The sequence below is a fragment of the Silene latifolia genome, chromosome 9 (assembly GCF_048544455.1).
Source record: "Silene latifolia isolate original U9 population chromosome 9, ASM4854445v1, whole genome shotgun sequence".
Classification (NCBI taxonomy): Eukaryota; Viridiplantae; Streptophyta; class Magnoliopsida; order Caryophyllales; family Caryophyllaceae; genus Silene; species Silene latifolia.
Window position 1 is genome coordinate 7,955,588 of NC_133534.1, and position 141,800 is coordinate 8,097,387.

General features: G+C 37.2%; 13 protein-coding genes and 2 long non-coding RNA genes across 23 annotated transcripts; 4 read left to right on the plus strand and 11 right to left on the minus strand.

Moving 5' to 3' along the window:
• Positions 1-870: 870 nt before the first annotated feature.
• On the minus strand, positions 871-7,929 carry LOC141598962 (uncharacterized). Of its 4 annotated transcripts, none has more exons than XM_074418800.1 (12): positions 7,744-7,929; positions 7,407-7,505; positions 7,234-7,318; positions 6,756-6,825; positions 5,949-6,009; positions 5,727-5,780; positions 4,421-4,577; positions 4,241-4,337; positions 3,977-4,086; positions 2,926-3,032; positions 1,346-1,456; positions 871-1,230 (listed from the first exon to the last, which is right to left on the minus strand). In XM_074418800.1, exons 1-12 carry the CDS (start codon positions 7,837-7,839, stop codon positions 1,114-1,116), a joined length of 1,164 nt encoding a protein of 387 aa, XP_074274901.1. In that variant the 5' UTR covers positions 7,840-7,929; the 3' UTR covers positions 871-1,113. The 4 variants fall into 4 exon arrangements, with proteins under 4 accessions (XP_074274901.1, XP_074274900.1, XP_074274903.1 ...); XM_074418799.1 differs by having other exon boundaries at positions 4,241-4,349; XM_074418802.1 differs by having other exon boundaries at positions 7,407-7,501; positions 7,744-7,865.
• A 6,711-nt stretch (positions 7,930-14,640) lies between these two features.
• On the minus strand, positions 14,641-17,593 carry LOC141598963 (uncharacterized). Its single transcript, XM_074418803.1, has 2 exons — positions 16,212-17,593; positions 14,641-15,943 (listed from the first exon to the last, which is right to left on the minus strand). The coding sequence occupies exons 1-2, from the start codon at positions 17,366-17,368 to the stop codon at positions 14,944-14,946; spliced, it is 2,157 nt and encodes a 718-aa protein (XP_074274904.1). The 5' UTR covers positions 17,369-17,593; the 3' UTR covers positions 14,641-14,943.
• Positions 17,594-21,251: 3,658 nt separating this feature from the next.
• LOC141602390 (uncharacterized) lies at positions 21,252-24,458 on the plus strand. Of its 2 annotated transcripts, XR_012524425.1 has the most exons (4): positions 21,252-21,444; positions 21,548-21,585; positions 21,973-22,055; positions 24,123-24,458. It is a non-coding gene; the product is annotated as an uncharacterized LOC141602390 (long non-coding RNA). The 2 variants fall into 2 exon arrangements; XR_012524424.1 differs by having other exon boundaries at positions 21,252-21,585.
• A 3,205-nt stretch (positions 24,459-27,663) lies between these two features.
• Positions 27,664-29,189, plus strand: LOC141602391 (uncharacterized). The gene is made up of 3 exons (XR_012524426.1): positions 27,664-27,790; positions 28,438-28,495; positions 29,014-29,189. It is a non-coding gene; the product is annotated as an uncharacterized LOC141602391 (long non-coding RNA).
• A 3,466-nt stretch (positions 29,190-32,655) lies between these two features.
• Positions 32,656-47,824, plus strand: LOC141598964 (DExH-box ATP-dependent RNA helicase DExH5, mitochondrial). Its single transcript, XM_074418804.1, has 19 exons — positions 32,656-33,453; positions 35,053-35,204; positions 35,277-35,364; positions 36,873-37,118; positions 37,248-37,346; positions 37,630-37,818; positions 37,912-38,071; positions 38,151-38,281; positions 38,995-39,162; positions 39,241-39,513; positions 39,941-40,135; positions 41,632-41,835; positions 42,014-42,083; positions 42,214-42,362; positions 43,702-44,010; positions 45,973-46,032; positions 46,165-46,317; positions 46,427-46,537; positions 46,813-47,824. Exons 1-19 carry the CDS (start codon positions 32,998-33,000, stop codon positions 47,272-47,274), a joined length of 3,675 nt encoding a protein of 1,224 aa, XP_074274905.1. The 5' UTR covers positions 32,656-32,997; the 3' UTR covers positions 47,275-47,824.
• On the minus strand, positions 47,780-55,244 carry LOC141598965 (origin of replication complex subunit 4). Its single transcript, XM_074418805.1, has 16 exons — positions 54,928-55,244; positions 54,671-54,761; positions 54,504-54,560; positions 53,611-53,658; positions 52,147-52,197; positions 52,013-52,056; positions 51,844-51,907; positions 51,599-51,685; positions 51,130-51,221; positions 50,939-51,020; positions 50,354-50,439; positions 50,156-50,265; positions 48,848-48,940; positions 48,709-48,773; positions 48,479-48,622; positions 47,780-48,160 (listed from the first exon to the last, which is right to left on the minus strand). Exons 1-16 carry the CDS (start codon positions 55,032-55,034, stop codon positions 48,116-48,118), a joined length of 1,266 nt encoding a protein of 421 aa, XP_074274906.1. The 5' UTR covers positions 55,035-55,244; the 3' UTR covers positions 47,780-48,115.
• A 1,821-nt stretch (positions 55,245-57,065) lies between these two features.
• LOC141598966 (sec-independent protein translocase protein TATC, chloroplastic) lies at positions 57,066-62,186 on the minus strand. The gene is made up of 4 exons (XM_074418807.1): positions 61,726-62,186; positions 59,336-59,619; positions 57,500-57,790; positions 57,066-57,395 (listed from the first exon to the last, which is right to left on the minus strand). Exons 1-4 carry the CDS (start codon positions 61,982-61,984, stop codon positions 57,186-57,188), a joined length of 1,044 nt encoding a protein of 347 aa, XP_074274908.1. The 5' UTR covers positions 61,985-62,186; the 3' UTR covers positions 57,066-57,185.
• Positions 62,187-62,986: 800 nt separating this feature from the next.
• On the plus strand, positions 62,987-64,560 carry LOC141598968 (photosynthetic NDH subunit of subcomplex B 5, chloroplastic). Its single transcript, XM_074418809.1, has 5 exons — positions 62,987-63,330; positions 63,514-63,574; positions 63,664-63,726; positions 63,917-63,975; positions 64,076-64,560. The coding sequence occupies exons 1-5, from the start codon at positions 63,106-63,108 to the stop codon at positions 64,304-64,306; spliced, it is 639 nt and encodes a 212-aa protein (XP_074274910.1). The 5' UTR covers positions 62,987-63,105; the 3' UTR covers positions 64,307-64,560.
• Positions 64,561-64,846: 286 nt separating this feature from the next.
• Positions 64,847-67,984, minus strand: LOC141598967 (zinc finger CCCH domain-containing protein 15-like). Its single transcript, XM_074418808.1, has 3 exons — positions 67,805-67,984; positions 66,116-66,830; positions 64,847-65,195 (listed from the first exon to the last, which is right to left on the minus strand). Exons 2-3 carry the CDS (start codon positions 66,815-66,817, stop codon positions 64,887-64,889), a joined length of 1,011 nt encoding a protein of 336 aa, XP_074274909.1. The 5' UTR covers positions 66,818-66,830; positions 67,805-67,984; the 3' UTR covers positions 64,847-64,886.
• A 2,196-nt stretch (positions 67,985-70,180) lies between these two features.
• On the minus strand, positions 70,181-75,405 carry LOC141598969 (putative zinc finger protein At1g68190). Of its 4 annotated transcripts, XR_012523689.1 has the most exons (7): positions 75,191-75,365; positions 73,250-73,762; positions 72,122-72,481; positions 71,574-71,762; positions 71,183-71,484; positions 70,298-70,549; positions 70,181-70,222 (listed from the first exon to the last, which is right to left on the minus strand). XR_012523689.1 is itself a non-coding variant. In XM_074418810.1 (6 exons), exons 2-6 carry the CDS (start codon positions 73,736-73,738, stop codon positions 70,423-70,425), a joined length of 1,467 nt encoding a protein of 488 aa, XP_074274911.1. In that variant the 5' UTR covers positions 73,739-73,762; positions 75,191-75,405; the 3' UTR covers positions 70,181-70,422. The 4 variants fall into 4 exon arrangements, 3 of the variants coding, with proteins under 3 accessions (XP_074274911.1, XP_074274912.1, XP_074274913.1); XM_074418810.1 differs by having other exon boundaries at positions 70,181-70,549; positions 75,191-75,405; XM_074418811.1 differs by having other exon boundaries at positions 70,181-70,549; positions 73,250-73,748; positions 75,191-75,314.
• Positions 75,406-83,442: 8,037 nt separating this feature from the next.
• LOC141598970 (amino-acid permease BAT1 homolog) lies at positions 83,443-89,518 on the minus strand. The gene is made up of 8 exons (XM_074418813.1): positions 89,266-89,518; positions 88,601-88,861; positions 86,421-86,439; positions 86,077-86,296; positions 85,776-85,957; positions 84,897-85,186; positions 84,660-84,789; positions 83,443-83,879 (listed from the first exon to the last, which is right to left on the minus strand). The coding sequence occupies exons 1-8, from the start codon at positions 89,391-89,393 to the stop codon at positions 83,532-83,534; spliced, it is 1,578 nt and encodes a 525-aa protein (XP_074274914.1). The 5' UTR covers positions 89,394-89,518; the 3' UTR covers positions 83,443-83,531.
• Positions 89,519-93,500: 3,982 nt separating this feature from the next.
• LOC141600551 (uncharacterized) lies at positions 93,501-96,469 on the minus strand. The gene is made up of 4 exons (XM_074420794.1): positions 96,153-96,469; positions 95,875-96,043; positions 95,337-95,787; positions 93,501-93,901 (listed from the first exon to the last, which is right to left on the minus strand). The coding sequence occupies exons 1-4, from the start codon at positions 96,467-96,469 to the stop codon at positions 93,501-93,503; spliced, it is 1,338 nt and encodes a 445-aa protein (XP_074276895.1).
• A 1,712-nt stretch (positions 96,470-98,181) lies between these two features.
• Positions 98,182-101,359, minus strand: LOC141602392 (putative lipid phosphate phosphatase 3, chloroplastic). Its single transcript, XM_074422686.1, has 8 exons — positions 101,241-101,359; positions 99,956-100,187; positions 99,766-99,853; positions 99,557-99,666; positions 99,364-99,454; positions 99,100-99,288; positions 98,951-99,010; positions 98,182-98,462 (listed from the first exon to the last, which is right to left on the minus strand). The coding sequence occupies exons 2-8, from the start codon at positions 100,169-100,171 to the stop codon at positions 98,311-98,313; spliced, it is 906 nt and encodes a 301-aa protein (XP_074278787.1). The 5' UTR covers positions 100,172-100,187; positions 101,241-101,359; the 3' UTR covers positions 98,182-98,310.
• Positions 101,360-102,805: 1,446 nt separating this feature from the next.
• On the minus strand, positions 102,806-105,720 carry LOC141602393 (lipid phosphate phosphatase 2-like). Of its 2 annotated transcripts, none has more exons than XM_074422689.1 (8): positions 105,390-105,720; positions 104,522-104,743; positions 104,338-104,425; positions 104,142-104,251; positions 103,948-104,038; positions 103,659-103,847; positions 103,222-103,281; positions 102,806-103,137 (listed from the first exon to the last, which is right to left on the minus strand). In XM_074422689.1, exons 2-8 carry the CDS (start codon positions 104,735-104,737, stop codon positions 102,974-102,976), a joined length of 918 nt encoding a protein of 305 aa, XP_074278790.1. In that variant the 5' UTR covers positions 104,738-104,743; positions 105,390-105,720; the 3' UTR covers positions 102,806-102,973. The 2 variants fall into 2 exon arrangements, with proteins under 2 accessions (XP_074278790.1, XP_074278789.1); XM_074422688.1 differs by having other exon boundaries at positions 103,948-104,041.
• A 4,594-nt stretch (positions 105,721-110,314) lies between these two features.
• LOC141602394 (uncharacterized) lies at positions 110,315-113,667 on the minus strand. The gene is made up of 6 exons (XM_074422690.1): positions 113,345-113,667; positions 113,145-113,245; positions 112,522-112,577; positions 112,172-112,324; positions 110,779-110,892; positions 110,315-110,689 (listed from the first exon to the last, which is right to left on the minus strand). The coding sequence occupies exons 2-6, from the start codon at positions 113,176-113,178 to the stop codon at positions 110,606-110,608; spliced, it is 441 nt and encodes a 146-aa protein (XP_074278791.1). The 5' UTR covers positions 113,179-113,245; positions 113,345-113,667; the 3' UTR covers positions 110,315-110,605.
• Between the last annotated feature and the right edge of the window lie 28,133 nt (positions 113,668-141,800).

The window sequence follows — 141,800 nt, forward strand, 5'->3', positions numbered from 1 at the left end:
TTCATCTCCTTCCTCTTCATTATACTAAACTACCCAGAAAAATCCACATCAAATTACCAAAAATCAATCAAAAACACACAAAAGTCCTAATTAACCTAATTGAATCTGACAATACAAACCCAGAATACCAAATCGTAACAACTAATCGCTTCTCAGACACAACTCCACCGAATCGATACTGTATTCATTTCTTTGTCTTCATCATTTGTACTGTATTTAGCCTCAAAAACTTCTCTAAAACCCCGCCTTTCTTTCCTTATTTTAATGAGACTTTTGTCCTCTTCAATTTACCCTCTTTAGTTTCAGAAATTGCAGGCCCATCTTCACAAATGTTTCAAAGAATCAACATTGAAACAAGTTTTGTTTCAATTGATGAGTTTTTATCATTTCGTATGTTATGAAAGCTTCTGCAAATTAAACAGTGTGCCTATTATGATTTACTTGCAAATAACCAAATCATGCACATTCCAGTTATTGACAATAAAGGAATGATGGGAATGGTGTCGATGATGTGGTTCGTGCTGTGGTCAGCGAGCACCGGAATGAACTTGACCGATTGAATGCATATATACAGGGAGGTTACTAGATGATGACGATAGTGACATTTTATTATGTCGGTCTGAAAATTCTGGACTATCTTTGAAGTTGTTATTCCTAATGGTGTATGAATATACTCACCTGTTGGCTGTTTGGCATTTAATAAGTACTTATACGCTGATTTTTTTTTTAGAATGAGAGAGTATGTGATGGAGTTGCTGGAATATAAATGACATTTTCACTTGCTTAGCAGGTAGCCGGTCTACCTATTCTAGTACAAGGGAAGGGGTGTGAAAGTTGAGTATATTGGTAGTTAAAATAGAGTGTGGAGTATTTTAAGAAGCACTCCAATAGTTTGGAGTATTATTATTAAATAATCCAAATTATTATATTTCCTTCATACAAAATTAGGACAAAATCCATGAACAAAAATAGTTTTCTGGTGTCAAGAGACCGATATCTGTATAGAACGATTAACCAATGAGGACAACCCCGTATATACAAATGAAATGTTTCACACAAAATCCTATTAAATTTATGGTCGAAAGAATTGTGGTATCACTCGTGTCAGTGAGTTTACATACCGAGCGTTCTCCTAATCTCTGTAGACGATATGTCCATGCGGAATTTATCAGCTGGTATCGGGATAAACATGTCCTTGAGAATTTCAGGAATGTCAATATCTTCGAGAACCTGGAGAAAAGTAACAAGGCAAATCTCGTTTCAGAGTATACAATTTGCAACAAGAAAATGTGAAACACTACAATCGACAACTCAACCACATCACAACCATGAGAATGAGAATTACCTTGAAAACACCTTCGACATTTCGACCACCAACGACAAAAACACACCCTGTGCTCTTGCATTTGAGAAGTGCTTCTACCATCCTCTCATAACTTCCATCATAATATTTTGGCTGTGGAATATCAGTTAATATAGTAAATGCATTTACGAATTTCATCCATCATATGAATAAGAAGAGGAAATTTCAGACCGAAAATCTGCCTTTACTGTTCTATCAGAAAACTTTGCACTGAAAAAGCGTTAGAAGATCGAAAATAGTTACAGCAAGATTGTGCTCTCTAGCATTAAAAATTTAAAATCTTGCCGACATTGTTATGCTTTCGAGGACCTAAATCTTGTGTCTATTAAACTTAAATCTTGAGAGAGCATGACCGATTGGAGAACCCAGCCAAACAACCAACTAGATACCTGGTTCCAGTCCTGGGGATTAGGAACGAATTTTTACAGGTTCCTTTATTAGTTCATAGACAAGCATATATAAAAGCAACAAGGACGGTAAAATCTTGCAAACAGAGCAGACAAGATCTGGAACCCAATTACATATACCAAAGCGGAAGTAAACACGTTAGTAACAGAGCCTCCATCAACATGTCTAAGAGGTACTTTTACAATCTATACAAAAATTATGATATTAGGATGACACTAGTTCTAGATAATTGTACATCAGAGTATTTCAAAATTCAAAGTGCTCCTTAATTTAGACGTAACCTATGTTACTCCAACACGGCTATCACTTTATTTGGTGTCATATTTATGTCCGAGTGTCAAGTATCTCACCCGGATAGTCAGATTCTGTGACACAATTTGATCTTCCTAGTTTTATTCCGCAATTTCAGTCACATAACCGCATATAACCTCGAGGAAGCCTTTTAAGATTTTGTCAATACTCCAATCATAGTTCACAAATCACTGGTTAACATTTGAACAAAAAACTTTTAGAATAGATGAGGGTACATGTGCACAAACTTAAGTATGATGGTGTAGCTATATTTCGCTTAAGGACCTGGGGTACAAACTACAAAATTACAAAAAAAAAAAAAGTCATCTTTTAGAAGGTTTTCACCAATATTCTGGGTAATGATACCATATCGTATCAAAAACTACAATATGTTTTATAAATGAAACCAATATATTTTGAGATAACTTATTCATCTATGGTTTGACATTAAAAAAGAAATTAACGGGTCTACAAAACCAAATTAAAAACTAAAACAACGTATTATCTTCTTTCAAATATAAAAAAAATTACGGATAATTTAATTGAAATATTTTTCTTTTTTTCACAAAGAAATTTAATTTTAAGACATAAAAATTGAATTGGAATACTTTCTTTTTTTGCCATTCATGGAAACTTCAAGAATAGAATGATCAGTGGAATATTACAAAAAGAGATATTATGCATATAGGACAAAACCGGTACGAAATTCCAAACAGATGCATGTTTATTCACCTCTTGCTGATATACATCAGGAAAAGAAAAAAAAAAGCAACAGATAAAACAAAAGCTCAGAAGTCGGAACAATCAAAGCAAAAGTGATTGCTATTAAAAACTAATTTTGGATGTATGGCATGAGAACATACATTTATAAGCCGCACCACCGTATCAACACCAACTACAAAGGCGCTGCCAGGAAATAGTTCCGCCTTCTTATAATAGAAGGGTTGAGTTGACACTATAACCGTCTTACCTGTCATCAAAACATAAATTATCAAAACCACAGTAACAAGCAAGACGGGATTCACAAGCATCTGAAAAATGTACCAAAGCGTTACAAAAGCAGCAGCGCAAAAAAAAAAAAAAAAAAAAAAACAGAGACGTTGGGATATGGAGGAATATGAATATTCTAAAAAAAAGCAAAAAAGGACAAACAGTGCTAACATTTGAAAAAGAACTGCAAGTCAGTTACATTCATCATGAAGAGTCGAGTTGCAATATGACATTCCTAACAAATGCACGATTTTTTTGTAGAGTAGTTCTAGGGTAAGACTGCCTCATATAGTATGAGACCGCTATCAATGATGCCAACTCGGCATAGAAATCCTTCCCCCCTCCCCTTTCTATTTTATTTATAGACACCACAATAGTTTAATCCTCGTTTTTTATGGAACTGGACAGCTAATGGGACGCGAGACTCTTGTCTTTAATCTTCAAACCTTATCCCACCAACGGACCACCGGCATGCCAACAATCATGGTCGGCAGTGCCGGCGATCTCCCCTACGGCAATATGCCACATTCTCTTCAATTTTCCTCAACCCCCATATTATTAAACTCCCTCCCTAGCCTTAATCAGTTGACCATGGTCTAGGGCCAGCGTCATTGGTCATGCACGGACGAATGCACGACGCTGACCATGGTGCCATGGGCGGGGGAGGTGAGGATAGAAGGGGGGAAGGTTTTGAATGGTTATGCAAAGAGGCAACGTAAAAGCGGGGGCCGGTGGAGTTGTCGGTTTGGGTTTTTGTGGTGTGCATAAATAAAAAAGCAAAGGGAGGGGGAAGGAATTTTTTAATGCTGAGTTGGCAATCTTGGCATCATTAATGGTGGTTTCATATTATGAGGCAGTCTCACATTAGAACTACTCGTAAAGATTTTATGATGGAAAAAGAAGTGAGCACTAATCGAGGCTTACCAACTTTCTCAAATTGCTTTACCCGCTCCTTGATCTGAGATATTGTTAGAGGTGGCTTATCAGCATTGATCACTGATAGCTCAAAGCATGGATACCCATCACCCAAAACACTACAACAAACAACAAACTTATGATCAAAAGACTAAGTTAGCATAATTTAATTATTTAACAGAAAATTAAACTCCACGATTCATTTACAAATTCTTGTGAAACAAGATAAAACCAAGAACACTAGCATCCAAAAAAAAAACTATGTTGCCCTACTTGATTGCAATTTCCATGAGTTGAAGATGACCTTCATGTAAGGGATTGAAGGACCCGGGCAGTACTACCCTTCTGTCAGAAGTCGATGCCTGTGTTACTGTGAAATTACCTGTGAGCATGAATGACAAAAAAAGGTAACATTTCCAGAACTCGAAAATTTAGGTTACCAATCTTCCATACCACTTGAAGAGGCATACACCTTGAAAGCTATTTCCCCATCCAAAAGCTGTTCTAGTTCCTCATCCTCGCTGAATATCCTTTCGGTGTCCGCAGAAAAATCTGATTCATTCGTTCGGAAAGCAAAGTCTATGGGAACTTTGCTTGCATTGGCAATAGCCTACCATCACAGAAAAGGGTTCAATGCAAATCAAGCATTTAAAACTTTCAAAATGCTATAGAATAGACTGCCAATAACACAGAAACAAGAACTTAACGCCAATTAAAGGAGTAGGGTACTTTCAAATACAAATTCCAACAAAGGATGTAGGACCTTCATAAAGATAATAATACAGACTTCCAAACATCAATAAAACTACAAGGTTTAATCAATCAAACTACAGGTCTACAGCACACAGGTCATAGATGGCAGTTGGATATACATTGTTGGACATCTTGCTACTCTGATTGCACCCTTACACGCTGCCATAATTCGCACCATGCCACAATTTAAACCGTGACATTGCTTGTAAAATACTATTCCGAGCTTGGTTCTCTTCTTAATTCATACTCCTCCTATCCATTCAAGACTACCCACCTTCTAGGTTGGGTATATCCACACCAAACTGCCGATTCCATTTTTAGAAAACCAATGTCCAAACTATCCGAATAAAATACCTTATATTATAAAGAATCTCGTCCAAAACAACACCAGATTTTCCTTGTTACTTGATTTATTTAGTAAATTGGTCATTATACATGCCACTTAATCACCTTTATAACAATTTATTATTGTTCTTAAGCTTTGTGCAATGACATCATGGGTAGTTTGGAATGGATGGAGAGAGTAGTAGTAGTAGTAGTAGTAGTAGTAGTACTATAGCAGAAGGTAGCATGAACTTCAACATATTTCCCAAATATAGCTGTTGATCAGCCAATTGCATTGCCCACAAAATCTAGGTCATTCACTTGTAAATGCCCAAGGATCCGGACATAGGCACAACACTACATTCAAGACACCACTGACGATGTTGGAGTATATACCAATATATAATATTTTTAAAGGCCCGACTCCCGAGTACTTAGTACAGATATTTTGGATCCATACACAGAACACTCCGTGACATGACACTCTTTACAAGTTAGAGAAACCTAGAACGTAATGAAGAGATATATTTACGTTAATGATAGCATATTAGCATGTAGATTCTGGTGTACACTTAAAGGAAACTCCAAGAAACAAATATGCAGGGAAGAATTCTCAGGGCAGTTTTCAGCATCATAAGAATGAGTGAGGTCAACAATATATATATCAATCCTGAGAGTGCACCTGGAGTACATATTGACTTGATAGGATCTCCTCTTCCTCACGGGTGCGCGTTCCCTGAACAAATGAGGAAAACATTTGAGAAACAGCGTAAGATAACTGCATTACATCAATATAGAAAACAACCAAATAATTACTACAAGACAATCAACCTATAAAAGGGAAATCTTTAAGTGAAATTCACTTCTCCACGAGGTACCTGAATACAAACAACCGAAAGCATACCTTAGACAAGGTGACAGTAGAATTCCAAAGTCGATCTGATGTTCGTGTTGACAAGTGAAACCTGAAATGTAACATACGAACAAGGGCAAGTTCTTATCACAATCACTAAACTTACGCAGAGAGAAATGGACCCGAGTTCATGGGACAAGAAAGATATTTATCAACTAAAACGAATTTGAAGACATAGCTAACAATCCTAACATTTCTCTTCGTGACCTCATTCAGCTGCTTAAAGTAAAAGAAGAGTAAGTTATTGCTAGTGCTTTGGCTATGTAATGCAATGAAACAATGCAAAATAACCTTTACTCTACTTTGTTTTATTGTGAAGTAGAAATCATTCAATGCAATTCTGGACACAATTATGATTATATGTCACACGGAACTCGACTCTCTGTATTGTTAGATTTAAGGTTGCGTGGAGCCGACCACTTTACCCTACCATAGGTGGAAGCATCTGTGGCATTGTGGTAATGTTAGTTGTTGATGTATGATGCTGGCCTTCCATGGCTATCAGCCTATCATAACTCGAGTTTAACATCACATCATTCTCTCCATGAAAAAAAAAAATTACCCTTGCTACTTTCATAGTGTAACCCAAGGCATTAACTTACTGCCTAAGGAATAAGGATCCTCCTTTCCCTATTGGAAATGAACAAAACGAGTAAACTCCATGTAACTCACATAGTCACACAGCATAATTCGCTCTTACCAGCACCATACATCGCACAACGAACAAAAACACTACATCACTGATCAGAATTGTGGAGTCAATAACTCAAAATATAGCCAGTTTGAAAGCCATAATACCTGTGATCCCCCAGTTTCGAACGATTAGTAGCCAAAGCACCCGTCACACCAACACCAAGAACAGGACTGCCTATAAAACAATTTCACCTTTTTAGGTAGAAGTGAATAATGATAACTCCAGGTAGACAGAAACTCCTAAAATCAAAATATGATGTTTTCTATTGCCCACAATATTCAATCCAACATTGCCCCAACCCTATAGGAGTGGGATGTAATGATGTACGCAACCTTAACCCTGTGTCACCCACAAAGGTTGTTTCCCAGTAACCCAAAATGAAATTTTCGTCAATAATTTGCATAGAACGCCTACTATTTCCCATCGAGTTTAATGAGTCATTTTGCTTTATTCCATCGTAATCACTAACCAAAAAATAACTGCCACTTGGCTCCATTCAAATTGAAACCGCATAATCAACCGTAACACGAAAAAATTACATCAAAAACATTAATAACAAATGATTAGAGAAAAATAGTTCACCTGGTTTCGAAATTTTTAACGCACGATTATAAGCAACAAGGGCCATATCTTCAGAAGTTTGCTGACTAGCAAATTGAGCCGGTATCTAAAAATCAACCATAACCCCATTAAACCCACAAATACCCATCAATCAAAATTGCATAAATTAAAGATTCATGGCAAAAAGATTCAACCTTTCCCAACAATTGAATCATGGACATTCTAGAGTAAGGTACAAGAGCTTCAAGAACAGTGTTAGAAGCACCTGGAACTGAAGTTAACCATCCAACTGCCTAAATTCATACAATTAATCAACAATTAATCATTATGATCAGTGTTTAATAGCATCATATGTGAATAATTAATTACTCCATCATTATTCTCGTTTAAGACGGGCATATTAGTCTAAAACAATTCACCCGGTTTCGAAATTTGACCGTTTTAAGCGTAAGACGGATATACCCGTCTTAGGAGAGATCAACTGAGGGAAGTAAAGGGAAAAGGGGAAGGGAGAGTATAGAGAAGTATTACGTAAGAGGCGGCGCCGGCGACGTAGATGACAGCTTGAGTGGGAGTAGAGTGAATGGCTTCGATCAATGGTTTCATCATTGTCAAACTTTCCGTCATTCTTTCGATTTTTTGTATGTTTGTTGCTCTATTTTTTTTTCTTTTTTTTTTTTCTTTTTTAGAGTTTCTTGACTTTCATTTTGCTCACTCTTCACTCCTCCCTCCCATAGGGGTGGTAATTGACTGACTAATCGGGTCATTTGGATCCGTTATGGGTAGGATGGTAACTTGGTAAGGCGCTGATGAGTTCTGAACTTCTGATCAGTGGTAAATTAAGGTCATGTTCTTCTAGGACTAAAATTATTTGAACAAAACTGATTTGAACTAAAGTGAAATAATAACCGTAACAATGTTGAATTAATTTGAAACTAGTTTAGATCTCGCGCAATGAATGCGCGGTATTTATAGAATTTTTTATTTTTGTATTAATTAATTAGGTTAGACCCCGTGCATTAAATGCACGGTTTATAAGGTTTTTTTTTATTTATACTAAATTAGATATATAATAGTGGTATCTCATTAGTTGTTCATTTTTCTCATCCTTGCATTTTGCTTTGGGAAATGAAAAGTCTAAACTGAAAATTATTTAAAAGAATTGAGTAGCATGTTGAAATGTAATTTTGTAAATAATATTTTTTTTGTACCGCAAAGTTAATGATTCCAATTTATAATTTTTCTCATTTTTTTTTTGTCTCGAATAATTAAAACGGTTTATAATTTTGTTATATACGTAGTATGAGTCAAGTCATTTTCAAATAATAGAATCAGTAAAATATTTAGTAGATCATAGTTTGATACAATTTTTTTATTAAAATATTTTAATTAAAGGATTAGAGTTTAGACTTTAGTCAAAAAATTATAATTTGATGAAATATTTATTTTAATGAAAAGATAATAAGTTAATGAAATAAATTATTATAATTATTAGTTACCTTATTTAGTTAATTTATACATAATTGTTATTAGCTACCTTATTTAGAAAAATGCTTTTTGGAGGGAAAATTTGTGAGGATGCCTATTCATTTAGTAAATAGGGGATGAAAAGAATAATCTTAACTGAACTTATAATAACTAAAATTAGCTCCAAAAAAATAGGACCTAAGTTGGATTATCATTGTGTGTCATTTATAATTTATAGGTAACAAGTCGGGTTGGTTCAGTTCGGATAGTCTCATGTTACCATTTACAAACATACATATATTATATTGTTAGATGAATTATGCCGGTCAACTCTGTATCAGTTTGAGATCAACCTCTTATGAAAATGTTGTATATAAAAGACAGTTTGAGATCAACCTATTATGAAGATGTTACCTATTATGAAGATGTTGTATATCAGTATATGAAAGACTTTGTTTTTAGGACTTAAAGTTACCCTCTTTATAAATTCATAACAGTTTAGAAAAGTTAAACTCCTATAAATTCAGTTCATCTCCCATAAATATAGTTCAGTTACGAATAGTTAAGCTCACTTCATATCTATTCTCCTATAAAGCCCCGTTCTTTTGGATTGGAACTGACTGAACTAAACTGAACTGAATCGAACTGAACTAAACTTATAAGAACTAAAATTAAGTCCAAAAGAACAAAGCCTGAATTAAACACCTATAAATTTAATTCAAGTCCTATAAATTCAGTTCCTATAAATTTAGTGCACTTCAATTCAACAAAATTAAGATTAAAAGTATAGGGCTTCACTATATTTAAAAAAAAAAAAGGAAAAAAAGGAAAATGCAAATGAGATTTGATACAAAGGGGCTGTGAAAGGTTTATCAATAATGGGTTAGCTTACAGGACATTTGTGTTGTCACTTACTCACTTGTGCCATGTCTTGCCAAGCCCAAAAATGTTTGGAAATAGTCAAAAGGCTTTGTTTGGTGTGTGCCAAAGGCGCTTTTCTGGCCTAGAAAATACTTTGTGAATAAATTGTTCTGGTGGATCTGAGATTCCGAGCCTAAATTTATTGACGTACATGAATGTATTAAAGTTGTCACAAGTTTAAGTGTTTGAAGTAAGGTGGTTCGAGCGATCCCAATTCCCAGCAAAGTTTTTTACAGTATTTTCTGCTATTAAAATCCGCCTTGATTTAGTTTGTCAAACGAAAACTTCTAAATTACTTGAGTAGTTGAGTATTGAAATGAAATTTAAAATTTACGTCGTGATTTCTCATTAAGTATATCTAATAAAAAAACATCCCCTTATCTTAATTGGCATAATTGCAGTAGTTTAAAAATCCTTGCCTATCGCTGAACTCTTTTCTTGTTAGCAAAATTTCCATGGATCAGTTTCATTTTGCAGCTGTTAGAGAGCATTCAAGCATGATTTGTAGCCGTAAGATGCATTTCAAGGGTCGAGTTCGAATGGCACGGCCGGTTGCTAATTTGAAGACCATATCTTTTGTCGAGCAATTTGTTTTTGTTTGCAAGTACACTGGGATGGTGGCAAGGACGATGGCAGCGATCAAGAGGAGTAAAAGAAAGGACGCCCACTTAATCCAATTCGATGCTCATTATCAATCACCATTCAAAAGACGTAGGCTTTCATCTTCCGTTTTGTCCGTTTCTAAGTTAAGCCAAGTTTGTTGGATATCTAATAGTTTTGGGGTCTCCAATGCTCCACCGTTTGTATTGTAGCTAGTTTATGTAATCAAATACTATGTAATCTCGTTTTATTTTATACTAGTTAATCATTGTCAAAAAAAAAATATTTTTACCTCTCCGGGGCAAGTGGCCCAAAAACGATTACTTGCAACTTTAAAGTCATCTCACCATCAACATTGATAAGAAAAATGTTTATAAATATCACTAATTCTTATTTGAGACAGACTATTCCGCCTGAAACTTTTAGACGGGCACCGGGCTTTATATAACCATTTTATAGTAAAATATGACCCTTTTAAATTGAATCACATTTTTATTGTAAAATATTACTATTTAAACTGGGTCACATTTAGTTGTAAACGGATCATACATTGTCCGTATGAAGACTTCCGACAAAAATTGTTATTTGAAAGGAGACCTTATGTATAAAAATTAGTATAAGCAAGTTTTTTTTGACAAATCAAACTATGAAAACAAGATGGGATATGTCTTCCATCATTTTCAAAGTATTTTGAAACAAAAAAATGACAATTTTTTATGCTTTTCTAGCATCCATTAGTATCACAAATACTTTTTCCGCTACCCTAACTCGAAATCCTGGCTCCACCACCGCATGTAAGCACATGATGATGGCATAGGAATATAGGATGCATAGATCGAGAATGCAAAACAGAAATGTGAAGTGTGAAGCATGATATGGCGCAACTGCCCAAGGAGTTGTGAGACACGAATAGCATTATTGCTTTGGAAAGCACATGCATATCACAAATTCTCATTATAGACGGACACTATCCGTCTATATGTATAGACGGATATCATTTCCCCTCACAAAATACCCATTTGGCATAAAGTGGGAAGCACATGGAGGATGCCCCACCTTGTTCCCCTTATCCATTTTATTAGAGGTCTTTACCCGTCTGTTCGCCCCACCCGTCTATACCAAGACCTATTGCATGCATATATGTTGATAAGATGATGAGATGAATTTGTTACGTTCATGAATTTTATCTTCTAAATTTGCAATCATAATTGTGACTCAAAGCTTTGAAAATTGCACACATTTTTGCAACTTGATTCATCACCTCTTTGGAGTTTGGAGTCTTGCCATTCGTTATCTTCATAGATTACATTATTCTACTAGGCATTGCTTTTTCAAGGTTCTCCTAGTGTCAATAATGTGTCATGCTGTGTGCCTGTGTAGTGGATTTTCCATGATGATTTACTCTTGGTTTTTCAAGATTATTAATAGATTATTGCGCAAAAACGTCTTGCTTTATAGGATTCGAATCGAATCGAATCAACTTATAGGATCGAATCGAATCAACTTACTGATGATTTGAACTGAACTTACACGATCCGAATTTAAATTAACTTAAATTAATTTAACTTAAGTATTATTATTAATTATTATTATTATTATTTTGTTATTGTTATTGTTATTGTTATTGTTATTGTTATTATTATTGTTATTGTTATTGTTGTTGTTGTTGTTGTTGTTGTTGTTGTTGTTGTTGTTGTTGTTGTTGTTGTTGTTGTTGTTATTGCTTTTATTGAGATTAAACAAAAAAAATTACAAGAAATTAGTGGGCAGCCAAGAGAGAACATTGATAAGAAAATATAGTCTAAAACACAAGGTAAGATAATAACATTTTTCCGCTTTATATATATTAGTTTGTTCATACATTATACTATGGTTACATTAAGACAAAAAATAATGAGAAGAGTGATAATTTTGTTTTAAAAATAATAATGTATATATGTATCGAATAATTAATAATGTCAAATATTTTTGCATCGGTTTTAAAAATAATACTCTGTATATTGGATCTGAACTTATAGGATCTCGAATCGAATCAATCGAATCAACTTATAAGATCTCGAATCGAATCGAACTTATAGGATCTGAACTGAACTTATAGGATCTGAAGTGAACTTAAATTAAGTGACTGTAAGTCCAAAAGAACAGAGTCTAAGGCTCCGTTTGGCACGACACTTCAGGTAACTTATTTGACCAAAGTAGCTTATTTGACCAAAATTTCAGCTACCTGATTTTTTTGCAAGTGTTTGGCAAGTAGCTTATTTGGTCAAATAAGGTACTTGAAATGAAATGCTACCTCAAGTAAAGATTTGAGAAATCGTGACTGAAATGACTTATTTTCCATTTTGTACCCCTTTATTCTATAATATTAAATAATTTTCATATCCTTTTACGTCATTTTACCAAAATCATTACCTTTTCAAATTTAGTTTGCCAAACACATTTTTATATAATCGATTCTTATCATTTCTCCTAATTTTCAACTACCTTATCGATTCTTTTTCGGGTTTCGATTAGGCTTTTTAGTTTTAAATTTACCTTTTGCGGGTTAAAATTTACATTTTCGGGTAGTTTTTGCCAAAAGATGCTTCTAATAGTTGCTTCATAACTTATAAGACTATAACGACTCCGTGGACCGTAGCGTTCCATCATCCTCCCATCGCCGCCTCTTTATCTACCCTTAATGTCTCTGTCGATCGTTTGTTTTAGCCTTTATTTCCCCATAACAATGACTCGAGTTCACCATCATCCACTTCATTTTTTTTTTTCAAAAGTAAAGTGTTCGATTGTCCGAAAAACGCCATCCATGAAAAATCAAAGCCACATTTAATTGCTACGAAGTAACCTAAGTAAGTCATCATAAAACATACATAAACAACGTGCCCTACAAAATGTATAGACAAAGCTTCAACAGTCAACAACAAATTAGACTTGTTTAAGAATGTCTCAAAATAAAACAAGCAAAGATTAAGAATTCCATCAAATCAAAGGTGAAAACACAATTAGCACATAGCACTTCCAAGTTCCAACCCAACCCCCTGTTAGTGGTAATATTTATTCCACAAATTCTTGTTTAAGATGGACATATCCGTCTTAAACAATAAAATGGGTCCAATAGTCGGACAAGACAAACAAACAAAATGCCTAGGGAGTGGGAAACTCTTGTGACTTGTCCCATCTACCTACATGGGGTAGTATTTGACCCATTTTAAACTTAAAACGAATATGACCGTCTTAAGGAAGGCCAAATGTACTATTTGTTTAGATTAGATTGGATTGTCTATCATATTGCTACTCCTTTGTAAATAATCAATCATGTTGAGAACCTGGAAGATATTGAGGTGCCGACATATGTAGGGCTGGCTATCCGTGCAATAATTAGACGTATCAAACTACACAACACCCATTTGTGTGTATGACTTGACTTCTTGTTATTTCTATTATGCAACTGTATCTGTATGTATGGAGATAAAGGTTAAATGTCACAATCCAGACGTTGCAAATAAAGCAGGTCGTACCTGTCCAGGTTCACCTATATATGGTAATCTTAATCTATCGCTCCAACTTGAACACGACTCAATTACATATAAACCAAATTAACATGTTAATCGATTCATGAATTAACCGGGGCAAAGTTTATCCCCACAACAAAATCTCAACCTCAGGTACTCGCCAAATAACTAAATGTAAACAGCAGATCAGCGATGAAAGACGGCCGGAAAAGAAAATAAAACAGCAATTATGCACGAAAGATCATTATTGTGAAGCGGATCCAACTCCCAAAGATAATACTTCGTAAATAGGATGGTTTAGATCCGTTAGTCGACAACAAACAGTCGTAACTACCCAAATTTCCCAAGAAGCATACATGTTAGTTAGCTAAGCAACCATAGAAGACTAATATTAAACGAAATAGTTCATTTAATCAGCTACCAATCAATGACTCTGACAGCAAATGTTAGCTACCAAACATCCTCCATATCATGAACAAAACTTGAACAAGATAGACATTTCCCATAATTGTTCAAGACTTATGTTGTCAACACGACAACAAGTACTCGCCAAGACGCCAATTAATAGACGAAAATGGCAGATCCCATATACGAGTAAAAGACAATGGAAAAGGCAGAGAAAACAACAATTATGTCCAGGTTACTGGTTTAAACTTTGAAGCATCCTCACTATCTCACATAGGTCACGGTAAGTACAAATTTCAGTAAAAGACGGTTATAAGAACCTTGATCAACAATAAAACAGTTGCGGAAACACATAGAAGGTCACGGAAAACACGTAGAAGGATACATGTTAGCTAAGTCACCAGAAAAGACTTGAATATTAAGACAAGTTGTTAATTAATTAGCGCCGAATAAGGTCTCTGACAGCAAATGTTAAACTACCACACAGTCCAAGTCATGAACAAAACCTGAACAACACACTCACCCCTTAACTGACTTAATCCCCTTGCTAATTAATTAATATACACAGTATCCATGAATCCGCGTTACCACGAGACAAGCACAACACGGACGTATGAACTTTTACAAATGAAAGCTGTTCACTTCTATATACTTATGAATAATAATGGATCTGTGAGATAACAACAATCCCCAAACAATTATTGCTTATATATGAAATACACACAAAGCACACCAATGCAGAATAAATAGGGCAAATATAAACTAAACATAATAAACATTAATGTATACCAAATGGTTGCTTCAAAATTGATTGAGAGTTTCGGATTTATTACTTGCCGTTGTCACTAGAAGGCTGAGAAGAACCATCTGGCATCATCATAGTGGGGCCACCTGACGTCCCACCCTGATATTGAGACGCTAGCGCAGGTTGCAGAGGTTGAGTATAGTAGATTTGAGACCGAGGGGGGTCCGCAAAATCATATGCGTAACCTGAAGCCGCCCCTGGATTAGGAGCAATGGATTGTGATGGGTGATGGGGCTGAGAATAGCCCATATATTGCTGTTGCTGTTGAGGCTGAGACTTAGGCGGAGGTTGCTGCTGATTCGAGACAACCTGAACCATGCCCCCGCCTGCTGCAGTGTTTGTTCTGTACATACCGGGACCAACTTCAGATTTCGGAGGTGGCATATTCATATTCACATTCATATTCCGCGCTTGATTATACGAAGGATTAGGCTGAGTTTGGGTACGGCTGGTAGTGACGGAAGTAGGACCTTCACCCCTATTCGGCTGCTGCTGCTGCTGCTGTTGCTGTTGCTGTGGCTGTTGCTGTTGGCCCGGCAAGCTGTAACCTTGAGCTTGCCCAGCTTGCACATAGTACACAGGATATTGTTGCTGCTGTTGCTGAAGATTCTGCTGCTGAGGTTGATACATGGGATAATAACCTTGCATGGGCACCGACCCCTGAGGATGATGTTGGACGTAATGTGCGCCAGGTGGCAGATATTGTTGCTGCGCTTGTTGCTGGGGTTGTTGCTGAGGTTGTTGATGTGTTTGCCCTTGTTGCTGTTGTTGATGTTGCTGTTGCTGAAGCAAGTGTAGTTGCTGCTGTTGATGATGTTGCTGTTGTTGCTGCTGCTGGTGTTGATGTTGCTGAAGCATATGTCGTTGATGTTGTTCGTATTGAGGATGGTACACATACCCTGAATCGGAAACTTGAACTTGCATACCTTGAGAAGGCCTATTACTTCCCGAAGATAACTGACTATTGGAATCTTGATACATCCCCGGCTTTTGCCGAGCATTTGCACTTGATAGACTATTGTCACTGCAAAACACCCACCAAAAACAAATTCACCTTCACAACATCCACTTACTATCGACATTCGACAATCAAGCTTCATCTAACTATCTAACCTAACCTAACCTAAACTATAATCTAATTAATTTCAGCTCGAATCAACGAAGAATACCAAATTACCAACAAAACATAAAAACAACAACAAACTACGATTACTCTAGTAAAAACAACTACAATTCCCTAGAATCCAAATCAGGAAACTACAATGAAACCGCGAAAGTATAAAAAAGAATACCTAGAAACCGAATCAGGAGACGGCAAATCACCCCCAGTTTGCTGGTTTTGCCCCATCATCTGCTGCTGCTGCTGTTGTTGCTGACCTTGACCTTGACCTGTCACCTGCTGTTGCTTCCTATATCCATGATCTGATCTATCATCTTCCGAATAATTCCGATTCCCAAACTCACCACCACCACCACCACCTCCTCCTCCACCAGCCGCCATCATAGCAACACTAGGCGACGAAGAAATCGCAACAAACCCGTCTTCACCCTGCTTATTCAATTGAATTCCACCACCGCCGCCGCCGCCGCCGCCCATACCCAACTGAGCAAACTGTTCCTCAATTCCACTCCTCTGATCAACAAACCTACCATTTCCATCATCAACATGAACCCTAATCGGAGCCAAATTCAAAAAACTCGGCTGAGACGAAGTCGACCCAAACGACGACGTCGTTTCAACCATCGGCGAATCCGGCACCGATTGCAAATCATTCGTACTCTTATTATTAATATTATTAATATTAATATTACTACTCGGATTAACAAACTCAACCTCCTGATCCAACCCAAGCAAATTACTAATCGAACCGGGTTCCGAAAACCCACGCTGTAACTCCGCCGCAGAATTCAACGCGTTTAAAAACCAATCCTCAGACCGGTTCGACCCGTCAAGTATCGGACCCATAGACTGAGTCGAGTCTAAAGACGGGGATGGAAATAGAAATAACCGGATCCGACCGGATTTAGATTTCAAAGCGGAAAGGCGGTCGTATTCGTCGATCATATTATCGAGATCTTCGTCGGTAGAGACGGTGATGAGAGAATCGAGATCTTCGTGCGGGAGTTGGTATTTTAAGGTGAAGGGGTGTTGGTGGTGGTGTTGATGTGGTAAGGGGGAGTTGATGAGGGTTTTGGAGAGGCGAGAGAGGAGGTCGGGAAGAGTGGAGGTGCGAGGGATGACGACCATGCGCGTGTCGCCTCCGACGTAACAGAGGGATTTGTCGTGTGGACGGGGGATTATGTGGCCGCCGTAGCTGCACATGAGTCGGAGTTTGGTGGTGGGTTGGAGGGGGTCGAGGTCGGCGCGGGAACGTGGGGAGTCTGTGGAGTCCGGGTATGTGGTGGTGGGTACGGTGGTGGTTTGGGTGGGTGGGAGAGGTGGGTCCATGGTTTGGGTGGGGGTGGGAGTGTGGGTGGGGGAAGAGAGAAGGAGAAGGAGTGGTGGTTACGGGTCTTGGTAAGAAATGATGGGATGTCCACAGTTTCCCACGAGTATGATGACAGTGGTCTGACTCTAAAGTCTCTCTAGTATGGGATTGGGGGGCGTACTCTTCCCACTTTCCAAGTGGATTATGAGTTGTGACTTTGTGATTTCATACAACTAAATTAGATTTAGATTATTATTTTGGGTTGGAAACTCCGTATTTTTACTCTTTTTTTCACTCGCACTTTTATTTTGTGCTCTTTGTTTTCTCTTCGTTTTTTTAAAATGACCACTAAACTAAAAGAATAAGAGTTGGTAATAATTTTTCCGCTCAATTGATTGACAAATATGGTGGGTCCACATTATAATTATGACTTTTAATTTACGTAGTTGCTCATTCATTAACGGGTTTTTACTCTTTCATTGACTTTTTTTTCATTATTTTCCATTTTTCCATAGTATGTCGTTTGCCTAATTCTCTCTAGTTCTCTCTAATTCTCTCCCTCACAAAATTAATCAAACCCGTCAAATTACACAATTTGTTAGACGCATCACTATTCGATAATTAACCAAGGAAATTTGTAAGACTCTCGTAGCTTCTACCAACATTGAGTACCCGTGCAATGTCTAAAATTGCATTTTTCTTTTATGTTCGTAGAAGCTCATCTTGATGTTATTCATTGTTGAAGCAAATGGTTTGGCTACCCCAGATCTTATTGCTACTCGGCTATTTTATGATACTGATAATTTTTTGAAGTTTGTAAATGATTGCCGTCAAATTGGACGGCGCTGAAAATTAGGAGAGTATCGAGATGACTATAAGGTGGTCGTACTAAGGAGGTCGTCAAGACCAACCGGTGTAGTACGGGGCGGCGTCGACGGTTGTGGATGGTGACTGGCGGGTCGGGCATTAGTGCGATGCGCGTCGTCGGTCAAGGGAAGTGATGGAAGAAGGTGGTGGTTGGCGGCTAGCTAAGGTCGGGAAGGGTCGTGGCAAGGTGGTGGCAGGAGTGGGAGACGGTGAAATTCAAGGAGAATTAAATATAGAGAGAGAAATTGAAAATTGGGGAGTTGAAATAAAAGAGGTAAAATGGTCATTTTCGTCCATGAAAGAGTAAAAACCGTCCATGAATGAGCATCACCCTTAATTTATTGACTAAAGATTGCATCCACTGAATAAAATATTACAATCAGAATAAAATATTACACTCAAATCAAATGGCAACTAAAAAATATGCTTAACACTACCATTATTTACGCTTAATATACCCGTAGTATACTAATTTGGTTTTTTAAGTTGGTGGTTGGAGTTAATAAAGTTTCAATTTTATTTGCTTTTTTTTAAGCTAACTAATCCTTATTAATATGTGTTGTTCGTAATAAAGGATAAGGAGTAAGAATCAATAATTCTAATTTTTTCTATTAAAAATAAAAGAAAAAAAGAATATACGGGTAAATAGTATTTTTAATTGTTTGTAAATCGTCCTTCTAGATGTGTCGTATACTGTTTATATATGTTTCCGTTATGAGGTCAATATGCGCTTTATAATAACAGAGTATTGACCCTATATTAGATTAAATTATTCCATCATAGTCAACTATCGTTACTTTTAATAATAAAAAATCTAAAAGTCATTTGAATAGTAAACCTTTTTTTTACTCCCTCCATCCACTATATTTTTTCCTCTTTCCCAAAATGGATTATTCAGGTTTTCTTTTCTCTTTCCTTATTTGGAAAGCTTTTATTAATATTATACTCTTACCTCTTTCCAATCACCAAACTCCACCATATCCTTTATTAATATTTAATCCTAATTATTTCTCCCTCTCTCCAATAACCAAACCTCATCCATATCTTTTATTATTATTTAATTCTAATTATTTATACCTCTATCCAAACACCAAACCCACCCACATTCCCACCCTTAATTCATGTGCCCACAAGAAAGGGGAAGAATATAGTGGATAGGAGAGAGTATAATTTTACGTAATTTATTTTCGCAATACGTTTTTTACTCATCTCAGTACATTTTACCTAATACTTTCCATTTGTTACCCTTTACTCCTTTGACCTCGAAAATACACAAAATCAATTTATCCCAATTTTTCACCATCTAACTTCTCAAATAAATCAATTACTTCAATAATAAGTGAAAATTTAAACATAGGAAACATATTTAATCAATCTTAATTTTCAATCATTCAACAAATTGATTTTTTCCCCATAATTCAATAATTGATTGTTCGTCAGAGTCTTATACAATTTTCGATTAATTAGGGTTTTGCGGTGGTTGGAAGTGGTACGCTAGTGGTTGGCCGCCACGATGACATGGGAGTGCGCCCCTGGCGATGACCGCAGGTGGTCGACGGAGACAGGTGCTTGAGGAAAATGTATGGGAGGAAGTCCTGGTCAGGTTGTGCGTGGACCAGTGGTTGGCGCCGGTAGTGATGATGTTGGCGGTAATGTTTAGTACGTGGACACATGGTGGTGGTGGTGGTGTAATGGTGTTGGTAGTGTATTTTTGTTATCAAGAAGATTGACGTAGCAGTGAAGTTGTACTGTATTTTTCTTCTTTTTTTCTTCCGATGTAGTACGTAGTACATTTATTCGTAAACTTTATTTACGTAATATTGGAAAAATAATTTAGCAAAGCAGTAAATATGTTTGTAAAAATAATTTATCAATGGAATAATACATAATTTCATATGTTTGTCAACATAATTTAGCAATGTACTACGGAGTACATGAGAGGGAAAATGTGTGGGTGAAATTAGAGAGAGTGTGTAGATTAGAGAAGGAAAATGTGAGGAGAAAATGAGAGGGGTATGATTGTCAACTGTGTACTGAAATGAGTAAAATGTGTACTGCGAAAATCAGCATCCTAATTTTACTAATATTATAATCAGTACATTACAACATACTATTATAACTACAACTCATTTATGTAATTTTTTTTAATTTTTACAAACTCAATTAATTTAACCCTCACAAATGTCGTGCTTTAGCACGAGATCTCAACTAGTAAGATATGAAGGAAGTACTCCATTCAATTCGCTATTTTCTTCCCCTTTGACGTGGGCACATATTAAGGGTGGTAGTATCATTATATATATAAAAGAATCTTGTATTTTTGCTGACGTGGCGCAATGTGGAATGAGTATTATGCTCTACAAGCTCTCTCAATCAATCTCACAAAATCAGTTTTTTTGAGCCAATCCCGTGTAAAATAGTAGCCATGTCAGCCTCCTATAATTAAACGTGTAAAGCTATCTGACAATTAATTAAACATTACAATAAATGTTTGTGAAACAACCCATTAATTACAAACAAGTGTAAACGAGTTTTACAAGACCATTGCCTCAACCAACAGCCAATTAAACAACCATTGCCTCAACCAACAACCAATCACGCTCTTCCCAAAACTCTAATCTTTATGTACGGAGTAATTATCAATTTTGCTCAACCTGCCACCCAATCAATTTGTCTTCCAAAAGACCATTTACTTTCTCAATGTTGCTCGAAAATTTCAACCCATCAACCTCTTTTTTCTCCTCTTTCGTCTTCTAATTTCTGTAAAAACCCATTCATCATTGCATTTTTCATTCGTCAAATTTCAATCTAAAAACAAGAATGAAGATAAGAAGATTGGAGGCATTGAACATTTATTTGAAGATTCAGAGGTACGTGCATTATTTTTTCTTTTCAGCTTTTAATAGATGGTTTTATATTTGAAATTTATTATTGAGTATATTTGAATTTTTTTTTTCCATTTATGTTTATATCAGTTTTTTATTCACTAATGGTAACATAACTATGATTCACTAATGTTTATTGAAAGTGGTAAAGAGTTGTCATTTTCCTTTACGTTTTTAAAGCCAACTTGAACAGATGTAGTGAATAATGACTGGTCATGAAAAAACTTTGTAGAAAATTGAAGCTCTAGCCAACTTATTGCCTTCGTTTCCATAAAGGTAGGACAAAAATAATTCAAAGCCAAACTTCATTACCATTCCCTGGATTTGTTACTTTTACCAATTATGTAAGTATCATACATGCCATAATTCTTCTCTTCTAAAATCATTTATAACATTTTTGGTTGCAACTAATCAACTATGTGTGGCCTTCGTTCTCATCACTTGCAGGTCTAAATTACCCCACTTGAATTTCCATGTAGCAGCAGGTAATTTAAAACTTTGGAAGCTTCTTTTGTCTCCTTATAATATTTACTTTTTCTATCCTAAACATATTCAATAGCTGCAGGTATTTTACAACTTTGGAGAACTCAACTGTTTATGTTTTTATTATATAGCCCATTATTTGTAGTTGTTTCCTTTTAACACTTTCAATTATACAACGTGTTTATCATACTCCATCCTATTTAGTACTTCCTCCATTCTTATATGATCTACCCATTTGTTGAATATATGAGTGGTATATTTTAATCAAATGGGTTGATATATGAGAATGGAGGAAGTATTTACTACGGAGTATATATTTTCCTTTTTTTGGTATTAGTGGCATGGTGTTTTTTGTCGTCTAAAATTATTATCTTATTTTTTTTGTTCAGAAGGGAAGAGAAAGAAAATCATGAATATGAGGGAGTAAATGTTACTGCTACATCCCATGATACGGAGTCTCCTTGATGCTGAAGTATGTCATGAATAATTCCATTCTTTTTTTTACTTTTTTTTTCAATTATCAATCACATGGTCAGCCTGAAACTTGATTCACTATTTAGGTTTGTTAGTTTTCAATAATGTTATTCGTATTTCTTTATTCAGTAAAATAAATGAGTAAACAACCGCTCTTTACAAACAAAACACGATTAAAACTTAGGCAAAAACATAGTGAGTCTGAAACTTTATTCAGTTTTTAGATTTGTTATTTTTCAATAATGAGTTAATCTGATTTCTTTATTCAGTAGAATAAATGAGCAAAATACGAGTAAAAAAAGCTCTTTACAAACAAACCACGATTAAAACTCGGGCAAAAACATAATCAGTTGCTACGAATTTTTTATTAGTGCTTCTTATCAGTTTGTCCATATCAGAGTGTCTATATTTCTTACTTTTCTTCATATACTTTGTTAGTCTAAAACTACAATCAATTTTTAGATTTGTTAATTTTCAATGAGTTATTCCGATTTCTACATAATCAAGAATACAAAGACACACTAAGCAATTAATGAACAATGGCCAACATTGGGGGAAACATAATAAAAGCAAAGAAAAGTAGCATTAATGATGATTTACCAGGAAAAACAAAAGAGCGATCCAACGAGCGGAGGGCGTATAAATTTGAAGCACAGTCCCAGTCATCGGCAAGTTTCTCTGTAAAAACATCTCAGAATTTGAAATGCAATAATTAATGGTAGAGAATAACTTTAGACATCAAAGCCTCAAAGTCTAACTAGGGACATTAACCGTCAATATCATGTCAGCCAGACCACCGAATAACAGAATCAAGTTACAGGTCGAGTAATGTAGCTTAAAGACCACCACCTCAGTTTAAGAGTCATAGTAGTAATGATTCAGAAATTACAATGAAGTAAATCATGGTGAGGTTACTGACAATATTAGTTGCAATACCATAATAAGCAAGACGCTCACAGTATTAAGTTGTCTCATTTACCTATAATGAAGTGACATGCTTTCCAGGTTCCAGTTTTCCTCTTGAGGACAGGATTCCCTCAGATATTGGAAGATCCATCTTCAGTACATTGGTAACCATTAACCTTCACAATACATGAGACAAATATTAGCATTAGTTAATGGATTACTCCATTCCATTGAACATGGCCAATGTAGCAACTAGCAACAAACATCAGTTGTACGACAAAGGAAAAAGTTTACAGAATAAGAGAGGATATACGGGTTTCCATTAGATAGTACACTACATCAGTTCTTTAACTAGGTCGCCATCAAATTTAGTCATAATAACCATTACCTCATAAAATTCAGAAAACAAAACATAAGAAACCATATTCGAAAACGTCATTGGAAAACTAAGTAACATACCTAAAACCCTTACGGAAAACTAATAAGCTAACACGTTGCCGGAAGGAAAATAACCGTAACGAAAACTAATAAGCTAACAGGTTGCGGGAAAGAAAATAACCTTCGACGTTGGATCTCAAGCTCAGTTTCTCCAGCACCGCCAATGAATCCTTGGCGGTCACTTACTCTCTTGTAATTGGGATCAATTAAAATAAAGAGTATTTTCAATGACAAATATTGGAGTTCAAATATAAAATGAACAATATGCTAATACACAACATTGATTTTCCAAGCAAATTGATAGCTAAACTCTTAGTGACTTATTAAGGAGCTTTGTGAGAGTAAATACTAAATCACTCATATCAATCATCAGAGGCATAATCAAAACCTAAAACAACACCGTCTAATGCAAGATCAATAAAATCATCAAATTGCATTACATAATCCTCCCATAATTCTACGGTTAAACAAAATCAACATCAAATCATGCCGAAATTAAAACCTAATTTACGAATAATTAACTGAATCATCGAAAAATCTATAAAATTATCGAAGTACAGCAAACAATCATCACATAATTCAAATAAAAAAGGTGAATAAATAAGCATCACTTACCCATTCATTGCATGTCACAAAATTTCATCTCTTCTCATTTGTAACTTCAACCACATACTCTATCTGCAACTCTTTGTGAATAATCTGATAATTTTTGCAATTTCAGGATCAAAATGGTTTCGGTTTCAGCAGCCATTTCGACGGTTATAAGTGCAATTTCATATATCTGAAAAAGGAGGTTATAAGTGCAATTTCATATATCTGTAAAAAGAAGGATGATGGTGAGTACGATCGAGATGATCAACGACGGTGTTTGGATCGGAGTTGGATCGTTGATGATGTCAGCGATAAAAATGAGGATTTTTTTTGGTTAAAGGGTTTAAAATGAGGATGGGGTATTGGGAATTTGGGAGTGTCGTGTTATGGCCTATGGCTATGGGTGTGAATGTGTGATACAAATCACCCGTGTATTTGCATGTTATTTTGTATATTAAACTTTGATTTCTTTCCCAATACTGTATTTAGTTTTCTTAATTTTAATCATTTATAATTAAAACATCTTAATATTCTCAATTTTGAAGTATATAATTCGCTTATCTAACTCTTTCTTAAACGGTCTAATGTCCTTTATCATATTCCTCGAGTTGAGATCAACCAAATACTGCAAAATAGGAGTAAGAACATTTGAAATTAGTTCATTTTTCATTCCTTAAAACATTAAATGATTTTGCTCAAAACACATCAAAATTTATTTGAACGTGTATTTAATTGCTTTAGCTAAGATAAGGACTAACTATTAAAATTTTCGTTTAAGTTATCATAATTTTTATTCTTAACATTTTTAAAAAAAGTTAACGTATGTAATAGATAAGATATCTTATGATCTAACAAATATAATTCATCATCTTCTTACAAAAAAAAGAAGAACACAACCTCGTGATTTTTCACGGGTGTAACACTAGTTATATTGATAAAGAACATATGCGGAGTTATGTGATAGGAGAGAGAAATGAATAATTAGGAGTTAAATAATGAATTGTGGACCACAAACATTAAAGTAAATAATAAAATAGGAGTAAAAAAATTGAGTGGGGTTTGGTGATAGGGGAGATGGATGAATAAAATAAGAGTCAAAGTTTACCAAAAATAAAAAGGGAAATAAAACCTGAATAATTTGTTTTAGGAAATAGGGAAAAATATAGATAATTCGAGGGAGTATATTTTAATTAAAGACCGAGAAGCGAAAACCCTTCACTTATTTCCTGGCAGGGAAAAAAAAATTAAGCAACATTAATTGCAATTAATTCAGCAAATAAACAAATACTCCCTCCTATTCATAATAACTCTCCCCCTTTCCTTTTTCATCTATTCATATAACTCTCCCCCTTTCCTTATTTAGTAAAATTTTATACCTCACCCCACAACTATACCCCACAATACTCATACTTTATCTTATTTTAATCACCTTACCCCACAACAATACTTATTTTAATCATCTTACCCCACAATAATACCTTCCCTCTCTCCAATTACCTTACACCACCACAATACTTTACAATAAAATAACTCTCCCCTTAATTTGTCTGCCCTTTTGAAAGGGGGGAGTTATTATGAATAGGAGGTATCAATTAATCATAAAATTATAGATTTGGGCTCAATTTTGGACCATCCACATACAAAATTAGGCTAGGACTCATCTAGACCTATGTTGAATCCACACAGTCGAGCCTAAATTTCAAGATGTTTTAAAAATTCTAAACTATGTCATCATCATTACAATCTAATTAAAAGCTCAACTTTCTTTCAAAAAAAATTAAAAAATTAAAAGCTCAACTTAAGGTGTCCAAGGTTTTTAACCGCGAGAGTGGTAATTGAACTTCTTAACTTTGTCTAACGGTGCGATTAAACTCCTTAAACTTACATCGGAGTGATTAGACCCTATAAGTTTTACAAGAAGTGAAACTAAGCCCCTTATTTAATATTAGTTATCACAAAAATTGAATTTTGGGTATACTTTTTCAAAAACAAAAACTGAATTTTAAAACAAAACAAACAAGGTAACCCTTGTTTTTGGTTTCTCCCAAAATCTCAATCGAACCAAAAGTTAATTTTCTTTAGAAATTAATTACACATAAGAAAACCTTATCCCATAGTTATTAGGTCTTAAACGTCGGATTTCAAAATAAGTGCAGTTCAATTTCACTCATACACCCCACTTAACATCATTAAACATGTTTTACAACCAAGTAATGACGAACATATTTGTTCTAATATTAAAATGAGTTAAATAATGCTCCATTCGATTATTTGGAAATGATTTGTTTACCTTTTACACATGATTAGGGTTATGATTGACCGAAAAGGCTACGGTTACACTCAGTGTATAGAATCTTCTATACACTGCGAGTAAGGTAATGACACGTGGTAACAACTAACATGTGATAAAATCTTTTGTTATATTTGGAAGGAAGCCAAAATTCTAAAAACCAAATTTATTTTTTCTGAAACTTTTACCAAAATTATTATTAGTTTATTTATACCATAATTTTTTCATATTTGATATTTTTTTTTTTTAATTCTTTCCTGTTTTACATTTTTTTCCAAACAAAGTGGTACAACCACCTCAACATCAATCCCTTCCAACACCACCGCTTCATCCCGCTAGTAAATCACTTATATATCGGCGCCGGCAAACGCCTCTGGCCACTAACGTGAATCCCCCACCCCCACAGGCGCACCAACCACCTCCACCAAATAGCAGAACCGATTAAATCTAACGCCTGTACACCATCAATTCACGCCGCTATTGTCGTGTCAACCACCACAATGGCCGCCATCCTGCCAACAACCTTATCGAATCATTGATTTTATTTAAGCAAAGCAAATCGAACCATTGATGTTATTAATATCTTCGACGTTATTAGTTCGTGACGGGAGAAGGCGTGTAGGTCGTCGGTGATGGGAGAGGGCGTGTGAGTCGCTGGTGATCGGCGTGTTGGTGGCTGTTGTAGGGTTGGGCGGGTGGCTGAAGGAGGTTTATAGGGAGATGTTGAAGGATGGTGGTAGGGGAGAGGAACGTTGGAGAGTGCACTGCACTGCCGCAGTACACTATAAACATATTGTTTTTTTTTTATATAAAAAAAATTAAAAGAAAAAATGGAATAAAATGTTGGTAAATAAAATAAGGGAAATGCTATATACAACCCAATGGTTTGTATTTAAGCATTTAATACCCTTCCAAATTTGGTATTAATTTAGAAATTAAAGAACAAATTACACATAAATTCATGCAATTAATGCAAATATTAAGTGTTTATTTCCTTTACACATAAAATAATTAGTTCCTGATTTTAAAAATAATAAAATTCCTAATAATTATCCCTCCTTTACTTTTTCTATTTTCCCTCCATATTGAAAATTATTCCTTCTATAACTAATTAATAGATTCCGCCACATGTTTAAGTTTTATTGGTAGTGTATAGAAGATTCTATACACCGAGTGTAACCGTAGCATCTTCCTATGATTGACTGATGATGTAATACTCCGTATTTTAGTTGGAGTACTCGGTCGAGTACTTGGTTGGTACTCGGTCGAGTGTGTCTTACTCGACCGAGTGCGCTTGACCGAGTAAACCGGTTCAGCGAGTTAGACGGTTTATTTTATGTTTTGGCCAAAGGGTTTTTGTTTGTAACAGTTAAGCCTTTTCTAAAATAATTTTAACATCTCTAAATCTATTTCTAAACCTAGAGAGAGGGAGAGGAAGAGGATTTGTCGAGCCCTTCATTTGATTGAAGATTTCTCACCGATTTCAACCTAATTTGATTTCCCTGTTTGTAAGTCGATTTCATTCAATTGTTTATACTGTTTTAAAGTAGTTGTCTTCGAAAAGTTTGAGAAGAGAGTCCTGTTTATTTGAAGTCTAGTTTATGCATATCAAATATCGTAGTCAAATTCCTTATGGTTTGTCCTAGGTGATTTATTTATGAACATGTCGCTGAAAAGTCCGCGAATTTGTTTTGGTTGTTGAAAATGATTTGAAACCCTAATTTATATGTCGATTCCGTTTTGGGGATTTTTCATACATCATACTTGTAGAGTATAGATGACAATAGGATTTGGAATTTATGAAAAATAATGATTTAAACTCGTTTTATGAATCAATACTTTTTATGCGACGGATTCTGTCAGCTTTTGGAAATCAGTCTGAAAACCCTTGATAAGTTTGGAATTTGAGAAAACTTAGTTAGATATAATTTGTAGCTAAGACTCATGGGGTTCCAATACAATTGGCCTTGCATCCATTCTATTTTTCTGGAATTAGTTATGTATTTTATACCGAGTCTGTCATGTGCTGGAAAATCAGGAAAAGTCGTGTTATTTCTTTAAGTTGATATTTCTATATTAAGTTATGATGAGTCTAGGTTATGTGCATCATTAATTGATTGAGTAGGTGGTAATTATATATAATTATGTTATGTAGGTGATGGATATGTGAAGGATCATAGTTGATTGCTTGTGTGTGCTTGGATTGCGAAAAGGTAGGGTTTCTCCTACTCAGTACTGTTAATTGATTGAGATTGCATATGTTTCATAATTGTTGTTATCTGCTGATCATCGGAGGTTGGGTGTTGTGGTGACGGTGATGGGGTGGTTGTGTTGTGACGGTTGTGGTGTTGTGACAGCTGTGATGCTGTGTGTGATTGTGGTGGAGTCACTTGCGGGAGTGGCTTCACACCCTAGTTCGCCCTCCGTGGAACCCGTCACGGGAGGGGATGTGCACATTAAGGGACATGGATTGTTAGTCGCTCGTTGATGAGCTGGACTAGGTGGGGATGGGCTGCGGTCACCCACTGGCGGCGAGGATTACCTGTTGCAATGGGTAATCTGGCAGGGCTACACACTTCGGTGTGTAGTCGGTTACTGTGTGAGATCGGGAGACCGGGGATGGAGTATGATCAGCTGGTTGTATTGTTTGTTGTTTTATATTGATTGAACGGTACTGACCCCGTTGTTGTTTTGTAAAACCTGAGGTGATCCATTCGGGGATGGTGAGCAGATTATGACAGGTAATGCAGATGTGTAGCTTTGGGACAGTCATGGGGAGTCATCACTTCGAGTCTAGCTTCCGCTGTTACGAGTTTAGTTGTCTTTGATTTCAGTTGTATTGAGTTTCTTACACTTTTATTTTGAGTTGGGCTGAGATTATGTAATCGTTAAACTCTTCATACTTTAATAAAGTTGTTTGGATTGTTGCTTTTGATATACTAACCTCGGGCAGCCGAGATGGTAACAACCTCTCATGCTAGGGTAGTCCTTGGTAAGGTACCTTGGTATGAGGGGGTGTTACAGATGAGTCTCAACAATAAGCAGAGTGACTATTACCAACAAAAATATGATTAAAATGGAAATGACGCAATTCTAGTGAATATGTCAAAAAAGGAATATTTGGCAAATCCTAAGAATAGGAGGGAGTACCTCATTTGTATAAGGGTTTTTTTTTGTCAAACACAACCTTTAAAAAAATCTTTTTTCCAAACACCACTTTTAAAAAAAAAGTTTGTAAAACACAACCTTTAATAAATTTTTTGTTGTCAAACACGACTTTTTGGCTGAAGGACTTAATATTTTGCAATGGGGTAACTTTCAATCGATGTTTGGGATATCAAACGATGTCGGTTTGAGGTGTTCTTGGACTCGTTGGAAAGGTGGAAATACAAGCTTTCCATGAGTTATCAACACGATGGTCAAAAGTGGCCTTATGTGGGGTCTATTGTTGTGTAAAGTAAGGCTAGTCGGAGAGATTAACGAGTGGTCGGGGATTTTTAGTGGGTCTTTTAAAGAGGTTATGATGCTTTGTTTGGTCTGAAAATTGGTATGTAGGTAGCGGGAAGTGTAAGGTAGACCGTAGTTGTGTTGTTTTTTGTGGTTGTTGGTTACAAGTGGTGCTTCGAGGGGAGTTAATTTGAAGGTAAAAAACATTCAAAAGAATGTCAAAGTAGGATTTTTTTGTGTGGGTCAATTCACTCACCTCAAACCAACACTTACAACAAACAACCACAAAAAACAACACAACTACGGCCTACCTTACACTCCCCGCTACCTACATACCAATTTTCAGACCAAACAAAGCATTATAACCTCTTTAAAAGACCCACTAAAAATTTCCGACCACTCGCTAATCTCTCCGACCAGCCATACTTTACACAACAATAGACCCCACATAAGGCCGCCTTTGACCATCGTATTGATAACCCTTGGAAAGCTTGTATTTCCACTTTTCCAACGAGTCCAAAAACGCCTCAAACCGACATCGTTTGCTATCTCAAACATCGACTGAAAGTTACCCCATTACAAAATGTTAAGTCCTTCGGCCAAAAAGTCGTGTTTGACAACAAAAAACTTAGGGATAATTCACGTGGTGCCCCTGAGGTTTGGCTTAATTCACGTGGTACCCCTGCGTTTAAGAATGTGCACATGGTGCCCCTGAACTTTCAGTTTAGTGCACAATTTGCCCTTTGCCATTAACGGTGTCAAATATTAAACGGCAACAGGTTTGGGGGGAAAGTTAGTTAAATCCCAACAACCTTTTGAATTTCCAACTAACTAAAATCTACAACTAACTATAAGTAACTAATTTGACTTTCACCAAATACCCCTGAAGTTTGAGAATTGTGCACCAAATACCCCCGAGGTTTGAGAATTGTGCAAGAAATACCCCTGTTACCAAAAACACCTGTAACAACTAGAAAAGTAGCCGTTGGACTGGAGTTATTGCATATAAAGTGAGTTGATGTTAAAATTGAGAGCGCAAATCATTGAGTGACTCTTAAAATACTATTACAAACATATTCCTACTATAATAATGAAATCATCTAATTTAAGATCTAATTCAAAATGAGTGCAAATAAATAGCAAAAATTGCCCTAAATGCAAGAAGAGATTCAATATAAGGTCATCAGGACCTTGGGAGCAAACCCCTCAAGATTATAGAAGAGTTGAAGAAGAAATTGAAGGAACAAACAACTAGCATTTGTGACTTAAAAATATATTATAATTTTATCTAAAATGTTTCAATTTAGTTGGAAACAATCACAATAATATATATGTTTTTAGTCTATATTATAATGAAGTAAGTGTACTAGCATTGTGATATCAAAAATGGAGATTTCTGAAATCTAAAACAACCTTCATGCATTATATAACATCATGGCATCCAACCATCCTCGCACCATCTTCATCCCCTTCACTCTCTTCATCGTGGCAAGAGTAATCTTCATCAAATTCCTCAATCTCTTCATATGTTCATCCTCATCCAAGCCCAAATTAACTGGCTCACCCTTTTCTTACCCCTCCCTATCCTTATCTTAGTTGCCTCAGCATTAGTTTTAGCAGCTCTTGACCTATAATGTGGAGTATAAATCTCTTTTCTCTTAGTAGTTGATCTAGGAATTCTTTGCATTATTATAGTAGGGATATCTTTGTTATCTATTTGCACCCCTTTTGAATTAGATTTTGAGTTAGATGATTGCATTATTATAGTAGGACTATGTTTGTGGTAGTGTTTTAAGAGTCACTCAATGATTTGGGCTCTCAATTTTAACATCAATTCTCTTTATATGCAATAATAACTTCAAATCCAACGGCTACTTTTCTAGCTAGCCAATGACCTTATAGGTCTTTTTGGTAACAGGGGTATTTCGTGCACAATTCTCAAATTTCAGGGGTATTTGGTGCATAATTCTCAAACTTCAGGGGTATTTGGTGAAAGTCAAATAAGTTACTTATAGTTAGTTGCAGATTTTAGTTAGTTGGAAATTCAAAAGGTTGTTGTGCTTTAACTAACTTTCCCCCCAAACCTGCTGCCGTTTAATATTTGACACCGTTAATGGCAAAGGGCAAATAGTGCACTAAACTGAAAGTTCAGGGGCACCATGTGCACATTCTTAAACGCAGGGGTACCACGTGAATTAAGCCAAACCTCAGGGGCACCACGTGAATTATCCCAAAAACTTATTAAAGGTTGTGTTTTACAAACTTTTTTTTTTAAGGTGGTGTTTGGAAGATTTTTTTTTTAAAGGTTGTGTTTGACAAAGAATCTTTGTATAAATGAGATAAATTTTGTGCTTATCTGATGGGTCATTTTAAAGTGTGATACCATGGAAGATTAGAGGTATGAAGTTGGAACCCCATACTTATTTATAGTTGTTTGATTCGACGCGGGAATGAAGAATAATAATAACGTTGGGTGAAATGGAGTTAGAAACTTGGGGGGAAGAGATGGGTTACTCGGTATGAGATTCTAAGAGGTAAGAATTAAATTAGAATGATCGTTTTCTTGACTCCATTGGAATGAATTTGATCCATCCCAATTTTGGTTGGAGCAATTTGTAATGAAGTTTAATAACTAATGGATTATATCTCAATTTCAACACCTTGGAATCTGATACCCACCTTCTCCTCTTTGATTCAAACTTCATCCCTTCATGTTTATTATTCAAATGAACCAAACAAGTTTTAAAATGTATGAAACTGAAATCTCATACTTCTATGATTTCTAACATTTCATTCATAACTAATGAACCAAACGATCTTAACTCCATTCCAAAATACTTCAACCAAAAAGTGAATTAGATTCAAATTTCAATCTATTCCAAAAATTTCACTAAACTCCCACCCACAAGATACCTTACTCTTGTTTTAAATTAAAGACGAGTATTTCCGTCTTGAAGAATTTGTGCACGAGGTGACCTCGTCTAAACATGCTCTATGCTGAACAAAAACACACACAAAAATGCACAATCCATGACACAGGGACAAGTCAGCGACTCATAACAGTCTTCTATTCCCAAACTTCCAACTCCCAAATTATATTCTCTCAATCACCCTTCACTTCCTTCAAACTTTCAAAACCCCCCTTCATATCACTCCAATTCTCAATCCTTTTTATTCCAATTCCAATTCCAATTTCAATTCCGTGTCGATTCTGAAACGTTCCCAAATATCGCCGGAACTTGTACAGAGCAAACAGTTATCTACCAAAATGAAGGATCGAACATCGCTGTACGTACCGCCGCACCAACGAACGAGGTCAGTGATCACCGCCCCTCCCACCGCCGTCTCTGCCGCCGCCTCACCGGTCGCGGTCGGTGGTAACTCGCAGGTTTATCATTCTAACCCCAATCCTAACCCTAACTCTACTCCGTTGCGTTACTTGCCGCCGAGGAGTAACCTTGATGTTAATCAAGGTGTTAATTTTCAGTTTAATCAGCCGATAAGTGGTTTGCCGTTAGATTATGGTAGTGTTAATTATAATTGTAACGGTAATGGTAACTGTAATGGTAATGGTAATGGTAATGGTAATGGTGATGGTGCACAAGAGCAGAAGAATGTGGATAGCTTTCATTATAAATTTTATGATCGGAAGCGGAGTGATTACTCGCAGTGGAGTTACGTGTTTTCGAAAGACGATTTGGATCGTAAAATGGGCGAAGCTGTGGTGAGTGTTTCACTGTTATGAATTTATGATGCTTTACTTTATTGCATGTGAATTTTAGAATCTAAATGTGATTGTAGCAAATGTAGGTGAGCTTATTTAGTATGTGTTGTAGCAATGTTGAATCGCGAAATTGGGGAGTTTGTGGCGAGTGTTTCGCTGTTAAGATCCTTGCCTTTATTGCATTGTAGCTTAAGTGAGACAAAAACAGTTATAGGTGTGCTTAGCTAGTGGTCTGTTGTAGCATTGTGAAAGTGTGACTCTGATTGAAATGCTTCTTATACGCGTAAATGCAACAGCTGTTCGAGGTTTGCCATAGTGCGAACTCTGGCATTTGGTTGAATGATTTCCGAAAGTCTCTGTTGGAATTCAATAGAAATTTGAAGTCCATTTCTATGTTTAATGTGATAAATTGTAGTTAGGGCCAAAGTTTCTCAACCGCAGTTGAAGTTGTGTAATTATGGTGCTGTTTGACCTAGTTTATGTGAAATAACTTTTACTTTGTAGAATAAGTTTTTTTATAAACTACTTTTTGAAAAAATTGTGGTTGTTTGGCCTAACTTTTGTAAAAGTAGTTTCTTAACAAATTGATGTGTTTGGCCTACTACTGTTTTTTAGTTTTTTTTTTAGTTTCCATAATCCTAAGAGTTTTTGGAAGAAGTAGAAGCAGAAGCATCAATTTGGTGCTTCTGTTTCTAGTAGCTTTTTATTAACTTCTGACTTTTCAAAAGTAATTTTTTATCTCCCTAAATTATAGTGTTTGGCCCTGCTTCTACTTTTACAATTAGAAAAGCACTTAGAAAGCTTGGTCAAACACCCCCTATACCTATATCTGGAAATTGCACAGTTTGTAATAGGAAATAGCAGTGCCCCCTAATTTTTACTCAGTTAGTCCCATTTGAGTATTTGGCTCTTTTTCGTTGCAAAAGAGTACACCATATGCTAATTCGTCATGGAGCGATGCCTTATCTCTTTTGTGGAATTATTTTGGACAAGGTTTTAGGCATCTTATATTTTATGAACCAATTAGCTCATTTCATTACAAGCCTTTTTTTGTCTGTGTAGTATGTATCATAAAGAAAGTCTTTTTATATTTCGCGAGCTTTAACTGTTGCACTCGTAGCTTGCACAGTTTGTTGATCGCCACTGCTACTGCATGTCTGCAACATAACCTTGGTTGACATGCACCTTTAAATCGTAGGAAATGTAGTTAGTTAGGTAGGAAAGAATATGGGAAAGCCAGCCACGTAATAATGAACAAAAACAAAAACGAAAGAGTAACACTCAAGTACAATGTCTCTATATTGAGAAGTTTTCCCTTCCATAGTTCCATGAGTCCAGTGATTTTGATCTCTCTTCTTTCCTCATTCTTGTGAATCGCCTACTTTTTCTTATGGATAAAGCCTACTTCACATATAAGTCATTGAGACTTGTTGTACTGTGCAGTAATGGTTGATGAATGTAGTCCCGGCACAATTTTTCAGTTTCGAGTTATTTTTCATTCAGAAGTACCATCTTCTTCCAACCTCCTTGCCTTGCCGTAGTTAGGATCGTTTGAGCCTTTGAGGCAATGAGTTGTGATTTGTACAATGTGGTTTTTAGTCAGGTTCAATTGCTGATATGGATCACTGGAAAACAAAGTTTGACACGCTTCTCAGTGACAGAGATAAACAAGAACTGATATCCAGGGAGAAAAAGGACCGGCGCGACTTTGAGCAAATAGCTGGATTGGCAAACTCAATGGGTTTGTACAGGTTTGTTTCCTTTTGAATGCTTTCTGTCTTTCTATCTCTAGTCGTGACACTAATATGTAATAACTTTTGCAGCCGTTCATACGAGAAAGTAGTTGTATTTAGTAAGGTACCACTTCCAAACTACAGATTTGATCTTGATCAGAAGCGTCCACAGAGAGAGGTAACTGAACTTGTTTTATACTATATAATACTACTTCCCCACTATTCTCAATGCATGTGTTTCTTTAACTTTGTTTAAAAGCCACGAGGCGCACCAAGGCAAGGAGGGCCTGGGGCAACTAAGCGCAAGGCGCGAGACAAAGGTGTGCCGTGTGTGCCTCATAGGCACGAGATACACTGGCTTTGAAAACAAATTTGTATTTTTAAGATAAAGTCATGTGCATATTTCCCTTCATTGGATTTTAAAAAGGGTTAACATGTAAAAGAGTAAACGCTAGGGATTATGTGCCAAAGAGAAGGGCATAGTAAAAGAACTTGTAGAATAGAATTGAAATTGCATAGATGTGCGCCTCGCGGTTGAGATATTTTGGCTGGTGCCTTATTGAGGCTTGAGCAGTTGGGCTGAAATGTGCTCGAGGTGCGCTTTTTTAAACTGAGTGCGATAGTAAATTGATCATAACTTTGAGGCATAATTTATTGAGACTATTGATCAAAGGACATCAGGGTGGGTCACATCCTTCTAGAAAAAGACCTTAAAAGGTGACTCTCATAGTCTCATGTACGGAAGAACTAATTAAGTCAAGGTTTGACTCATGTATGCAAAAGAAGAGGCACATGATTATGCTCGTAAGCTATCTTGAATAATTTTATCTACAAAAAGAAGAAACGTCATATGAGGATCAGACTGGAGCATTTCAGTCTAGCTATAAGCCTATAACTAATGCATCAGCTCCAACAATGAATAATGTTCCGTTGCACTAGCTTGAGATGCTCTTTTTATCTTTCTTGGTAACGAGGCCCTAGACCCTAGCTATTCTCTCTCCTTTGGTTAGTGGTTAAGGGTTGTTTGAGATAGTCGAGTGTGCGTGGTTGCAAAGCCAGCCACTGGCTTTGCAATAGACATGGGGGGGTCTAGATCTTTTACTCTTTGTATGGTAAAGGAATTTGGGGGTAGGGGAATTCCTTTGGTTAGTTCGTAAGTTGGATTTGAAGGTATTTGATGAGAGGGTATCAGAGGGATCTATTTTCCCTCCTATAAGGGAAATAAAAAAAAAAAAATTCGAAGGAAGTTGAGATTGATCCATTTCCTCCTTCCCTTTATCTGATCCTTTTCCCTCCCTTGCTCGTCTCTGTGTGTCCAAATAAAGGGTTAGACATCATTTGGATACAAATATAGAAGGGAAGGGGATGGAGGGTATGGGAAGAAGGGGGAGGGGAGGGTAAAGGAGCTTTGATGTCATCTGTCCAAATCCTTCCTACGTAGGAGGGAATTTATTTTGGCTTGTAGAAGGGAAACAAAGTGATCCCTTTTCCCTCCCCTACATTTTCCTCCAACTCAAATCTGCTAGCCAAATGAAAGAAATTGTCCCCTTCCTTTCCCTCATCCAAACAAAGGGTTAGCTTTTCTGTTTGATGTTTGTAGCTCAGCTCTTTTGTAATCTTGAGTTCTCTCCCTTGTTTTTCTTGGTTCGGGCCTTGGAAATGATGGCGCGTGAAATTTACCTGCAGGTAGTTGTAGATTCTTATCTACAGGAGAGAGTGGATGCAATTCTTACTGAATATCTTTCTTGTAAATCGAAGTGTGGAAATGCTTTATCAGACAATGCTGTTTCTAGAATAAGCAGCAGCGGTAGTCTTGCCACTGATGAAGGACTGTTTGAGCAACCAGATGCTTTAAATCTCAGTAGTGCTGTCATGGAGAGAATTGTTAGGAGACAAAGTTTGCATCTTCGTGATCAGCAGCTTGCTTGGCAGGTTCATCTCTTTACTTTTAACCTATCCCAGGCTGTTTTTATGTTATAAAGCTGCTACCTTTTGTCCAATATACTCTGCTGTGACATGTTTTTAAAGCTCTTACTTATCTGACTAAGTTGCTTTTAACAGGAATGCCACCCAGAAGGCGTGAAAATGATGGAGTTCCGTAGAAGCCTTCCTTCGTATAAGGAGAAAGATGCATTGCTATCAGCCATTTCATGTAATCAGGTTACTATGTTGTAATTATAAATACAATATGATGAATATGCGAAGAAACTTTTGTTTTGACGTACTTGTCTCTGAAACAACCATTTTGCAAGACTACCTTGTCTAGTGGATGGATGTGTATTTAGTGACATGCAAAATAACCATTTTTTGGCGGCTGCATTTACTATTATATAGCAATTTTACCTTTCACTAATCTTCAGATATGCTCTATATCTACTCACTCCTTAGTCCTTATTTTGTTTACTTTTAACTTTGGTGCATTTTCTTAATGTCATGTTTTCAGGTCATCATCGTCTCTGGGGAAACTGGCTGTGGTAAAACAACACAAATTCCACAATTTATTTTGGAGTCTGAAATAAACTCTGGCCGTGGATCTTTGTGCAGTATTATTTGTACTCAGCCAAGAAGAATATCTGCAATATCAGTTGCTGAAAGGGTTGCATCAGAGCGAGGGGAGAAAATTGGAGAATCTGTGAGTTTGTGGCCTAGTTGATATTGGTTGGCTGAAAAAAGAGTTGCGTTTTTGTTTTGTTTTGTTTCTGATGCTGTATTTTCCGTTTTGAAGGTGGGTTATAAAGTTAGGCTGGAGGGAATGAGAGGAAAGGATACACGCCTTTTATTTTGTACCACGGGTATTTTGTTGCGGCGATTACTTGTAGACAGGACTTTGAAAGGTATAACACATGTTATTGTGGATGAGATTCATGAACGTGGGATGAATGAAGGTGAAACTACTTTAACACTAAAATTCGTTATCACATTCAACAATATATTTTGTGTCCTGATTGATGTTTTACATTCCAGATTTTCTGCTTATTGTGCTTAAAGAGCTACTTCCTTGTAAACCGGAGTTAAAATTGATCTTGATGAGTGCGACTCTAGATGCGGAGCTGTTTTCTTCTTATTTTGGTGGTGCTCCCATGGTTAACATTCCTGTAAGTGTTGACTTTGTTTAAATACTGATTCGCTGTTTTTATACTATATATGCTTTTCTCATCTGGTTGGTGGTTATGTAAGTTGTGAGGTCAAGTGAGAGGAAAATACATGGGGAACACTCAACATACCCCATGCTGGGTTTTGCTTGCTTGCTTCTATAATGTAATTGCTTCCATCTGATGCTACTCTGACCGTGGCTTATCTTCCCGTCGTTTAGTGTTACGGGAAACTGTGTTTAGATTGGAAGGGAATTTTGCTTGTGTCGTAGAAATATGGCATTCCAAATATCTTACTTTATATGTACGAGTTATTGGATTTATGTGGTGACTGTGAAACCTTTGATAATCATAGGTTTATTTGTATTTTGACTGATACCCATGTCCAATAGTATTGCTTGTTATTTAATCTGTTTCAGTCTTTATTTGATATGATGGTTAAGTTTTTTCTCTCTAAATTGTTTGTTGTTTTCTTTTGCCAATTCTCTTTGTTGTCCACTCTTGACACAAGTGAATTCATGATTATTTGGTGCTTTCCTTTGCCTTTTTTTTGTTCGTGGCAACTGTTGTTGATGTTTATGATATTTGTATCAAATGATCTCGCATTCACTTATCATATATAACAAGTAGAAAAAGAATGTGTATTTGGAATACTGCTGTGTAGTTTCTCAATTGAAGTTATTGAGGTTTTCCCTATGCACTGTTGTCTGTTGTAGGGATTCACATACCCAGTTGAAACTTATTTTCTAGAAGACGTCTTGGAAAAATCTGGATATATATTGACATCCTACAATCAGATTGATGATTACGGTCAAGACAGACAATGGAAGATGAACAAACAAGGTTTTAGGAAAAGAAAAAGCCAAATCGCTTCCGTTGTTGAGGTACATACGTTCTTGAATTTGGACGTGTCACTGTATTTAAACTATTTTCTATTGTTTCTTACTTGTAACATCTTCCAGGATGCACTTGCTGCGGCTGACCTCAGGGCATATAGTACACAGACAAGGGAATCTTTGTCCAGCTGGAATCCAGATTCTATAGGCTTTAACCTTATTGAGAATCTGCTGTGCAATATATGTGCATATGAAGGGCCTGGTGCTGTGCTAGTTTTCATGACTGGATGGGATGACATAAGTTCTCTAAAGGAAAAATTCCTGGGACATCCCACATTGGGAGACAGTAGTAGAGTATTGTTGCTTGCATGTCACAGTTCAATGGCGAGTTCAGAGCAGGTATATTGTACTTGATGTCCTGTGCAAATGGTCATAATTTGAACGCTCTCATTTTTATAGGAGTCTAATGTTCATTGGCTCTAGATGATGATGAAATATAGCAAAATGGGTCACCTAACTGTCAAGCTTTTCTTTATTGTAAAGTTTTATGTATTCTTAACTCAGTTTTATTATGAGATAAGATAAGGTTGCGTATGTCCAACCTCCACCCTTACCCAGTTACCCTCCATTTGTGGGAGCCCTTGAGGCATCGGGTAAATGTTGTCGGTCATACTCTGAATGTAGTGCATTTTACCTTTGCCGTGGGAAGAAAATCCGTATCCATACCTGTGGTCTTGAAAGCTATCAGTTTCCAAGAAAATTTGTTCTTTTTTTTTTCATGTGATTGTTAATCCGCTTTTCATGTGCGCTTTTTTGATTTGAACAGCGATTAATTTTTGAGAAGCCAGGAGATGGAGTGAGAAAAATAGTGCTGGCCACTAATATTGCTGAGACCAGCATCACAATTGATGATGTTGTTTTCGTGGTTGATTGTGGTAAGGCAAAGGAGACATCATATGATGCCTTAAATAATACGCCTTGCTTGCTTCCGACTTGGATCTCAAAGGTTTCAGCTCAACAGGTAAATTTTAATGTTTTGACTTTGTGAGCATGTTTGTGTATAGTGTGAAACTTCAGTTGTGATTCGGCATGTTAAGAGTCTATGACCACTGGCGGATTTTTCTAAACAATGTACTATGTTCCTATTTTTCTTCAACATGTTTGAGAAGACGTGCGTATAACAACTGTTTGGGCTTTGATTTTGTGCATTTCTCCCCACTTTTTGGATTGAAGATCCGTATCTGCTTTTGTTTCGGGCCAGAATTGTGTTTAAATGAATTATGGCTGACAGAGGGAAGGTGAATGGGGTTTATTGTTCAAAGAAAGTTGCCAAACCATTTTCTGATTAGCATTTGATAAATGAATACACTTTTCCTTCAAATAGTGACTGCTAGTGCTAGGGGCTTTCATGTATCTTAATCTTTTTTATACTTCATGTCTAAGGGATGTTATCAATTGTCTAAGGGATGTTATCAATCACTTATCATTCATCATCCGTGCTTCCCTACTTACCATGAAAAAAGGTGATCACTGATCCGTGTTTCTGTCGGTAGAAACCATTTTTCAGGTTACAATCATTACATTGTTTTAGATGATCCATAATCTGCTCTATACATTTTCACCATCGCTTATGCGGTGCCTTAATGTGCTTCCTTTGAGTTGTGTGGATACGTATACGGAGCTGAACTTGTTACTGTGCAGTTTACTTCTTGCATAACGAAAAATGAAGATAACTTTTTCTTTGTGCAATCCTAATTACTTCTAGTTGAGGCTGAATACGAAAAAAGCAGATCATGAACCAGTTTTACTGCAACAACCTTTTTTTGTGGTTTATTGTCTAATATTTCTATGATATCACTAAATGGTCAAGGTATTTTTTATTTTGAAAATCTGAGTACATCCAAAATTTGGGCAACTTAGACAAATTTGCAAAGTTCTCCTTTAATTCCTTCCTATTAGGGGCACCTCATCATTATTGAACTGGAAACTCAAATACATTGTTCACGTGTCCCATAAAATTGGTCATCTCTGAGTAAAGGAGATGGAATGTTTTAAGGTCATGTGCTACAGCCTACATGGTTGGGTACACGCCTCTTCCATTATATGTTTTTGAGGATATCGTATCATCTTTCATTCCCTTTCTTAATATTTGGTCTTTTTACAGATAAAAATAATTGAGTAGGAACATCCAGTTAGCGGTAGTAACAAAATGTAATCGTTTTGTGTTACCCTTTTTCTGTGGACTGAAAAGTGGTTCTCTTCTTGCACGAACAAGCTTGCAACATCGTTCTTAAAGCACATTGCTTATAATGTTATAATATTGTTGAATGTTGTGATCTATAGTGCTACTTGTAAATATAATCTAGAGTAACATCATTGTGAGTTGGAATATTTTCTTCTACTGAGAAGTGTGACTTTTGATAAAAGAAATGGTGATTTTACTATTAGAATATTGCCTGCTGAATTTGAATTCCTTGTATACTGAGGCTGCATTTCGTTTGCCCAATCGATGTGTAGAGAAGAGGAAGAGCTGGTCGTGTTCGGCCTGGAGTATGTTATCATCTATACCCCAGATGTGTTTATGAGGCCTTTTCAGAATACCAGCTCCCTGAAATCTTAAGGACACCTTTACAGTCTCTCTGCCTCCAAATAAAAAGTTTAAAGCTCGGCAGTATTTCCGAGTTTCTATCAAGAGCTTTGCAGTCTCCGGAACCATTGGCGGTAACTTAACCATTCTTTTTGGGTCCTTTTGCTTCGATTTTTTTTTTGTTCTTGTGTTTAATGTCCATGGTCTAAGATGTCACTTAAGCAACTAACAGGGAATGTTAGTTTTGTTTTTGTGATTCTTAGAAATGAATTATCAATATGTATGTCCTTTTGATATGCTATATTCTTACAGGTTCAAAATGCTATAGAGTACTTGAAAATCATCGGGGCTTTGGATGAAGATGAAGTTTTGACTGTTTTAGGTGCGTTAATGGCAGCTTATTTGTCGGCCATTCCTTTCCAGCTAGCTTCTTTTTCTTTTAATAGTTTTATTAAAATTGCTACATGTCATGTGTGTATCATGTAGTGAAAGATTGACTTGTTCGTTGACAGGTCGCTACTTGACAATGCTACCTATGGAACCAAAACTTGGGAAGATGCTTATATTAGGTGCAGTTTTTAGTTGTCTGGAACCTGTGTTAACTATTGTTGCTGGGCTCAGTGTAAGAGATCCTTTTGTAACACCCACGGACAAGAAAGATGTAAGCGGTTCCTTTTTCCTGCTGATTTTTTTTGGTGGTGGTTGTGATTTATTCCTCCCTCTGCACTGTGTACGGATAATGAATGATCTGCAGATAGTGTACGTTTTTAAGGTGACTGCGCTTGTGTATTTTCGTGGGCCTATTTTCTTGTCCTATGCTACTAACAGAAAGCATTTGAAGGCCTAGCGATATTTTTTTGTTAATGTGGTGGTAGGTAATTGAACTGGTTTGTGAAGGGTGTGTCACGAGAGATATTGGCACTTGATATTCCATTTGCGTATTGTGAGGATTAGGATCAATCCATAATTTGCGCTGTTACATCATAGTGAAAAGTTTAACGTTATCATATGTACATTCTACATCTTAATTGATTTTTGCGGATTTCTACCGCCTCCTGATCTTATGTTTTCGCTGAGCTTCAGATTCTGCTCTACGTAATAAGCTTGATTTGATCTTAATATTATATCCTAATTGGCCAGCAAGTCTGCAACAGGCAATTATATTTTAATAGTACTCTAAATATATATCAGCAAAAGCAAATGTATTAACTTTTCAAGCAGAACAAGCTTCTGCAAGAGGAAAAATTAATTATTGTAAAAGCTTTTCCTCTTCTTTCGAGTTACGTAAAGATTTAAAGTGCAATAATGGGAGCTTGACACTATGTTACTCAGACTTGAGCTTGTATTCATGTCAGAGTGTTGGACAATGGTACAATACTATGTTATGAGATATATCATGTTTTTTGCCTATAACAAAGAGTAATTATCCTGTACCCGTATCTTTCGGGTCTGACACACAATGCATGTCAAAGTAGCATAACAGCCTCTTTGTGTTGCTAACACAAGGGTAAGATTGCGTACATCCGACCCCCTTTACCTCGCAATTTGCGGGAGCCATTGAGGCACTGGGTAATGTTGTTGCTTGATTCTCTTAAAACATCTTGGCATACAAATGATAATCAGAGATGTGCGTACTCTACTTTGTTTTTTTTTTTTTTTCGCGTAGTTAATTTCTGTAGTTGGTATTTTGCGTTGTTACAGTCCAGGGACCGATTAATGATAAAAATCAAATATTCTTGTTTCTTACCATTTGGTAATTCCTGAATATTTTTAATTTCTTGTTGGCCGATCTTGTCTTTTATGCATCTATTTCATATATACTGGAGCGCTGGTCTCTTGGCTAGACATCTTCTTTCTCCTGAAACTTCTTTCATTAATGTTCCTAGATGCCCTTTCTGTTCTATTTTTCTTGATGGCATTCTATTGTAGGCTTTCGAGTGTTGTTTTGGATTGTTATATGTTCTTTGAAAGCCCAAATGATGGTTTATTTTACTCTTCAGCTTGCAGATGCTGCCAAAGTTCAGTTTTACCGTGATTATAGTGATCATCTTGCCCTGATTCGTGCATATGATGGCTGGAAGAGTGCTGAAAAAGCCTTTGGTGGCTATGATTATTGCTGGAAAAACTTTCTTTCTGTGCAGTCTATGAAAGCCATTGATTCTCTTCGGACGGAATTCTATTCTTTGTTGAAGAATATCAGGCTAATTGATGACAACCAATCCGCTAATAATAATGGGTGGATCAAGGATGACAAGTTGGTTCGAGGAATTATATGCTATGGATTGTACCCTGGAATATGTTCAGTCGTGGTGAGTACCTGTAAATTCTACTTAAAACTTATACTCTTTTTGTGTTACCGGTCTTATTATAACTGAAATTGCTAGACAATGCATATATGTCGTAGTATATCATGCAGTCAGTTCTCTTCTAAGTTGTTGAAGATGCTATTTCAAGAAGCGAACCCTTTTTCCTGTGGTGAGGTATTGAGGGTATTTGCATGGCTGTTTAACCGCCATTCCTATTTTTTTTTTTTTTTTTGATTTTTTTCTCTTTAAATGGAATTGTAACCAAGGTCATTTTATTCAAAAGAGATGTTATGATAGGAAATGCACAATATTCACTTCCTCCCGCCTAGTTTCCACTTTCTGACTCAATAGTAGAAAACATTCAATGGAACTTCTCCAATCCAAGATGTTCTTTTCAGCCCCTCTGTTGCCTGATTCTTCAATTGCTATAGAATTATTTTTGCCCGGGGTAGTCTTGGAATCCTGGTCATTGATGGATCAATGGGAATCATGCACTATATGACTAATTTGTTGGACCAAAATATGCACTAGACGCATTACAAATTCCACAAGAAAAACATGTTTGTGCCACCTAAGGTTTTTAAATGAGATTTATGTAGAATATTTCCCTTTACCCATCTTTATATTTCTTGGTACCGAGCATTATGTGTACTTTTAAGGTTATCTTCACTCCAGAACGTTCATATTATTTTTCTAGATAAGTAGTTTTTAGTTTTTTGTGGACAATGTGAAAACCCGCAAATTAGGAATGGCAACTGGTGCCGGACTGCTGAGTGTCTATACTACATGTGTAGCCACTAGCCACGCCTACATAGGACAAAATCTCAACCATACCTGTACCTAGAGGTGGCGATCGGGTCAGTTGGATCGGTTTGGGTGGGGTCCAGCCGGGTCGAGTCTATCGGGTTCAGGCCATATTGGGTCAAGATACCCTTTTGGGCCGAGTTGGGTTTGGGTCGGGTCGTTGTTTCAGACGAAACAGATAATTTCGGGTCAATTGACGTGCCGCGCCGAGTCGGGTTTCGGTCATGTCATTTTCGAGTTTGATAATCGTCAGTTTTTTTTATCACGTTACTCCGATTTTTTTACCAATAATTTTAGTTTTCGACCGTTATTTGATTTGATTACATTGTTATTTAGTCAAACGTATCAAGTTAAACACCAAGTCATTTTCATTTAGATCAATATTAAGCTTAATAATTGTTGGGTTCATATGGGTTTAGCCGTTCAGGTCAGGTCAGGTTTGGGTCACTGATTATCGGGTTGATTATAAGGTTGTATCGGGTGTCATGTCCAAAGAGGGTTGTGGGTCGTGTTTCGGTCGGGTTGGGTGTAGTTAAGTTTGAACCGCCATCGCCAACTAGGTACAACCGCACAAGCCACTCCCATCTCGGTACTGCCAAAAGTTCACATTTGCTATAAAAAAATAGACTACACATAAATCTAGCACGCTATAAGACGGCTATCTTAGATGTAAAGGTTTTCCATCTTTTTTCCCCCAAATCTGTTGAAAAACTTGCACGTTACTCATGTTCTAACTTTGCCATTTCATCTGAAATTTGTCAAATGGATGCAATGTTAACAACTCAAGATTATAGCATGATAATTAGTGACCAAGATCTTGTTTATTGTAATAGTAACAACAATATGGCAAATCTATTAAGAACCTCACCTGGGAGTAGATAGGGAATTGCGAAAAGATTAGGTTTTGACAGTTAAGTGAAATATTTGTTTTTGGCCGCTGTTAAAACAATGGTAAAAATAATGATTCTCCTGTATTGCTGAAGACGGCCTTTTTATTTTATGGTTAAGGAAGTTGATTACCTGACTTGGTTGATACTACGATTGTTTTGATTGTCTTTATCAGCTTGGTCTTAATCATGGTGCAGTATTTATTACCTCAAGTTACTGTCAAAAATCATCAGATTGTATGACATGATGTATTTTTACTGTAAATTTACACAGCATAATGAGAAGTCATCATCTTTTAAGACAATGGAGGATGGCAAGGTGCATCTATACTCGGTAAGTTTCCTCCCTGAGGTTTCTTTGCAAGTTTTGCTTTTAGGTTGAGAAGAACACGATTAAAAAACACAGAAGTAGGACATATAGTTTGTCTCTGACTAAGATGTCCTTGTGCTATTGATTACATTACAGAATTCCATCAATGCTCGAGAAGGGAAAATCCCGTATCCATGGCTTGTTTTCAATGAGAAGATAAAAGTAAATTCTGTATTTCTCCGTGATTCGACCGGGGTCTCAGATTCAGTGTTATTGCTGTTTGGAGGCAACGTTGTGAAAGGGGAGATGGTAATGAAAGTTTTCTTAGTAGTCCAAATTACTAGTCCATGTCTGAAGAAGACATTTGATACGGAGCATTAATCTACTTGATTCTTATATCACTCACATCTGTTGGCAGGATGGGCATTTAAAAATGCTGGGAGGATACTTAGAGTTCTTCATGAAGCCTGCTATGGCAGAGACGTATTTGAACCTAAAGAGAGAACTGAATGATTTTATACAGCATAAAGTAAGCCTGCTTCATTCTTTGTTTCTTATATGAATTGAATTATGTGGAACTTCTTAGAACACTCAATGAATGAGCCCTATTTCACTCACATATTTCTTCTCACTACAAAGTAGAAAAGTCGAATGGGGCATCATGCCCGTTTAACCCTCAAGCGCAAACATAGGGCAGCAAAATTTTTCCTTTTTAATTTCTTTTAAGAATGCTCTTGTTTCTGTTGCCCCCCTTCTCTCTTCCCTAACCTGGTAGGCTCTAAGAAGTCACATTGCGTCCTGCAGCTCACAAATCCTAGGATTCATACAAGCATGTACAATAAACTTCTGTCTGCGGTGAAGCTGCTGGTTTCGGAAGACAAAAATGAAGGCAGTTTCGTGTTTGGTCGACAGTGTCCAAAATCCACTAAAGCACCAATCTCTACAACTATGCCAACATTTCCTTCTAGAAACCTGAGTGGACCCGGAGGTGATAACCCGAAGAGTCATCTCCAGACTTTAGTGACACGGGCTGGGTATGCAGCACCAACATATAACACTAAGCAACTGTCAAATGGTCAATTTAGAGCTTCTGCGGAGTTTAATGGAATGGAGATCATGGGGCGGCCATGCAACAACAAAAAAAGCGCTGAGAAGGACGCAGCTGCTGAAGCAATTGAGTGGCTGATGAGTGGGACTCAGACGAGCAACGAGTGTGTCAACCACATGACTATGTTACTAAAAAAGAGCAAGAAGTGTCACAACTAACGTCATCACTTGAGATACAGAGACCTGAGTGCTTAATTTTTCGAGGAAACGGGTCGTGTGCAACTCCAGTAATCGAAAATCTGAGTTTTGGGTTTCAGCTGAAAGAGCTGGCACAGTCAATACTGTAAATTATGCATGCAATGGCAGTGATCCAGGTTATCCGTGTATATAATCACGTGGGCTCTTTTTGGGTTTGGAGTGGGGAGGGGACGGTCATCACGTCTGTTCAGTTGTATATTTTGGGCTTAGTTAGTTGTATTCCCGGAGTGGAGTACATTGCCCCATTTTGGGATTTGTTCTTACAGTAGCGAAATTCTAAGGTAGGTGCTTGTGCTTTTCTGGTACTATTAACTTTTGATTAAGTTGTACACATTAGCTATATCCGGTCATCTTCAGAACAATTGCACGTCATTTTTGGTGAATCGGGGAGGAATTGGAGTAAATTGGATACGTTTATGTACATTATCGATAGTACAATAAATTCAGCATGTCAAGTACTCCTTACTTTTGTAAATAAATCGTGATGGGCAATACAAACCATTACACCCCACATACCGCATTTCTACTTGTACCTATTGTTCTACACATTAGTGTATCGCGATTTGGGAAAAACGGTGATCTATATTATGGCAATTACCAACATTTAATACAGATGCCTAATGAGTAATGACAGGCTCAATTAGCGTCAGTTCCGCAACAGAATCTCTATATCAATGGCCCTGAGTAACACTTGAGGTGACGACTTCCCAGTCACAAATTTGGTGATTAGCAGCACTAACAAGTTGCATTACCGTCTTCTCTCTCGACTCTGCCAGCCAGATACTCCGCTGGTTACTGTCACTCAGCTTCTTTTCCCCGTCTGATCCATCAGTTTCTGAAGAATGCTCTGCAGAATAATATTTAGGTTTTATAAGAAAACAGTATGTCAAAGCTCTCAACAATTTTCTAAAGTTTACTCTATAAGATAGCAGAAAGGCTAAGGTATACTCCGATTAGGGTCGGGCCTGATCATAGGACCTAATTTGTGAACCCGCGCTTACAAATTACTCCCTCCACACCTATTTTCACCCCATTTCAATAAAATACCCCTCACATATATTAGAGAAATCAGAAATGGGGTGAACACTTATGTGCGGAGGGAGTAATAAAAAGGGTCAAGGTACAAGGGTCGATAAACAAAATTAAGAGTTTTGAACCAACTCACAGGGCAATTTTCATTTAACTTCAACCCCTGCTGGAGCTCGTAAGGTGAAATTAGTAACTTTACTGGTCGAAATTCGATGGATTGGTTGTAACCCCTGCTATCCGTGCAGCATATTAATTCGTATTGGATGAGATGCTCAAAGGCCTGAAAATAGTAAGACAATTAGCCATGAAAATGTATTCTTCAGTAGACGAAAGGCAATGATTACCAGTTACCAGAGAGAAACTCACCCTTAAGCATACACTTCGAGCATAATAATCAATCGTCTGGAAAGAATCATGTACGGATTTGTATTCTGTCAAGTAGGCCATAATTTAGTATACAACAGAACAGAAAATAAGCGAGTATTCAAATATCTTTGTTGCAAACCTTTGATAATGGAATTGAAATTGTATGAAGTTTGCTCCCTCACTTCGAGTCTCTTCATGCAGACCAGAATATAAAGTTCTAAGACGGAGCAATCTGTTTGAGCAAAATCAAGGGCGTTACATGAGTCAATTTTTTCTCTATTAACTTCTCAAGTTTTTTTGGGGAATGGTAGGTGACAACTTTTGAAATTTGTAATATTTATACTCCGTATTTTTTTTATAATAATTCATGGTTGCAGAAACAAATGACAAAGCCTGTAATGGAGACCGGTAAAATTGCTAGGCAAGTGTTCTACTGGCAAACTGAGGTATCATATATCAGGGTCGGCAAGAAGCAGTCCCTGATGTCGTTTATGCCGACGAGTAGGCTAGTAAGCATATGTGATCAGTAAGCACATTCAAATCATATTCATAGGTCACATTGTCACATGTCTAGGCAATTTCCTGAAAAAAGCAACAACTGTTTCGAACAGGCTTCGGTAGTGTAATTCCGCTAGGATTTTTGGAATTGGAGGAAAATGAAAGGGAGGGAAAAGGAGGAGGTAATTACCAATGTTAGGATAGTAAATTTGGTAGGAGAAAAAACTGGAGAGGTTCATTTTCCTTTCTATAAGATAATTTAAAATCCTTCCAACCTGGGAGAGAATTGAAAGGAAATTGACCCGCCTCTCCCTCCCCTCTACCACTTCCCCTTCCCTTCTCAATTTGTATGCAAACAAAGGTTGATTACTAAGATTCAGGAAGGGGTGAGGGTAGATATAGGCTATCCTACACCTGTGCCGGTCGCAATCTTATCACGTCCCCATTTCCACGCCTTCTAGTCATTGCCTTAGTTGTGTATACAGTCCAATAGTCCATGTAGAGTTAATGTATACTATACCCAAAGTCAATTTGTAAAAAATAAGCTAACCACAAAGCATTAAAGGTCTCAACTCTTAAGCCACAATGCACAACATAACCAAAGGTAATTTGTTCTGGCCTTCGGAAGAGGAAACTAGCATGCCTGCTTACACTCGCATAGAATTCTACACCCTTCTTCGAAGAAGGAAATGACTACAGATTGAAAAATCTAAAGTTCGTCATAGAAACATATCTTGTGGCTTAAGAGCATAGTAATTAAAAAGGAAATGTTGTGGGCTTGGAAAAGGACATCGTGAATACTGGGGTCTGGGTGCAACAAATGGGGTAATTCTTTCAGTATGCAAAACCCGGCTTCTATTGCAAGGCTAGATACTATCAGATCAGAAGGATAAGCGCCAAAATTGAAATACAAAAACCTGTAATATTGAGGATTCTACAATTAGATTACCTTTTAGAAATTCAATCTTTGGCTGTCTATTCATGCTGACAAATGCTGCCTTCAAATTCTCAATTGACAGGAAGCCAGCCTTTACGTTCATAGCAGAAACGGCTGAAAACCTGAAAGTACATTAGAGTGTAAGAAGAAACAGTTGAGAGCAACAAAACTTCTTGTATATGGAAATACTGCTCCAAGATGATAGCTTACAAGAATCTTGTCAACTGGTAGACTGTTGAATCAGAATTTAACAGTGTGTCAATAATTTCTTTGACTTTGTTATCTGCCAATATTTTCTAGGACAGTCAAGGAGAATATGAAAAGCACACAAATATGATTAATAAATCAACTTAACGCAAAGGCTGCTAAATCGCAATCAAGTTTTCAGGACCAGGTTTAAGAAAGAAAAGGCTGCTAAATTGCAGCAGGAAGCCTGGAAGCATATTGTAGAGAGGTAATAACCAGACTTTTAAGTAACAATTAACAAATAATAGTCGAAGTATTAAAAACAGATCAGCAGAAATTCGATGCACAGTTACCGGGGATTTCTAGCATCCAGAGTACAACAGATGCTGTTCTACAAAGGTGAATTTAAATCCTCATTTATTACTGAAACCACAGGACATAGCGACAATGCTCAATTCAGATTCTTTTTTATTTTAGCCTTCTGGTTCTAAACACCTATGAGAGATGCAGTATAAATAACAGTAAATATTATACATAATCCTCACATAAGAGCAACTCATGTATGTGACAGGAACCAAACTCAGTTTAAACATATGACTGCAAGGATACGTGAAGCTCTTTGTTAAACTGAACAACAAAACTCTGAGGAAGGCCCGAGTTTTCAGGCAAGGATAATACATTCTCCAACAACCTGTGTAATGTCACCAAAAAAAAAACACCACCATACATAGCAACGTTTGAGAGTTTAGCATAGTGAAACACAGGTTTTGATAGCAATCACAAATATTGACGCCAATTACCTTTCGAACTCATCCTTTGAGGGAGGGCAAAACAAGAGCTTTCTGTGTGAGAAGCGAGACCTGACTCGTTTCTCTAAAAGTTGATCAGCATCCTGTGTGTACAGTAAAATTGATAAGCTCTTGGCGTTTTCAAGGATGAAAAAATTATTTTAAGAAAAACGAAAGTATTTCATCTCATTTTAACAGAAACCATACACCAATTGCTCTATTTTAACAAAAAGGTAGAAAATTTGGCATGAATCAATCAGAAGTTATCTTTTACATTTAGGATATTGAAGTTAATACAACGACTTAAAGCCGGAAGATCATAGAGACCGGTCGTGTGATACAATGAATTTAATTTGCCTTTTTTTTCCTTGGTTACAAATAGAATCTAATTTCAAAAATCAACATGAATATCCCACAAAGTTGAACATTACACAAAATGAAGGACGTATGAATGAAAGTATAAAATTCAACAGGCACATACCAATCTGCAACTTATGCCAATAACAACAGCTTGTGACGTCACAGATTGCATTGCATCTAACAAACTATAAAGTAACCGTTGTTTACCCTGTAGAGAGAAACAAAAAAATATATCAGTCGGAAATTTTAAAGCACAGTAAATACTGTGAACTCTACTTCTCAATTAAAATAAGAATTAATACATCAACAAAGCACCTCAACAAAAAGAAAGTTTTAAGGCAATACAACGAAAACTAAACTGCATACCTGGGCAAACAGATCGAATTCATCCAGAACAAAAACAATTGTCTTATGTGCCAAGCCGCATTCACTAAGAAAAAGGAAAAAGAAAATAGTAAAAGAACTCGATCGTATTTAAAGAGTGGATAGTTGTATATATTTTCATAGGCCGTTAATGCTAAGTTTAGTTTCTCACCGTAACATAGCAACCATAAACTGAGTGTTGTCATCAAATGATGCCTGTTAAAATAAATTAAAAATTCATAATGATGCCTATGTATTTTACTTTGGAACCAGAGAGAAGTGCAGAGCAGATAATGTCCAATTTACCATTTTTGAAAACATCAGCTGATGCTCTGTGCATAACTGTCGAGCAATTTCCTAGAAAGGTAAAAGATATGTCAAAAATAATAGTATAATGAAAATAGTTAAAGCTGAGGAATGCATGAAAAGGCTATACTTTTGAAATTTCCTAGCTAAACATCATGCACAAAGGACTGAATGCGGAAAATATGGGAGACAAAACAATTATAAGAACCCAGTTATCGTAAAACATTGCATTTCTGCACATCTATATTACTATAGGCTTATGAAAGTAGTGAGATAAATGAGGCAATACTTTAACATACTAAGGTATTAACTTTCAAACAACATTGTAATTGTAATGAGGAAAAGACCAATGTTGAGACGCATAAAAATATCACATAAAAGACAGATTAGCTGTTCCCAAGGATCTTTACATCAAGAATTCAAGACCACTCCCAGAACCATGTCATACATTGATACATGTTGCGACTAGATTAGCCAACCACAATGTTGTTGTAACTTAGTTTAAGGTTAGAGAGAGTAGTCCATCATTAACTGTAAGATCGCGAGCAGGCTATAATGCAGTCCAGATATAATCAAATAACTTGAATCAATCTTCGATGTCGCAGCTCAGTTTTTCCTCAAGTAACAATGTCCACTCAAGATACGGACACAGGTATGGACATTAGACACTTAAGTGTAGGCCAAAAACACAAACATTTTCCAAAAAAAATTCCAAGTCCAACAACCACTCACATAGCTCATAGCTGTGTCCTAGCAATAAAGTTCAACGACCTACACTTCTCCCATAGCTGTGATGTAACAAATGGCTGCAGCCTGCAGATGTCACCCAATAGTGTCCTGGAAATAGCCTCTCTAGTCTCTACTGTGTACCACAGGGATACTGCTGCTTAATAAACCCTTGAAGAGTTGAAGGTCAAAACAGTATCATGTTTTCATATGTTTGAACTATGGTCAATAAACTACTGAAGACGTAATCAGTCAACAACATTCTTATAGTCATGAAGGTTTTACAAATTTGGGTAGTCTAAGCTCCAGGGGCAGGTACAATGTCAATCCTCTAAGCTAAACTTTTGTTAGAGCTATTTGTCTTTCAGTATTTGAATGGCTAATATTCAGCGTCTCACAGCAAAGTACCGCATCCAGTTGGATGTAGTTGAGTATATGCGTTTTAAATCTAATATATTATCAAAAGCCTACTCAACTTTCTAACCATCACAATTTGTGAGGTAAAAAGGGCAATGAATCTTGGCGATAAAATATGATGTAGTCATTACTGTCTTTCTGATAGGCAAGGGGGAGCCATGGATAGTCACAAATCCCTGGAAAACATTTGACAATTAAGATGTCCGTTTTCCCGGCCAATATAAAGGCCGAACAAAAGTTGGACTAAGAAAAACCATTAATCACAGAGGACTATGACAGGAATAAAAGATTCTACGATGGATAGAACAAACTTAGTCTTACCTTGATGGCGCAGTTATCATCACTATGCAGAAGCCCATTTAACTTAATCTGCAGCAAACATGAGACTGGCACATCAGCAGTCATTTTCACATGAAGTGATGAAACTGGTGCATCGACACTCAGCAATCATTTACACATGAAAAAAAAGCGACTGTCCAACTGTCAACTATAGCAACCTAGAGACATATTTCAACTTGCTCAGTGACCCTCATTATCCCCCAACGATAAACACGTGCAGAATAAAGACCTAATACATACTGAAGAATGAGCGTGACCCTTGGTTAGTCATTCTCTTGAAATGCCAGAAGAAGGTAAGCATTTGTTTGACGTAGTTCCTAATAAGGGCATCTTTGGATTGGGGGTAACTATTAGGGGTAAATGAGAGGAAAACAATGGGGTGGAGGTAATGGTAGTGGAAAGAGGCCGAAGAGGAAAAAAGGGCAGTAACGGATTGTTCCAAATGAGAGAAATAATACTCCGACCAACGTTTCATCCTCTATTGTCAACCATCATTTCCCTCCTTGTTTCCTTCTCTTTAACCTTTATTCCAACCACAAAGAAGTATTGCAATTCAACCGATTCAACATCGAGTTATAGAGCATGATTCTGTACAAAAACAAGCCCATATACACACATATGGCAAAAACATCTACCTTTGCACAAATTCGCATATGAAACAGCCAAAACTACCTAAAGCTCAGCTCACCCACACGGCAACACACTCTTAGATTCATAAAAATGGAGTAACATTTCGGATTATATTCGAAGTTCAGTAATTAATTTCAAACTCTTAAGGGTAAATTAACTACATAAATATCAATTAAAAACAGTAATAAGTAATAACACAATGTCTTTAATTTCATCAAAATTATGCAACAAAAAAAGGAGCATACCACAGATATCATATCAGGATATTCATTCAGCAAATCCTTGAGAACAAGCTCCAAAACCTAATTCAATCCATCAAACAAAAATCAACCTTCAATTTTTTTTTAATTAAAAATAAATTACAAAACTTTACAGGAAATACAAAACAATGAAAGCATAAATAAGAACATACAGCAGTTTTGCCACAACCACGGGGACCAAGAAGCAATACAGAATTGTTACATGCCTCGGTAACCGAACCCGATATTATAAACTTCAATTTACTGCAAAGATTACAACTTTCCACATGAAATCAATAAAACAAAATGAAACCCAAATGATAATTAACAAAATGCGTTAAGGGGTCCCGCGAAATAGCGGGGTTAGCGAACACAAAGAGACTGTTTCCGAATGACGCAAATGGGATATAACCAATGAAATGGGAATTACCTGTAGTTACTGTCAGTGGAATTGGGGAAAAGTGAAAAGGTAAAAAGAGGGTCACATAATCTAGATCTTAGTATTGTTATGGCTTCTTCTACTTGTGATTTTTCCATACTTTTCTGGGTTTTTTGTGAAGAGTGGAGTGATTGATAAAAATGGCGGGAATTTAAACGAAGCAAGGGTTAATGACCGGCAACGCAATAGGGTTGGTTAGTATAGCTTTGTAATTGTGTGTAGTGAACTAGTGATGATAATCGGTAACGGATTGAGTTCGAGTCGGGTCAATCTTTGCCTGTTTTCTTTATCCATTCTATTTGTCATCCGTTAAATTTATCGACCGTCATCTATCTATTTATAGTTGTTCCTTAAAATAGTTGTATCGGCTAATAAACAAGTTGATGAATTTACATTACGTTTTTTTAAGCTAAAAGTTGATGAATTTTAATTCACTAAAAGAATAAAAATTCAAGCTTATCTCTATTTTTTTTAGTTTATTATGTGCTTTAACTAAATATTTGTTTTGAGTGGAACAATTCTCATATACTTGGTACATCAATACTATATATTAAATCTAGAAACCAAGGGACTTCCATGTAATTAAAGAAAGTTATACAAATTAATTATACTATATAGTTTGAAATCACTAGCACCGTGTGATGGACCCGATTAAAGGATCACAATGCAAATATTATATAGTTTGGGTTAAAATTAAATTATAGAAGCTTGGTAATTTTCCTAAACATTTGTAAGAGACTAAAACATGGTCAATTTCCTTAAAATTAAATAATTAATTAAGATGGTCAATTTCCTTAAAATAAAATAATTAATTAAGATGGTCAATTTCAAGGAAACTGAAAAAAAAAAGATGTTTGGTAATTTTCCTAAATATTTATAGAAGACTAGAAGATGGTCAATTTCCTTAAAATAAAAAAATTAATCAGTATAAACATGTACACTTATGCTATTAATTATTATCATCATAAAATTATATATTCAATTTAAAATCTATGCAATTTTATTAAACTTTATAGTTTAATAGATGCATAGAGATGTTAATTATTTAACATACAAAAATATAATATAAGTAGGTTATAAATAATTCAAGTTAGATTCCATAATATATAATATTGCATAATTGTTTCGATTTGATTTAATGCATATATGTAATATATTTATATAAATATAGAATCCTCTTAAAATTGCATGCTTAAGTAGTAAAAGTAATTTCGTCAGTAAAGAAAAGAATTGTAGTAACATTATTGGATATAGTTATATGATAGTAATCACTTATTTGAATAGTAAAAGCAATAATATTATCAGCGAGATTAGTGAAAGTGGTAGAAACAACGAGAGTAGTGAAATAATCAATATTAATGCGGCAATAGTGAACGTAACAATAATTACGGCGGGAGTAGTGAAATAATCAATATTAATGCGGCAGTAGTGACAGTAACAATAATTACGGCGGGAGTAGTGAAAGTAACAATGATTACGGGCAAGTAGTGAAATGTTATTACTATTGTTTCATTAATAAGAGTAAAATATTAATAGCGGAAGTAGTGAATTTGTCTCAAAATTTATTTCATCGTAATTTTAGGATATGTCATAAAAAATATATTAATGATAAATTTATAGGTTATGCAACTTTAACTAATTTCATTTAATGAAAAACATTTAATGGTAAATAGATGTAGCCCGGGCGAAGCCGGGCACCAATACTAGTATGTATCTATAATTTAAACCCATCTTATACAATTATACATGTGACCATGTGAGAGGATGATACTAAAACTCAGTAATGTTCGTTGTTGCTATAAGGATTCGGAATATAGAGACAAATAAGTGAATAATTTGTGTATGTTTGGCTCTAGATCTATTTTTTCTCTTTCATTTACGGATCAGTTTTCATTTTTCTTTTTTTTTTTGTTGGGCTTTTAAAGATTCTGACTTTCGTTTGAGAGTTTTCCTTTACCCTTGTTTTCTTGGTTCTTCTATGGTAATTTGAGTTGTAAGTGAAGTTTATGAATGAACTACGGAGTACATTTAGAGGGTGGTATGGGCTGCATGTCGAGAGATACTCCCACATTTATATTCCTAATGTAATGTCGATTCTATTAAGTAATACGGGTAACATAAAAGAGCAATTACGTAATAATAATACTCACATTCAACAAAAACGCTGTTATTACATACACGATACACCGTATGAGCTAACTATACAAGTAGCTGTGAACATACAAACATCTTCATATTCTTTAATGAAACTACCGGCCTATAAGCTTAACAGCCCATGCACCACCAAGGTAAAGCCCTAGAAGCGGCCCGGCTAGAAGCATTTGGGTCAAGGGATCAGTTGATGGCGTAAGTATAGCAGCGGCAACCACTGCGCCAACCACAACGTATCTCCAAATCGACAGCATTTGATCTCCCGATACCAAACCTGTTTGACCTAACAGAAGTTGTATGACTGGTACCTGTAGATAACCGATTCAAAATCACAGCACCCTTATTTCACTAAATAGCTCAAACCCTACTATTTTTCGGAAGGAATTAACTTAGGTAAGAGTCGTAAGCTTACCTGGAAAGATAACCCGGTGCTGAACATGAGGACAAGTACAAACTCGAAATATTGATCAATAGACCAAAGCGATTCAACGACCCCTTCTGCGTAAGTTACGAAGAAATTCAATGCTGCTGGGGTGAGAACTAAGTAGGAGAATGTTATACCGGCATAGAAAAGCACAGAGGAGGCCAAAACGATAGGCCCTAGAAATCGTCTCTCTGCCCTTGTAAGTCCAGGAACCACAAAAGCAATAATTTCATAGACGATGATGGGGCTCCCAATAAGAAGACCGCAATATCCTGAAACCTGATTCACACATAATTTTCAGTAGTATTGTGTGGTAAAATTTGTGCATTGCTCGAATATAAAGCAGAAAAGTGACGCTAGTTAACAAACTAAGTTGTTGTCCTGACATGCGACAATGCAGCACTAAAGCAACAGCAAAAGAAGTTGGGGATTCAGGGATGATTTTATTAGATCAAAAACAAGTAAAGTACTCCGGCATAGAAAGTACATCAGTTATATCACTCCACCTCGAATGATTGACACTATCACTTACGACTCTTTATTTATGGAGCTATAGTGTATCCTATACGGCATTTCCCAATTCGACACTTCCCTAGTGGAGACAAAAAGAGAGGCTTGCATTACAAAAGTAAAGAACAAGGCTCTTGTATGAAGCATATAGTATGATATACGACAATTCTAAGCCTTATGCCCCACTCCCAAACGTCTCTGTATTTCACTTTAAAAACTCTACTACTACATCTTTTGGATAGAATTTATGTTTTGAAATTGTGTCCCCTTACACTGTATGTCTGTATCCACATTTAATGGCAGAGTCCCTGTGTCTTAATATTTCAGTCATTGCAACTTGCAAGCCCGACACTTGGATATGTACCCATGTACGCCACCAGTACCCATTTTAGAGTAAAACCGTATTTGGTAATATTAGTTATATCTCTCCGCCTCAAATGACTGCTAACCATTCCAAGTAGTTGTAAGAACATGATCTCTTTGCAAACACTTTAATAATCCCCACGGGCAGTTTTCACTATCAACAAGGCGCCCACTTTCAAGCAACATATCAAATAGGGTGTTAGCATATCCAAACTCCACCTCCATACTAATAAATGTCAATGACAGAGATGGAGAAGATTGATTTTTAGCAATAATCTTCTGAATTAGCATTGCTCATAAGATCCCACTACAATTTCTAATTTTCTACCATAGATGTTGAGGATATGCCTGCGAGTCTCCTATACGAATCCAATTCAGGGTGACAAAAAAAACCCACCATTTCACTTATTCCCACCTAAATACAGGTACCTTTTTCCTTTAATTTGATTCTTGTATTTGGCTATGAGAGTATGAGACAATATTTACTTTGCTAAGATAACATTAGATAATGAATTAACTTGTCACGCACATTTCAATTCCAATGAATAAAACCACACTACTTTGCAACCTGGTTGCAAGAAAATAGAAGGCAAAGACAGAAGGTCTATAACAAGGCGATGACAAATTGACAGGAGGACAAAGAAAGCCATTACAGTCAATATTATTCCATCTAATTCCATAGAATAATGAACTTTGAAACACGGGAATATTGCATCGGTGTTTAGTGGAACATAAAAACAAGTTGAACGGATTTAAGAAAATTGTCACCTTGTTTTACCCTTTTCATTCCCTTTTAGGGACCTAGTAAGTAAAGGTATTTATTTTTATTTCCTTGCTCAATGGACACTGAATACAATTAAAATAATGGTAATTGTGTGGTAGAAAAGAAAATTAGTATCTCAATACCATACAGAACAATAGCCATATGTCAAGGTAGGAAGCCATTCTAACCTTCAAAGTAGTGAAGAAAAACTCGCCAGGAGCTAGTTGCAGAAAACGGACGCCTTGATCTTTGACCGGGGCTTCAAGAACCATTATCAAATCTTTTGAGAAAGCAAAACATCCCAAGATAGCGGCTCCAACACCCAGAACTGAAACAAATATCCTCTGACGAAGTTCCTCAAGGTGATCGAAAATACTCATCTCTTGGTCATCAGGAAGTTCATCCTTACTAGGGTAAAGAAAATCATAGATAGCACCCTTTCCATCGTCTGGGTTAACATTCTCTATTTCATCTGAGTGATGAGTTACTAAATTAGCTTTCATAGAAAAAATTTGACAATCTATCAAAGAATTAGACAGGTTTCCTAAGAAAGAAAAGAGTAACAATAGTACACTCTAATACTCAGAACAAAAGTAACAAGCAAAAGAAGATCGTAGACGGTTCATACAATATCCACTATCCTGCATATGTTATTGCACACAAGGACTCAAGGAAAACTTCCAATATATTCATCCTTAGCTCAATTAAGGCTGCACCACCACTTCTGTGCCATGCCATATTACACTAGTTAATTAACCAAAACTCAGTCAACCGTTTCTAAAGTAGCAAACGATTTGAACTCTCTTCCATCCACCTCCACCCCCTTCAGCAAAAATTGTCATGGTATATACTTGGGAAAGACAGTCAGATAATGTTATTGCAATTCGCTAAGCAATATAATGCCTTTCTCATGAATCCTATGTCCCACCAATTCTCTTCAAAACACAATTAACTAACCTTGTCGTTTTTTATGAAAAAAATTCACCATAAGTGTTACCCAACAACTCAACAAGGTTAACATCAACATATGGCATTTCAGTCATATAAGAGGCTAAGAGCTATTGCCAAACCTCAAATAGCCTACTTCATACTCATATAGCACCTTTGAGGAAGACATCCATTTTCAATGGAAATATGGAATTGCCAATGTTTTCGAAGTTTCCACCTCACCCCAAATACATTATGTCCACTATCCATAGGAAGACTATTAGTAGAAATATTCTTGACAATAGAAGAACTAAAGGGTGAAAGTTTCTCGTGGTATTTGTATGAATCATCAGACAAGTCTGTAACGAAAGGTAAATTTGTTCACTATATAAAGCACCTTTGACTGACTGTGTGAGACCTAAGCCTTACTTACCCTGCAATTCTGTGAATAAGACAACTTTTCATTTTTAGAAAAATAAAGTATTGCTAAAGCAATGGAGTGATAGATAACACTGAACGGTAGTAGCAAACATGTACAAGGAAGTGCAGTATGCTAACTAAATGTAATGGGACACCCTTAGTTAAATGGACTCACTGTTTTAGCCTAGAACGAAGCTAGGAAACTAACTTTCCCAAAGATAATAAAAAACAATGCATATCCCTGAAAACAAACGGGACTCAATGGCGCTAGTTTCATCTAATTCCAGAGACAGGACATTTCTTCAAGCATAACATACTCATCATATCTTATTGCAAACAAGGACTCAAGGAAAGTTCTAATACAATCATCCTTTGCTCAATTAAGGTCGCACAACCACTTCTGCAACATGCCATTCTCACAAGTCAATCAGCCAAAACTCTGCCATACTGTATCTTAAGTTGCAAAGACTCCAACTCCCTTCCATCCGCATCCACCACCAACGAAAAACAGTCATGAGATATACTCGAGAAAAACAATGGGATAATGTTATCGTAATTTGCAAAGCTATACATATGTATGCCAGCTTCTTCTGATATCCAAGATAATGCCTTTCTCATGAACCCTATATCCCAACAATTCCCCTCATAACGCGATAAACGAAGCAAATCCTCTTTCATGACAAATTTTAACCAAAGAGTGTTACCCAACAAGGTTAAAATCAACATATTTTGGCATTTCAGTCATATAAGAGCTATTGCCAAAACTCAAATAGCTTACTTAGTTACTTCATTCTTATACATGAGTTACAAATTCCCAAAATTCATAATACCCAGATGAAATACACCAATTCCAAATTCACAGACAGCAAATTAAGCAAGAATTTCATCATGGTTAACCAGTGGCAGAACTAAGGGGCTAGCAGGGGCGCTCGCCCCTTAGGATAATGGAAAATTTACTCCCTCTATCCCGTTCATTTGTTTACCTTTTTATTCTTTACGAGAGTTATTTTAATCAAAGGTAAACAAATGATAGGGACGGAGGGAGTATTTTTTAGTTAAAGTTTTCGACTTTCCATCCTAGGTTACCTTACTGAACTACTAGTTCACCCCCTAACTACAAATTCTGGTTCCGCCACTGATTTTAACTCAAATCAATACCAAATAATCCAAATTCAGCAAAACCCAGATTAAATACAACAAATTAAAACAAAAAAGGAGAGGAATTTCATACTGGGTTTATCTTGAATTGTAGAAGTGAGACCAAAATTGGTTTCTTTCGAATCATCAACTGCTAAACAAAGGGTTTTTCTTCTGTTACTGTTCAAGTAGTTTCTGGGATAAGCAGAAGATGGTGTGAAACGCGTCGTTTGGAGGATTTGAGGAAGGATACGAGGTGTTGAGGTGGGAGAGACAGGGTTGAAGGAGAAGCTGGTACTACAGTTGAGATGTGAGGAAGACATGAGGGAAGTTGCAGCACCACTCATGTTCATGTTCCTGATTCTCTACCCAGAAAATGAAAGATGTCCACAAAAGATTTGAGTAATTGAAATCAAAGATGATTAACTAAGTGGTGAGAATTTAATTCTTGTGTTTGTAAATTGTAAATGTGATTTTGTGTTTAGTTAGCTGGTTGATAGGAGTACATAGTTGGAAAGTATAATTAAATTTGTGCTTGTGAATTTCGGATAAGACACAAGTTATACCAGTAAGTGAATTATACATCTGATGTACTACATCAGATGATATATAGTTTTTGAGCATTAAGATAAAAGTTTTTGAGTTTTAATTTAAAAAACTTGAGTTTTATTATAAAGTTTTTGAGTTCATTTACTTAAACATTAATCTCAAAAAGTTACATTATAGCTCAAAAAAATTACATATAAACTCAGAAAAATTTGATTTTTAACGTCATAAAACTTAAATGTAATTTATAAATTCTATAGAAGTAAAAAAAAATACACAAAAACTCAAAAACTTGTAAGTGTGAGGTAGTACATTTGATGTACAACCCTTTTTCTCCAGGTTATACCCGTACTCGGTATCGGTTATAGTCGAATCTGTCTTTAATCGGTCATTACAGACGGATCTCGGAGAGACTCGGTGATTTCTCGTATCGCTAGAGTGAAAATCCGATACAACTCGCGAAGAACCCTAGCCCAGACACATATCAAATCCCATTTAGGTTTCGGAGCGTTTCACCCCTGGATCCCGACTCGCTGACGGGACAACAAGACCCCGTCATAGTCGTTCAAAGCGGCCACTAACAAATTCAAGGCACAAATCCTAAATAGAACAGGAATAGTAAAAAAATAACCCGAAATTCAAATAACTCCATTGTACTAGAGATGGCATTGAAATGGAGAGGATCCATTTCCGAAATTTATGTTTTCATCAATTTATTATTTTAGATTGTTTGATTTTTTTTCCATGTAAAATGAACTACAAATTCAACTCTCTTGCTTTAAATTGACTGTTGCTATAAAATATGACTGAGAAAATTCCCACCTCTACTCAGCTGCAAGATGTCCCTACAAAAGGATAAGCTGATATTGAAGCAGAAAAATATACACCAAAATTGTTGCTAATAAACTCTTTTAACATTTCAACAAAAATGGCATCTTGCTTGAATCCTACACTTCTTTGCATTAACAATTCATCACCTAAAATAAACAGTAACTTTAATTACTGTCCAACATTCTCAGTTTCCCTTAAATTGGAAAATGGCATAACAGGAAGACAAAGAAGGTTTACAAGGTTGCAAGCCGGTCTGACCGACATTGAACCCGACCTCAATGAAGACCCTAAAGACCGTTGGATCACCCCTGGTGTCTCTCCTGTTAGTTTACCTACCGTCTCTAGATAGTATTGAATATTACATTATCGTACACCCTAACCATTTATTTTCGTAGATTTTCTTCCCTTGTATATGGAAAATTGTGGCCTCGTTTTACGTTGTATAATTCTAATTTTCTTGTAGAGGTTAGGGTGTCCTAATATACTCATGTTCGCGTACTTGCAGGAAGATTTTGAATATGGAGTGTATGATGATCACCACACATACTTCGAAACCAATGACAAAGGTAAACAAATTTTAGAATCGAAAGATGGTCGACAAATAAATAAGGATTTGATAAAAAATGACATTATACAATGAAATTGTTTGTTACAGGCACATTTTGGGGAGCAGTGGCTGATGAATATAATGCTATGGGTCCACCTACTGGTTTTCAAGGTTCATTCTTATCTTTTCATGATTTTAGACGTGGTGTATCATGGACTGATCAGTCACGAGTCTTTTATGAGACGATTTCACAAATCCTTATCAGGGGTTGAGGTTTAGACCGTCTCATATACGTTTTTGTGATCATCAACCAATATCATAAAATGATGTTACAATTGGGTTTGGTTTTTTTCGATGGCAGGAATTATGTCATGGCTCTTCCTACCAGCAGTTGCTGCCGGGATGTATTACAATGTTCCGGTAGTGTACTAAGTCCATAAACTTCAAGTTTTACGAGTAATTACTTACTCCGTCTTTAATACGAAGACTGAGCTTATGTATGTTGTTGTGTAAATGGTAGGGGGAGTATATATACATTGGAGCAGGTTTATTTGTGATTGTATTTTGCATATTTGAGATGGTTAAACCAGATCAACCTCATAACTTTGAGCCTCAAATATATAACATGGAGAGGGGAGCTCGCGACAAGTTGATTTCCGACTACAATACTATGGATATCTGGGACTTCAATGAGAAATACGGAGATCTCTGGGATTTTACAGTCCAGCACGATGATGTCTTGACGAGGTAACTGTTGTCAGTCCTCAGGCAGAGGAATTCAGCTTGTTTCGAGCATTACTGCAACTGAAACTACTCAGAATAGCTTACAAACAAGGTACTCAGAAGCCAATAAGTGTACACCAAACGAATAGTATTTGAAGTTCCGAGTTGTATATAACATTTCAAGAGCAAACTTCACCATGATTCTCAGACAGAATCAAGTACGAACTAATACAACTTATTACAAAACTTAGCTCATATTTCATGGCTATTTTCCAACTAAAACATATCAGCATCCAAAGTACTGTACCTACAGAATTGCCGATATCATTGTACCTGACGCCTGACGCCTGACTCAATACTATTTTTACCTCTTGTTTTCTTTTTAAGTATTTATCCACACTATATATTTACTAGGGAGTAATATTTATCCTGATTTCATGGTTTTTCCATGCTGTGTAAACTTATCAACATACTTCAATTCACAGATATTATTAGTATACTATTATTATTAGTATTATTATTAGCTTCTTAATTCAGTTTCCGAACAGTGGATTCATTATACCTCAACTGAGCTCAGAGGATTTTGACTTTGGTATCAGTGGAACCGGCTACTGGAGCCTCAGTGGAAGCGTGTCCTGCTCTTCCTGAGTGAGGGCATGACGAAAGTGGCAGCGATGACCATAAGGGCATGTAACTCCAGCAAGGACCATACGACAGACTTCAGTCTTGTAGCGAGGGTGACGAATGACAGGGCGAAGTTCCTTAATCCCATGTGCAAATTGGCAATGATCTCCATAAGGACAGTTCCCAGTATCCTGCCATTTGTTGCATAACTCAGTCTTGAACATCCCTTGATTGAAAACATCCATCTCTATTGGACCGTCTATCCTGCCTCCTCCTTGCACATATACCTTTTGCTACAGTTGGATGATAAATACAGTATTAGAATCATAGAGTTCACGGATATAATATCAATATGCATCACCTGGTAATGCAGAATTCCTTTGCATTGCATGATTAGTTATAGTACAGCAAGTTTATGATTGCTTTTTCATTAATATCAACACCAACCTAAGGCAAAAATACTTCAGTTGATGTATAATGGCTGACATGTAATGCAGTATATTGGCCTCAGGGATATTATACAGCAATACGACATTCTGATGCCAGTTAAATTCTGTCTGAACTCGATACTCTCTGTAGAATCTGGTTATCAGGCCTAAATCAGATGTAGGACTGCTAAGCTAGTCAAAATGCATCAAAATTGTATTCAAATTATGGACGAAAGGTCGTCAAAAACAAGCCTGAATAGTGTTGTTCAACACTGAAGGTACATGAGCATCACACAGTTTCATCGAAATGACAAGGAAATCAGACACTCAGTCAACCAGGGAAGCATATGCCTTAATCAAACCGCAAACTGCAAATGACATCGATTTGTATGGTATGACAAGCAGAAGTGTTTATACACATCGCTTGATTGTATTCTTCTCCTTTGATATGAATTCCTCGTCACTAGTTATATATATTGGAACTTCAACAATACCTCATTCCATATCTGATCATATATCCTCCACAACCACCACCACCACCGTCACATCAATGAACAAATTCGATTGTAACTTCAGTAAGTTTTCAACAAGCACATTCAATGCACTCCAAAATATTACTGTAGTTATTATGACTGATGATCATTAACTCAATCTAACATCAGAAAGCCAACAAGAAAGCAAACAAGTGAAAACTAAGTATCTTACTCTTTAAGCAAACGCCTAAAATCGAAAGTAGCAAAATTCCAAGCAGCAGCAATATATAGTAGCAGTAGCAGCAAACATACCGGGCCAGAGACAGGACTAGTAGAGCGAGTTTTAGACGAACCACCACGCTTAGGCTTCGGCTTAGCCTCGGAAGAGCTTCCACTCGAGCCAGCTGCACTACCAGGACTTATCTTCAGATAACCCTTAGACCGGATAGAAATACTCTTAGGCAAAGTAACTCTCCCTGCCTCAACCTCTTGCTGGTTTCTCTCATCCTCAATCACACTTGTCGGACTCTCCGAATTATTCTCAAACCCTTCCTCCAAGCCACCTCCACCAGTATTCGTCTCACTGCTCGATTTTCCACCAGTCAAGGGAAGAGGATCAGAATATGCTGCTGCTGTCTGGAGTTCAGCGGCTTCAAGGAGGAGGTTGATCTGAAGGTTGAGCTCATGGTTTGCAAGGCGGAGATTGGTGTTCTCTTGGCGGAGAGTCTCGGCCTCCTTGAAGGTCTTTTTGAGCTGCGACAAGCATAATGTGAAGCGGTTGGTGAGGTCACTGTGCTCAGACATTAGGCGAGAGAAGGAAGCCACTGCAGCGGCTGTGGTAGCGGTTGCGCGCTGCTCGCTTGAGCTTCTGCTGAAAGGTGTTGGAGAAGTGCCGCGGCCAGATTGGAAGAAGATAGAGGAGTACGGCGTTGAGGAGAGCATATCCGAGAGTCCAGTGATTTGCGACATTCTCGACATGTTTGCCGTCCTTGAGGAAGATATTTCTTGCTGCATTTTTAGGTTTTTGCTGCAAAACGGATCAATTTCATCAATTTTAGGTTTTTCTGCAATTTTCGAGAATTTTATCAACAAATACTACGATACACAGCAAAATTTTACTGCTTTCAGCTTGCGATTTACAGAATTTGCAATTAAACAAAGTAATATTCAAAAAATCATAAATTTTGTGAGCGATTACAAGAATACAAAATTAATCTACGAGAACAAATTTCGCACAAAATAATTTAAAGATGCGTTTTCTCACTGGATTGATAAGGAAAATTACTTTACATCAGGATTACTAGAACTTCCGGAACTATTTCATTGATCTTCAACAGTAGCTAAGTAAATTATACAGCGAAGTTTCGGATTTAACTAATCTTACAGCTTAACAGCAAAATCACAAGCGAAATTAACTGAAACACGAAATCGCCGAAAAACAGAAAAGAAACAAATCATTAATTGCATATCAGAGTTCATTCGATCAATAACTAATTCAATTTCGATCAACAACAGAGAAGAAGCGAATTGTTATTACAAATTCAAACGAAATGATAACTGTTCCGATCAACAACTAAATCAATACTACAGCATGATCAACAAGTAATTCAATACTACAGCATAACAGCAAAATCACAAGCGAATCTAAGATAAATATGAAATCGCCGGAAAACAGAGAAGAATTGAATAATTGCATATCAGTATATCACAATTCATTCGAACATAATCGTTACTAAAAAAATCGAATTGAGAACTGTTCCGAACAACAGCTAATCCGATTCCGTAAAATCTTAACTATACTTCGATTTTTAGGTTAAAACCTCGATATTCGTCGAATTCTCACGGAGAAAAACACAGAGTTCAATTCAATTGAAATAATGTTCGCATTGAAATTTATGATCAGTACATTGCGAATCATGAAAGATTCACAATTTCGACATTGCAACAGGAATGAACTAAAAAAATTGAATTATGCAAAAGTTGAGAGCGATCATTACTTACAAATTAACTTCTTGATATAATCAGCCTCGAATTAGCGGTGAAGAAATCGGAACAAATAGTTAATATCGTCGACGGATAAACACAGTAGAAATAGAAATTAGAGAGAAAATATTATGGAGAAAAACGGAGGTAGAAAATGAGAGAAAATTTAGAGAGAGAAAATGAAGTGAGAGATGAAGAAATGGGCGGGAACAAGTAGAGATGGAAGTGTCATGGAACTAACTACTAGGTATCTAACGACTTCATGTAAAGCGAGATTATTTAGCTTATTGAATTTTTTTTTTCTTCGGTTTAAAAAAGACACAAGATGAGTACAATACAAAAGAAAGTGGATATTGAATTTCATGTATGGTACTTTTGTTTGAGCCATTAGGTTAAGATTAAGTTCAATTAATTGGAAACGATAAGAAACGTAAAAAAGATGATACTTATCAGTGAGAGATGTAATCTTCTCTAAAATATTACAACAGGTATAAAAAACGTAATTAAATTTTTAATTCAAAGTACTCGGAATAATGGTTAATATGGATGGTAAAGACTATTATTGATAAACAAGTAATCAAAAGTTTGCTTTCTAACTCGTTAATCAAAATTGAGAGGAATTTTCCATTACTCTGCATTGTCGATACGGAGTACATGAGAAGATATACTTAAGGAGAACATTCAAAGTGTTATCGATCAGAAGAGGTTAACAATTAAAATAAGAAAAATGAGATAACGTCATTAGATAGTATTGAGTTTCGATATCACCCTCTCACATAAACATGTAGAGTCCATTAAATAATATCCCTACATAAGAGTATGTGAGAGACTATGAGGGTGGTAACTAGTAACATTATTATAGTATCAATGGTAAAACGGTCATTAGTTCATTACAATATATAATTTCCGACATTAAATCAAAATCAAAATATTGTGTTAGGAACCAAAATCAACTTCATTCTATTTTTTTTGTTGATAAATTGATAATAACTCCATACTATATTTATCCTATCTCCATAGGGATTGGATATCAAATGTTACCTTAATGTTGGAGTAACTTGAATTTGAAGGTTGTGAAAAATGTGATGTGGACTAAATAAATGAATAATTGTCAAGTAATTGAACTCAATTGAAATGAGTAGACAATGACAATGAATACAATTGTGGGTGTTTTGCTTCTCTAATACAACTATAACAAACACAACTTAACATTGTTTGGTAACAAAAAGGCACATGATCCCACACTTGCTATTCTCTTTTTCATAATCACTTTTTAGATGATGTTAATGGTTGTTAATGTTAGGGCCACAATTCTTCTTATACAATTAATAACTATTTGTGTTCTTACTATTGGCTTTGATTTAATCCTGCTTTTCTACTCCTTTGAAGACAATTGTCAATGATTATAAATCAACCAACAAGTTGATTTTTTCACCAAAAAACCCCCAACAAATGCCATAAACAATGAACAAAGAAGAAACACGTGACTTATTTTCCAAAAAAAGGAAAAAAATTGAATGTGATTTATCTTAGCTACCTATTCTTATATGAGATTGTCTCGAGGCGAGACTTACAGTAACTCATTAACAACATTACCCTAATGCCTCACAAATTGCGGTGTAAAGGAGGGGTTGGATCAATATAAAGAGTTGTATGAAAATTATGCTGAGAGTTGAATTGAATGACCTATAGTCCTATACTCACAAAAGAGAGCAGTCACTTTACTGAGCGATTTTGATTGAGTATAATTCAAAACCAATATAAATAGGATTTTATGAGTATTTTGAGTTATTCTTACATCTGTAGTACATGAGACTTATTGTACAACCGTTCATTGACCAACTTCCCATAGTTAAACCTTATTTTACCGTGATGCGGTATGAAATTGGTTTTTATCGCTCTATATCCTATATAAGATCCTCTCATGAATCATGATAAACTTATCATGAGACCTCTCTTAAAATGTGTCGGATCATTTGACATAACTCTTTAATAGGAATATTTATAATAGTTGGGCTTCAACCATCACCTTAAGGTTTTGGTTGAGATGGTTCATCTATCACTCTTCAATTTTCAGTCACCCTAATATCTCAAAATCCGATCATTGGTTAGCAGGGTCTTAATAAGTCCACAAAACCACAACCAACATTAAGAAATAGTTTGATGCCAAATCTGATCAAATAAATGATGCAGTGAAAAAGTAGTCTCACCAGTTTAATATCTTAATAATCACGTTTTGGATATTACATGCACACTAATTCCAGACAAAACTATTAACTGTTGTATAATGATGTTACGGTGCAAACTCATGTCCCACGTCGGTGTGAAACATGGGTTTGCACCCTAACAGACGACTTCGTTATAAACCTGCTCAATAAATAACACCTTAGTATACATGACTGGCTGCTTATGCATTATTCTGAAAGGAACCAACTTCTGATCTTCATGTACATAATGAAATGAAGGTCGAACAGAAGCCCGATAAATTCGAGAAAAAAAAATGTCCGATACAAACAATGAGATGGAGGTCTAATTTAACTTGTTGGGTTACAAAAATGCAAAAGGTAATGTCAACAATTGATTTTATCAAATTGGATATTTACATATAATACAAGAGAGAAAGAGAGACCGAAATTTCAGTAGCTTTTAGTCACGCTTGCAGCCTCGGAGTCATAGCCTTGAACCTTCATGTACCGGTTTTTTATCCTCTTATGCATATCAGCTTTACCCTTCCGAGGTGACAGTGGAGTTTGTTTACCTTGCCTGTATAGAAGTCAGTTTCATCAGTCATCCAATATTCTTGAAATTATTCTTAAGCTACTATAGAATTAGATTTCAGTCAGTACTATGCTGGATCAGATTGGGTTGTCGGAACTCTCACTGAATCTACGATGAAATAAATCAAAATGAGTGCCTAAACTGTTTACAGAACTTATGAAGTGAGCTCGTAGTTGGTCAATGCAACTCTCGTCTCAATCTTTATATCAGATCATCTGTAAACAGTCTGTATATTCTCGACACACAGTGGTGAAGGGAGGGGGGGGCTTGAAGAGGCGGTCGCCTCCGCTGGCGTTAGAAAATTTCGAAATTTTTAGTTAAAATTTTGGAATTTTTCGAGAACCCCTTATAATATTACCCTTTCGGCCCCCTGAAAATTTTCGCACCCGCTGACTTAAAATCCTGGTTCCGCCAACGACACATGACATAACGAGTGAGGTTGTGCACAAATACAATGGAAACTTAAACCACGCGATAGGCGTGACCGTGTGAGCAGTCCAGACACCGAGGTAATGTTACTGTACTCACAACTGACTGAAGAACTCATGTATTGCTAAGTTGGCAACCAAAAAACATCGGAAGAAAATCGGAGAAAAGGGAAATAATGAAATCACTTACATTCGAGTCTTGCTTCTTTCTTTGGATGGCCTTACTGAAGGTTCTCCGTTTTCTATATCCTTATCATGCGCTCCAGTCATTTTGCTTACTTCTTCACCTCTAGCAAAGCATCCTGAATGTCCACTGTCAAAGCATTCACTTCCGCTACTCTCAGCACTAAGCCTTGACGGAGAAAATGAAGGGGACCCTGAGGATCTGATTAAGTAATACGGATTTTTCATGCTTTGAGACAAATGGTTACGATACTGATAAGGCGGGTTTGCTCTCTCATTGACATAAACAGATGATGAAGCAGAAACATCCTGAAATGCACGTCGAGAAACAGGAAAAGATTCAGCTCATTTTTTCAATTAGCGGAAATGATTTTATCAGTGATGCAAGATTTTTGCACCTCTTTAGTTGCCTTTTCTATCTCAGCCCATGTCATATCATCTCCAAGCAAAGATTCAGCTAAGCCAATATCGCCGGAGAAAAAGTCTTCAAAGTTTCGGAAAGTTACGTCCACATCTGGTATGTTGAAAACATCGGAGTATCCAGCCTCTTCACAAACACCAATATCTTGGATATTTTGAGACCAAATCTGCAGTTTCACTTACAAAAAATTGGCACCAGCAGCAACAACAAAAGCGTCTTGATCCCAAATTGAATTGGGGTCGACTAGACGACTACCATGAATTATCATTTGAAACCGTCAATGACATATTACATAAATAAAAGAGAAAAAGAAAAATGGAAGTAGCCAATACACAAAGTAATGAAACTCCGCAAGTGAGTGTCTTTATGGCTAACATTGACATTTGACAGTCTCAGACACACAAAATATTGGCGAGTTAGTATTAGGTTTGTGGCGGCTAGCGTAAAACAAGTCGTACTTTCAATATATCGGCTAAACCAGAAAATTACAGTAACATTCACTATACAAGAGAGTAATTTACCTACCTGATTAGGGTCTGTTGGATTTTTACTTGGCCAAAATGGGTCTCCTGCAGAAGGAGATCCCGATAAATGGTCTAACTGTGAGGATGATGTAAACCCTTCACCTTTTGACGCCACTTTTGAACTGTCCGAGCATTGAGGACTATCAGCAAGACATTGGCTCCCTTGCAGTTGGTTATTTACGCCTTCGTTGAGCTTTCCTGATGTGTTATCAACTGCGGAAGGCATACCAGGTTCATCATAACGATGTAGAAGTGGTGGTGACTTTTCATCCTCTTCAGTGAGCTGAAGCTTTTTCAAGTCGAGAATTTGTTGCATGATCAAGCAATTATTTTGTTCTTTCTGATGATTGACTGATTGTTCCTGCAAAATTAATGACTGTTTGAAATCCGCCGTCTAATTTAAAAGTTGTGATGGAACCAAATAACTTCTCCAACTTACTGATTTATCCATTTAGGAACTCCGTAATTACACATTTGTCTAAAGCAGGTAAAATAGTATGGATTATGAGCTAACATAACCGTTATCTGAACTATACAAACTCGACAATGCATGAACAGAAAATGCATTAACATTTCCTGCAACATTAAGCAGTACTCCGTAGCATTTTGTTCTCAGATTCCTCAACAAAATTGTCGTTTCAAGGTCTTCTTTGAAAGATACAGAACAAAACCTTACGCAAAATATGACGTATCATCTTACAACAATGAACTAAATTACGGAGTATAATTCATCGATCAGCTTTTGAAAAACCTAGAGTCACAGACAGTCAGTTCTCTGCACCTTAATTTTACCGAACTTGTCTTCACAAAATTCAGAACTTAATTTTTCAGACTTCATCGGATTTTTTATTAACTGAACTTGTATCTTACTCATATTTTTCTGAAAATACGCAAAACTGCAAAAGTAAGGTAACGATATCAAGTCCATACTCAGGCACAATACTTCCTGTTTTTATGCCTCTACCGGAGATTTGGAGTAAGCTAAAAGGCCTCGCATCTCTTGATAAGTGGGAAAAACAAGACGCTAAATTGATAATATGACTAAACAGTACGAGTACTTCATTAAACACTCCATTGACACCGAAAAAACGGTTTATGAGAAATACAATACTGTTATATTCATGTGTACCTTGTAGTATTGGCCGCTAGAACCCGTTTCATGTTCTGCACCGACAAAAGAACTTGTACCCTCAGTCGAACTTGCAAAACTTCTCGAAGTCACTCCAGCCATTTCACTGGACATTCCCGATTCATCTCCATGTTGACCACGAGCAGAAAACTCATCCAACTCATTAGCCCCAAAACCCCACAAAGCCGCGAAGTTCTTAGCTGAAGGGCACCCAGTAAAGCTGCTAATCATCAGCTTCTTATGCTGATGAGGAGGAAGGCGGTGCATCCGAGTATCACACCCTCGACAAAGTAACATTAAATGATCCAAACATCGGACACTGGCTTGATTGTATCTACAAGAGTCACATAGGAGAGTTCGAGTATGGCGACTAGAAAGTGCATTTGCTGAATGAACTTTGGAATCACAAGACAGACACAGAAATGCGCCGTCTGCTTGACAGTAGATTATTGGTCTTGGTGCTCCACAGAATTCACACGTTTTCTCCATTTTTCAGCAACTTCAATCATTGGACTGCAAAATGTTAGAATATAATAGCTTAAATTGTATAGCATACAGCAGATAAAGACATTGATTGAGATATGATCATGACCCGGGTTCAAACCCACTAAAATAGGCATCGCAGTCGCTGGTGTAAGCCATTAGCCATGAATATTTAGAAATTGTCTAAGGGTCAGATTTACGCAACCATACCCTTTATAGAGGTAAAATACGTCGTAAATTGCTCCAACCAATTGTTACTTTACAAAATAAGAAGCACAAACAGTTCACAAATATTATCCTACAACCAGTTGTATAGTAGCATTATACAACCGCCTCAAAGTTATTGAGCTCTTACACAAAGTTGTTGAGCTATTTTAGAAGTTATTGAGTTATTTACGAAGTTATTGAGCTTAATAATTATTCTGTTAAGCTCAATAACTCTGTATCATAGCTCGATAATTTTGTTAATAGAACTCGATAACTTTATAACAAAGCTCAATTACTTTGAATAAGTTGTATATACAACCAGTTGTATAATATATTAACTGCAAACAGTTTATTAAGTCGTTTTACGTAGTTATCATGTTCCGAAACTGACATCAAGTCCCCAACTCCATTAAAACTGAAAAATTTATTTGTGGGATGGATAAGTGGCATACATCATACAGCATAGAGTTTAATGTTACATAGTACAGACAACTTTTAGGCCAATAGTATGATATGCTGTCAGTCTGTCATAGATTAAAAATGTTCTATAGATAGATAGAACTTTTCTGCACTCATGTTTAGATAATTGTGAAAGGACAATAATATCCAACCAAAAGTCTATGGATTCCACCATTCATCCACTTCACATATATACCCTCCCTTTAGTAGGGTTTCTATCTCAGAATCTTAGTCATTTATTTACCTTTTATATTCATTATGAGAAATATTTTAATTAAAAGTAAACAAATAATTGGGACGGAAGAGTAATTAGATCAACATCATTTCATTAAGGTAGTAATCTAACACTTTGTTTATCAAGTTGGTCTCCTGTAAAACCGTTGTATGGTACAACCTATCTATTATCGTACACCATACAACGACCTTATCCGAGTTTGATTTAAACTATTCACATATAGTTCAAAAAAAAAAAAAAAAAAAGAATCATATGCTATTACAATTACGCTAGTTTAGGGGTCCACTACATACACTTTTACTTAGTCAAGTCAAATTATGACCTTCTATAATCAATCACACCATAACCTTGCAGAAAATCAAAGCATAAACCTTCCAAAAAACATGAAATCAAGCAATTGTGTCGGTTTCCGTTTCAGTCATTTGTTTACTTTTAATATTAAACAAATGATCGGGACCGAGGAAGTAGTAATAAGTTACTAACATGGTAAATATCAAACATATATATATATACACAAGTCAAAAATGGAGGGAAATTTAGAAAAAAAAAAGAGAAACCTGAGAGTTATGGAAGAGCAGGAAAAAGGGAGAAGGAAAAGTACATGAAGAGGCAGAGTTGAGAAGGTGAAGAGTGATGAGGTTAAGACATTTGTATTGATATGGTGGTGGTCATGGGTCTTTTGGATTGATGAATTATGAATATGTTTGCTTTCTTTATTGCCTGCCACCTTTTTTTAATCTAATAATTTGATCTACTTTTTTCCTACCTTTTTAGGTGATGTGTGCATGGTGGGGGTGACTTATATCCACGTGTACTCTAATTAAAGTGATTATTGTACTAATTTATTATTAATAAAAAATTTAATACTCGTAATAATTCTTGTATAAAGCTGTTTTATGCAGAGTACTTGAAAAATCAACTAATATTTTACCTAAATTATCCATTAAAATAACTTTCGTCAATCACCATTTTTTCCTTAATAACGGCATCATGGTCTTTTACTCTTTTATACTCCCTCCGTCTCAATCATTTGTTATCTATTGTATTTAGCACAGACCAAGGAAATGCAAGTGGATTTCTAATAAATTAATATAATATTATTATTTCATCCACTTGCACACTACCTTTTACATATAAAACTTACCAAAAGTAGAAATAGATAACAATTCACTGATACACTCCAAAATGAAAATAGATAACAAATGACCGGGACGGAAGGAGTACATGGTTTTATAGTGTGTGATTATAAAACCATTGTATAGAAAACTACTCATAAATTAACTTCGTAGATCTTGTTCTTTTCGACTTCTTAGTTCGGCTCATTTTAGTTCAACTTAGATCACTTCAGTTTAACTTAGCTTATTTATTTCAGCTCACTTCAGTTCAATTTAGTTCAATTAAGTTCAGTTTAGCTTCATTCAGCCAAAGAACAAGGCCTTGGTCAGGTAATAGAAGAGTTTGTGAATCCCATAAGGGTGAAATGTATAGTGGGTAAAATTTGAGTGAAACTCTTAAAAAACTTAGGTTCAAGCCTTTCCAAGAATAAGTTTGCACAGGTTATTTAATTATGACTTGACATTGTGCCTTATAAATTACGAGTATGTCACCCCGATTGATTGACCTACTATACGAGATTTGCAATAATTGTAAACAATAATGACGACATACTTTGTATATATTTTAATCATAATCATTATTTAATAATTGTAGACTTACCAATCATACATGGAGAAAGGGTTGGACAAAAGTAAACACATAGACACGTCGGATAGATACTTAATTAAAGTCGCTAAATTTTTTTTCTTATAAAATACACTTATTGTTTCCATTATTTATTTGCCTTTAATTAAAATACTTTTACAAGAATAAAAAAAAGACAAACAAATGATTGAGCAAAGAGACTAATTAATCAAAATCGTAAGCTTAGAAAAACCATGTCTAGTTTTCAATGTTTATAAGATTATTTAATTATAAATTAGTGCTCTCCAATTTTAACAAAAATTTTCAAGTTTTTCAATTATCCTTCACATAAGCAAATAGACACGGTAAATAAATATTGATATTTCATACTTTCAATTACTAAACTGAAAAAATATAAATTAGAAAGAAAAATAAAGAATACACAAATTATTATATAAAATCATCTCATTAGATAGGACTAGCCCAATAAAAAAAAGTCCAATTAAATTTAAAAAATAAACTCATAAAATAATTCATTTTAATAACCCTATGTTTTATATTGATAACCTACAGTCCTACATATCAAATACTAAGGAGTCGTTTGGTTACATACGGGAACTTACAATGCCTAGGAAGTGTCATATCACATGAATTTAGAATTCATGTGAATTAGAAAATGTTGTTTGGTTACATATAGGCATTGTAATTCATGTAGGCATTCCCACTTACCTAGGGGGATCTAGGTAAGCAACTTCCTCCATTATGGAGGAATTGGAATTCATGGGAAGTTCCAATTCATGTGAATTGGGGTAACCAAACAACCTACCCATTTTGCAATTCACATGAATTAAAGTTCCTGTGTAATTTAGTGGGCAACCAAACGACCCCTAAATGTTAGCATTATCATCAAATTCCAAATTAACAAAATTAAATTAATATATTAATAAAATTTAATGCTAATACTGCGTATTAAACTATTATTTTTTTAAACAAATCTTGCTTATGATCGTCTTCTCAAAAGACCTCCTCCCCTCACTCTCTTATTTGCAGCTTGTGATCTTCTCAAAGTGATGAAATATATTGATTCTCAATGAGAATGTGTATTTTTTTTTAGACCAGTTTTATAGTATATGACGATCATATAGAAAAGCTGTTGAATAAATAATTTTAAGAGTTGAAATTAGTAGGAGCCGACGCCAACTAAGAGAGTAATGTTAAGGGCAGCAAGTTGGCAAGAATTAAATGAGGACCCATATTGACGTTATCTTATTCATGTGATCTAAAACTTTGGCTACTTATCCAATTACAATGCGACATGATTCATTGCCAAAATACTATTCCAATAGATTTGAAACAAATCTGTATATTTTATAATCACTTTTCGAACAATTGGATTGGATATGGCGTGCATGATAAGCACTTTGGATATGATTTTGGTGATGCACTTTTTGGCATAATTAAGGAAACATCATGGATTGATTGGTCACTGTTAATCACTTGCGTTTGCTGTTAGTTAACCATTTGTTGTTGTGGCCAAATTAGAACTTGGTATTCATCAACCCAACTGACGAACACAAATTCTCATTATAGACGGACACTATCCGTCTATACGTATAGACGGATACCATTTTTCCTCATAAAATATCCATTTGTCATAAAGTGGGAAGCACATGGGGGTGCTCCACCTTGTCCCCCCTACCCATTCTATTAGAGGTCTTTACCAGTCTGTTCGCCCCACCCGTCTATACCAAGACCTATTGACTGACGAACTGTCCAGATTATACATTTATACCTACCCACCTACCGTATACTAGTTGATGGGCATGTATGGACTAGGCTTTACTCCCTCCCAGTCACTATAATGTTCCCTCTTTCCCAAAACGGATTATTCAAGTAATGTTCACCTTTCTATTTTTAGAAACTTTTACTCTTATTTTATTCATTTCTCTCTCCTATCACCAAACCCCACACAACTCTTTTACTCCTATTTTATTACTTTCCTTTATGTTTTGGCCCCACAATTCTTTATTTAACTACTAATAATTCATCCCTCTCTCCTACCATCAACCCCACACAACTCTTTTACTAATATTTTAATACTTTTCCTTAAGTATCGTGCCCATATCAAAGGGGGACATTATAACGACTGGAGGGAGTATTATTTTGGATTGAAACTGATCTGATTTAAACTGAACTGAATTTATAAAATTTAAACTGAATTGAACTAAATTTATAGGATCTAAACTGAACTAAACTTATAGAATCTAAACCGAACTTAAATTAAGTGACATATATGATCTACTAAACTGAACTGAACTTATTGGATCTTGAACTGAACTGAACTTATAGGATTTGAACTGAATTGAACTTATAAGATCTGAACTTATAGAATCTGAACTGAACTGTACTGAACTTATAAGATCTGAACTAAACTTAAATTAAGTGATTTAAGTCCAAAAGAACAGGGCTTATATGCCATAGAGCCGGCTAGATAAGATATAATTGGTCTCTCTTAAAACGGGTATATCAGTTAAGAATAAAATGAGTTAAATGTTAATTTTTTTTTTGGTGTAAACCGGGGTGTCCACCGTCGACAACAGTGTATAATCCCCTCGCCGCGCGTGCTCTCACGAAGAGGTAAACGGCTGGCCAAAGAGTTTGCTCTATTCCCATTGGCGGGGATCGAACCCCTGACCTCATGGTTAAGGGATGAGGTGAGCAATCACCACACCAAACACATTTGGTTAAGTTAAATGTTAAATAATACCCTAATAGTCAGATGTACGGAACGAGACACGTGGATCTGACACGTGTTCCCATAAATAATATGCAATGTTCACCGGTAACTAATCCTCATTGTTTAAGCTATTTCATTTTATCTCTTTGCAATTGATCGGGCACAGATAGCTCCTCATGAGAAAATCGGTCGACGAAAAAGAAGCATAATCTGACTTAAGCATTAGAGGGGCTTTCCTTGGAACCTTCGAGGCCAGGTTTATTGTGCACTTCAGGTGAAAGGTAGAAGAAATGAAAACGGTTCAAAGATCTCACGCACGTCCTTGCATCAAGTCACATTTTTATTTATTTAATTAAATTTCATGAATTTTATCTGAAACATCAACAAATCTCGTCTTTTAAATGTGTATTTTTTAATGTTGTGACTAAGAAGTTACTCATCTTTATTAGCAATTGATTTTAAGATATACTTTTTTGGATTTATAAAATGACTTAGCTCTCTTTTCTACGGGTGTGAAGTCCTTTTTGACCTATTTAAAGCTATATCAATAGTTCCACACGACGCTTCCCTAGGCTATATACATACTGAATTAGATGAGCTATTAAATCTTTGCTTTACACAAGTTTTTTTATTTTTGCTTAGTTCATCTTAGGCTACATACGTTATCTTTTAACTGATGTTCGTTTCTTAAGAAACTAGTTTTTGAACCTGTGCACTGCACGGATGGTGACGGAAATTATTATTAAAAGTAAAAACTTACGTATTTTTTTGGATTTCGTAAATTACTAAATTTTAGAAAATGGTCTACCCATACATTTTTGATAAGTTATATTGCTTAATTTTATTTGAAGTACTTTGTTTTTTTTCCCCTCGACTTTTTAACTTATGAAATGTGAAATATGAAAAGTAGATATAAAATTATTGGATATTTCATACCATGTTTATTTATGCAGTATACATTTAATTTTACTCATTGTGGCACACTTTTTATCATAATACCCCTCTTATTTGTTCTTCTCTCAATTCTCTACCTTTTCTCTCATTTCTTCTCCCACCCACCATCGCCCGGTCGTTTGGAAGCAAGGTTCGGCATCACTGACCGACTACCTCGAGACCCACCAACAGACCCTTTGCCGCAGTGGTGACCGCACCTCAAACCACGACATCCCTCTCAACCCCTATCTCAATCGCTTCTCCTCCCTACAACTATTCACCACCCTGCAATCCATATCCTACGTCCTCCAACTACCCTTATCCCTCTTGCCTCCACCACCCTCCCCCTCGTACCTCGAGCATAACCACCATCCCGACCCCACCCCATGTATGGCCCTTAACCCTTCTCGTAATCTTATGCGACTTCCCAATACCCCATCATTACCTACCCATCGTGACCCATCCCCTATCACGCCTCCCACCATCAACATTGTCCATTCATTCGCCTTTCAAGTCGCCAAATAATAACTTTTTATTTCTTTTGTTTATGGAGTCATGTTATCACTTGCCTCTCAACATTGTATATCATTTTATCATACAACACATTTAATTTGAAATTTAAAATGAGAAATTGAGCAATAAAATTAAAATGGATAAAGTATTTTTGTTGCTAACACCTTATTTATTCATTATCTTTCAATATCATAATGTTATGCATTAGTTGTTAGAAATTTTTCTAAAGTCACTCTAACTTATACAAATTGAAAATAATACTAAGTATCTAAATTGATTTTTTTATAACGTTATATTATTTATTACTCGTGATCTGATATGTTTTATGGAGTTACTTGAAAATTTTTAGTTAATTTATATTTATTTTTATATTTTTCCTAAAACCCAATGGCAGAATAAAGTAAGATATTTTCAAGGTAATGAAATATTGTCCTCCGCTTGTTTCGTTAAATGACACACTTTAATTTAAAAAAAGAATCAAAATTTGTGATTAGTAGCAAACTTACTCGTTGTAGTAGTTTATGATGCAATTTTGACACTGACTCATTAGTTTGTAAGGAAAGACTGGTTGTTTTTTTTTTTAAAAAAAAAAAATCTTGATTTAAAACTTAAGTATGTTAATATTAAAATTAATAATATGACAACGATTAGTACTAACTCAAATATTAAATATGTCAGTTTCTCATTTTTATAACACCTGACACTCGTATGACTAACGAATTTCAGTTTTATTATAATATATGATAATAACATGACTACAATTAGTTCTAAATGAAATTTTAAATACGATAATTTCTCATGATTATGACACTTGACACTCGTATGAATTACCGGTCCGATTTCAGCTTTAATATAATAATATATGATGACTAACATATTTCAGTTTTACTATAATATGTGATAATAACATGACTACAATTAGTTCTAAATGAAATTTTAAATATGTCAATTTCTCATGATTATAATTATGACACTTGACACTCGTATGAACTACCGATCGATTTGAACTTTAATATAATATATGATACGTAGTACTCTCTCTGACTTAAGAAAATATTTACATTTTTATTATTTGTGAGGAGTACTAAAATCAAAGGTAAACAATTTTTTTTTTGGTACATAAAGGTAAACAATTTTCATTCATTGTTACCAACTGTTTAAATTTTCCAACCCCCTTCACAATTAGTTTTCACTATCATTTTTTCTACTCCCATTTTATCAATCTATGCTGGTCGATTATTTCTTTTAAAAAGTCACAATGTTGTACTCGTTAATTTATCGTAGCCGTTAATTTGATTCACCACTACTTTTAGGACCTCTATTTTGGTCGATGCTATGCATTTTATCTTCACTTATTCTTCTAAGGTAATTTCATCCTATTACAACTGTAAATAAAGGGGATCGACTTAATTTATGTCAATTAACTCAAATTAGTCGGCTTTATTCAGTCATCCCAATTTACATAGAAAATGGAAAAAAACAAAATAGCATCTGATATAATGGTTGTAATAATGGTTGACAGTCTTACAAAGAATCTTAATAATAGGACATAATTACGGAAATAAATATTGAGATTAATAATAATAATTCTGCTTACCATAATATTTTCCGAACACGCCCCCTTATTATGTCTTCCTGACATCACGCCACCTTCAAATCTGTTGCTATTAGGATTTTTAGTAGATAAAGTGCATTGAGGATTAAAACTATGTATGTGACCTTAATATTGGTTATTATTTCAAGATTTTATGTAGAAATGTAGAAATTATGTGTATATATAGCGAGATTTTGGGTTGATTTCATTCATTCATGCCTATATAACCCAAATGAATTATATTAGCCGTACATGATTTTTTTCAATTATTCAAAATTTTTCATAATGGATTGGAAATTCATTTGTCAAACGTGTATAGATAATTGAATTATTCAAAATATATTGCAATTGTATTTTTGGATAATACTAATATAATTTTGTGGTGATTGATTTCACCTTACATAATTACTTGATTGACTTAAATAAAGATAATGATTAACGAGGCAAGTTTTTTATATTGTATAGAAAATCTTTTCATTTTTTTATTGTTTAGAAAACAGTTTTTTTTAGATATCAAATCACGGAAATATTGATTAGCATAAGTTAATGATGTTGCCTTTTTTACAATAAGGCACAAAAATTATAGGACTTAATTTAGGTGATTATATTAGTAATTTATATTTTATAATAATTTAGTAATTAGTAATTTATTTAGTAATGTGTAAATGATGCTAAAATTGACACGTGGCAGAAGCCATCTGCCGATGACACGTGGCAGATGGTTTCTGCTTTAATATAATATATGATATGATAATATCTTCCGCCTGAATCAATTCGCAAACAAGATTAAAAAAAAATGGCCCATGCCCCGCTCAATATTCATGGACCAAGTAAAAATCTTCAAAAGTAATGATATTGCACTTTTCCAAACACTAGTCTTGTCATTTTACAAAGTTGGACCACAATCAAGCTCAAAGGGTGTATAAGTGTATTGTATTCTTTCCCCACTGGCCACTACAAGTCTACAACTCCAGGGGTATTCTTTCCCTACTACAACTGATGTTTTCTTGTTTGTGGTTTCGCTGGATAACAAACATTAACATTGTAAATCTCGTCAATCTTTTTAAGTATATTACTTCTAATTAGATGATGATTTCGCGGGTTCGATAAGTTTTCTTTGTTTTGACATTTAAAGCACAGAGGGAGAAAACACATTGCTTTAGCTTTGCTCTAATTAGACAGTTAAAACAAGTTTTCAGTGACGATTTAGCGTCTAAGCTCCGTGACCCCTCTTTCAATAGTTAATTTTTTCGACCTTAGGTTACTTTTTCATATGTAGGCTCCTGAAATTTTCTCCAAGATTCAACAAAGAACAATACACAGTACAAATGAAAAGAAAGTCGATCCGGGCATAAGAAATCAATGAAATGAATTTATATAAACTGGACATGAATTATGAACCTTGAAAATCTAAAAACAGTGCCAAAGAGTATATTACATTTCAAACTTGTATGTTTTTCACAGGACCTTTAAACCAGTGCCTTGCACTAAAAACCCACCACCCGATCGTGAAAACGAGTAGACTGCCCACAGCCACAGGTGTGTAATTCAGAGTTGCGCCTCTAATGGGATATGAAACTGGAAGGGAGAACAGAACAGAAATTGTGATTACCCATAGTACAGCTATCCATCCGACAAGAACCCCATATCGTCCTAGATTAAATGGTCCTGGCGCAAAAGACTTTCGAGCTAAGGTTACCCTGAAAAAGATGGGTAATGCATATGCAATGTATAGCCCGATCGTTGCTATTGATACCATGGCTTCAAACGCCACCAAGCTTCCAAGAGACTGCGAAAGGTGAAAATTACAAGGATATCATATTCCAAATCTTATTCCGTTTCCATATAACGCAAAAGAATCGTTTTCTTTGCCTCTGAAATATCAAATAAAGAAAAATGACTCATCTGTGCAGTCTGCCCTTTTGGTATAGTGGACAATGTGTAATTTGAGACTCAATTTGTTTACTGGTTATCCGAAAAAGTCTGTCTAAAACACAGGTAAGGCTGCTAACATCCGACCTCCTGACTTTGTCATCGTCTAGAGCCTCTTAGGGCACAGGATCCTAAAGTACACAGGGTGATTGAACAAAGAGCAATAAAGAATTTTCCTGCTGCTCCTTTCAAATAGGATACGAAACTTATTTTAGACACTTGAATTTAGGTCAAAAGCGGTTTTTCTTTCCTTTTCAAGAATAGGGGACAGTATCTGATACTTGCATCTGAATCTGAATGAGACATATAACAAATTAGGGGGTGTTTGGTTGAGAGGTTTGGAATGGAATGGAATGGATTCTAGTGATTCTAGTGTTTGGTTGGGGTATTTTGGAATGGAGTTAGAATCCTGATGGATTCTCATTCCACCCCAACCCCTTGGAATCCCATACCCACCTCCTCCCCATGGATTCAAACTCCATTACTTCATGTTTATTTTTCTAATGAACCAAACATGTTTTGGAAGGTATGGAATTAGAACCTCATACTCCTATGGTTTCTCATTCCAACCCATTCCATTCCTAAGTAGTGAACCAAACGACCCCTTAGTTGATAAAATATGCAACTGCTTACATACCGTTAATGCCATGCAGAAGGAGATGAAAGCAGACATCCAAACCGCATTTATAGGAATCTCTTGTTTGTTAACTTTATGCCAAACCGATGAAAAGGGCATCGCTCCATCTCTTGAGAAAGCATAAGCCATCCTGTACGCAATATTTACCACTTTGTTAGCATTTATGCCTAGCTTACTTGCTAAATCAGTAAGAACCAACGAAGAAACTCGCAAAACAAACAGGAAAATTATTATTACCTGGAATTACTAGTCACTGAACTCATGCCACAGAAAAAGATGGCCACAGCAACTATACCTAAACAAAATATTCCTCCGATTCCATTACCATATCTGCTCTTAAATGCAAGGTAAAATATCTCGGCAATGGCATACCCGCCGGCCTCATTTTCACTACTCAAAAGGTAAGGAATGTCGGTGACAGCAAACGTGATCCCAAGGATGTAAGCCCATCCAACAATTATGGATATACCAATGGCGCTGATAATTCCTTTTGGTCCATTAATATCCGCATCCTTAGTTTCTTCTGTCTGTAATTGAAGGTCAGAAAGTAAAACCAAGGATGAGTGGTGTTATTTTATAATTTCAGTAGGGAAAAAAATTACGAGTTGATAATTAAGAGAACATCAGAGAATTGAAATCTAACGGCCGAGTTGATTGTCATAAAATCAAACCAACACCAAGTACCATTACTGCTAAAATGCACTTTGAAATACAGTCCTCAATAAACATAAAATTTACGTGTATCAGTATGGTATTTACTCGAGTAATGTGACATCATTAAGAGTATTTCTGCTATCATGATTCCTTTTCCTCTTATCTTTGATCGAGAGGTAATCATGATCTAAGTAGCCTCAAAATGTTACGAAAATCACGAGAATCCATCAAGAATGCTCTGGTGTTTTACAGTAATTATCTGACAGACCTACAGGAAATTATCAGCATTATGACAGGCTCATTTGAAGCATTTTCCATCGCCGGTCATGTTGTTCTATGACTATATGTGACTCTCATAATTGTACGACTTTAAGAACTACCCTGAATATTAGGACTTTAGGAGTACAATTCTTGCTGAAATAAAATCATTCAAATCGGTGAAAGAAGACCTGTGGTCCATACCATGTGAGCAGATGCATCGTAACCAGTCAACGTATATTGGCTCATTAGAAGTCCAATAACGAAAATATATATCCGACTGTTGATCCCTTCGCCATTGTCAGTGTTGAAGTGGGTGAAAACAAACTTGGCACTAGCTTTCTCCTTTGCGACAACAGGAACAAGTATCATAAGAACAAAGACACCTACAGAAAAATCAATGGAGTAATAAAACTGATTATAAAGCTATTTGATGATCAGATTTTCTCTGTATTTGATTCAGTGCTAGATCAATAGAAACTGGAACCAACAAAAATATCCGTACCTGCGACATTCCAGGCAGCAGCAAGCTGCCCAAAGAATGATAGCCATGAAATAGGAAGACTATTCAAGATAGCATGCAAAAGAAGAATTCCACCGTGAAGACCGATAACAACATACTTGGATGCCTCATAACCGCCACCGTTTTTGCCACCTGTACTGAGTAGAATGATCACCTGAATCAACTGTGCCAGGGAGAAATCCACACTGGTTGTGACAGCCCACTGCCAATGAGAGATGATTTAACCAAATGTAAATTTCATTCGTAAACTGAAATAAGCTTGAATCTTGATTAGCAAATGGAACTTTTAGTCATCACATAACAATCGGAGGCACATCAAGTTTTACCTGACCAATAATGTTGAACCTGCAAAATTAATGATATCCAGATTATTTAGAAGCATACTCATAGAAGTGATGAACAGGAAAGTAATCACAGATTAATTATATTAGTATTACAAGTAAATGAGTTCTACGCAACAGTGGAACTTAAGCGTCAAGTGAATGACTAATCGGAAAAAATATATGCATATCTAGTGATTAAAAAGAAACTCAATGATAATTTCAAGAATCCTTGAAAATTCATAGGCTCTCTCAAGCCGGTAATTTCCATATGTACCATGCCTCTACACCTTAGACTCTTAGCGCGAGGTGTTTCCATTCAGAATCCCACGCAAGCTAGGGTATAACATTTTTGTCACAAGTTGAAAGTCATCGGCCTAGAATTCCAAGTCACTCATTTGTAATATTGAACAATTAATTGGAAGGTGTAGTTGTGCAGGACGGAAGTGTAGACTACTAATCACAACAAATACAAACATGAAGTTATCCAAGACGTGTTCAATATGCATTGCAGTCTTTGACCAAAAAAAATATGCATTGCGATCCAGATATTACAGGAAAAAATCCGGTAATGATTTTGTTACTACTAGAAGACAGTAACATATTGTTGTTCCCTTCAAACAATGCTTTTGTAGGTTTTACCAAATCAAAGTACTAAAATGTCAGAACCGAATATACATATATTAAGACAACCGAATATACTACTTTTATAAGTACTAAAATATCAGAATTTCAGAGCAAAATCAAAAGCAGGACAAAGAGGCACAAGCAAATCAAAGTAATTACTTTTGCAGTTTTGAAAAATATAGCATTCTGCCAAGGCTAACAAAGTTTTCAACCAATTACATTTTGTAATAAATGCATGTACATACAATATGTAACATGCATTTATGACAAAAATAAAGCACACACTCTGGTATAGTAAGCATTCAATATCTTTGTTTGGCATTCAGTAGTCAGTACCTAACTACAAAAGGCACTTTTGAAAAAAAAAAGACGCGTGCAAGTAGGAATGTAGGACGGTTGGCAAATTCCGAAAGCTTCTTGGAGATTTATGTTTCACCCTAGTAATGTAATCGAAAGGTCTAAATTCACCAATAATAAGCCAATATTAAAGTTCTGACTCTCCGATGTAAGAAGCTACTTAAAAGACAAATACGCTACTTAGACTAATACTAGTTCAAACCCACCACTGGCAAAACAGTTTATTCGGTCGCTCATAAAATTTAGGAAAGCAAGATTCAAATTTATAGACGCTATCTCCGAGAGTCCAATAGACGAAAACAGCATAAAAATTGGAGCAGGGACAACATTACAACAACTGCAGTTCCATGAGTCTATACTCTCCAAGAGTTTAATGAGGATAAAAAGGCATGCAATCATTGGAAATCTACAGATAGCAATTTCTAACTTTATACCAGATATAGCACTGTACTCTATTAGAGCTGACAAAGATTTCATTCAATTTCTGTCATACTGGAGACTGATACAGTTACAGTAGAGTACATGCATTTAAAGTTAGGAAAAAAAGTACATATTTCTATACACCTTCAAAATCTTCTTTATTCAGCATCTATAGTACCTAATCACAAAAAGGGCAATTCCTAAAAATGATTGCAAGTAGGACAGTTCCTAGATCAGGCAAGCCAACATTGTTGACTCACTTGAAAAAAATCTGAAATGTAGTGTAACAGCTTTTTTGTTACAACCTTATAAAGGGCCAAACCATGTCACATTTGTACCACATATTCTTGTTTAAGATGGCAAATGGCAAAGATTTGTCCTGTATATGCAAGTCGGAGCATATTTGACCCGTTTTCATCTTAAGACGGCAGACATAGTGCATTTGTACTAACTACACTTATCAATAAGCCAGCATGAAAATCAAGACTTAATGCAAATTCAAATCCACACCTAACATCACTACCTACATTAATTGTGAATCCGGTCGCTTAACAAAGCCAGATTCATACACAAAAACATTATTCTCATGATGAGCATTAATTGTGAACACGGTCACTCATAGAAGCCAGATTCATACACAGATGATTTTCACTAATCACTACCCCAATGACCAATTAATTAAGAATCCGAGAGATTCGCACACAAAGAGGTTATTTCCGAGAGACCCAAAAATCGTAAATAATAACAAGGAATTAAAAGAGGCAATATAATTAGGGGATTACCATCCAGTAATCCAAGAAGCAAAAGGAGCCCAAGAAGGACCAGCAAGCATAGCACTCCAATAGTATAAACCACCAGAAGTAGGATAAGATGAACAAATTTCAGCCATTGATGACCCCACAAACATTGTAAATAAACCTGCTATAAACCACCCATATACCATCACTGCTGGACCTCCGTATTGCAACCCATCGCTGTATAATGTCGTTATTCCCGTTAACACCGATATTATCGAGAACGAAAACGCAAAATTCGATACCACCCTGTCAATTTCACCATTACTCAATTAAATCATCACCCATTCAAAATCGACAATATTACCCCAGTGCCGTAATGGCTCCCGCAAATTACAAAAGTTTCTGGATTACCCGTTAATAAATCTCAATTCAAAAAATTAAGGGTATATCTATTTGTAGATGAAATAGCGTCATCAGCTGCTACTACATAAGTTTCAGTCTTGTTATCGACTGGGACAATAAAAAGAATGTGACATTAATAATACTCAAAAACATTAAAAAATGAAATAATGTAATAACTTTAAGTTAATTGTTATCGACTGGGACAATGAAAAGAATGTGACAAATAATGTGTACCACCTGATGACGCTATCTCGACTAACTAAAATGGTGGGACAAGAAATAAAAGAGAAGGGGAAAGAAGTAAATACGAGAGATCACGCTTGAGTTCTTGTTTGTAACCGAGTTCATGAAGACGTGCATGGCCAGTATCAGCTTCAACGATGTCGTTTCCATCATGATGAGATGCAATTTTATTTGTTTGGCTTTCAACCACCATTTTTTTTGGTCTAATCTTTGACAAGTTGGGAGTGATTACAGTGATGTAACGAATTTTATACAGATTTGTGTTGATATGACAACGAGTTATGATTACAGAGTATAAATAATCAGATTTTTGTCCACTAATTTTTTAATGCCCATTTTAGATGGAAAGCAAATGAGAAATTGGCATGACGTAAATAATTTATCTTATTTAAAACCGTCTTAATTTAAAGATCTCTTACAATCTCCCTCTTAAAATCTCTCCTACCTTCATTTGATTTTTACCTATATTATTTTAATCGAGTATAGGAGCCGTCTTTTAGATTAGTTCTCACTTTTCTGTTGTATAAGCTTGCTCTTACATTTAACACCAATTCTCATTTGTGACGGGTACTATTCCGTCACAAACACTATTCACATTTGTGACGGGCAAAATGTGACTAGTTTATGAGAAAATGTGACCATTTTTTTAAAAGTAACATTTTATGAACAATATTTAAGTGATTACATTTTAGTGATTACATTTTATCAAAAAAATGGTCACATTTACCCGTTGCAAATTGTAACCATCACAAGAGAGAATTGCTGTTTAATAATAGTACCGACATATCATTAGAAGATCATCTCTTAAATGTGAAAATGATGCGTTATTGGAATACGCAAGGCAAATAATGCGAAAGCGTGTTGCATTACTTTATGAATTTATTTATGTGGATGTATGTTTGGGGAGTCAAAAACGGCAGCTTTGTTTTCTCAGAAGGTGACGTGAGTCACCAACGTGTTGTAGTAGCAAGTAGCTCCTACGCCTCCTACTTCCTTTATCAAGTTGAGTTAAGATGGGATTTGGTACACGGGTTGTTGGGCTGATACATCTCTGCATGGTTTATAGCCCATTATGACACAATATAAAATTGGCACGGCACAAGCATGTCATAAGCCATTATTAGATTGATGATTGTAGGAAATTGACAAACATAGAATGAATGAATGTGTGATATTATTGATTCTGAAAAAGTGAATACAAGATGGCATATGTTCTGGTATTTATACAAGTCATAAACCGACCTTCCCTAACTAACTTAAGTTAATAACTAACCTTGAGTCCTAATCATAGTTAGTTGTAACTAATTCTATTAGGTTAGTTATTCTAACTAACTCTCTAACATTCCCCCCTCAAGCTTGAATTAGTGGAATGAACTAAACCAAGCTTGGAAGCAAGAAATTGATGTTGTTCAGTGCCCAATGCTTTAGTCATTATATCAGCAACCTGTAGCCCTGATCTGACATGCTTAGTTAGTAAAAAACCATCTTGTTGTTTCTCTCGTACATAGTGACAGTCTATACTCAGGTGCTTAGTCCTCTCGTGAAACACAGGATTTTGAGTGAGATGTTCAGCAGCTTTATTGTCGCAAAACAAGGTAATTGGTGTTGGTACTGTAACCCTTAAATCCTTCAAAATATTGTCCAACCACACCATTTCTGATGCAGTTAGGATAGACTTCGACATTCAGACTCGGCTGAACTTTTGCTAACAGTGCGCTGCTTTTTGGTTTTCCATGAAATCAAGGAATTTCCTAAGAAAATGCAGAAACCACCCAAGGACCTACATGAAAACGCACACTGACCCAGCATCACTGAATGCTGTTAGATTTAGGTCAGAAGAAGCACTATAGAAGAGTCCAGTGTTGATGGTGTTGTTTAAATATCTTAAGACGTGAATAGCAGCTTGTAAATGATGGGCTCTTGGTGCAGCAATAAACTGACTCAAATGTTGTACTGAGTATGATAGATCAGGCCTGGATGAATTCATATATAGTAATCTGCCAATGAGTCTTCTGTAGACCTCTGGTTGATCTAGCAGTTGTCCTTCATTTGTGGACAACTTTAATCCCCGAGCCATAGGAAAAGAAGCTGGGGTGCAATTCTCCATATTCATGTGTTTTAATATATCCAAGATATACTTATTCTGGTTTATGAGAATGCCAGAGTCATTTCTTGAGATTTCTAGACCCAGAAAATATCTCATATACCCCAAGTCTTTTATTGAAAACTTATTGTCCAAACCCTTCTTGATGATGGTGATCTCGTGGTCATTTGTGCCAGTGAGCAGCACATCATCAACATACACCAAAGCCACAATGAATGAATTGTTTTGGTCATTAAACCTTGTAAAGAGAGAGTAATCATTTCTGGACTGCTGAAAACCAATGCTGACCAGGTATTTTGTTAACTCTTTGTTCCATTGCCTACTTGCCTACTTCAAACCATACAATGATCGTTTGAGTTTACATACTTGGCCAGGCTGAACCTTATAGCCTTTTGGAGGAGACATGTACACCTCCTCATCTAAGTAACCATGTAAAAACGCGTTATTAATGTCCAGTTGATGCAACTGCCAGTTTTTAGCTGCTGCAATTGCTAGCAGTGCCCTGACAGTGGTGAATTTGACAACTGGGGAAAATGTATCAGTATAATCCTTGTCCTTGATCTGGTTATAACCCTTAGCTACCAGACGTGCTTTATATCTTTCTATGGTGCCATCAAGTTTATATTTGATTTTAAAAATCCACTTGGACCCTATAGGCTTCTTTCTAGGTGGCAAAGCAACAATGTCCCATGTTTGATTGTCCTCTAATGCTTTGATCTCTTTGGACATTACCTGAAGCCAATTTTTATTCTGACTAGCCTGTTTGAAAGTGTATGGCTCACTCTCCTTTATGGCTGTTGCCAAAGAGGCAACATAAGTAGAAGAATAATCTTGAAGATCTCCAAACAACAGGGCAGCATTAGAAGATACTGGTGCTGAACTTGGTATCTTGACTGGACAATGATATGGTTTGAGATGTACTGAAACTTGTCTTGGTCTTGTTGATCTTCTAATTGTTTGAGTATCGGCAGGAATCTCAGTGGAAGGTTGCTCATCACTTGTACTATTATTATGTTGAACACTAATATGATCTTGATTGGTATTACGTATAGACTGAGTGACAGAATCATCAATGTTATTATCATGAGAAACAGCAGCAGTATTATTTGGTATAGTACTATTTTGTGTAGCTTGTGGTACTAGTACAGTTGATGTAGCAGGATTAACTAATAAGTGCTGCTGATTTTGCTGATTAACTAATAAGTGCTGCTGATTTTGCTGGGATTATTGTTTAAATGGAAAATCATCTTCTTTAAAAATTACATCTTTATTAACAAATACTCTTTTTGTTTGAATGTCATACATTCTGTATCCTTTTTGTTGATGTGGATATCCTAGGAACACACACTTTCTAGCTCTAGTTCATAGTTTATCAGTATAGATGCATAGCAACAACAACCAAAAACTCTAAGAGACTCATAAGGAGGGTCTTTGCCAAAAATGAGTTTAAAAGGAGTCTGCCAGTCAATAACAGGAGATGACATCATATTAATCATATGAGTGGTTCTAAGCAAACAATCCCCCCAAAACTTTATAGGTAGGCCAGATTGTATCCTAAGGGCCCTGGCTGTTTCAAGTAGGTGCCTATGTTTTCTTTCAACCCTACCGTTTTGCTGAGGTCTCCCAACCACACTGGTCTGATGAACAAGCCCCATACCTTTAAACAGGTCACCACAAACATGATAGAGAAACTCAGACCCATTATCAGACCTTAATGTTTTAAGTTTGGCCTGAAACTGAGTCTGAAGGTAAGCAAAGAAATCCTTAATCAATTTAAAAACTTGATATTTGGTCTGAAAAAGGATAGTCCAAGTATTGCGAGAAAAATCATCTAACACTGTGAGAAAATATCTAGCACCAGTGATGGTGGGAGTCTTATAAGGCCCCCAAACATCCATGTGCAAAAGCTCAAACACACAAGAAGCTCTTGAAGAACTAAAAGAAAAAGGAAATTGATGATGCTTAGACAACACACAGGTTTCACAATGTAAATTCCTCTTTATTACAGTAGTAGCAGGTAATAAAAACTTGAGTTTATCATAACTCATATGACCCATCCTAGCATGAAGCAATTCTGCAGAACATTTATTTGTAGTACTATTTACATAATGGAAAGTTTGACTGCTTGCTAGACAATTATTACATGTAAGGACTTGTGTAACCATAGAAACAACTTTATTAACTAATGCTTGGGTGTCAAAAGTTTTGAAATCTGTAAAGATCTCCTACTCTCCTTCCATATGCAATGATATTTTTAGTTGAAAGGTCCTGAAATTCACAAGCAGAAGCAGAAAACATAGCACACAAGTTGTTATTATCAATAAGCTTGGTAACAGACAACAAGTTTTGGCGAAAATCAGGCAAAAAAAGAACACTAAGCAGCACAATGTTATCAGTTAATGACACATCGCCAATCTTGGTCACATATTTGACAGTTCCATCTGGTAGTCCTATAGATAAAGGCTTAGGAAGTATTCTAACATTATGCATAAGGAAAAAATTAAAGGTCATATGATCAGAGGCACCCGTGTCAATGATCCAATCATGCAACATTAAACTACTATGAACTGCATTAGCATGAGACAAAAGAAGAATACCTGCAAAATTAGAGGTATATAAAGAAGTGTGACACCCCCATACTCCAAGTGCCTTACCAAGACCACTTAGGTATAAGAACGTCACCATCTCGGTTACCTGAGGCAATGATAATCATAAGATAATGAAGAAACATAATTTAAAGATAAAATACGGTTTAAGTGATTATATGTTCAAAACCCAAAACTGTTAACTGAAATACAAAATACTCAAAAATGTCTACTAGCAAAACTGTCACAACTATAAGACATCGTCTGACATAGCGGAAGACTCTTCTAATAGCCACGTGATGACTCATCCCAGGCTCCCAGCTATCCCACACGCATCATATTATACCTGCTCAATAACTGCTCATCATCCCCGAACGGATCACCACAGTTTTTCAAAACAAAGAACGGGTCAGTACTAATTACACGATACAAACCACAAAGAAACAATTGCCAAACAGCTCAATCAACACATCAATCCCCAGTCTCCATAATCAATCTCCACACAACTGACTAGTCCTGACAGAGTACCCATCGCAACAAGTACTCCACACCGCCAGTGGGGGACCGCAGCCGTTCCCACCTAAGCCCCGCTCATCTCCATCAAGCGATAAACCCATGTTCATTAATGTGCACATCCTTTCTGTGGCGGGTTCCACAGAAGGCGAATCAAGGGCGTCAAGCCACTCCCACAAGTGACTCCACTCAGCGAGGAACGCACCCCGAATATCACAGACAACAACAACAACAACAACAATCAACAATCAACAATAATAGACAACAACCGTCACAACCACCAACAATATACTTTAACAACAATCACAACGAAACCACCAATCACATCACGTAACTAATACTGAGTAGGGAAACCCTACCTGGAACAGCAATCACCAAGATCGTCACAATCAGCTAATCAACATCGTCCTTCACTGAAATTACTTCCTATCAAACATACAATCATACAATCACACAATCACAATCTAACATCAACAATACTCCCCAAAAACCCCAAATTACCCAATTAGGGTTTCAACTAACTTTAACAAAACGACGTGAAAATTATATGTAAAGCTTACCCACGACGCCAAGATCACAAAGGTGTAAAGACTAGCAAAATCCGACACTTCTAGCTCCGGGATTTGTTAACAATGCGATGACAATCAAGTTACGTAGCTTTTCTTCTTCTCAATGAGGTTTTAGGATCATTAAAAGTTTTAAGAAAAGTGATGGAAGTCCTTTTTATATTAATCTCGCATTATTAACATAAACCGTTAAAACTCAACCCGTAAAGGCACTTACTCGATCGAGTGCCCCTTACTCGATCGAGTACCCAACTTACTCGATCGAGTACCCTACTGGCAGACTACTGTTTTGCGTCAAAAACTACTTACTCGACAGAGTAAGACGCACTCGATAGAGTACCCCAAGACACATAAAACCGTAGTATTACAAGAAAACTCATTGAGCCTGTTGAGAACTTGATCAACCACAGAAGAAACCAAACCATTCATCACACCTGGATCAACAGTAATACCTTGAGAACCTGCCAATGGATTATCAGCAACGGGAGGAGCCTCTTCTATGACATCAACATTATTAGCTGTCTTCTTGAAGCTTTTCTTACCATCATAAGATTTTGGTTTAGCTTTCGGATATTTATCAGCAGGTTTGTTGGACTTATCAGAAGGAAATCCCACAAGCCTATAACACTTGTCAATCTTATGCCCAGGTTTTTCACAATAAGCACACCCATTGACCCAAAAACACTCTTTTAAGCTGTGATTATTCATATCACAATTACTACAATGTTTCTTTGATTTCTTATCAGCTTGATGTGACTCAGGGGGTTTGTAGGCAGCATAGACAGATGACTCAGTGAAAACGTCAACAGACTCAACAACCTGTTTTTGTTTCTCAATCTTTTGAAGTAATCATAAGGCACGATCAATGGTAGACAAGGGATCCATTGACAGTATCTGTGTCCTAACCTGATCATACCCATTATTAAGACCCATCAAAAATTGGATCAACTTAGAATTGTTCTCACCAGCCACAACCCTTTTCATAGGAGTACATGTACACAAAGAAATCTTGCCACAAGAACACTGGGGAATTGGGTCTAAACTGTCTAAGGTATCCCAAAAATTCTTCAACTTACTGTAATACTCAACCAGAGACAGATTAAACTGACTTACAGCATCAAGATCATTCCTTATTTGATAGACTTCAGTGGCATTGGCTTGACCATATCATTCAAGCAGCAGACTTGACATATTTGAGATTGTCACGAATAGACTTGTCCAAGAAATTGAGAATCCACTTCATCACCATCAGATCACAGCAAACCCATTGATGATACTTCTTGTCCGTCTTAGGTGGCTGAGGCAATGTTCCATCAACAAAGCAATCTTTATTCTTTGAAGCAAGTGCCATTAACACATCTTGCTTCCACCCCAGAAAGTCAGTGCCATCAAAGAGTGAAGAAACCAGTTGTGAGTAAGGCTGATTTGAAGAAGATAAGTAAAGAGGATCATCATAGTAATCATAACTATGATGGTTGTTATTATCTGAATCTTCAGGCATGTTGGATGATTATGATGATCAAAATTTGATCAGAAAGATTGTATATTGATTAATCTTGGAAGAAAGATTGATAGCGGAAGCGTAAAAAAAATGGATCGAAATTAGTTGGTAACTGATATCTATTAGATTGATGACTGTACGAAATTAAGAAACATAGAATGAATGAATGTGTGATATTATTGATTCTGCAAAAAAGAATACAAGATGACATATGTTCTGGTATTTATACAAGTCATAAACCGACCTTCCCTAACTAACTTAAGTTAATAACTAACCTTGAGTCCTAATCATAGTTAGTTGTAACTAATTTTATTAGGTTAGTTATTCTAACTAACTATCTAACAGCCATACCTAGACCGAAGTTTTAGAAAGAAGTTCGTGCCTAACATAGGCACGACACGACCTCACCTGACAACGACACACTTCAAACACACCCAAAATACAAAGAAACAAAGTTAGAGTGGAGAAATTGCATGGACACACCCAATCATGACAATCTATGACTGTGGGTTGTGTATTGGCCGTCATTTAATTTTACGGGCACGACACGAAGCCCACCTTTGTGAGCCTGGGTCGTGCCAATTTCTCCTGCAGATATAGTGGGCTCGCACTAGGCACGGCCAAACATTACCCACTTCCATCTCAAAATCCGGCAAATTTGTGTTATTTGTTTTGGTCTCTTATATGATGTGCACAATTGTGCTTTGGTTTTCTTACGAATTATTTTCTAAATTTAAAAGTGTGAGATATTTATAAAAACAAAACACAAGATACCTTGTAAAATTCAGAAAAACGAAGGGTGCTATGTAGAATTTTCGTAAAATTTCAAATTGTTTACCAATGTCACTTTCTCTTTATTCCCCCCTTATCTTGCTATTTATCGTATCGTATCGTGACGTAGGGTTGTTCACCTGACAACCTAGACTAAAGATTAGACAGGATCGCACAATTAGGTTCGGACCAGACTGAAGCAATAATTTATATGGCTGGGTCCACTTTTCAACAATTTCTCTTATTTCGATCTTTGGTCCAATCATGGACCAAAATGAATGGACCGCGAACTAGACTGCGAACCAAACTACTTTTCAAATTAGATTACGTCCCTATAATATATAGATTTTTGGATTTTTCTAGAAAATTGTAAATTTTGAATAATTAGTTGATATTTATAATTTAGGCTAACTATCTTTAATTATTTCGGAATAATATTCAAAATATTACTCCCTCCATACCATACCAATGATAACATTGAAAATCTTGGCACTATTCATGGTCGTAAGAAATCTTCAATATTATTCTTAATCTATAAGACAAAATATAGTCATGTGAGATCTTGTTTGATTTATCGTCATAAATGTTATAAGAATATTAAATTCTTATAATTTTTAATAATGTGTAACTAAAGATATTCACGTTGCAAAACGTGTCTCGACAATTGTAAAATTCAATTTTATCATTGGTGTGGTATGGAGGGAGTATGTAAGTTCTTGTTTGCCAACAAATTTGCATTAGAAATCTAATCTGGTTCGTTAGATCCAGTCTACTCCACTCTTGAACATCTTCCAGCTCAAACGAGATCAATGTAATTGATGTCCTCCTTAGTTCATTTCTTTCTTTAGTTTGATCTTCAGTCCACCTAACTATAATCGGATCAATGAATACCCCTACTAACGAAATGTATTTACCTCGAAATTACGATATAATCTAACGAATACCCACAATCAAGTAATCAACTATACCTCAGACAATAATTTACAAACCAGTCAAACAATAGGGTAATTTGTAAATCACAAAAATCAAGAAAATAAAATACAATTGAGTGAAATACAAGTGAAATCAAGTCACTGAATAGTGACACTGTGATCCTCAGATCTGGACTGAGCTGATGTTACATGTTGTGGGCTGATCATTTCTTGACCAGCCTGAATCTCACTTTGCCCATTTGTTTGCAATTCCCTTTCTAGGGCTTTAAAGTATGAATAGGGCCCCCAACCTAAATACAACAACATACATAAAAAATTATCACTAATGTGAAAATTACGGCACGCGTATTCGTGTCGGACACCTGACACTCGGAACTGTAGCCTGTAGGACACTCAGACATTTCATTTCAGACCAAAAACATGACTTTTTTTGAATCTGACACGTGCCGGATTATTCTAACCGAGTCCGAGCAACTTAGTATTTACGGAATTTACCTAAGCATCATAGCTAACAATTTTGTAAGCTGTAAGACCAAAATTAGGATGATATGCACTAACATAAGCACGCTTTGCAAAATGTTTTTTTTTTTTTGTGTCTGTGCCAAATGAGCCGTTAGGGCGGTATAATATCAGGGATGTGGGATTCGAACCTGAGATGGATATATTGACAATTACAATTCCATCTTAACCATTAGACTAAAACCTCTTCCGTCAGATTCACAAAATGTAGTAATTAGCAAGTGACGAATTATCCGAATTTGGAAAGAATAAAAATTACCTTTAGTATGATGGGGAAGAGCAAAAAACTGGAGATAGCAGAAGAAACTAACAGTAAGACCTGTACAGGACATACATTCATCAATTAAGAGCGTAACACGAGCTTAATTAATCAATCAAATTATAATGCAGTATGGATTAGTCACAAACCAAGCAATCCTCCGACAAAGACATCAGTCCAATGATGCCAATAATCGTCAACACGAGAAACACCCACAAGAGCTGCTGCAAGCAGAGGTAGGAATACAACACATAATTTGCCTACATGTCCATTACGATCAAATGCTTGGATTTTCGCCGTTAAATACAATGACAGGAATCCCAGACCTGCAAATGACACTGTTCATACAATTCTGTTAACTCTGCAGCTGAGACAGTAAAAGCGGCGAGAATAGTAGCAGATTGAGTACGTACAGGAAGTGTGGCCACTGGGAAAACTCTTGTATCCTTCTCTTATATCTTTAGGTTCACCATAACATATTACATTGCCCGTTTGATCGTAAAACTGTTTAATTAATCATCAAAAACATAAGATAAACAGTTAATTCCTGCATTTTCCGAGTTGGTCCATATTTGATACAGAATAACAGGCAAAAAGTGAAAATACATCTATGCCATCAGGAAAGCAGCGGTTAAAGAAGTTCGGCCTAGGCCTGCCTACTCCATTTTTAATCGCGTCTGTAATGATCCCGGTAATGACCATTGAGTACAATAAGCCTGCAGTCACACAAAATTGAATTACAGTTTTTTTTTTTTTCGTAGAAATGAAGTTTCATATATGAGACCGTCTTATACAAGAATCAGTGCTGTGCGTACCAAGGATAGCATGATGTAAATCATGGACGTCTTTTCTCCTAAGATAGCGGATGAGAAAAATGATCATTGGCAATAGGATACAATATACCTACGAAAACAAATGTTAAACATAACAATGAATATAAAAGGTAAACAAATGACTAAGACGGAAACAGTATTTCCAACTATCAGGATTACTGTTAGAACTTACATAAACAGTCCAGAATGGTATGGTGTTTGGATGGAAAGGATATTTGAGATCAACCATCATATCCTTCCCGACGAAGCGCTTAAACGGGTCTAAGATGTTCAGCACAACTTGTATGCCAACCAGGATTAGCAGAATAAGCCAGTCATAGAGGTGTTTTCTTGCTAATGGAGCTCCATGAGAGAAAACAGTATATGCCCGAACCTCGGACTCTGTCATTCTATCCTGTGTTACTCTGCAATCGAATAGTCTCTTGTAAAACCGTTTTACACTAAATCATTGTAAAACCATTCATCTACTAAGACATTTCAAAAGGGTGTTTATGTAAAATGCAATGTAATTTTACTTATAAAACCGTCTTCCATGAGAATTATATTACTCGTAGTAAATAAGAAAAATGAATTGAGATGAATGCAGGTTGGGACCATCATATAATAATCCGGTTATTGATTATAGTAAAACGACTGATCTACCACAAAAAAAAGATTATAGTAAAAGGACTGCAAAGTCATGCAGACTTAGTCAAGAAATTTACAATAAAATAGTCAGTTGTCCTTAATTAATGACTTGGTCAACAACAAACGATAATAATTACCAATAAGTCTTGATTAAGACGAAGTATCCGTTTTATCTATAAAACGGAGTCAAATATTAGCACAGGACGATGATAGGGATAAAACTTTTGGCATTTCCTATGGAAGTTATCATGTTATATGATAGTTATTTAACCTGTCTTAAAATTTAAAACGGACCCTCTCCTCTTAAATAGGAATTATTGAGTAATTAATCCTGACATGATAACGCCATAATCAAATTAAACTACTAGAGGGCAGCGTCAGGACCAAAAAAACATGTGAACAAGTGTATAGATTATGAAAGTCAACTAAACCAATAATTCAAAAAATGTATGATCATACTACAACAATGCAGAGTTTGAACCCAGCAAACAAAATGGAGTAGGAAAAAAATATAATTTACTCCAAAATGTGTATATTATTAGAAGTTAATGGTCGAAGTTGGAAAAATTTCGCATACATGGAAAAGGAAACAAATTTAACACATACATTGGCAAATGACAAACTACACATACAGATTTTTTCAAAAAAATAAAAATAATGCGGAATACTTCATCAATTTCAATCATTTGTTTACATTTGATCAAAAATACTTTTTAAAATAAAGTGTGTGACTGAGACGGAATGAAATATTATAAAAGGTAAACAAATAACTGAGACGAAAGCAAAATTAAAGTAAGTAAAAGATGGAGAAGTTGTAAGTTGTAACTAACCTGATTAATTCGAAAGAGCACCGAAGATTATAGAAGTTTGATTAGAACAACAAAACAAATGTGAATTATATGGTGATGACAAGTAGCCACGATTACACAAAAAGAGAAGAGAATTAATCGTTAAGAAAACCAACAAAAAACTGAATAAATAATAATGTGTTGAATGGATTAGGACCATCTTTATAATCATTTTATAGTACGTAGTTTTTTATTCCCCGATTCATTAATCTATTTAGGTACTCGTATTTATACAATTGATTTTCGGATACTTACTTAACAATAATTCCGTAAATGATGAATACTTGTTTATGTAAGACTGTTGTATAGCAAGTTAGCAACTACTCCCTCCGTCTCGGTCATTTGTTTTCCTTTGGTTTTGACACAAAAACCAAGGAAAAAGGGGGACAATTACTAAATGACAAGTGGATCAAATTGAGGGTGAATGATCAAATTGCTCATAAAGTTCATTCTTAAAATAGAAAGGACAACAATTCACTGAGACACCCCAATATGAAAAAGGACAATAAATAACCGGGACGGAAAGAAAATATCTTTTAATAACTTATGCATCTCATCTATTTAGGGCGGTTTCTTCCATCTTTCCCTCACAAATAACGTAAAATAAGATATTTTATTTATTTGCGACCGAGAAAAGGTGAAGATGAGAAGACCCTGAGGAAAAAGTCCTCAACATTACTCCGTACCGTACATCGAAAACGTCTTTGTTACGTATATTTTTTAATCATCGCAAGTGTCTTGTTTTATAGTTTTATAATTTGTAAATGATGAATCAGAGATTAAGAAGAAATGGCAAAGAAGACTTTTTAAGGAGAACATGGAAGTTTTCTATCATACGGGAAGATGTAGATTGGCCTTGTTATTTGGAAGCCTACGTAGCCAACTGTTATTTTATAAAAATATATTTTAGACGAGTATATGCGTAAACTAATAAGTCCAATACATCAATGACACATACGAAATACGAGTAACTCTTAAAGATTAGTTTAAAATGATTTAGTGGTGACATTTGAATAACAGTTTTACATAATAATTATTGTAAAATCACGCGCTAATTCGAATAACTTCCATTACTTATCAATTACTCCTATCATGTTAAGGAAGTGAATTATATGAGCCGATCCTCGGTTGTGTATTTAATGTTATTGTAAAATCTCTAATTATGTTAAATTAAATGATAGAAATAAAAAGGCAAACTCGATCCTCCACCGCGATTTTCCCAACAAAATTGGCTTACTATCATCACATGTTCTCAATCAGTTTGTCTTCGTCCCACATGACCAAACTATCATAGCCTATTTTATAACTGGTCTAATTCTCTTACGTTTTTATAACGGTAAAACCGTTAAATATGGAAAAAATGGAAGGCACTTTTGAGTTTTTTTTTTTTTTTTTTTTTTTTTTTTTTTTTTTTTGGCAGCTGTAAAAATGACGGTACTACAATCCCAATTCAGCCCTAGCTAGGTTATGGGCAACCTTATTAAGACGACATGGTAAAAAACTAAAACAAGCCACAATCCACAATTACTGTGATTACTTTTGAGAAATTGACCTTGTAATTACTGTGATTTTACTACATCCACAATCCACATCGTGTACAGAATTAAACTATCGCACGTCAAAAACAATTTACAGACCAGTGAAACAATAGGTGTAGTGAAACAATACAGTAAAATACAAAAAACAATCACTGATAATGTACAACAAAAATCAAGTCACTCAATGATGATACTATGATCCTCCGATCTAGTCGAACGCGCTGATGCGAAATGCTGTGGGCTACGGCTAACCATGTCTTCGTTATGAATTTCACTGTGACCATTCATTTGTATTGACGATTCCCTTTCTAATGCTGTGAAGTATGAGTAAGGTCCCCAACCTATACAATGTATAAGACGTAAATTTGCAAAAATGTTGTAATACTCGAGTGATGATTTAACGGAGTTTGGAAGAAAAGAATTACCTTTGGTGCGATGTGGAGCAGGGAAAAACTGAAGATAGCAGAAGAAACTTATAGTAAGACCTGCATAGGCAGAAATGAGCAGAACTATCGATTAAGAATGTATAATGAGCTTTAATTTTAAAAACCTTGATAACTCGAATATCTGGATTTCATTTTTCTTGATTTATTTCTATTTTTTTAGGTTTTCTTGGGGCAGATCCCTAAAATAACATAACTTAAAAAATATCTATTCATTAAAGCTATAATGAAAATTTTCATAATGCATTTTTTTTTTTTCAATTACTAGCCCTCATTTCTCATTATAATCTAATTTATATATTAGTTAGTAGATATAATAATGATTTCAATTTCAATAGAATTATATAATTACTCGATCAGATTTGGTATCATGACCAATATATAGGACTATGTATGTAACTATCAGTGATGAAACAAACCTATCAATCCTCCGGTGAAGACATCAGTCCAATGGTGCCAATAATCATCGACACGAGAAACACCGACCAGAGCTGCTGCCAGCAGAGGTAGGAACACCACACATAATTTGCCTACATGTCCCCTGCGGTCAAATACTTGGATTTTCGCCGCTAAATACAATGACAGAAATCCCAGACCTGCAAATGACCCTGTTCATACAATATCATCAGTTAAATGTTTGCTGCAGTATAGTAAAAACAGAAGAGAAGTTACCGCGGAAAGTTAAAAGTTAGTAATTTGAGTAGTTACATGAAGTGTGGCCACTTGGGAAACTTTTATGTCCTTCCTTTATGTCGTTAGGATCGCCATTGCATACTACATTGCCCAGATTATCATAAAACTGCTAATGAATCATCACAGACATAAGATAAACAGTAAATTCCTGAGTGAAGAAACAACATTATTATACACATGAAAGTTCAAGTTAATGATTAACCCCATACATCCATGCCTTCAGGAAAGCAGCGGTAAAAGAAGTTTGGCCTAGGCCGGCCTACTCCATCTTTTATCGCGTCTGTGATAACGCCAGTAATGAGTACTGCGTATAAAAGGCCTATAAACCACATAACAAGTAGGTACATGAGTTGAATTTACAGTAATTTTATAAAAATCACGAAAACTTATTTGGACAGTACGTACCAAGGACAGCATGGTGTAGATCATGAACGTCTTTTCTCTTAAGATAGCGGATGACAAAAATTAAAATTGGCAACAGAACAGCGTATATCTGCGAAAAACGTTGTTTTACTCATGAGTACACTGTACAGGTTAAACAGAATGCTGTATGTCTGGTTATCTGCAATTATCAGGGTATAGTACTTACAGGAACACTCCAAACTGGTATTGTGTTTGGATGGAAAGGATACTTAAGATCCTCCATCATATCTTTTCCGACAAACCGGTAAAACGGGGTTATCAGGTTCAAGCCAACTTCTATGCCAATTAGAAGTAACAGTATAAGCCAATCATGCAGGTGGGTTTTCGCTAATGGCGCTCCGTGAGACCGTATTGTATATGCCCGAACCTCGGACTCAGTCATTTTATCCTGTTTAACACAAACCTTTCCATGTTACAATGTAATCATAAAATAAAAACCGTTTCAAAGTTACTGTTGCAGTCAAAATCATTTGTTTAAATTTGATTAATTAATGCGACGGGATTATAGAAGATTATCACAAAACTTGCAGAGTCATGCAGGCTAATTAGTCTAATAAATCAACAATAAAATACAGTGGTGAGTTGTCCCTAATGACTAGATCAACATCAAAATAAAATAAAATTACTTAATCAAACAGAGAGATGCCAGCACCAAGTTTATAGATTATGATGGTCAATTACCCCAACATTTCATGTAAAAATATGGACCGTCTTACTCTATAATTTGTAATTCAGAGTAAAATACTAGTATCATATTACAATACGGTTTAAACCCAGTTCAAACAAAATGGAGTATGCAGAAATAATGTTACCCTAACGTAATATTTTTGCATTGATGCTTGTGTTATAGAGAAATTAATCGTCAAAGTTGAAACAGCATGAAAAGTTAAAACAGATTAAATAACTATTTATATGATTCGTTTTATGTTTAAAACGGATATGTCAGTATTTAAACAAGACTTTGTGAACTACATTGGCAAATTGCACACAAAAATTTTGAAATGTGAAAATAAAGAGGAAATGTTGCATCGAACCTGATTAATCCGAAAGAACGCCAGATTATAGAATCTTGAGAAAAATAACAACAAAACGGAACTATATTATTATGTTGTGATTCTTGTGAATGAAAATGATCCACGATTAATACACAAAAAGGGAAGAAAATTAATTTTTGAAATAAACCCAGAAAAATCTCAATAAATATTGTGTTGAAAAATGGTGCAAACAACAATAATTATGGAAGAATATAAAGTGTGAGAAATATAATAAATACTTTGTATATATGATGAATTGCGAAGAAGAAGACAACGAAGACTTTTAGGGGAACATGGAAATTTTCGTTGGATGTTATTTATGGACTTATGGTTTTATGGGATTAGAGATATGAACTGCCTTGCGCAATTGGACGCCTAACTGTTTTTTAATCAAAAAATAACTCTTGTACATTTTCATTTGGCGTAGCCGCGTAGAGTCGTAGACCATTCGGTTTACTCAAAAACAAGCTTAGAAGTAGAGGTGGACATTGGGCTGGGCTGGTGCAGGCCAAGGGCGGGCTGGGCTGGGGTAGAGCAGCCCTGGCACGGCACTAATATAGAACCGGGCTGTGTCGGGCCGGGCTGGGCTGTTTTTTGTCAGGCCCGGGCACGGCACTATAGGGACGGGCTGTTTACAATTTTTTAAAAAAAAAAACGGGCTGAAAACCGGGCTGGGCTGAAAAAACCCAACACAAGCACGGCCCGTAGGGCTGACCGGGCTGGGCCATGTGCTGGTCGGGCTGCTAAAGTCTGGCCCGTGTGACAGTGCTGGCCCGCTATGTTGTCCACCTCTACTTAGAAGAATCAACTAGTCTCACTTGTGACGGACACTATCCGTCACAAGTGAGTGACGGGTCATCTCCCTCTCACACAAATGCAAGTGGGAGGTAAGTGGGGCACTCCATTTTCGCCCCACTTGCCCTCCCACTTGCATTTGTGTGAGAGGAAGTGACCCGTCACTCACTTGTGACGGATAGTGTCGCGTGTAAAAATATAGTTTTTTTTTTGTCAAATACAATCTTTAATTTTTTTATTTTTCAAATAATACCTTTAAATTTTTTTTTTTGTAAAACACAACCTTTAAAAATTTTTTTTGGTCAAACACGACAATTTGGCCGGAGGATTCTATATTTTGCAATGGGTTAACTTCCAGTCGATGTTTGAAATAGCAAACGAGGTCGGTTTGAGGTGTTCTTGGACTCGTTGGAAAGGTGAAAATATAAGCTTTTTAGGGGTTATTAACACGATGGTCAAATGTGGCTTATGTGGGGTCTATTGCTATGTAAAGTAATGTTGGTTGGAGAGAGTAGCGAGTGGTCAGAGATTTTTAGTAGGTCTTTTAATAAGGTTATGATGTTTTGTTTGGTCTGAAATTTGGTATGTAGGTAGAGGGGAGTGCAAGGTAGGTCTTAGTTGTGTTGCTTGTGGCGGTTGTTGGTTGCAAGTGGTGGTTCGAGGGGGGTTAAATTGCAGGTAAAAAACAATCAAAAGAATGTTAAAGTAGGATTTTTTTCGTGGGTCAATTCACTCACCTTTAACTACCACTTGCAACGAACAACCACCAAAAGCAACATAACCACGACCTAACTTACACTCCCCTCTATCTATATACCAAATTTCAGACCAACTAAAACACCTTAACCGCATTTAAAGACCTGCGAAAAACCCTATGACCACTCACTTTACAGTTAGCCTCTTCAACGAGCCTTACTTTACACATCAATAGACCCCACATAAGGCAACCTTTGAGCATCGTATTGATAACCCCTGGAAAGCTTGTATTTTCACCTTTTCAACGAGTCCAAGAACACCTCAAATCGACATCGTTTGCTATCCCAAACATTGACTAAAAATTAGCCTATTGCAAAATGTTAAGTCCTTCGGCCAAAAAGTCGTGTTTGACAACAAAAAATTATTAAAGGTGCTGTTTTACAAACTTTTTTTTAAAGATGATGTTTGGAAAAAACCTTTTATTAAAGGTTGTGTTTGACAGAAAAACTCAAAAATATACTAAGGAATTTTTTATCTTTAATAATTTAGTTATATAATATATATTTTTTTTAATTTTTTTTTATGTTGAATCTATTTTAGATGTCGTTTGGTTGGCATATACTCCCTCCTATTCTCTGTGTTCTCTAGGGCTGAGCAAAATTATACGATACAGTTTTATTATACGTATCCAATACGCTATACGAATTTAATTATACGAATTTTCGGATATCCGCACTACTACAAATCCAGGCAACTACAACGCCCCTTTAACAACGTTTATGCACGAAAATCACAATAGACGTTGTAGAATGTATGGCGCGATTTTTACTAAACTTAATTACAACGGGTGTGGTTATATAACCGTTGTTATACGTTTTAACAACGGGTTAAATTTGCACAACCGTTGTTAATAATTTGGCGCAAAATTGGCGCAAAGTTAGTGAAAAGTAATCACAACGGGTATTTTTAAACCCGTTTTTAAAACTTATTTGACAACGGTTGTTGATTTACAACCGTTAATACTTTCCATACTATAAACCACACAAACACACGGATCGGCTCTGACCACAAAACACATACATAACCTAACACAAACACAAACACAGACAAACACAAACACAAACACAAACACAGCAAACACACTTTCTCATCGTCTCTTTCTCATCCTCTCTTTCTCTCTTTCTCATCGCCGCTTTATCATCTCGCCGTCACTGTTGGTTTCATCGTCTCTTACTTTCTCTAATTATCAGGTAAATCTCGCCGTCACTGTTGGTTTCATCGTCTTTCATCGTCATTGTTTTCTTTTTTTAATTATTTCATTTGCATGTATATATGATGGGTTTTTATCGATCATTATTATGTTATTATTCGCTTAATTAGCTCGTAAAACAAATTAAATAAAATAAAACAAAGAAGAAGCAAGATGATAGAGAGGAATGCATGATAAACTTAATTAATAATTCATTAATATATATATATATATATATATATATATATATATATATATATATATATATATATATATATATATATATATATATATATATATATATATATAAATACATTAATTAAAAAAAGAATTACATTTCTAAAAATGCAATTCTTATATTTTCATAGAGAGTCTTATTCTCTTCTATGATATCCCTCCTCTCCTCCTTAGCTATTTGGAGGTTTCGTTCGTGATTGCTATATCGTCATATAGCCGCAAAAACCGCCGCTCTGTCAAGCCATTTCTTTTGGCGTCCTTGAGTGCGGCTTGAGCATCCACAAGATAGCTCCTAAAACTGTCCTCGATGTGGAGCAACCGGCGGATGAAGCTAGTATTTTTCTCGGTCATAGTAAGAGTTTTAAGGATGTAATCGTTCATTTTGTTGATGAACTTTGGAGTTGTTAGTTTGAAAGATTAATTAGGGGTTGGAGATTGTTTTAGCAGTTAGGGTTTGAATATATAGTGAGATAATGGAATGGTGGTAGTTGAGATAATGTATGTATTTATACTAAGTAATGTGTCCTTTGAGTTGTTTTTTAATTAATATAATATATGCATGTTTAGGAAGTTGTGCCATAATCATCATATCTCCCTACTTCAAATCTAATGTAAACCCTTCTCATTCCATATATTGTCCATTCATATGCACACAGTATACAGGGATGCTATGGCAGTAATAATGCATGCATCGGAATTATAACGGGCCCCGTAATTATGCATGCATCTAGTAATATTTAATTTTTTTTTATTTTGTAAAAACAAACAACAACGGTTATGTAGATACAACTCGTTGTCTTTAGTTATAACAACGGTTCCTTGTTAATTAACCGTTGTTATAACTTTCCCTCCAAAATTGAGTCACACTTTCACAACGGGTTTTTATACTTAAAACCGTTGTTAATAGTTTTAACAACGGGTTCCTTAAGAAAACCAACCGTTGTTAAAACCTTTTACAACGGACGCTTTAACAACGTCCGCTTTTTTATATAACAACGGTTTTCAACCGTTGTTATAGCCTGTATCTGTAGTAGTGCCGATACGAATTTCAAGATATCCGATGGTTCTTTAAAAACCGTATCGGATAAGGATCGGTAAAATATGAAACCGGATATACGGCATCCGATACGGTTGCTTTTTTTCTAGAATAAAATATTAAAAGATATACATAAATCCCAAAGTATCCAATACGTTGGTGATTAAACCTTATTAGTATTAAACTTTATATGTTATTTACTCTTATAACTTTTTAAAACAATTTTAAATTACTAAAAAAACTAACGTCACACAGAAAAGAAAAAAAATATATTAAATTACATAAGTGAAGTTGAAAACCGGATACCGGATATACGGTTTCCGGATATACGGAAAAACCGGATATACGATTTCCGTATATACGGAAAAACCGTATCGGATAAGGATACTAAAAAGGGAGATTTAAAAAACAGGATATCCGATACGGTTTTCAAAACCGTATCGGATATCCGGTTTTGCTCACCCCTAATGTTCTCCCACAAATTTTTTTTTGTTGAATTTAGTGGAAGGAATAAAAGGATAAGAGAGAATCTGTGATCATAAGATATTATAACCACAAAAGATGGATAAATAAAGAAAGTGGAAGATTTTTATGAATTTGCCGTTTTAGGAAATGTGGAAGATGTTAGAGAATAGGGGGAATAAGAATTAATTTTCCATGATTTTACAAAACAAATAAATTGCCCAGGAATTACCAATTTTAGTGTCTTAGTAGCACGGTCAAATTAAGGCAGAATCTGATCCACCTCAAGCCATAGTTATGACCTAGTGTATAGACTCTAGAGTCTAGACTAATAGTCGTCCTATCGATGTACTCCATCCATTATTTTATATATGACGTTTTCGTTTTAAGAGGTAAACCTTTGACTTTCAATTATATAAAAATATACTCTATATTGGATTCAATCTACTATTTCAAACTAGGGTGATCACCCCCAACACATTTTAATAGATTGAAAAAAGATTACTAGATTAGTTTCCCGTTACAAATAACGATATTGATCTATTAGTTGCAAACATAGCCATCCCGCCAGTTCTGTGCTATGTATGAGCTCGATCAATAGGTAGGTACATCAACACCGCCAAGTATACAAGAGTCTTTGGTTATAACATACCTCGTTACTCAGTAACTACAAAAGAGAATAAATAATACTGTAGCTACACATGAGTTAAGTTCCCTCCTACTAAACATGGCGGCGATGCGTTAAGTGGTAGCATGCGAGTAACTTTCCAACACTCTGGCCTTCTCCTTCAACACCAACCCACTGAAGCACGACGTTGACGCATCCTGCAACACCCCAATAGTTTGTGTCACATACCAAGAGCACAAATGTATTGTTTGAAAACTAGTAAGCACATTGCAAGGCTCTAACTTACCACGACGCCAGCCATGGACATTAAGTGAAGCAAGAGTGCTTTAAAGTCATCACGGCTTTGAATTTCTGTGAGTTTGACATCAATTACGCCAATAATACTTAAATCCATCATAACCTGAAAGTTGGCAGCCACATGCATGATGATCATGAATACTCTTACAAAATCGGAAAGCTTTTAGCTTTATGATTTAGGAATGATTAGAAATATGTACAAGGAAAATATAATTGCAACTTGTACTGATAAGGCAAGTACCCATTCAAAACTCACACTCCACACCGGAATCGTTTCCCCAACTAGGGTTTTCCGGGTCAGGGAACGAATTCCGGTGTGGTGTGTGAGTTTGGAAAGGTTAACATGGGTGGTTAACCATTATTCTACCCACCTCGCCACCATGGACACCGCCCTTACCCACACTCTACCAACGACAACTCCTGACTTCACGGCCGGCACGCCGAGACCACCACAATCAACAGCCTCTCCTCTTCGTCACAGGACCGCCTCCCCTTAAAACTCACACCACCACCCGTAACATCCACCTCAGCCATTCCAAACTCACACTCCACACCAAAATCCCCTTCCCCCACCCCAGAAAACCCTAGATCTAGGATTTTCCGGGTGAGGCAACGAATTCCGGTGTGGGGTGTGAGTTTGGAAAGGTTGACATGGGTGTTTAACTAGGAGCAATTTTCATAGAGATAGCAGTTTTCGAGGTTGGATACACTTCTTGGAGGTGTCTCATGGTGGTGATGGTGGTGGGGGAGTGGATTTGGGCTGAATTGGTGGTGGTTGCAGGAGGCTTAGGGTTAAGTTATTGGTGGTTATTGGGAATGCTTTTGGTTGGTTTGGTGGTTTGGATTTTAGGCTGGGGTTAGTGGTAGTCAGTTTCTCATAGTGGTGGTTGGTGGTGGTGAGGTTGGGATTAGTAATTGACGCCTCGTTTTAAAATTCAAAACCAAAACCAAAACGGAACACATTTTTGACTAGGAGAGACTATTAAAATCACCTTATAAAAGTTTTTGTGATAAATAAATCTACTTCCTAGATTATATGCTAATAAAAAGGAACTCCATTGTGCAAATACCCGAATCTCATTTTCGCTAGCAAATGCCTGATAAGGCAATTACAAAAATCTAACCAAGGTAGCTGATACTATGCAGCTTAAAGTAAAGATAATATAAACAGGTATATATCTCAAGCCACTTAATCAGTCCTATTACGTTCAACGCACGAAGCAGAGCATCTGTATCCATTCAAAGTAGAGAAAGGAATAACTTTGTAACAGCTTGTGCTAACAGACCATGATTTCAGGATGAAATTCACAAGTAATCCATCCTCATACACTATTTGCGCACTCAGAAAAGCTCGACATAAAAGGGAAAGATGTGTAGAGTACCTCAGTGCAACGAACAGTGTTGAGCGAATTCGCTTCAATGCTTGATATGTCAAAATCAAGCTCTTCCTCATCGAGCGGTAGCAAATATTTGTCGGTGTTCAACTGTTCAGATTCAAGCAGTTTGAGCACAGCCTCCTTCTTATTCGAAGACACCTGCATTGTGAGATTTAGATTAGAACTGCACGTCTGCACCATTATCTCTCTCGAATCCAGAAAAAATAAGTGTGAAACGGAAAAGAAATTCGCCGCTTGATCCAAACAATTAAGAGTCAAAGAAGCATTATGCTAATGATACGCACAGATTAGCTAACGGAGTAGGACAGACCTAAAAGGAGAGACATTAAGCTCACCATTAAGCGACTAGAAACCCAACGATCAGCATTCTTGAGCAAGAGCGGCATAACCTCTGGCGAAGGAAAACGATAAAAAAGCAGGTAACTTTAGACTCGGACTAAAACCAAACCAGTAGCGGAACTAAGATTTATAGTTAAATTGACTGAATTAAATATGAAATATTAAATTAAAAGTGGAATTCTAATCGTCATATACAATGTTAGTGTTGGGGTTTTTGGTACAAATAATATAAAATGCAAAGACACAAAATATTTTGTTATGGACTTAACCACAACCCAAACTTGTATTATTATTCTTCAACTTTAACAATAATACAATCAATCCTCCAACACTTAACTACTAGCTAAGATTTCCAACTATGCTTAACTCGGGATATTAAGCATACACTCACTTACTTATCCTACATGACTTGTGACCCTTATTTATATAAGCTCCTAAGGCCTAACTCATCTAGTAACATTAAGAGTCATTACACCATATAAAAGCTAACTCCTAAAATTTACATCTTATAACATCTAAGATTTAACTATTACATAAATATTAGACATATAACATAAACTAACTTATGACTCTTAATACTTAATAGAATAACTTAAGCATCAATTTTGGGGTTACTTACCAACAGTTAGCCTCTGTGTGGGGATTTGTCTCATTACTTGCCCTGACAACCAATTCGTCAAACTTCTGTTTTAGCTGTTGGTCTTCATCAAGCAGCACAACCTGCAAATTAAAAAGACGGTTTTACAAGAGACTTACTAAAACCGATAATTCTATTATTGACGATAAATAAATAAATAAACAATCGACATTATAGATTACCGTGACATAGAGAACCTGTCGGACGAAATGATCATAAACCAAATTGCGGAAACGAATAGGGAAATTCTTAACAAATTTAGACTTATTGAGACCGTTAAATATAGGCTCATCCAAACCCTTTAACAATATCTGATTTGGGGATGAAAATCGGGATGATGATGATGATGATGATGAGGAGCAACACATTTTTCTGGGTTTCGAATTACTGAAGCTCAATGATTTGGGAATTTTATAATTATTAAAGGAAACCCTAATTGATTGGTTGGGATTCTCGCAAATTCAACAAGCTTCAAATTTGGAGTTACCCATAATCTTCATTTTCTCCAATTTGTTTTTGTTTTTAGCTTATGCTTTTCTAGGGTTTTGGATTTTGGGTTTTGATGTGAATATTCTATGCACCTAATTTGAACACAATTCGTATATTTGTTTTCAATTTCAAGTTTGCTCAATTGTAACCCGTTTAATCCAAATTCGAAATGATCCGTTAAATTAGGATCGAAACTCTACCCGAAATAATCCGTTTAATCCAAATCCGAAATGATCCGTTAATTTTGGGTCGAAACTCAACCCGAACGGGTTGACCTATTAGATTAAAAATGATTCAAGAATTTTATTAAAATATTATATATTATCGTTGAAATAATAATAATAAAATATTAGTTTTTATATATACTTTTAATTACATCTCCCTTAAACTAAAAGAATAAGAAATCTATAAAGTTTTTCCGCCTAAATGAATTAGGCTATAAATGGGCTTCATAACATCATATCTACAACTGGGCCATCTTGATCAATTTCGACTTAAGTTATAAATGAGCTTCATAATATCATATCTACAACTGGACCATACTGATTAATTTCATACAATAAATAAATTCTATATGCCATTTAACAAAGGGATAATATTTTTTTAATTTGCATAGACATATTAACGGATATAAATATTTTTACTTATGATATAGGAGTATTTTTTTTACACTTTAACTTAATATTCATCTTTGCTCCATACTATATGAAAACTTAAATTTTGGTTACTTTTTTATTAATTGTTTATATAACGCCTTCAGGATATAGTGATATAATTAAAAACAACGTTTTATTAAAACAAAGTTAATAAAATATTTTTAGTAAAACCGACAATCTTATACAGAGTAAAAAAAGTGTTGAAAAATCTCTTTTCTAGCTCTTAATACAAAATTACTAATAGTAAATTTTATTGTTCCGGGTGTAATTCCAGAGCAAGTATAGTTACCACCCGTGGCTTGTTGAATGATGTCTTGAGTTGGACTCTCCTTTGGTCTTAATCGTTCCTCTCGGCCTCTCCTGCAACAATGAACGAACTGAGGGCTTGGCTTTGTGCCAAGCGTACTCACTCCGACGCTCAAGTCGAGAAACTTAAAGGATAAGTTGTTACTTGGTGAATGTATATTGTAGAGAGATAAGGAAGATATTACAGGATGAATAGTGTATTTAGGTTTAGTTGTGTATATCTTGGATCCTTTCCTCAATGAAGGTTGAGGAGTATTTATAAACTTTCACCTTTTGTCACGTAGTGGCCAAGTGGCCAAGTGGCTAGCGGGTGGAAAGACCGTTCTACCCTCGGCCGAGGTTTTGGGCAGGCCGGCGGGCCCCGTTGACTCACCGAGGGGTCTTGGATATGAGTACGCGGTATGTTCCCCACCGGCAAGTTGTCATGCCGAGACCCAGCCGACCGGCCGATGGGTCAGACGGCTAGGCTATCTAAGTCGTTGACTTGTGTGGATATCTTTGACCTTGCTCAATATGTTGATTGGTCACGGTGCGGAATATGCCCCATCAATTTGCCCCAGCCGTAGTCTATGCCGTGGTATGGGCCCGATGTACGTTTGAGCGTATATTCGCGTATTTTGCGGAAAATTTTCGTGATCGGCTTCTTCTCTGGCGGCTTCTTTTGCCTCTACCTGGTCTTTCTTAGGCCGTACCATATCCCCCCTCCACATGGATGTGTAAAGGGCATCCGATGTGGAAAAGAAAGTGACGCTGGCCGAGACCAGGATTGAGTGTGCCGGTTGTTTTTGATTGCCCCCGGCCGGCGCTACGTAGCTTGGTTGATCATGTGGCCGGCGGAGAACAGATGCTTGGGAATTTGTTGAGGAAGGTGAATAGGCGGAGAGATACGAATGGGCGTGTTGAAGACGCTTGGTCACTGTTGCATTGATTGACGTTCGACTGTTGCAACGATTGACATTCCGTAATTGCATGCCCGACACGTGTCCGCATCCGATTGGTTGACGCCTCATGGGGTCATTGGCCGATTGGTCCTTCTTTATGGGCTTTTCCTATAAATAGGGCGAGTTATCCCGTGAAATTGGCCACCAATTTCATTCTCTAAAATTTTCCTCTAAACTTTCAAGGGTTTTCTTTGTCTTCTAATTTTCAGAGTTGTTACTCCGGCGAGTGTTTTCTTTAAGGTAAACAAACAAACTTTCCATTTCTTAATTTTGTAAGTCTTTATGGTAAACATGTCTTCTGCTGATGCCGGTCCTAGTAAACCGACGCGGGGGTTCCCGTCGCGCCTTGATGAGGAGGAGAAGTTGGACGTCCTCCCGATAAGGTGCAGGGGCCCTAGGTCTCCTTCCCCAAGTCGATCCTGATTTTGGAGGAATGGGAGGATGACTACGATGTCGATGATGACGCAGACGATTTTGGTGATGATGTCAAGAGGCTCGTCCCAAAGAGGTGAGGATGCGTTATGGATCACGGTGACGCCCGCAAGGTACGCGTTGACCGAGCTTGGACACATAAGTTTGCCAGTTGTTCTGGTGAGAAATTTTTCGAGGGTCACTTCTTCTTTGGCAGGGGGTACAAGATTGTTATCCCCGAGGAGGGACAGCCGTCTGTTGCCCTCCGCCGGCCATACCGGCGTATACATGCGACATTTGGAGTACGGGCTCCGGTTTCCGCTAAATGAGTACGTCGTGGCCATCATTAAAGCTATGAACGCGCCGTGGCCCAACCGCATCCGTTGGCCATGAGGACGATAGTCGGCTTCGTGTGGCTTTGTCTCTTCAAGGGGGAGGCCCCGACGGTAAATTTATTCCGCCGGCTTCATTATCTCCACCGTCAATCTCTCGGTCGCGTCGGTTGGTACGGTGTGCACACGGAGAAAGGTTATGTCTCTCGTTGACAAACTTACTTTTGCAAAGACGGAGAAATCGGTGGGTGTATGTTAAGGTCTTCGGATGACTATCCGCCCCTCTCCTTTCAAAGACCAAGTGAATTTGCGGTGTGAGACTAAGGCGGAGCATGACGGATGGGTCACCGGAAGAAGCTTAAAATGGATGCCAGCAAGGTCCTTCTTAAAGAGGATGAGAAGCTGGCGATGAGGCTTTTTGAGGCGGACAAGGGTGGGGTGTCGAAAAAATGGATTCCCCCAACGCAGATCATTCTTCGGATGAGCCGCCCATCGGCCTCATACCGGCCCTAGCACGGGGTGAGTGGGGTCGGTGTGAGGCCCATCACCGCTCTTAATGTTCTTGTTTTTCGAACTTTGATTTATTTCTTCTACTTAATTCTTGCTTTTATTATTTTTTTCGAGACCACTTTGGACGGGACTTGTCCGAGGATATCCTCCGGAGAATGGGGCCGCACAAAGACAAAACCGTTGCTAACCCGCACCCCAAGGCTCGGCCCATGACCGTAGGACGTCGCCGAATGATCTTATGGACCAGCGGCTGAAAAGCTTGAATGCGGTGGAGGCCTGTGCGAAGGTTGTTAGTAACATGCCGCGCCATACTGAAAAACAAAGCCTTCGGCGGTGATGGCGTCGACATCGGCTCCACCTTCCATCCCCCCGCTCGAAGGAGACGGTGGAGATCGTTTACATCTCTAATGGGGATGATCGTGACGAGGAGGAGGGGTCTCCCCTTGTCCGTAAGAGAAAGCGCATGCAGCTTTTACCGCCGTTGTTTCGCCGCCGACGAGGAGATGCGCCCTTCGGCCAAGAAGGCCAAACATGATCGATCTATCCGGTGGCTCGATTTAGCCGGTTCATCGCGCCGCCGATGACAAAGCTCTTCGGCATGTCGACGTATGTTGATACCGATGCTTTCTTTAAATTTTGTAGGTCGATCGTTGTCGGTCGCCGCTCTTATTGAGCGGCAAGTGGGAGAGAAACCGCAGCAGGCCGATGATCATGACGTCGCCATTGGGTCTTCATCCCGAAGGTTTCCCTTTCCCGACCGCAGACTAGTGATCGAAATGTCACTTCTGACTCTTCATCCCAGAAGGTTTCCCTTTCCGACCGCGGACTAGTGATCGAAATGTCACCTGCCGACTCTTCATCCTGAGAAGGTTTCCCCCTCCCGCTCATGGCGGGAGGTGCGAGGTTGGTCGAGGAGCGGCGAGGTGGAACGAGCGGCGGTGCTCGCATTATAGAGCAAGAGAAGGCCGTGGCTCAGTCCGCTCTTGAGCTTGATGTCACTAAGAAGGTGGCCGCGAAGGCGAGGCCGGATCTCCTCAATGAGCAAAGGCTTAGGGGAGATGTCGAGAAAGCGCTCTTGGGCCGCTCGAGAGAAAGCTTAGGGAGGACGCCGAAAAGGAGGTCCTCACGAGAGAGCCAAGGCCGAGGCGTCGCGGTCGAAGTTGCAAAGTTCTTTGGAGAAGTGTGACCTTGTTCGAGGCACGCCGACCTTTATCTCCAGCAGAGGAATGAGTTTAGGGGCAAATTTCGATCCGGGAAGGTGATCCGAGCAAGGAGGCCATCATCGTGCAAAAGGAGGACGACATTGAGATGCTCCAAACCAAAATGCACCCCGACCGTGTTCCGATTCCGGATCCGGCCGGAACCGCCGGGGAAGTAATTGAGGAGCTCTTTCCTCTTGAAGGTTCCTTTCCGTGGGGCAGATTTGACGAGCTGTTTGACGACAAGCTCGAAGCTAAGGAGAAGGCTGTGGAGGATAAGGTCAAGGAGGCGGTGAGAGTGAAGATAGAGCAAGAGGCGGCCGAGGAGGCAGCTGCTATCGCTGAGAAGGCTAAAGCGGCCAAGGAGGAAGCCGATTGGGCAAGGGCAGTTGAGGCTGCCGAGGCTAAGGCCGGGCCCGCGAAGCCGAGGCTGCTAAGGGAGCTACTGGGTTGCCCCTCGAAGAAGGTGCTCCTACCGCTGCTGATGGCGAGCAACGGCAGACATAGGGAGATGATATCCGTAGCCTTTTGTCTTTTGGTTTGTCCTTGTAATTTCTTGTAATTCGTTGAACATTTTTAATAAGAGCTCGCTTTTCCTCCGCCCGCCGAGGTTTTTACCTTACTTCTTTTCTTGCGCTAGTATTTGAGCCTCAACCGTACTTTTAGCGTCTCTGTCTTTCGCCGGGGTTGTCTCCTTACGTTATTAATTGAGTGTCTCTTTTGTTTCCGCCTCGGCTTGGCCGAGGCGGTCTAGAGTGCGTATCTCAATCGTGTTAACGCTTCTGAGGCATTTTGATTGCTTTGCGAGTATCAATCGCGATGGTCGTGATTGCCGCTCTTGTCGGTGTAATGTGTGAGCCAAGATCGCTTCTTGTTCTTCGATCGCCGTGGCGTCTACCACTTGTGGTGTCTTGCGACGGCGCCTATTTCTTCATGATCGCGTGGCGTCTACCACTTGGAGGATGCGACGGCGTCCAACCTCTCGGGGTGATCGCCGTGGCGTCTACTACTGGGGTGACTGCGACGGCGCCTATTTCTTCATGAGGTGCCGTGGCGTCTACCACTTGGAGTGACTGCGACGGCGTCCAACCTCTTGGGGTGACTGCCGTGGCGTCTACTACTTGGGGTGACCGTGTGGCGCCTATTTCTTCATGAGAGGCTCGCGTGGCGTCTACCACTTGGAGTGACTGCGACGGCGTCCAACCTCTTGGGGTGATTGCCGTGGCGTCTACTACTTGGGGTAATCGCGACGGCGCCTATTTCTTCATGGAGATCGCCGCTCTTGTCGGTATGACAGGTGTGAGCCGACATCGCATCGATAAAGACCGCCGCTCTTGTCGGTATGACGGTGTGAGTCGGCGTCTGCTTTCTTCCTAGTGACTATGGGAAGAATGGACATTTTGATGGAAGACTTGGATGATTTTTCATTTAGGTAAAAACATGCGTCGGGGTGCCCAAATTTGTTTTGGACACCTCCGCCGCTACATAGAGTATTCCCGAGATTACCGGCGCCCTAACGGCCTATCAAAGGCACAACGTCCTAGTCACCGCTAGTTACATCCATGAGGTCGCCTTCTGTTGTAAGGATAGACTTTTCCCTTTTCTCGATTTCTTTGCCACTTTGAGGGATTGCATGTTGCATCCTCGGCGCTATCCGGACGTTGACCACCTCGTCATTCTCGTCTTTGGAGACGAGCTTATGCGCTTCCCCCCGGTCCGAGACATACATCGGCGTTAGGGCCGGATGGACATTCATGCGTCGGCCCTCACTCAGGGTGACTCGGCCTATGAGAACGTTGTAGGCGGACGAGCCGTCGATGACCACGAACTCAGCTAGGACATTTTTAGCCGCATTCTTTTCGCCGAACGTCACCGGGAGTCTGATTGATCCCAGTGGTACCAGGCCGGCCCCGAGAGAGAAGCCGTATAGTGGGTTGGTGCAGGGGCTCAAGTCCTTGACTTTCGTAGCCGAGGCCGAGGAAGCACTCCCGAACATGATGTTTGTGTACGCGCCTGTGTCAATCGGCACCTCTTGACCAGGTGGTTGGATATGTCCAAATTGACTACAAGTGGGTCGCTGTGAGGAGCGATGACTCCTTCGTAGTCCTTCCTTCCGATGGTTATATCGGGGATGTTGGAAGCGGGGATCGTTGTGTTGGGCACAAAGTTGATGGCCTGATATAGCTCGTTCAGGTGCCGTTTGTGCTCATGAGCGGACCCTCCGTTCTCGTTGCCCCCGATGACAACGTGAATCACTCCTATCCGTTCGAAGACGGATTTCTTACCCGAATCGTCGGCGTCGTCTTTTGGCCTTTGGCAACGTATTTGCCGAGGCTCCCCTTCCGGATCAGCTCTTCAATGACATTCTTTAGATGCCGGCAGTCGTTGGTTAAATGGCCGGTGTGGCCGTGGTACTCAAAGATCGGCTCGTGTCACCGTCACTTTTTGGCTTGGGGGTCTCTCCCACTCTCGGCCCTCGCTTTTGCTCGGGGCAAAGACCTCGGCGGCGATACGACGAGAGGGGTTTTATCACCGTACCGCCCGGTGGTACGTTCCCGAACTCCACCCGGCGCCGTCGAGTCCGTCTCCTGGCAGTTTGTCCGACCGTGACCTATTATTCTCACGGCGTCTTTCATCGGACCGTGACCCGTTGTTGTCGCGGCGTCTCTCATCCGGGTTGTCCTCCCGGTGACTCTTCTTTTCTGAGTGCTCGGCCTCGCTGGGGCCTACCCAGGTTTTGTGGTAGTCCTCTACCTTGATGGCCTGGTCGGCCATCTTCCTAGCGGCGTCCAAGTTCAGGCCCCCGCACTTGATGAGCTCATTTTTTTTAAGTCCCCTTGGGAGGCCCTTCATCGCCGCAAGGCCGCCGGCCGGGATTAATTTCTCGAATCTGCTGGACCTTTCCATCGAACCTCTTCACATAGCTTCGTAGAGACTCGCCCCCCTCCTGTTTGATAGTTAGGAGGTCCGATGTCTCCACGACCCTTCTCTTGTTGCAAGAGTACTGGGCTAGAAAGGCGTCTCTTAGGTCGGCGTAGTAGTATACCGAGCCGTCGGGAAGCCCTTTGTACCAACTTTGAGCCATCCCATGCAAAGTTGTTGGGAAGACTCGGCACCAGACCTCATCGGGCTGCTCCCATACCGACATGTAAGACTCGAAAGCCTCAGCGTGGTCGGCCGGATCACTATCTCCTTTGTATGATAGGGGTGGCAACTTGAGCTTAGTTGGCACCTGGACTTCTAGGACGTAGGCGTTGAGGGCCTGTCTGACCACGTGTCGAACGACACGCGGCGATCGGCTCCTCGCTTCCTAATCCGGCTCCTCTCCTCGTAGCGGGAAGGACTTCTTCTTCGACTCGGACTTCTTCTCCAACTCTGCTGAGTTGGGCTCCTCTGGTTCCTTTGGGGTAAGCCTCGTTCGTGTTGCGGGGACGCTGTCCTCCCATGAGTGCGGGAAGGACTTAGGTCTACCACGCCCACTTTGGGCTCCCCCGGCGACTTGGCTGGGTCAGCTTCTCCCAGTGCTCCGTTCAAATTTCTCGGAGTCACGTTTTGGGCCCCGGTCTCTGGGCGGTTTCGCCGCTCTTGTCGGCGTGACAAAGTGTGAGCAGGCGTATTACTAATTAGGTCCGGGACCATTTTCGTTTTGCTACGCCAACCACGTGCCCCATGATGGTGACCTGGTTGGTGGGGCGGCGTGTCCGGCATTATTGGCATCCCACTCCGGTTGGATTACTCCGCCGGTGGAGGGCCGCACGACTCGTAATTGTTGAAAGTGTCATCGTGGTAGAATGCGGTTTCGTCGGTCACGATTGCGTCTTGTTGTTTTGACATCTTAGCTTTTTGGGTGGGTTTTTGTTGTTTTTTTTTTTGTTGTTTGGGAATGAATGTGACTAGCTTCTAGTGTCTCTTCCCACAGACGGCGCCAATTGTTCCGGGTGTAATTCCAGAGCAAGTATAGTTACCACCCGTGGCTTGTTGAATGATGTCTTGAGTTGGACTCTCCTTTGGTCTTAATCGTTCCTCTCGGCCTCTCCTGCAACAATGAACGAACTGAGGGCTTGGCTTTGTGCCAAGCGTACTCACTCCGACGCTCAAGTCAGTAAACTTAAAGGATAAGTTGTTACTTGGCTGAATGTATATTGTAGAGAGATAAGGAAGATATTACCAGATGAATAGTGTATTTAGGTTTAGTTGTGTATATCTTGGATCCTTTCCTCAATGAAGGTTGAGGAGTATTTATAGGCTTTCACCTTTTGTCACGTAGTGGCCAAGTGGCCAAGTGGCTAGCAGGTGGAAAGACTGATCTACCCTCGGCCGAGGTTTCTGTGGCAGGCCGGGCGGGCCCGTTGACTCACCGCCGAGGGTCTTGGATATGAGTATGCGGGTATGTTCCCGGTGGCAAGTTGTCATGCCAAGACCAGTGGCCGACCGCCGATGGGTCGATCGGCTAGGCTATCTAAGTCGTTGACTTGCTGTGGATATCTTTGACCTTGCTCAATATGTTGACTTGGTCAGCGGTGCAGAATATGCCCCATCATTTATAATAAAATTTCAAATGGAGTTAAATACCAATAGTATAATTATTAAATTCTCTAATATTCTTATCTAAAAAATCGCGCATTTGCGCGGGATCTATACTAGTAAATAATTAAAAAAAATTGTAAACTTTAATAATAAAAAATAATTAAAATAACTTAATTTCTATAATTGTATGTGTAAATATAATTAGTGTTATTTGGCCTTACTTCTGTAAAATAGCTTTTCCTTTTTAAAAGGAGTTTATTTATACTGTTTTTTCCCATGGTACCCTCGAACTTTGGCAGATTACATGTGGTACCCCTCATTTTAAGTTTCTATATATGGTAACCTTGTGTTTACCTTTTCCTTTCCCAAAATACCCTTTAGCAAACCTCCGTCATCACTTCGTTACTCCTTTGTCTAATGATCCCATTTTTTGTTATTTAATACACTAATCTCCATCATGTAATACATTAATCCTAATTTTATACCATAAACTAACTTTAATATCTAAATTCCCAACCCACCCATTATCATCATCTTCTTCACCATCACCCCAAAAAGCCTCATCTTTCACCCACCAACATACCAACCGCCGCCATCATTACAACGATGACGGATCGACGTTGTCAGGGAGATACTCGCCATCAATTCCCGCGCTCAAATCGATTAATTGAAAGCCACCTAACTCCCACCTCCGCCACCGCCGTCGGTGAAAAATGACATGACAACGGCGACGACAACGAACTGGAACCCGCAATTACCATTACCATTACCATTACCACCACCGCCTCCACAGAACCACCATCTCTGGAACCCGCCATTACCAGAATCCCGCACTACCTCGGAAATCCACTGAAACCCTCTGATCAGCCGCCACCCTCTTCTATCACCTCCTCTCCTTTCACCTACCCTTATACCCCTCAGTAAACCACCATAACCCTCGTCACCCCACCATCACAATCACAACCTCTCCACTCGCTGACCCTCAACCACCAAAGACCGCAACACCAAAGTTAATAGGCGCGGCCGCCGACCATAAGAAGGAATAAGAGCAGGGGCACATCTGGGTTGACCGTACGCCGGCCCTATGCAGTGGCGGTGGGTTCCGTTGATTAAGAAACATGGATGATGGCGATTCTGGTGGGTTCTGATGATGGAGAGGATATTAATAATGATGAATTGATGATAGAGGGTATGGTGGTGGGTGAAAGAGCATTAGTGAATTAAATAACGAAAAAATGGGGTCATTAGTAAAAAGAGTAACGGAGTGATGACGGAAATTTGAAAAAGGGTATTTTTGGAAAGAAAAAGATAAACACAGGGGTACCATATGTAGAAACTTAAAATGAGGGATACCATGTGTAATCTGACAAAGTTCGAGGGTACCATGGGAAATATCCGTTATTTATAAGTTACTTTTTAGAAAATTTGTGGTTGTTTGGTCATACTTTTGTAAAAACTCTTTCTTATAAAACTTACTTGTTTGGCCTAACTACTTCCATCTAGCTTTTTTTGCTTTATTTATTAATCATGTTGTTTATTATATATAGTTATTCCCTCTGTCTCATTCATTTGTTTGCCTTTTATATTCTTTATCAGATATTTTAATTAACGGTAAATAAATTATCGGGACGGAGAGAGTATAAGATTAACGGTAAATAAATTATTGGGACGGACGGAGTATAAGATCATAGAACTAAGATTGTAGCAGTAAAAAATAGTTGGAGTAGACGATTAATTACATGCTACTTTAATGGGTACATGTGAGATAAACAAAGAATTGAGAGAAGAGAGAAAATGGAGCACACTATAATACAACATATGGGATAATGGCTTGTTGGAGGCAACAAAAAATGCGCAAAATAATTAGAAGTTTAACATTTTTTTTTTACCTAATCAAAAAAAATCTACTTCTACTTTTTGGAATCAATAATCACTTTTTAACTTTTTAAAAGTGGTTTTGCATATTCCTAATTTATAGTGTTTGGCCTAGCTATTGTTTTTTAAGTTAGAAAAGCAATTTTAAAGCTTTGCCAAACAGTACTTTAATACTTCTATAACTGTTTAATATGATTAAAATATTAATATAAAATATGTTTTAATTTTTTTTTAAAAATATTTATTCGATTTAAAAATAATGTAAAAAAGGCGTTGGACACTATTTTTTCCCATATATTGACCATAATCCGACCCGTAACTCATATGGCCCGACCAGTATGACCTGACTTACGACCCCACCAGCCCGACCGGTTTGACAGGTCTACCAACATCCGTACAAAATGTGAGCTCAATCTTATATAAATAGGTTAGTGAAAAATATTTATTTAACGCATCTAAAATTAATTTAAAGTGATCATAATACCTGTGATTTTCCTGGTAAGTCATAATTTCAATAAAATAAAAGGCATTTCTTTAACATATTAATTAGGGTTGGTCTTCCCAAATAACAAAAGTTACTTTAATAAAAAAATATTTTATTTCATGTATTTATTCCCGGAAAAGAAAAAGGTATTTTATTTTACATCGACTTTCGTGTATACTGGTTTCAAAGAGATCTTAGTTAGGAATAAAATAGTTTTTTATTTTATGTTAGAATAACTTCTGATGGTTATCAAATTAAACCTCGCAAGTGCACGATTTATCGTTGTGCAAAATAGAGGGTCGATCCCAAAGGAGTTGAGAAGATTACTAATTGTTTTAATCCTATCGTTTAGCTAAGTTGGCAATAAGGGATGAATTTGTTATACTAAAACTACCTAAGGCAAAGTGAAATTCAAACTAAATAAGAAATAGGTAAATGAGCAAGAGGAAATGAGAAGTTGTAAACCAAATAATTTAAAAGCCTAAGACTCGGTTCTTCCCAAAACAATTCATAACTTCACACAATTAAATCCCCAGGCTAATCATAAGGGTCGCTAGGTGAGGAGGAGATGGCTCTAATTCGCCTAAGACCCCCCTCTCGGGTTCGAAATAGGACACTAGCACTACCCACCAACCCCCCTCTCGGGTTCGACGGTCGGAATCCCTAACTCAACACTCGACAACCCCAAAAATGTGCACTTTTCCAAGGAGGTCAAGCGATCGGTCAAGGTCATTAAGTACTCATCGTAATCCGGGTCGTCCCACTCCTCATCTCGGAGGTCGATTTCAAACGCTAATTTAGAGGTGTCCTTCCCCGGTTCTCCCTTTCGGTCTCAACCTAGGTTAGCAATAGGGTCGAATTCCGGATATCCAAATCATAACTTAACCAACTCTCGTTGGTGGACAAGGGTCATAAATCGACACTACCCAAAATCAATCCATAAACCAAATCATTCCTCTAAACTACCCTCACCAATTTCCCCAAACAATTAGCCTTTATGAGATTCAATTAGTGAAATTACTCATGTTGGGTCAAACTGAGTCCTAGTGGAAGACTACTCACTAATCATGTTTCTAAAAGCATAGGAAACAATAAAATGGAGTCTTTAAGCATAAACATAATGGGAGGATGAATTCTACTTCTAAACATGCAACAATCCAACAATAATTATGAAGAAAGATAATTTAAACTAATAATGAGGATGATTAAACTAAAAGACACAATCTTTAACAAAAGCAACTCAAAGATTCAATCTTTAACACAAGGAAATCAAAGACTCAATCTTTGGGTGTAAATAACAAGGATGAACAAAGGAAAGATGAACAAGAGTGAAAATAACAACAATCAAACAACAAGGATGAAAATTTAACATAAACAATTAAACAAAACTCAAAAGCAACAAAGGAATTTGGATTGAACAATAAGGAAGGAGAAACCTTCAATCTTCTTACAACCCAATTTCTACTACTAAGAATGATGTATTAATTGAAGAACTTGTCTAATTAAGGAAAGATCAGCAACTTAATTAACAAGGTTCAAACTTGGAAAGGGAAATTAATTTAGATCTGGGAGTGTGTGTACAAATGGTTAAGGGAGGGGGTATATATAGTTTGCACCAAGATTAGGGTAGGATTTGTAAATGGGCTTGAAACACGAGTTTGCACTCCCGACCGGTCAACCGGCTGCCGGCCTTATGACCGGCTGGGAAGTTCCTGTAACTTCCTTAATATTTCAGCTCATTTGTTCTCCCAGTCGGCTGGCCGGCTGCCGCGCCACCGGCTGGGAATCCTCTTTGATTGATTTTAACTTGAATTGTATACATTTGGCGTTCCCAGCCGGCTGACCTGCTGTCGGCCTACCGGCTGGGAATACTTCTGAGCAACATTTCCTCCTTCTTCCATGCTTAGTTGATTGGGCTCTTCTTCTAGCTTCAATTCTCCCATTCTCGCCTCAATTCCTGCAAGGGAGGTACAATATCATAGGCATGGGGATTGGGACATGAATTGCAAGCAAGAACGTATAAAACCGACTCAAATGGAGTCGGAAAGCATGAATATAGAGGGGAAAAATGGTGCAAAAGGATCCTATATCAACTTCCCCCCCCCCCCCCCTCCCCCCCAAATTTATTAAAAGTTTGATATAATACAACGTAACTATTATACATAATTAATGTCATTAAATTAAGAAAGAATTATAGCAGTATATAATTTTTTTGGTTTAAGATGCTCTTATTTACCCATAAAATGTCATGTCATATTTAGTGAAATTATATGATGTTATGTCAACAGTGACTTAGAAGATTAATATATTATCTGATTATACACTATTGATTCAATTGAAAAAGAAGAAAGGGAATTTTTGGATTGGGTTTTCCACTTCAGTTACTAGAAAAAAATGATTGATGAGGAATCGGTGATAATAATGTCATCGACGTAGACATGAAAGTATAGGGAGTAGGATGAGCGAGTAAAATAGAAGAGAGACGAGTTAGAGATTGAATCTATAGAGCCGAAGGACGGAAGAAAAGTGCAAAGTTCATTAAACCTGGCTCGAGGAGCTTGTTTGAGGTCATAAATTGCTTTATGGAGTTTACATACATGCGAGGGAAAAGTAGGATTAGTGAATCCGGACGGTTCAGACATACAAACGGTGTCGGAAAGAGATCCTTGAAGAAAGGCATTATTAACGTCAAGATGACGAAAAGACCTGTTGTGACAAAGAGCGAATGATAAGATAAGACGGATGGTAGCGGGCTTCACTACAGGGTTATGGATTGTTGGTGAAAGCCTTGGGCGACAAACCGGGCTTTTAACGATGGAGCTATTAGCTTTATACTGGACTCGAAAGACCTATTTGCTCAATTGTAAAATCATAAGTTTAAAGACATTGGGTGGTTGGTCATCCATCTCTACAATTTTACCTAGGAGTTATCACAATAAACGATAAGAGGGGGCTGACTAGGGACAAAATGTTCTTGCAACGAACGAACCCATTGTTGTTATGTCGTGACATCCACAATGACTCACAATTCAGCTTCGATAGATGAGCGAGCTAACGTATGTTGCATCGTCGATCATCCTAGCCCATCATACTCCGATAGATCTGTGTGTCCCGTCAACCATACCAATTCGCTTCTCCGTCGACACACCCTACCCATTTTCGTTTATTATTTTATTTATATTTTTTATTGTAAAAAGGCATACACATCGTCTATTGATCTCCGTCGAGGTGAACTGAATGCAATTGAAATAAGAGTTAATTTTGTGACGAGGTGAACTGAACAAAACCGACTGAAATTAAGTAGAATAGAACTAAATAGATCGAGTCGAGCTGAAATAAAACAAGGTTCAATTAAGCCGAAAATAAGAGGGCCTCAATGGGAAATCTTTGATCTCCCTAACCCTTATATCTATCTATAAATATAATAAAAAGACAATCCAAAGCATCACAGTTGACCATTCAACTATTTAAGAACAATTTATCAATCCACATTACCATTTCTTATTTTGAAAACAAAAATGAAAAGAAAAATGAATTTGTAAACATTGAATGCAAATAAATAGCATAATAAATATTAAACTTTGACCTATTTAATTTTAAAAAAAATTAAACAACAATAAAAAATTAAGATACATACTAAATTTTAACTTTCTATGTTTATCGTTAGAATAAGATAAAGAAAAAAAATCACATCATTCTAATTTTACGATATGAGAAACTAATGATTTTTTTGTAAATGTTAACTGCAAATTAATAATATTAAATTAAAGAATTAACTTTGGCGTTTTAATTGTTGATATAAAAAAAAATTAAAATCAATATCCAAACTCAACATTAAATTACGACGTTAATTGGTAGAATAAGTCAACCGAAAATAAAAATCACATCACCCTAATTTTAAAATGTTTATATATGAAACTCCCACTTTTTGTTATAAACTTCCCAATTTAGTTAAATTAGATAAATTTCATATAATATGTCAAAGAGTTTTTTTTTTTTTTTGAATATGTACCCACCTTTGACCGCATGCAATTGTAAGAATAATTTAGTGTAGTAAAAAAAAGTTTTCTAAAGTCAAATTATCGTACAATACAAAAAATTATATTCCAAGAATATTTAAAAAAAAATTGTATTAGAAAGAGAGAAAAAATATATTAAACTAAAAATGCACTGTAGTGGAAGAAGAAAAAACAATAAGCAAAGAAAGACAATCTAAATCAAAAACAATACAATTTAAACATTTCAACTCGGCCGAATTAACTATACACATGTTTCTATAAATAATAGAAAAGGCAAGGCTATAGTATAATAACACACCATTCACAATGTTAATCATACAATATACCTTGAATTATAATTCGCAAATAAAAATATAAAAATTTCTATTTTGAAAATGTTCTTTTAGGTTGAATTAATTAATAGATCAATTGTTTTTAATGAAATAACAATAAAAACTAGAAAAATGACCGAGTCGGATGGAGCATAATAAAAAAACAAATAGGAAACAATAATAACAATAATCGTTGCGAAAGACTAACAAACGTAACAATATTCGTGACAAAATACTAATAAACCGTGGCAAAAGTTTAATAAATTGTGGTCATATATATAACAATAAATATATGTAGACATTGACGATATATTATAACAATATACGTAATCATTAATAAATTGTTTTTTTCTTACGAGCCCATTTGTCCTTAGGGACCAGTGCAATCGCAATTCTGAACTTTCATAACACCACAAACAGCCCCGTGAATCGCGGATAATAAACTAGTTATTACTATAAAAAAACGTACAAAAATGGATCATTTCTTCCAAAATCACAAGACCAACCCTACTACTACTACTACCACTATCACTCCAACACCAATGACGCAAAACACCTGAAAACCAGCAACTTTTCTTTTTCATTCGTTTTTGAAGTTTTCATTTTGGTAATTAAATGCAGCAACTCAGAAACTCCCCAAAACAATGGTGACAACAACAAAAAACAATCTGAACCATCAAACCCAGTTGACCGTTTCATTAAGACGAAACTGCAAAAGTTTGGCGATGACCTACTGAAATACACAGAGATTTTCAAGCTGGTCAATGATATAATGCCTCCAATATGGAAAACATTGTTTGAGCTGACTTACTATTTTGCGAAATTTGTTTATTTTACTTCTCTCAAGGTTTGAATTGTTATAAAGTTTCGATTTTTATCAAAATTTGTGAGCTTGTTATGTTGTTCTAATATGTAAATTGTAAAAAAGTGTTGATTTTTTCGAAAATTTGTCATGTTAGTTGTTCTAACATACATATATGTGAATATTATTTGTTCATAAAAAGATTTGATTTCCGTTTTTTTAAAAAGATTTAATGTTTGGATGTTGTTCAAATATGTACATGGTAAAAAAGTTATGATTTTTTTATTAGATCTGTAATGTTAGTTGTTGTTATTTGATGTTGTGATTTCAGGAGGTGGGTGATGAAGGAAAACCTCTCCTTCCTAATTCTCTGGTTCCATTTGTGTTTCTGCTTTACCAACCATCACTTCCGAAACTGCCGCAACCAAATACTTCTATAGTAGTAGATGCTTCTACATCCTTAACTGATTTCTTTTTTCGATGTACCAGCATCAGGGAAGAAGAGAAGGTACAATATTTCGGTGACGGAGCATCATCGATGATGATGCTGTTGTCTAGTTGTTAAGAGTAAGCGGATGATGATTATGTAGTTAATTAAGTGATCGCTCTAAGGAAATTAATTAGTGCTTGTCGTAACAGAATCAAGTACGATTAGTAGGTTAACTCGGTTGTACGGAATGAACAGATGGATGAATCAAGTACGATTAAGAGTAAACTGTAGCTAGGAAAAAGAGGTCGGGGGGAGTGGAAATGAGAATAATACGGGAGAGAAGGGGGGCTCAGGTTAGCAGGCAGGGAAGCAGGCTGATAGTGGGGCTTAGGCGAGAAGAGGGGAGTGGAAATGGGAATAATACGGGAGAGAAGGGGACTGGTAAGTGGACGAGGTTGGCGAGGGAGGTCATTGTGATGAGTAAAGGAGGTGGGAAATGTGAGCTAGGAAAAAGAGGTCGGGGGGAGGAGGAGGGAGAGGACAGCAGCAAGAAGTTTAAAATCAATACAGACGGGGACGTCTTGATATCTGAGGCGGAGGTTGAGGGAGCTCAACCCCGCCGGGCCCAATGAATCTTCTAAGTCTCAACTGTCGGGGCTTGGGCAACCCCGATGCTGTAAATAATCTCCGTGCTCTTGTACGGAAGGAGGCCCCGGCCATACTTTTCTTGTGCGAAACTAAGCTGTGTGGTCGTGATATGAGGAGAGTGAGAGAGAAATTGGATGGGTATCATGGGATTGAGGTTGATAGCAGGGGGAGGTCTGGTGGACTGGCTCTTATGTGGAGAAAGGAGTTGAATTGCACGTTCATGACGGCTTCTCTTCATCATATTGATATGACGGTTCGTGAAGGGGAGAGAGATTGGCGAGTCACGGGTTTTTATGGATGGCCATCAGTAGCGGATAGACACTTATCGTGGGAGTTACTTCGGCTGCTAGGCAGGCAGTCTAATCTTCCGTGGTTATGTATGGGTGATTTTAATGAAGTTTTATATTCGACTGAGATGAAAGGAGGGAGCAGAGCACAGTGGCAGATGAATAATTTCCAAGCAGCTGTGAGCGATTGTGGGCTTAAGGATATTTGTTGGGAGGGATACCAATTTACTTGGGATAATGGGCAAGCGGGAGAAGCTAATAGACAGAGTATGATTGACAGGGCTATGTGCACGACCTCGTGGCTTGATATCTTCCCTTACGCGAAGCTGTTCCACTTAACGAGGGAGTGGTCTGACCATGCTCCAATCAAATTGCGACTGGATAACCGAGTGGGGGCACAGACAGCTAAGCGGGGTTTCAAGTTTGAGCAAATTTGGATTGGGGAGGAGGGATGTGAGGAGGCAGTGAGACGTGGGGTGGAAAAAGGGAGTGGCGTGTTGGGCGAGGTAATTAGAGCTTGCACCTGGGAGCTAAATCAATGGAAAAAATCAAGCATCAAGAAAATTGGGCATCTGATAGAACGTAAAGACCGTCAGTTGGCTCGTTTAGCTGATGGTAACCGGTCTGAAGAAGAGGTTCGACGGAGGAAAAAACTTGTTGCTGAGATTGCTACTCTTAGGCGACAAGAAGAGCAGTATTGGCGCCAACGATCACGGGCTCTATGGTTAGCGGATGGGGATCGAAATACTAAGTTTTTCCACACTAGGGCGGGAGAGAGGAAGAGGAAAAATTATATCGGAATGCTTGTTGACGACAATGGGGTGGAACGGGTTGGTCATGACGATGTCGCGGAGGTGGCCTCGACCTATTTTAGGCAACTTTTCTCTTCTTCCCAACCAAGTGATTTCGATGGGGTGTTAGCAGGATTGGAGGGACGGGTGATAGAACGTATGAACCGGGTGTTGAGACAAGAATACCGAGAAGAAGAAGTGGTCGAAGCTTTGAATCAAATGCATCCTCTAAAAGCGCCGGGACCGGATGGTATGAATGCTCTATTTTTCCAATCTTTTTGGCACATAATTGGACCGGATGTGACTGCCACGGTTCTGGGAGTCTTAAGAGGTGAGCTGGATCCGGGTGAGTTTAATGAGACTAATATTGTTTTAATCCCTAAAAAGAAAGCGCCGGATAAAATTCGCGATTTCCGACCGATCAGCTTGTGTAATGTGGTGTACAAGTTAGTCTCAAAAGTTCTTGCAAACCGTCTCAAGATGTTTCTGGGAGAAATTGTGTCAGAAAATCAAAGTGCTTTTACCCCAGGCCGTCTTATTACGGACAATGTCCTTATTGCTTTTGAGATGTTTCATCATATGAAGAGCGCAAGACAAGCTGAGGGGCACATGGCAATTAAGCTGGACATGGCTAAGGCCTACGATAGAATCGAATGGCGGTTTCTGAGACGGGTTCTGGAGGTGATGGGTTTTGACCAAGGGTGGATCAGCCGGGTGATGAGATGTGTGTCATCGGTCTCCTTTTCAGTCCTCATAAACGGAGTTCAGACAGAGGGGTTTCGGCCTGAGCGTGGGTTACGACAAGGGGACCCTTTATCCCCATACCTGTTTATCCTATGTGCAGAGGCGTTATCCAATCTAATGCGACGGGCTATTGAATGCGGCTCTTTGCACGGTCTGCGGATAGCAGCTACAGCTCCCACTATATCTCACTTATTCTTTGCGAACGATAGCATATTTTTTGTACGAGCAACGGTGGATGAAGCGGAAGTGGTGAGTGATATTTTGAGGAGATATGAAGCTGCGTCGGGGCAACTAGTCAGCTTGGATAAGACCACAGTGTCGTTTAGTAGAGGAGTTACTAGGGCGAGACGAGATGGGATTGTGGGTATGTTGGGAGTGAGCGAGGTGGAGGTCCAGGAGCGTTACTTAGGCTTGCCTACGGTTGTTGGGAGATCCAAAAAAGTTCTCACTGATATTATTCGTGACAAATTAAGTAAAAGGTTACAAGGTTGGCGCGGGAAAACATTGTCTAGGGCTGGTAGGGAGGTTCTTATAAAGGCTGTGGCCAATTCTCTTCCTACCTATGTGATGAGTGTATTCAAAATCCCGGCGAATTTTTGTAACGAGCTCCGGTCTTTGGTCTCTCGATTTTGGTGGGGACATAGCGAAGGGAAGCGCGGCATTTCGTGGGTTTCTTGGAAGCAGCTGTGTAAACCGAAATGTGAAGGGGGGATGGGCTTTCGCGATTTTGAGCTTTTCAATGATGCGCTTCTGGGAAAGCAAGCTTGGCGGCTTGTCTCGGACCCGGAATGTTTATGGGCTAGGGTCATGAAGGCACGCTACTATCATACCGGAGATTTTATGAGTGCGGGGATAGGGAATAGGCCAAGCTACACATGGAGGAGTGTGATGGGTGCCCGGAATGTCTTGGAGAGGGGGTTGCGTAGACGGATTGGTGATGGGAAGGATACAAGCGTATGGGGGCATGCGTGGGTGGCGGGATCGAGCAGTGGGAAGGTCATTTCGCCTTGTGGACCGGGTAACGAGCTGATAATGGTGGCGGATTTGCTAGAGCCGGATGGTAGAGGGTGGAATGTGACGATGTTAAATCAGCTGTTCCTACCGTTCAAAGTGAAGAGGATCCTTAACATTCGTATTAGTCCACATGCGCCGAAAGATACGTGGTACTGGTGCTTGGATAAAGAAGGGGAATACTCGGTCAAGACGGCTTATGCGAATATTGTTGGGGATTTACATGAGTCGGGTGGTCCGTCGAACTGGGAAAAGGAGAAGTGGCTTTGGAATCGGCTGTGGAAAGTCCGGGTCTGGCCTCGCATCAAGCTATTCTTCTGGCAACTGTGTAGTGGAGCTTTGGCTACATTGGAAAACATCGCAACTCGAGTGCGAGGTGAGTCTCTCAACCCTTGTTATTTTTGTGAGTCTAACCCCGAGTCTTGTTTACATCTTTTCCGAGATTGTAGTGTGGCGAAATGGGTGTGGGATGCGTTGGGGGTGGACTGGAATGATGGCGACAATGGCGTGGAATGTGCGGGGGGAGTACGGGAATGGGTGGAGTGCTTATAGCGAGGGCTGGAGGTGGGAGAATATGGGAAATGCATGGTTGGGTGCTGGGCTATTTGGGAGCATAGAAACAAAATGATCTTTGAGAAGGAAGCTTTGGAACCGGCACGTATTGTCCAACGCACACGCGACATTCTAGCGGAGATTGAGTCTGGTGGAGGTGAGGGACAAGCTAGGGTGAGCAGGAAGGGGGTGGATAGCAGAGAGAAAGAGAATGAGGGATGGAGACCGGCCATGGGTACTTATGTTAAAATCAACGTGGATGCGGGAGCGAAGGAAGGGGAAGGAGTGTGTTCGGGGCGGTTTGTCGAGATGGAAGAGGAGCAGTAATGTGGGGCATAACGGTGGTTCGAGAAGAGGATTGGGACCCTAAGTTTGCAGAAGCAATGGCGGTTTTTGATGGGTTGGAGGAAGCAAAGGCGAGGGGCATCCAACAAGTGGTGGTCGAGAGTGATTGTATTCAGGTCATAGAAGCTCTCAAGGATAAGCGTAGCAGGAGGAGTTCGTTTGCGCTCTTAGTTGATGACATTTTATTGCTTTGTAATAGTTTTCAGTCGGTAGTTTGGTCCCATACTAGTCGTATTAATAACTCTGTAGCTCATGCTTTAGCTCATGTCGTACCTAGAATAGTCGGTAAAACGGTGTGGCCAACTTTGTTACCTCCGTGTGCAAACTCGGCAGCGGATTATGATTTATCGTTAATGCATTAATACCCTTTCGGGTGTTTTCTTCAAAAAAAAAAAAAAAAAAAAGAGTAAACTGTAGCTTCTCTGTCGCCTTTGTCTTGTTTTCTTGTAGTGAAAAGATGAAACTTTTGAAAATATAAATATAAATATATTATTATTACGGTGGATGGATGAATGTATTAGTAAATATTCTGTAAATATTTAGTTACCTAGTTATTAGGAAACCGTATCATAGTGTATTCTAGTATTATGGTAACCATATATTGTACATTGCCTATAAATAATAATGATCACACAATCACTCAATTAGGGGATTATTCAATCTTACATGGTATAATGGTATAATGATCACACAATCACCCAATTGTTTTTTTTCTTACGAGCCATTTCTGCCTAAAATCAAATTTAATTGTTCTAAAAACTTGTATGGATTATTATTTCACATTTTTTTATCGCCCGAGAATTACTAGTTTCTCCCGAGAAAATGACAGAATTACCCTTTCTTTTTAGTTTATTTACCTTTACCTCTCACCATATTATCCTCTTTTATATTTGTAAATTTTTAACTTTAACAATCATCATTTATCTATTTTCATCTATTTTAAAGTAAGAATAACAATTCAAAATAATTTTCCATTCATCCAATTTACTCACTTAATACTTAATAGGTATTTTTATAAATTGATACAATATTGTCTTTAGATTGAATGAAATCATTGTATATTACCCTAAAAAAAATTATGGGTTAAACTCCTAAACTATAACTTAATCAATCTGTGAAAAATGAGCAACCTAGATTTGTTTACAAATTTTCAAATCCTTATTCGTCAATTCAGAGAAGAAACAAAAGTTATCCTTAGTAGTGAAAAAAATTTAACTACATTGAATGTGGTAAATATGATACGGAGTAGTAATTACTCATGTGAATAATCAAATTAACAATGATAGGAGCGTAAATAGTGAAAGTAATAGTAGCAACAACGAATATAATGATGAAATTAATAGAGTAAGCGTACATCAATGTAACGGTAGTGAAAGTAAAAATAAGGTCAAGAGAGTAGTGAAAGTAATAATAGTAACAGTGAATATAGTGAAAATAATAATATTAAGGGTAATTTGATAACTTATACCTCGAATAACTCATTTTTTCAAATCTTATACGTAAGATAGTTTTCTTTAAAATCTTACATCTAAAATAATATTTTCGTCCAAACTTGATACCAAATTTTTAAAAAAAACTCTAAATTAACGATTTTGCCCTTTACTAATTTGATGATTTTTGGTTGTTGTAATCGTGGATGTGTGTGTTAATAGATGAGGGAAAGGATAATCATGTTTAATTAGTATGGGTAAGATTGTTAGTTCAGGTTTTTTTTTGAGATTTGGTATCAAGTTTGGAAGAAAATGTTATTTTAGATATAAGATTTTAAAGAGAGTTATCTTAGGTATAAGATTTGACAAAGTGAATTATTTAAGATATAAGTTATCAAATTACCCTAATAGTAATAACTAATAACAGCATAAAGTATGTAGATATGAACAATTAGCTAACCAATCGAATTATGTATATAAAGCATTGGAAGATAATAACTTGCACATTGCCCCTTGAAGCTAAGGGCAATAGTAATAAAGGTTTGTCAATATGTTTGTAAGATGATGTGTCAATTATTTTAGAGGTTTGTCTACAAACCCTCTATTGTTGGACATTGGTGTTGAGGTTCATGGATGAGAGGGGTTACAATATACTCCGTAGTATCCAGGTTTGTGGAGAGAGAATGTATGAGAAGAAATAGTATGGCGGGTCATGTGATGAACCTTGAAGATGTTTATTTATTGTTGCACAAATTCTCATTATAGACGGACACTATCCGTCTATACGTATAGACGGATACCATTTTCCCTCACAAAATACCCATTTGCCATAAAGTGGGAAGCACATGGGGGTGCCCCACCTTGTCCCCCCTACCAATTTTATTAGAGGTCTTTACCCGTCTGTTCGCCCCACCCGTCTATACCAAGACCTATTGTTATTGTTGGGATGAGGTTTGTAGCTAAATGAGTTTGTATACTAACTTATGTGGCATGAGAACAAACCTATTGGAGTATCATCTATTGCTAATGCTCTAAGGTCTTGTTTATTTTAAGAAAAGTGTAGTTGGTAGATATTCTCGTCTTTTTTTTTTTTTGTCTAACGGAGTGTCCACTCAATCAGTGGCGGATCTTGAAGAAATTTTTGAGGGGGGCCGGAAAGAAAATAATCGAATCCTCAATTATTTCTTTAAAAGGCATACAATCCATATACAATATAAAGGGAGGCATTTTCTAACAAAAAAATAATAAAAAAATAAAGGTAGGCATTAACAAACACAAAATTTAAACACGTCTTCACAAATAATCAAATACTAAGATAAAAATATTAACAAAGCGAAATTATTTAATTAACAACCTTCCTAAAAGTAATTTAATGACTACTTCAATAAAAATATACACGACCAATAATATTAAAATACTCCCTCCAATTCACAATAAAACTCCTTATTTCCATTTCCGTCTATTCACAATAACTTCCCTATTTTCTTTTTTGGTAAGTGTTTGTGTGGTTCAAATTTAATTGTATGGTGGGATAGTGTATTTGTGTGGTTCGAATTTATTTATATGGTGGGGTAGTGTGTTTTCTTAATTTTTTGTGTCAAAATGAAATGGGAGGTTTATTGTGAATCGATGGAGTATAAAATTATATCAATCACCAAAAAATGTAATATTTTTTCAGTTTTACAAAAAATACTCGGGAGTAAAAAAACGAAATGTACATCTTATATTTTAGAGAAAGATAATAACAGATCATATATCTCAGAAATATTACGAGGAGCACAAATTCTGTTGTAAGACCGTAGTTGTGCGATGAGAAAAAGGTGACCACTTTATGGTACATACTACATAGTGACAATTTTTTCACTAAAAATGAACCTTTTTTTTTCAAATAGGTCACTATTTACTGCAAAATCGTCACTATTTACGCAAAAATTGTCACATTTATGTCAAAATACATGAAAAAGACCTGTCAAATCATATAATTGCTCTTTCTGAAGTGTTTCAAAATGTTTAAAATTAAGAATTGTTTATCACTACGGCTTAATAAATTGTCTTGCCTTAATCACCAATCAAGTTACCTAAAATATGTTATACTCCTATTTAAAACCCTTAAATTTTATTTTTTTTGACAGAGTGCAAAAGTTTTACATTACAGTAGTATGGTTGTGAAAGCCATACTCAAGTACTACAATGTAAAACCGAATAAGAAACAACACAGAGTAATAGTAACCTAATAAAAAACAACAACTAGAGAGCAATTCCCATAGGCTATCCGAAACTTGATGATCAAGAACAATGGTCTGGCCACGAGCATCACCACCCAAATCATCAGCCCGACAAACATTCCTCCCAGGAGACTGGATCAGTTGAGATGTCGTGAGGCAAGAACGAGGTACACTTACGCCACAAGACGTAGAAATTTAAAGTGGATGGTAAGCCACGAAGGCCTACATCCAGTGGAGAAAACTCTCCTGCACCACGTAAAACGGTCACAACAGTCAACAGACCAAACACCAAAGACAAAGAGTGAGCTGACAAGCTGAGAAGAATGAAGCTCCACAACCAATCCCATCGTAAAATTCACCCAGCTACAGACAGAGACGTAGGCGGAAGAGGAACAGGTCATCCTCCTCTCACCCAAATCCACATGGAACCACAATCGGCCGTAGCACTGCTTCGCTACTCCAACAAAACTATTTATTCGACCAAAACGACAGAAACTCCAATAAGAGGAGATTATTAGAAATAACAAACTAACTGATAAAAGGAAATTAGACAACATAGAGTAAAGGAAAAAACCACCATCTCCAATCCAACCAACTACACCGAAACATCCCATCATACACTTACTCGGAAAATTCCAACTCCCAAAAAAACAATACACCCAGAAAAGTGACAATAAAAGCCTGATCAGAGAAAGTCCGACCCAAACCCTCGATCTAACAAAAGACCAGACGACAAGAGCACCAAAAACAGAAGCCGCCTAAAGGCAACCCCAGACGATCCGTGACAACCGAAAACAACCAAGCAACACTGCATGCAAGCATCAAAACGGATGACAGACCAACTCCTTAACCCAAAAGAACTTAGAGACAACGATCCGAACGGCGGGGGAAGGGGCGAGGGATAGGGGAACGCCAAAACGGACAATTAGACCCATAAAAAACAACAATGGACATTAGCACAGTCCGATCGCAAAACCAAGGGAGGTGGGGGAAATGGGGGGATCATCTCCCTGACAGACGATCAAACCCATAGAAAACGACAACGGACGTCAGTAGCCCAACCGTGAAGCCTAGGGTGATGGGGAAAATGGGGGGATCACCACCTTAATTGCATGCACGATCCGTCCAAGGGTGCTGCACGGTGAATGGACATTCACGAAGACGGAAACAATGGAGATTAAAAGGCCGGCTCACACCACAAAGAAACTTTAACAAGTGAATCTGTCATTAAATCAAGAATAAACCAAAATTTCTAGATCAAGAACGATTAAAAACACGATCTGGGTAAGATTGATTAAAGTGGGAGGATTGAAAAGGGATCACCGGAGATGGACCACATGACGGCCCAATCTCCGGCGACCCGAGCAAGTGTACTCAGGTTCAGTGAGAGGAAGGGGGAGGATGGTGGTGTCAGTATTTAATTTTGGGGATTTTTTGGGGATTTTTTAGAGAGAGACTGGAGAAATTTGTAGAGAGAGAATATATTATAGGTGCTTAAAATTATTAGTCTTTAGGGAATGACGATTATAGGAACACAAATTCTCATTGAAGACATGACATATCCGTCACAAGCTGAAGACGGATACCATTTTACTTCACAATGTACCCATTTTTTCTCTCTCTGCAACACTATTCATGTGGTCCCCTTTCTCCACCAACCCATTTTGTTACCATTTTCTCACAAAATATCCGTCACAAATGGTAACCCGTCACAAGGGAGACCAATTGTTATAAGAATTGTTGAAAAAATAATTTTTGTTAACATGTAACTTTGGATTTAACGAGGTATCATTATGCAAGTGGGGGCAATGTTTCCATTTTTTTTATTTATACTTGGGCTTTTTATTTACTTTGGATTTAACGAGCCAAATGAGGTACGATTATACAGACTTGCTTGGGCTTTTTATTAAGGGGGGCCAGGCAGTTATCATTCTGAAAATTTCCGTATTGTTTAGAGAAGGAATAACTGTTGGGCCACAATCACAAAGGGCCCTGGCCCCTGCCCAATACAAGGAAGATCCACCACTGCACTCAGTCACATTATGGGACATAGAATTCGAACTTGGAAGCTATTGTCCATTCTATCCCCGTCTTAACCACTTGACTACTATATTGTTTATTAGTTTGACATACATTGGATGTTGTAGTTGTAATTTTATCCCGCAATGGTAACACGAGAAAACACATGTCGCCCCTTACGCACCCGTTCATAGACTATACATCTGAGGTACTACCTCTTATTGTTTATTTTTTGAGTTTTATTTTAATGTTTTTTGAGTTCTGCTTTATTATAAAGGTTTTTGAGCACATTTACTAAAACATTAGACTAAAAAAATATAATATTGCTCAAAAACTATATTTATAAATGGTAATATGCTCATAAAAAATGTGTATATGCTCAAAAACTAAGGGGGCGTTTGGTTCGGGGGCTTTAGGAAAGGGAAAGGGAATTAAAATGGGTGATTCCTTTTGTTGTTGTTTGTTTGAGACAAACAAAGGGTAACCCATACCCTCTTTTACCCCCAAAACCATCCACATCCATACCCCTACCCCCCCCTAGGGTAAGCCCATACCCTTTCCCTTCTACTCTCTATTTCCACTACTACATCCGTACACCCACCGTCAACCACTATCACCAACACCCACCACACCGACACAACCACCACCACCAGCGACGTCGGCGGTCCCTCATCATTCCGGCCCACTCACCGGCGTACTCATTTGGACCCCACATCCCCAACCACTAAACACCACATCAACACCTTTAATAACTATCCCACCCTACCGAAACTCCCTCCCCCGCTGGTAACCTCTCTTTCCGACACCCCAACACTGTCGAAGCCTCCGCCAACCACAATAAAACACCAGATCTGGTGTTTACTACGGTGAGGGAGGGAGTTTCGTGGGTGGTGGAGGTTGTTTTTAGGTTGGTTTCGGGTTTGGGTTAAGAGTGTATGGTGGTGTGGTAAGCTGGGGTCGGCAATACGACGGTGAGGCGGCTACTGGGCGGCGACGGTGAATTGCCTAATGGTGGTGGTGGCGTGGGATATGGTGGTTTGTGGTGTTGGTGGTGGATACGGTGGAATTGAATTTCCCTTTCTTATTCCAAACAACTAATATAATCCAAGGGTAACCCATACCTTTCCCCTCATTTCTCTTTCTTTTTTCCATTCTCTTTCCCTTTCCTGTACCAAACGCCCCCTAAAAGGTCTGAGGTATTACCTCAGATGCGTAATCCGTTTTTTCATTACACACACCCACCCACCCCCCGCCCAGCTCAAATCGACTCCCTTATACCCCGTTGCACCCAATT

Bases quoted from the DNA above. Each gene is read 5' to 3' on its own strand.
- LOC141598965 (XM_074418805.1), bottom strand. From the start codon at position 55,034: ATGGAAAAATCACAAGTAGAAGAAGCCATAACAATACTAAGATCTAGA. The intron at 54,561-54,670 runs GTATGTTCTTAT...GGATTGAATTAG, and splicing joins GTGGTTGTGGCAAAACTGCT to GTTTTGGAGCTTGTTCTCAA. The intron at 48,623-48,708 runs GTGAGTTTCTCT...TACTATTTTCAG, and splicing joins CTCGAAGTGTATGCTTAAGG to GCCTTTGAGCATCTCATCCA.
- LOC141598966 (XM_074418807.1), bottom strand. From the start codon at position 61,984: ATGAACATGAGTGGTGCTGCAACTTCCCTCATGTCTTCCTCACATCTC. The intron at 59,620-61,725 runs GTATGAAATTCC...CTCATCACTCAG, and splicing joins TACAATTCAAGATAAACCCA to ATGAAATAGAGAATGTTAAC. The intron at 57,396-57,499 runs GTAAGCTTACGA...GGTTATCTACAG, and splicing joins GCACCGGGTTATCTTTCCAG to GTACCAGTCATACAACTTCT.
- LOC141602394 (XM_074422690.1), bottom strand. From the start codon at position 113,178: ATGAGACAAATCCCCACACAGAGGCTAACTGTTG. The intron at 112,325-112,521 runs GTGAGCTTAATG...CTCACAATGCAG, and splicing joins GGGTTTCTAGTCGCTTAATG to GTGTCTTCGAATAAGAAGGA. The intron at 110,893-112,171 runs GTACTCTACACA...GCCAACTTTCAG, and splicing joins ACACTGTTCGTTGCACTGAG to GTTATGATGGATTTAAGTAT.
- LOC141598969 (XM_074418810.1), bottom strand. From the start codon at position 73,738: ATGGAGAAAACGTGTGAATTCTGTGGAGCACCAAGACCAATAATCTAC. The intron at 71,763-72,121 runs GTAGGTAAATTA...GTGAAACTGCAG, and splicing joins ATCCAACAGACCCTAATCAG to ATTTGGTCTCAAAATATCCA. The intron at 71,485-71,573 runs GTGCAAAAATCT...CGTGCATTTCAG, and splicing joins TAGAAAAGGCAACTAAAGAG to GATGTTTCTGCTTCATCATC.
- LOC141598970 (XM_074418813.1), bottom strand. From the start codon at position 89,393: ATGGTGGTTGAAAGCCAAACAAATAAAATTGCATCTCATCATGATGGA. The intron at 85,958-86,076 runs GTACGGATATTT...ATTTTTCTGTAG, and splicing joins TGCTGCCTGGAATGTCGCAG to GTGTCTTTGTTCTTATGATA. The intron at 83,880-84,659 runs GTATGTAAGCAG...CACCTTTCGCAG, and splicing joins CCTTCTGCATGGCATTAACG to TCTCTTGGAAGCTTGGTGGC.
- LOC141602393 (XM_074422688.1), bottom strand. From the start codon at position 104,737: ATGACTGAGTCCGAGGTTCGGGCATATACAATACGGTCTCACGGAGCG. The intron at 104,042-104,141 runs GTATGGGGTTAA...ATGATTCATTAG, and splicing joins GCTTTCCTGAAGGCATGGAT to CAGTTTTATGATAATCTGGG. The intron at 103,282-103,658 runs GTTTGTTTCATC...CTGCCTATGCAG, and splicing joins CTTCACCGGAGGATTGATAG to GTCTTACTATAAGTTTCTTC.
- LOC141598963 (XM_074418803.1), bottom strand. From the start codon at position 17,368: ATGGACCCACCTCTCCCACCCACCCAAACCACCACCGTACCCACCACC. The intron at 15,944-16,211 runs GTATTCTTTTTT...GGTGTTTTGCAG, and splicing joins TCTCCTGATTCGGTTTCTAG to TGACAATAGTCTATCAAGTG.
- LOC141598964 (XM_074418804.1), top strand. From the start codon at position 32,998: ATGAAGGATCGAACATCGCTGTACGTACCGCCGCACCAACGAACGAGG. The intron at 33,454-35,052 runs GTGAGTGTTTCA...TGTGGTTTTTAG, and splicing joins GTAAAATGGGCGAAGCTGTG to TCAGGTTCAATTGCTGATAT. The intron at 38,072-38,150 runs GTGAAACTACTT...TTTACATTCCAG, and splicing joins TGAACGTGGGATGAATGAAG to ATTTTCTGCTTATTGTGCTT.
- LOC141598962 (XM_074418799.1), bottom strand. From the start codon at position 7,839: ATGACGGAAAGTTTGACAATGATGAAACCATTGATCGAAGCCATTCAC. The intron at 6,826-7,233 runs GTGAACTATTTT...ATTGTTTTATAG, and splicing joins GTTAAAAATTTCGAAACCAG to GCAGTCCTGTTCTTGGTGTT. The intron at 4,350-4,420 runs GTATGGAAGATT...TCATGCTCACAG, and splicing joins GGTGTATGCCTCTTCAAGTG to GTAATTTCACAGTAACACAG.
- LOC141600551 (XM_074420794.1), bottom strand. From the start codon at position 96,469: ATGCCTGAAGATTCAGATAATAACAACCATCATAGTTATGATTACTAT. The intron at 96,044-96,152 runs GTCTGCTGCTTG...TGAGTATTACAG, and splicing joins GACAATCTCAAATATGTCAA to TAAGTTGAAGAATTTTTGGG. The intron at 93,902-95,336 runs GTAATACTACGG...CTAATTTTGCAG, and splicing joins CAGGCTCAATGAGTTTTCTT to GTATTCTTCTTTTGTCTCAT.
- LOC141598967 (XM_074418808.1), bottom strand. From the start codon at position 66,817: ATGCAGCAAGAAATATCTTCCTCAAGGACGGCAAACATGTCGAGAATG. The intron at 65,196-66,115 runs GTATGTTTGCTG...ATCCAACTGTAG, and splicing joins CTAGTCCTGTCTCTGGCCCG to CAAAAGGTATATGTGCAAGG.
- LOC141602392 (XM_074422686.1), bottom strand. From the start codon at position 100,171: ATGACAGAGTCCGAGGTTCGGGCATATACTGTTTTCTCTCATGGAGCT. The intron at 99,854-99,955 runs GTAAGTTCTAAC...TTGTTTTCGTAG, and splicing joins TACCATTCTGGACTGTTTAT to GTATATTGTATCCTATTGCC. The intron at 99,289-99,363 runs GTACGTACTCAA...TTGTATGAACAG, and splicing joins TCCCAGTGGCCACACTTCCT to TGTCATTTGCAGGTCTGGGA.
- LOC141598968 (XM_074418809.1), top strand. From the start codon at position 63,106: ATGGCATCTTGCTTGAATCCTACACTTCTTTGCATTAACAATTCATCA. The intron at 63,331-63,513 runs GTTAGTTTACCT...GCGTACTTGCAG, and splicing joins TCACCCCTGGTGTCTCTCCT to GAAGATTTTGAATATGGAGT. The intron at 63,976-64,075 runs GTAGTGTACTAA...TGTAAATGGTAG, and splicing joins GGATGTATTACAATGTTCCG to GGGGAGTATATATACATTGG.